Here is a 144,179-nt window from a genome sequence, read left to right as displayed (position 1 = left end):
TTCGTTCAATTCTACACATGTTGCGGAGAGTTGTGTTTTCACCTACCACTGCATGAATATCCTCATTGAATCACTAGAATCATCACTACTTCAATCAACAATCGAATCTATTATACCTTCGCTGACTTCTTCTTTTGAAGAGTCCACAAAAGTTATAATAGCAACATACAGAGGAGTATGTAAACAATTGTCCTTGTATGGAAGATATTGATTCACATAGATGGTATTTAAAATTTCTTTCAACTTCTTTCGTTCAATTCTAAACATGTTGCGGAGATTTTTGGGTTCACCTACCACTGCAGGAATATCCTCATTGAATCACTAGAATCACCACTACTTCAATCAACAGTCGAATCTATTATACCTTCATTCACTTCATCTATTGAAGAGTCCATAAAAGTTATAATAGCAAAATATGGAGGAGTATGTGAACAATGAGCCTTGTATGGAAGATATTGGTTCACAGGATCTGGTATTTAAAAATTCCTTACAACTTCTTTCGTTCAATTCTACACATTTTTAGTAGAGTGGTGGGTTCACCTAACACAACATGAATATCCTCACGGAATCACTAAAATCATCAGTACTTCAATCAACAATGAAATCTATTATACCTTCGCTCACTTCATCTTTTGAAGAGTCTACAAAAGTTATTATAGCAACATATGGAGGAGTAAGTGAACAATGGGCCTTGTATGGAAGATATTGGTTCACAGGATCTGGTATTTAAAAATTCCTTACATTTTCTTTCGTTCAATTCTACACATGTTGCTTAGAGTTTTGGGCTCACCTATTACTGCATGAATATGCTCATTGAATAACTAGAATCATCATTACTTCAATCAACAATCGAATCTATTATACCTTCACTCACTTCATCTATTGAAGAGTCCATAAAAGTTATAATAGCAACATACGGAGGAGTATGTGAACAATGGTCCTTGTATGGAAGATATTGATTCACAGGATCTGGTATTTAAAATTCCCTTACAACTTCTTTCGTTCAATTCGACACATTTTTTGTAGAGTGGTGGGTTCACCTACCACAACATGAATATCCTCATTGAATCACTAGAATCATCGCGACTTCAATCAACAATCGAAACCGTTATAGGTTCGCTCACTTATTTTATTGAAGAGTCCACAAAAGTTATAATAGCAACATACGGAGGAGTATGTGAACAATGGGCCTTGTATGGAAAATATTGATTCACAGGATCTGGTATTTAAAAATTCCTTACAACTTCTTTCGTTCAATTCTACACATTTTTCGTAGAGTGGTGGGTTCACATACCACAACATGAATATCCTCATTGAATCACTAGAATCATCGCGACTTCAATCAACAATCGAAACCGTTATAGGTTCGCTCACTTATTTTATTGAAGAGTCCACAAAAGTTATAATAGCAACATACGGAGGAGTATGTGAACAATGGGCCTTGTATGGAAGATATTGATTCACAAGATCTGATATTTAAAAATTCCTTACAACTTCTTTCGTTCAATTCTACACATGCTGCGGAGATTTTTGGGTTCACCTACCACTGCATGAATATCCTCATTGAAACACAAGAATAATCACTACTTCAATCAACAATCGAATTTATTATACCTTCACTCACTTCTTCTATGGAAGTGTCCACAAAAGTTATAATAGCAACATACGGAGGAGTATGTGAACAATGGTCCTTGTATGGAAGATATTGATTCGCAGGATCTGGTATTCAAAAATTCCTTACAACTTCTTTCGTTCAATTCTACACATTTTGTGAAGAGTGGTGGGTTCACCTACCACAACATGAATATCCTCATTGAATCACTGGAATCATCACTACTTCAATCAACAAACTAATGTATTATACTTTCGCTCACTTCATCTATTGAAGAGTCCGCAAATGTTATAATAGCAACATATAGAGGAGTATGTGAACAATGGGCCTTGTATGGAAGATATTGATTCACAAGATCTGGTATTTAAAGATTCCTTACAACTTCTTTCGTTCAATTCTACACATGTTGCGGAGAGTTGTGGGTTCACCTACCACTGCATGAATATCCCCATTGAATCACTAGAATCATCACTACTTCAATCAACAATCGAATCTATTATACCTTCGCTCACTTCTTCTTTTGAAGAGTCCACAAAAGTTATAATAGCAACATACGGAGGAGTATGTGAACAATGGTCCTTGTATGGAAGATATTGATTCACAGGATCTGGTATTTAATAATTCCCTACAACTTCTCTCGTTCAATTCTACACATGTTGCGGAGAGTTTTGGGTTCACCTACCACTGCATGAATATCCTCATTGAATCACTAGAATCACCACTACTTCAATCAACAATCGAATCTATTATACCTTCACTCACTTCTTCTATTGAAGAGTCCACAAAAGTTATAATAGCAAAATACGGAGGAGTATGTGAGCAATTGTCCTTGTATGGAAGATATTGATTCACAAGATCTGATATTTAAAAATTTCTTTCAACTTCTTTCGTTCAATTCTACACATGTTGCGGAGAGTTTTGGGTTCACCTACCACTGCATGAATATCCTCATTGAATCACTAGAATCATCACTACTTCAATCAACAATCGAATCTATTATACCTTCACTCACTTCTTCTATTGAAGAGTCCACTAAAGCTATAATAGCAACTTACGGAGTAGTATTTGAACAATGGTCCTTCTATGGATGATATTGGTTCACAGGATCTGGTATTTAAAAATTCCTTACAACTTCTTTCGTTCAATTCTTCAAATGCTGTGGAGAGTAGTGGGTTCTCCTACAACTACATCATATCCACCTTGAATCACTAGAATCATCACTACTTCAATCAACAATCGAATCTATTATACCTTCGCTCACTTCTTCTATTGGAGTGTCCACAAAAGTTATAATAGCAACATACGGAGGAGTATGTGAAAATTGGTCATTGTATTCAAGATATTGATTCACAAGATCTGGTATTTAAAAATTCCTTACAACTTCTTTCGTTCAATTCTACACATGTTGCGGAGAGTTGTGTTTTCACCTACCACTGCATGAATATCCTCATTGAATCACTAGAATCATCACTACTTCAATCAACAATCGAATCTATTATACCTTCGCTGACTTCTTCTTTTGAAGAGTCCACAAAAGTTATAATAGCAACATACGGAGGAGTATGTGAGCAATTGTCCTTGTATGGAAGATATTGATTCACAAGATCTGATATTTAAAAATTTCTTTCAACTTTATTCGTTCAATTCTTCACATGTTGCGGAGAGTTTTGGGTTCACCTACCACTGCATGAATATCCTCATTGAATCACTAGAATCATCACTACTTCAATCAACAATCGAATCTATTATACCTTCACTCACTTCTTCTATTGAAGAGTCCACTAAAGCTATAATAGCAACTTACGGAGTAGTATTTGAACAATGGTCCTTCTATGGAAGATATTGGTTCACAGGATCTGGTATTTAAAAATTCCTAACAACTTCTTTCGTTCAATTCTTCTAATGCTGTGGAGAGTAGTGGGTTCTCCTACAACTACATCATATCCACCTTGAATCACTAGAATCATCACTACTTCAATCAACAATCGAATCTATTATACCTTCGCTCACTTCTTCTATTGGAGTGTCCACAAAAGTTATAATAGCAACATACGGAGGAGTATGTGAAAATTGGTCATTGTATACAAGATATTGATTCACAAGATCTGGTATTTAAAAATTCCTTTCAACTTCTTTCGTTCAATTCTACACATGTTGCGGAGAGTTGTGGGTTCACCTACCACTGCATGAATATCCCCATTGAATCACTAGAATCATCACTACTTCAATCAAGAATCAAATCTATTATACCTTCGCTCACTTCATCTATTGAAGAGTCTACAAAAGTTATAATAGCAACAGATGGAGGAGTAAGTGAACAATGGGCCTTGTATGGAAGAAATTGGTTCACAGGATCTGGTATTTAAAAATTCCTTACAACTCTTTCGTTCAATTCTACACATGTTGCTTAGAGTTTTGGGTTCACCTATTACTGCATGAATATCCTCATTGAATAACTAGAATCATCATTACTTCAATCAACAATCGAATCTATTATACCTTCACTCACTTCTTCTATTGAAGAGTCCACAAAAGTTTTAATAGCAACATACGGAGGAGTATGTGAAGAATGGTCCTTCTATGGAAGATATTGGTTCACAGGATCCGGTATTTAAAAATTCCTTACAACTTCTTTCGTTCAATTCTACACATTTTTCGTAGAGTGGTGGGTTCACCTACCACAACATGAATATCCTCATTGAATCACTAGAATCACCACTACTTCAATCAACAATCGAATGTATTATACCTTCACTCACTTAATCTATTGAAGAGTCCATAAAAGTTATAATAGAAACATATGGAGGAGTAAGTCAACAATGGGCCTTGTATGGAAGATATTGATTCACAGGATCTGGTATTTAAAAATTCCTTACAACTTATTTCGTTCAATTCAACACATGTTGCGGAGAGTTGGGGTTCAACTACCACTGCATGAATATCCTCATTGAAACACAATAATAATCACTACTTCAATCAACAATCGAATCTATTATACCTTCGCTCACTTCTTCTTTTGAAAAGTCCACAAAAGTTATAATAGCATCATACGGAGGAGTATGTGAACAATGGTCCTTGTATGGAAGATATTGATTCACAGGATCTGGTATTTAATAATTCCTTACAACTTCTCTCGTTCAATTCTACACATGTTGCGGAGAGTTTTGGGTTCACCTACCACTGCATGAATATCCTCATTGAATCACTAGAATCACCACTACTTCAATCAACAATCGAATCTATTATACCTTCACTCACTTCTTCTATTGAAGAGTCCACAAAAGTTATAATAGCAACATACGGAGGAGTATGTGAGCAATTGTCCTTGTATGGAAGATATTGATTCACAAGATCTGATATTTAAAAATTTCTTTCAACTTCTCTCGTTCAATTCTACACATGTTGCGGAGAGTTTTGGGTTCACTTACCACTGCATGAATATCCTCATTGAATCACTAGAATCACCACTACTTCAATCAACAATCGAATCTATTATACCTTCGCTCACTTCTTCTTTTGAAGAGTCCACAAAAGTTATAATAGCAACATACGGAGGAGTATGTGAACAATGGTCCTTGTATGGAAGATATTGATTCACAAGATCTTTTATTTAAAAATTCCTTTCAACTTCTTTCGTTCAATTCTACACATGTTGCGGAGAGTTGTGGGTTCACCTACCACTGCATGAATATCCCCATTGAATCACTAGAATCATCACTACTTCAATCAACAATCGAATCTATTATACCTTCGTTCACTTCTTCTATTGGAGTGTCCACAAAAGTTATAATAGCAACATACGGAGGAGTATGTGAAAATTGGTCATTGTATACAAGATATTGATTCACAAGATCTGGTATTTAAAAATTCCTTACAACTTCTTTCGTTCAATTCTACACATGTTGCGGAGAGTTGTGTTTTCACCTACCACTGCATGAATATCCTCATTGAATCACTAGAATCATCACTACTTCAATCAACAATCGAATCTATTATACCTTCATTCACTTCATCTTTTGAAGAGTCCACAAAAGTTATAATAGCAACATACGGAGGAGTATGTAAACAATTGTCCTTGTATGGAAGATATTGATTCACATATATGGTATTTAAAATTTCTTTCAACTTCTTTCGTTCAATTCTAAACATGTTGCGGAGATTTTTGTGTTCACCTACCACTGCAGGAATATCCTCATTGAATCACTAGAATCACCACTACTTCAATCAACAGTCGAATCTATTATACCTTCATTCACTTCATCTATTGAAGAGTCCATAAAAGTTATAATAGCAAAATATGGAGGAGTATGTGAACAATGAGCCTTGTATGGAAGATATTGGTTCACAGGATCTGGTATTTAAAAATTCCTTACAACTTCTTTCGTTCAATTCTACACATTTTTAGTAGAGTGGTGGGTTCACCTAACACAACATGAATATCCTCACGGAATCACTAAAATCATCAGTACTTCAATCAACAATCAAATCTATTATACCTTCGCTCACTTCATCTTTTGAAGAGTCTACAAAAGTTATAATAGCAACATATGGAGGAGTAAGTGAACAATGGGCCTTGTATGGAAGATATTGGTTCACAGGATCTGGTATTTAAAAATTCCTTACATTTTCTTTCGTTCAATTCTACACATGTTGCTTAGAGTTTTGGGTTCACCTATTACTGCATGAATATCCTCACTGAATAACTAGAATCATCATTACTTCAATCAACAATCGAATCTATTATACCTTCACTCACTTCTTCTATTGAAGAGTCCACAAAAGTTATAAGAGCAACATACGGAGGAGTATGTGAACAATGGTCCTTCTATAGAAGATATTGGTTCACAGGCTCTGGTATTTAAAAATTCCTTACAACTTCCTTCGTTCAATTCTTCAAATGCTGTGGAGAGTGGTGGGTTCTCCTACAACTACATCATATCCACCTTGAATCACTAGAATCATCACTACTTCAATCAACAATCGAATCTATTATACCTTCGCTCACTTCTTCTATTGGAGTGTCCACAAAAGTTATAATAGCAACATACGGAGGAGTTTGTGAAAACTGGTCATTGTATACAAAATATTGATTCACAAGATCTGGTATTTAAAAATTCCTTACAACTTCTTTCGTTCAATTCTACACATGTTGCGGAGAGTTGTGGGTTCACCTACCACTGCAGGATTATCCTCATTGAATCACTAGAATCACCACTACTTCAATCACCAGTCGAATCTATTATACCATCATTCACTTCATCTATTGAAGAGTCCATAAAAGTTATAATAGCAAAATATGGAGGAGTATGTGAACAATGAGCCTCGTATGGAAGATATTGGTTCACAGGATCTGGTATTTAAAAATTCCTTACAACTTCTCTCGTTCAATTCTACACATTTTTCGTAGAGTGGTGGGTTCACCTAACACAACATGAATATCCTCACGGAATCACTAAAATCTACACTACTTCAATCAAGAATCAAATCTATTATACCTTCGTTCACTTCATCTATTGAAGAGTCTACAAAAGTTATAATAGCAACAGATGGAGGAGTAAGTGAACAATGGGCCTTGTATGGAAGAAATTGGTTCACAGGATCTGGTATTTAAAAATTTCTTACAACTCTTTCGTTCAATTCTACACATGTTGCTTAGAGTTTTGGGTTCACCTATTACTGCATGAATATCCTCATTGAATAACTAGAATCATCACTACTTCAATCAACAATCGAATCTATTGTACCTTCACTCACCTCTTCTTTGGGAGAGTCCACAAAAGTTATAATAGCAACATACGGAGGAGTATGTGAACAATGGTCCTTCAATGGAAGATATTGATTCACAGGATCTGGTATTTAAAAATTCCTTCCAACTTCTTTCGATCAATTCAACACATGTTGCGGAGAGTTGTGGGTTCACCTACCACAACAAGAAAATCCTCATTGAAACAGTAGAATCATCACTACTTCAATCAACAATCGAATCTATTATACCTTCACTCACTTCTTCTATGGAAGAGTCCACAAAAGTTATAATAGCAACATACGGAGGAGTATGTGAACAATCGTCCTTGTATGGAAGATATTGATTCACAAGATCTGGTATTTAATAATTCCTTACAACTTCTCTTGTTCAATTCTATACATGTTGCGGAGAGTTTTGGGTTGACCTACCACTGCATGAATATCCTCATTGAATCACTAGAATCACCACTACTTTAATCAACAATCGAATCTATTATACCTTCGCTCACTTCTTCTTTTGAAGAGTCCACAAAAGTTATAATAGCAACATACGGAGGAGTATGTGAAAATTGGTCATTGTATACAAGATATTGATTCACAAGATCTGGTATTTAAAAATTCCTTACAACTTCTTTCGTTCAATTCTACACATGTTGCGGAGAGTTGTGTTTTCACCTACCACTGCATGAATATCCTCATTGAATCACTAGAATCATCACTACTTCAATCAACAATCGAATCTATTATACCTTCGCTGACTTCTTCTTTTGAAGAGTCCACAAAAGTTATAATAGCAACATACGGAGGAGTATGTAAACAATTGTCCTTGTATGGAAGATATTGATTCACATATATGGTATTTAAAATTTCTTTCAACTTCTTTCGTTCAATTCTAAACATGTTGCGGAGATTTTTGGGTTCACCTACCACTGCAGGAATATCCTCATTGAATCACTAGAATCACCACTACTTCAATCAACAGTCGAATCTATTATACCTTCATTCACTTCATCTATTGAAGAGTCCATAAAAGTTATAATAGCAAAATATGGAGGAGTATGTGAACAATGAGCCTTGTATGGAAGATATTGGTTCACAGGATCTGGTATTTAAAAATTCCTTACAACTTCTTTCGTTCAATTCTACACATTTTTAGTAGAGTGGTGGGTTCACCTAACACAACATGAATATCCTCACGGAATCACTAAAATCATCAGTACTTCAATCAACAATCAAATCTATTATACCTTCGCTCACTTCATCTTTTGAAGAGTCTACAAAAGTTATAATAGCAACATATGGAGGAGTAAGTGAACAATGGGCCTTGTATGGAAGATATTGGTTCACAGGATCTGGTATTTAAAAATTCCTTACATTTTCTTTCGTTCAATTCTACACATGTTGCTTAGAGTTTTGGGTTCACCTATTACTGCATGAATATCCTCATTGAATAACTAGAATCATCATTAGTTCAATCAACAATCGAATCTATTATACCTTCACTCACTTCTTCTATTGAAGAGTCCACAAAAGTTATAAGAGCAACATACGGAGGAGTATGTGAACAATGGTCCTTCTATAGAAGATATTGGTTCACAGGCTCTGGTATTTAAAAATTCCTTACAACTTCCTTCGTTCAATTCTTCAAATGCTGTGGAGAGTGGTGGGTTCTCCTACTACTACATCATATCCACCTTGAATCACTAGAATCATCATTACTTCAATCAACAATCGAATCTATTATACCTTCGCTCACTTCTTCTATTGGAGTGTCCACAAAAGTTATAATAGCAACATACGGAGGAGTATGTGAAAACTGGTCATTGTATACAAAATATTGATTCACAAGATCTGGTATTTAAAAATTCCTTACAACTTCTTTCGTTCAATTCTACACATGTTGCGGAGATTTTTGGGTTCACCTACCACTGCAGGAATATCCTCATTGAATCACTAGAATCACCACTACTTCAATCACCAGTCGAATCTATTATACCTTCATTCACTTCATCTATTGAAGAGTCCATAAAAGTTATAATAGCAAAATATGGAGGAGTATGTGAACAATGAGCCTCGTATGGAAGATATTGGTTCACAGGATCTGATATTTAAAAATTCCTTACAACTTCTTTCGTTCAATTCTACACATTTTTCGTAGAGTTGTGGGTTCACCTACCACAACATGAATATCCTCACGGAATCACTAAAATCTACACTACTTCAATCAAGAATCAAATCTTTTATACCTTCGCTCACTTCATCTATTGAAGAGTCTACAAAAGTTATAATAGCAACAGATGGAGGAGTAAGTGAACAATGGGCCTTGTATGGAAGAAATTGGTTCACAGGATCTGGTATTTAAAAATTTCTTACAACTCTTTCGTTCAATTCTACACATGTTGCTTAGAGTTTTGGGTTCACCTATTACTGCATGAATATCCTCATTGAATAACTAGAATCATCACTACTTCAATCAACAATCGAATCTATTGTACCTTCACTCACTTCTTCTATTGAAGAGTCCACAAAAGTTATAATAGCAACATACGGAGGAGTATGTGAACAATGGTCCTTCAATGGAAGATATTGATTCACAGGATCTGGTATTTAAAAATTCCTTCCAACTTCTTTCGATCATTTCAACACATGTTGCGGAGAGTTGTGGGTTCACCTACCACAACAAGAAAATCCTCATTGAAACAGTAGAATCATCACTACTTCAATCAACAATCGAATCTATTATACCTTCGCTCACTTCATCTTTTGAAGAGTCTACAAAAGTTATAATAGCAACATATGGAGGAGTAAGTGAACAATGGGCCTTGTATGGAAGAAATTGGTTCACAGGATCTGGTATTTAAAAATTTCTTACAACTCTTTCGTTCAATTCTACACATGTTGCTTAGAGTTTTGGGTTCACCTATTACTGCATGAATATCCTCATTGAATAACTAGAATCACCACTACTTCAATCAACAGTCGAATCTATTATACCTTCATTCACTTCATCTATTGAAGAGTCCATAAAAGTTATAATAGCAACATACGGAGGAGTATGTGAACAATGAGCCTTGTATGGAAGATATTGGTTCACAGGATCTGGTATTTAAAAATTCCTTACAACTTCTTTCGTTCAATTCTACACATTTTTAGTAGAGTGGTGGGTTCACCTAACACAACATGAATATCCTCACGGAATCACTAAAATCATCAGTACTTCAATCAACAATCAAATCTATTATACCTTCGCTCACTTCATCTTTTGAAGAGTCTACAAAAGTTATAATAGCAACATATGGAGGAGTAAGTGAACAATGGGCCTTGTATGGAAGATATTGGTTCACAGGATCTGGTATTTAAAAATTCCTTACATTTTCTTTCGTTCAATTCTACACATGTTGCTTAGAGTTTTGGGTTCACCTATTACTGCATGAATATCCTCACTGAATAACTAGAATCATCATTACTTCAATCAACAATCGAATCTATTATACCTTCACTCACTTCTTCTATTGAAGAGTCCACAAAAGTTATAAGAGCAACATACGGAGGAGTATGTGAACAATGGTCCTTCTATAGAAGATATTGGTTCACAGGCTCTGGTATTTAAAAATTCCTTACAACTTCCTTCGTTCAATTCTTCAAATGCTGTGGAGAGTGGTGGGTTCTCCTACAACTACATCATATCCACCTTGAATCACTAGAATCATCACTACTTCAATCAACAATCGAATCTATTATACCTTCGCTCACTTCTTCTATTGGAGTGTCCACAAAAGTTATAATAGCAACATACGGAGGAGTTTGTGAAAACTGGTCATTGTATACAAAATATTGATTCACAAGATCTGGTATTTAAAAATTCCTTACAACTTCTTTCGTTCAATTCTACACATGTTGCGGAGAGTTGTGGGTTCACCTACCACTGCAGGATTATCCTCATTGAATCACTAGAATCACCACTACTTCAATCACCAGTCGAATCTATTATACCATCATTCACTTCATCTATTGAAGAGTCCATAAAAGTTATAATAGCAAAATATGGAGGAGTATGTGAACAATGAGCCTCGTATGGAAGATATTGGTTCACAGGATCTGGTATTTAAAAATTCCTTACAACTTCTTTCGTTCAATTCTACACATTTTTCGTAGAGTGGTGGGTTCACCTAACACAACATGAATATCCTCACGGAATCACTAAAATCTACACTACTTCAATCAAGAATCAAATCTATTATACCTTCGCTCACTTCATCTATTGAAGAGTCTACAAAAGTTATAATAGCAACAGATGGAGGAGTAAGTGAACAATGGGCCTTGTATGGAAGAAATTGGTTCACAGGATCTGGTATTTAAAAATTTCTTACAACTCTTTCGTTCAATTCTACACATGTTGCTTAGAGTTTTGGGTTCACCTATTACTGCATGAATATCCTCATTGAATAACTAGAATCATCACTACTTCAATCAACAATCGAATCTATTGTACCTTCACTCACCTCTTCTTTGGGAGAGTCCACAAAAGTTATAATAGCAACATACGGAGGAGTATGTGAACAATGGTCCTTCAATGGAAGATATTGATTCACAGGATCTGGTATTTAAAAATTCCTTCCAACTTCTTTCGATCAATTCAACACATGTTGCGGAGAGTTGTGGGTTCACCTACCACAACAAGAAAATCCTCATTGAAACAGTAGAATCATCACTACTTCAATCAACAATCGAATCTATTATACCTTCACTCACTTCTTCTATGGAAGAGTCCACAAAAGTTATAATAGCAACATACGGAGGAGTATGTGAACAATCGTCCTTGTATGGAAGATATTGATTCACAAGATCTGGTATTTAATAATTCCTTACAACTTCTCTTGTTCAATTCTATACATGTTGCGGAGAGTTTTGGGTTGACCTACCACTGCATGAATATCCTCATTGAATCACTAGAATCACCAATACTTCAATCAACAATCGAATCTATTATACCTTCGCTCACTTCTTCTTTTGAAGAGTCCACAAAAGTTATAATAGCAACATACGGAGGAGTATGTGAAAATTGGTCATTGTATACAAGATATTGATTCACAAGATCTGGTATTTAAAAATTCCTTACAACTTCTTTCGTTCAATTCTACACATGTTGCGGAGAGTTGTGTTTTCACCTACCACTGCATGAATATCCTCATTGAATCACTAGAATCATCACTACTTCAATCAACAATCGAATCTATTATACCTTCGCTGACTTCTTCTTTTGAAGAGTCCACAAAAGTTATAATAGCAACATACGGAGGAGTATGTAAACAATTGTCCTTGTATGGAAGATATTGATTCACATATATGGTATTTAAAATTTCTTTCAACTTCTTTCGTTCAATTCTAAACATGTTGCGGAGATTTTTGGGTTCACCTACCACTGCAGGAATATCCTCATTGAATCACTAGAATCACCACTACTTCAATCAACAGTCGAATCTATTATACCTTCATTCACTTCATCCATTGAAGAGTCCATAAAAGTTATAATAGCAAAATATGGAGGAGTATGTGAACAATGAGCCTTGTATGGAAGATATTGGTTCACAGGATCTGGTATTTAAAAATTCCTTACAACTTCTTTCGTTCAATTCTACACATTTTTAGTAGAGTGGTGGGTTCACCTAACACAACATGAATATCCTCACGGAATCACTAAAATCATCAGTACTTCAATCAACAATCAAATCTATTATACCTTCGCTCACTTCATCTTTTGAAGAGTCTACAAAAGTTATAATAGCAACATATGGAGGAGTAAGTGAACAATGGGCCTTGTATGGAAGAAATTGGTTCACAGGATCTGGTATTTAAAAATTTCTTACAACTCTTTCGTTCAATTCTACACATGTTGCTTAGAGTTTTGGGTTCACCTATTACTGCATGAATATCCTCATTGAATAACTAGAATCATCACTACTTCAATCAACAATCGAATCTATTGTACCTTCACTCACTTCTTCTATTGAAGAGTCCACAAAAGTTATAATAGCAACATACGGAGGAGTATGTGAACAATGGTCCTTCAATGGAAGATATTGATTCACAGGATCTGGTATTTAAAAATTCCTTCCAACTTCTTTCGATCATTTCAACACATGTTGCGGAGAGTTGTGGGTTCACCTACCACAACAAGAAAATCCTCATTGAAACAGTAGAATCATCACTACTTCAATCAACAATCGAATCTATTATACCTTCGCTCACTTCATCTTTTGAAGAGTCTACAAAAGTTATAATAGCAACATATGGAGCAGTAAGTGAACAATGGGCCTTGTATGGAAGAAATTGGTTCACAGGATCTGGTATTTAAAAATTTCTTACAACTCTTTCGTTCAATTCTACACATGTTGCTTAGAGTTTTGGGTTCACCTATTACTGCATGAATATCCTCATTGAATAACTAGAATCACCACTACTTCAATCAACAGTCGAATCTATTATACCTTCATTCACTTCATCTATTGAAGAGTCCATAAAAGTTATAATAGCAACATACGGAGGAGTATGTGAACAATGAGCCTTGTATGGAAGATATTGGTTCACAGGATCTGGTATTTAAAAATTCCTTACAACTTCTTTCGTTCAATTCTACACATTTTTAGTAGAGTGGTGGGTTCACCTAACACAACATGAATATCCTCACGGAATCACTAAAATCATCAGTACTTCAATCAACAATCAAATCTATTATACCTTCGCTCACTTCATCTTTTGAAGAGTCTACAAAAGTTATAATAGCAACATATGGAGGAGTAAGTGAACAATGGGCCTTGTATGGAAGATATTGGTTCACAGGATCTGGTATTTAAAAATTCCTTACATTTTCTTTCGTTCAATTCTACACATGTTGCTTAGAGTTTTGGGTTCACCTATTACTGCATGAATATCCTCACTGAATAACTAGAATCATCATTACTTCAATCAACAATCGAATCTATTATACCTTCACTCACTTCTTCTATTGAAGAGTCCACAAAAGTTATAAGAGCAACATACGGAGGAGTATGTGAACAATGGTCCTTCTATAGAAGATATTGGTTCACAGGCTCTGGTATTTAAAAATTCCTTACAACTTCCTTCGTTCAATTCTTCAAATGCTGTGGAGAGTGGTGGGTTCTCCTACAACTACATCATATCCACCTTGAATCACTAGAATCATCACTACTTCAATCAACAATCGAATCTATTATACCTTCGCTCACTTCTTCTATTGGAGTGTCCACAAAAGTTATAATAGCAACATACGGAGGAGTTTGTGAAAACTGGTCATTGTATACAAAATATTGATTCACAAGATCTGGTATTTAAAAATTCCTTACAACTTCTTTCGTTCAATTCTACACATGTTGCGGAGAGTTGTGGGTTCACCTACCACTGCAGGATTATCCTCATTGAATCACTAGAATCACCACTACTTCAATCACCAGTCGAATCTATTATACCATCATTCACTTCATCTATTGAAGAGTCCATAAAAGTTATAATAGCAAAATATGGAGGAGTATGTGAACAATGAGCCTCGTATGGAAGATATTGGTTCACAGGATCTGGTATTTAAAAATTCCTTACAACTTCTTTCGTTCAATTCTACACATTTTTCGTAGAGTGGTGGGTTCACCTAACACAACATGAATATCCTCACGGAATCACTAAAATCTACACTACTTCAATCAAGAATCAAATCTATTATACCTTCGCTCACTTCATCTATTGAAGAGTCTACAAAAGTTATAATAGCAACAGATGGAGGAGTAAGTGAACAATGGGCCTTGTATGGAAGAAATTGGTTCACAGGATCTGGTATTTAAAAATTTCTTACAACTCTTTCGTTCAATTCTACACATGTTGCTTAGAGTTTTGGGTTCACCTATTACTGCATGAATATCCTCATTGAATAACTAGAATCATCACTACTTCAATCAACAATCGAATCTATTGTACCTTCACTCACCTCTTCTTTGGGAGAGTCCACAAAAGTTATAATAGCAACATACGGAGGAGTATGTGAACAATGGTCCTTCAATGGAAGATATTGATTCACAGGATCTGGTATTTAAAAATTCCTTCCAACTTCTTTCGATCAATTCAACACATGTTGCGGAGAGTTGTGGGTTCACCTACCACAACAAGAAAATCCTCATTGAAACAGTAGAATCATCACTACTTCAATCAACAATCGAATCTATTATACCTTCACTCACTTCTTCTATGGAAGAGTCCACAAAAGTTATAATAGCAACATACGGAGGAGTATGTGAACAATCGTCCTTGTATGGAAGATATTGATTCACAAGATCTGGTATTTAATAATTCCTTACAACTTCTCTTGTTCAATTCTATACATGTTGCGGAGAGTTTTGGGTTGACCTACCACTGCATGAATATCCTCATTGAATCACTAGAATCACCACTACTTCAATCAACAATCGAATCTATTATACCTTCGCTCACTTCTTCTTTTGAAGAGTCCACAAAAGTTATAATAGCAACATACGGAGGAGTATGTGAAAATTGGTCATTGTATACAAGATATTGATTCACAAGATCTGGTATTTAAAAATTCCTTACAACTTCTTTCGTTCAATTCTACACATGTTGCGGAGAGTTGTGTTTTCACCTACCACTGCATGAATATCCTCATTGAATCACTAGAATCATCACTACTTCAATCAACAATCGAATCTATTATACCTTCGCTGACTTCTTCTTTTGAAGAGTCCACAAAAGTTATAATAGCAACATACGGAGGAGTATGTAAACAATTGTCCTTGTATGGAAGATATTGATTCACATATATGGTATTTAAAATTTCTTTCAACTTCTTTCGTTCAATTCTAAACATGTTGCGGAGATTTTTGGGTTCACCTACCACTGCAGGAATATCCTCATTGAATCACTAGAATCACCACTACTTCAATCAACAGTCGAATCTATTATACCTTCATTCACTTCATCCATTGAAGAGTCCATAAAAGTTATAATAGCAAAATATGGAGGAGTATGTGAACAATGAGCCTTGTATGGAAGATATTGGTTCACAGGATCTGGTATTTAAAAATTCCTTACAACTTCTTTCGTTCAATTCTACACATTTTTAGTAGAGTGGTGGGTTCACCTAACACAACATGAATATCCTCACGGAATCACTAAAATCATCAGTACTTCAATCAACAATCAAATCTATTATACCTTCGCTCACTTCATCTTTTGAAGAGTCTACAAAAGTTATAATAGCAACATATGGAGGAGTAAGTGAACAATGGGCCTTGTATGGAAGATATTGGTTCACAGGATCTGGTATTTAAAAATTCCTTACATTTTCTTTCGTTCAATTCTACACATGTTGCTTAGAGTTTTGGGTTCACCTATTACTGCATGAATATCCTCATTGAATAACTAGAATCATCATTAGTTCAATCAACAATCGAATCTATTATACCTTCACTCACTTCTTCTATTGAAGAGTCCACAAAAGTTATAAGAGCAACATACGGAGGAGTATGTGAACAATGGTCCTTCAATGGAAGATATTGATTCACAGGATCTGGTATTTAAAAATTCCTTCCAACTTCTTTCGATCATTTCAACACATGTTGCGGAGAGTTGTGGGTTCACCTACCACAACAAGAAAATCCTCATTGAAACAGTAGAATCATCACTACTTCAATCAACAATCGAATCTATTATACCTTCACTCACTTCTTCTATGGAAGAGTCCACAAAAGTTATAATAGCAACATACGGAGGAGTATGTGAACAATCGTCCTTGTATGGAAGATATTGATTCACAAGATCTGGTATTTAATAATTCCTTACAACTTCTCTCGTTCAATTCTATACATGTTGCGGAGAGTTTTGGGTTGACCTACCACTCCATGAATATCCTCATTGAATCACTAGAATCATCACTACTTCAATCAACAATCGAATATATTATACCTTCACTCACTTTTTCTATTAAAGAGTCTACTAAAGTTATAATAGCAACTTACGGAGTAGTATGTGAACAATGGTCCTTCTATGGAAGATATTGGTTCACAGGATCTGGTATTTAAAAATTCCTTACAACTTCTTTCGTTCAATTCTTCAAATGCTGTGGAGAGTAGTGGGTTCTCCTACAACTACATCATTTCCACCTTGAGTCACTAGAATCATCACTACTTCAATCAACAATCGAATCTATTATACCTTCGCTCACTTCTTCTATTGGAGTGTCCACAAAAGTTATAATAGCAACATACGGAGGAGTATGTGAAAATTGGTCATTGTATACAAGATATTGATTCACAAGATCTGGTATTTAAAAATTCCTTTCAACTTCTTTCGATCAATTCTACACATGTTGCGGAGAGTTGTGGGTTCACCTACCACTGCATGAATATCCCCATTGAATCACTAGAATCATCACTACTTCAATCAACAATCGAATCTATTATACCTTCGCTCACTTCTTCTTTTGAAGAGTCCACAAAAGTTATAATAGCAACATATGGAGGAGTATGTGAACAATGGTCCTTGTATGGAAGATATTGATTCACAGGATCTGGTATTTAATAATTCCTTACAACTTCTCTCGTTCAATTCTACACATGTTGCGGAGAGTTTTGGGTTCACCTACCACTGCATGAATATCCTCATTGAATCACTAGAATCACCACTACTTCAATCAACAATCGAATCTATTATACCTTCACTCACTTCTTCTATTGAAGAGTCCACAAAAGTTATAATAGCAACATACGGAGGAGTATGTGAGCAATTGTCCTTGTATGGAAGATATTGATTCACAAGATCTGATATTTAAAAATTTCTTTCAACTTCTTTCGTTCAATTCTACACATGTTGCGGAGAGTTTTGGGTTCACCTACCACTGCATGAATATCCTCATTGAATCACTAGAATCACCACTACTTCAATCAACAATCGAATCTATTATACCTTCGCTCACTTCTTCTTTTGAAGAGTCCACAAAAGTTATAATAGCAACATAAGGAGGAGTATGTGAACAATGGTCCTTGTATGGAAGATATTGATTCACAAGATCTGGTATTTAAAAATTCCTTTCAACTTCTTTCGTTCAATTCTACACATGTTGCGAAGAGTTGTGGGTTCACCTACCACTGCATGAATATCCCCATTGAATCACTAGAATCATCACTACTTCAATCAACAATCGAATCTATTATACCTTCGCTCACTTCTTCTATTGGAGTGTCCACAAAAGTTATAATAGCAACATACGAAGGAGTATGTGAAAATTGGTCATTGTATACAAGATATTGATTCACAAGATCTGGTATTTAAAAATTCCTTACAACTTCTTTCGTTCAATTCTACACATGTTGCGGAGAGTTGTGTTTTCACCTACCACTGCATGAATATCCTCATTGAATCACTAGAATCATCACTACTTCAATCAACAATCGAATCTATTATACCTTCGCTGACTTCTTCTTTTGAAGAGTCCACAAAAGTTATAATAGCAACATACGGAGGAGTATGTAAACAATTGTCCTTGTATGGAAGATATTGATTCACATATATGGTATTTAAAATTTCTTTCAACTTCTTTCGTTCAATTCTAAACATGTTGCGGAGATTTTTGGGTTCACCTACCACTGCAGGAATATCCTCATTGAATCACTAGAATCACCACTACTTCAATCAACAGTCGAATCTATTATACCTTCATTCACTTCATCCATTGAAGAGTCCATAAAAGTTATAATAGCAAAATATGGAGGAGTATGTGAACAATGAGCCTTGTATGGAAGATATTGGTTCACAGGATCTGGTATTTAAAAATTCCTTACAACTTCTTTCGTTCAATTCTACACATTTTTAGTAGAGTGGTGGGTTCACCTAACACAACATGAATATCCTCACGGAATCACTAAAATCATCAGTACTTCAATCAACAATCAAATCTATTATACCTTCGCTCACTTCATCTTTTGAAGAGTCTACAAAAGTTATAATAGCAACATATGGAGGAGTAAGTGAACAATGGGCCTTGTATGGAAGATATTGGTTCACAGGATCTGGTATTTAAAAATTCCTTACATTTTCTTTCGTTCAATTCTACACATGTTGCTTAGAGTTTTGGGTTCACCTATTACTGCATGAATATCCTCATTGAATAACTAGAATCATCATTAGTTCAATCAACAATCGAATCTATTATACCTTCACTCACTTCTTCTATTGAAGAGTCCACAAAAGTTATAAGAGCAACATACGGAGGAGTATGTGAACAATGGTCCTTCAATGGAAGATATTGATTCACAGGATCTGGTATTTAAAAATTCCTTCCAACTTCTTTCGATCATTTCAACACATGTTGCGGAGAGTTGTGGGTTCACCTACCACAACAAGAAAATCCTCATTGAAACAGTAGAATCATCACTACTTCAATCAACAATCGAATCTATTATACCTTCACTCACTTCTTCTATGGAAGAGTCCACAAAAGTTATAATAGCAACATACGGAGGAGTATGTGAACAATCGTCCTTGTATGGAAGATATTGATTCACAAGATCTGGTATTTAATAATTCCTTACAACTTCTCTCGTTCAATTCTATACATGTTGCGGAGAGTTTTGGGTTGACCTACCACTCCATGAATATCCTCATTGAATCACTAGAATCATCACTACTTCAATCAACAATCGAATATATTATACCTTCACTCACTTTTTCTATTAAAGAGTCTACTAAAGTTATAATAGCAACTTACGGAGTAGTATGTGAACAATGGTCCTTCTATGGAAGATATTGGTTCACAGGATCTGGTATTTAAAAATTCCTTACAACTTCTTTCGTTCAATTCTTCAAATGCTGTGGAGAGTAGTGGGTTCTCCTACAACTACATCATTTCCACCTTGAGTCACTAGAATCATCACTACTTCAATCAACAATCGAATCTATTATACCTTCGCTCACTTCTTCTATTGGAGTGTCCACAAAAGTTATAATAGCAACATACGGAGGAGTATGTGAAAATTGGTCATTGTATACAAGATATTGATTCACAAGATCTGGTATTTAAAAATTCCTTTCAACTTCTTTCGATCAATTCTACACATGTTGCGGAGAGTTGTGGGTTCACCTACCACTGCATGAATATCCCCATTGAATCACTAGAATCATCACTACTTCAATCAACAATCGAATCTATTATACCTTCGCTCACTTCTTCTTTTGAAGAGTCCACAAAAGTTATAATAGCAACATATGGAGGAGTATGTGAACAATGGTCCTTGTATGGAAGATATTGATTCACAGGATCTGGTATTTAATAATTCCTTACAACTTCTCTCGTTCAATTCTACACATGTTGCGGAGAGTTTTGGGTTCACCTACCACTGCATGAATATCCTCATTGAATCACTAGAATCACCACTACTTCAATCAACAATCGAATCTATTATACCTTCACTCACTTCTTCTATTGAAGAGTCCACAAAAGTTATAATAGCAACATACGGAGGAGTATGTGAGCAATTGTCCTTGTATGGAAGATATTGATTCACAAGATCTGATATTTAAAAATTTCTTTCAACTTCTTTCGTTCAATTCTACACATGTTGCGGAGAGTTTTGGGTTCACCTACCACTGCATGAATATCCTCATTGAATCACTAGAATCACCACTACTTCAATCAACAATCGAATCTATTATACCTTCGCTCACTTCTTCTTTTGAAGAGTCCACAAAAGTTATAATAGCAACATAAGGAGGAGTATGTGAACAATGGTCCTTGTATGGAAGATATTGATTCACAAGATCTGGTATTTAAAAATTCCTTTCAACTTCTTTCGTTCAATTCTACACATGTTGCGAAGAGTTGTGGGTTCACCTACCACTGCATGAATATCCCCATTGAATCACTAGAATCATCACTACTTCAATCAACAATCGAATCTATTATACCTTCGCTCACTTCTTCTATTGGAGTGTCCACAAAAGTTATAATAGCAACATACGAAGGAGTATGTGAAAATTGGTCATTGTATACAAGATATTGATTCACAAGATCTGGTATTTAAAAATTCCTTACAACTTCTTTCGTTCAATTCTACACATGTTGCGGAGAGTTGTGTTTTCACCTACCACTGCATGAATATCCTCATTGAATCACTAGAATCATCACTACTTCAATCAACAATCGAATCTATTATACCTTCGCTGACTTCTTCTTTTGAAGAGTCCACAAAAGTTATAATAGCAACATACGGAGGAGTATGTAAACAATTGTCCTTGTATGGAAGATATTGATTCACATATATGGTATTTAAAATTTCTTTCAACTTCTTTCGTTCAATTCTAAACATGTTGCGGAGATTTTTGGGTTCACCTACCACTGCAGGAATATCCTCATTGAATCACTAGAATCACCACTACTTCAATCAACAGTCGAATCTATTATACCTTCATTCACTTCATCCATTGAAGAGTCCATAAAAGTTATAATAGCAAAATATGGAGGAGTATGTGAACAATGAGCCTTGTATGGAAGATATTGGTTCACAGGATCTGGTATTTAAAAATTCCTTACAACTTCTTTCGTTCAATTCTACACATTTTTAGTAGAGTGGTGGGTTCACCTAACACAACATGAATATCCTCACGGAATCACTAAAATCATCAGTACTTCAATCAACAATCAAATCTATTATACCTTCGCTCACTTCATCTTTTGAAGAGTCTACAAAAGTTATAATAGCAACATATGGAGGAGTAAGTGAACAATGGGCCTTGTATGGAAGATATTGGTTCACAGGATCTGGTATTTAAAAATTCCTTACATTTTCTTTCGTTCAATTCTACACATGTTGCTTAGAGTTTTGGGTTCACCTATTACTGCATGAATATCCTCATTGAATAACTAGAATCATCATTAGTTCAATCAACAATCGAATCTATTATACCTTCACTCACTTCTTCTATTGAAGAGTCCACAAAAGTTATAAGAGCAACATACGGAGGAGTATGTGAACAATGGTCCTTCAATGGAAGATATTGATTCACAGGATCTGGTATTTAAAAATTCCTTCCAACTTCTTTCGATCATTTCAACACATGTTGCGGAGAGTTGTGGGTTCACCTACCACAACAAGAAAATCCTCATTGAAACAGTAGAATCATCACTACTTCAATCAACAATCGAATCTATTATACCTTCACTCACTTCTTCTATGGAAGAGTCCACAAAAGTTATAATAGCAACATACGGAGGAGTATGTGAACAATCGTCCTTGTATGGAAGATATTGATTCACAAGATCTGGTATTTAATAATTCCTTACAACTTCTCTCGTTCAATTCTATACATGTTGCGGAGAGTTTTGGGTTGACCTACCACTCCATGAATATCCTCATTGAATCACTAGAATCATCACTACTTCAATCAACAATCGAATCTATTATACCTTCACTCACTTTTTCTATTAAAGAGTCTACTAAAGTTATAATAGCAACTTACGGAGTAGTATGTGAACAATGGTCCTTCTATGGAAGATATTGGTTCACAGGATCTGGTATTTAAAAATTCCTTACAACTTCTTTCGTTCAATTCTTCAAATGCTGTGGAGAGTAGTGGGTTCTCCTACAACTACATCATTTCCACCTTGAGTCACTAGAATCATCACTACTTCAATCAACAATCGAATCTATTATACCTTCGCTCACTTCTTCTATTGGAGTGTCCACAAAAGTTATAATAGCAACATACGGAGGAGTATGTGAAAATTGGTCATTGTATACAAGATATTGATTCACAAGATCTGGTATTTAAAAATTCCTTTCAACTTCTTTCGATCAATTCTACACATGTTGCGGAGAGTTGTGGGTTCACCTACCACTGCATGAATATCCCCATTGAATCACTAGAATCATCACTACTTCAATCAACAATCGAATCTATTATACCTTCGCTCACTTCTTCTTTTGAAGAGTCCACAAAAGTTATAATAGCAACATATGGAGGAGTATGTGAACAATGGTCCTTGTATGGAAGATATTGATTCACAGGATCTGGTATTTAATAATTCCTTACAACTTCTCTCGTTCAATTCTACACATGTTGCGGAGAGTTTTGGGTTCACCTACCACTGCATGAATATCCTCATTGAATCACTAGAATCACCACTACTTCAATCAACAATCGAATCTATTATACCTTCACTCACTTCTTCTATTGAAGAGTCCACAAAAGTTATAATAGCAACATACGGAGGAGTATGTGAGCAATTGTCCTTGTATGGAAGATATTGATTCACAAGATCTGATATTTAAAAATTTCTTTCAACTTCTTTCGTTCAATTCTACACATGTTGCGGAGAGTTTTGGGTTCACCTACCACTGCATGAATATCCTCATTGAATCACTAGAATCACCACTACTTCAATCAACAATCGAATCTATTATACCTTCGCTCACTTCTTCTTTTGAAGAGTCCACAAAAGTTATAATAGCAACATAAGGAGGAGTATGTGAACAATGGTCCTTGTATGGAAGATATTGATTCACAAGATCTGGTATTTAAAAATTCCTTTCAACTTCTTTCGTTCAATTCTACACATGTTGCGAAGAGTTGTGGGTTCACCTACCACTGCATGAATATCCCCATTGAATCACTAGAATCATCACTACTTCAATCAACAATCGAATCTATTATACCTTCGCTCACTTCTTCTATTGGAGTGTCCACAAAAGTTATAATAGCAACATACGAAGGAGTATGTGAAAATTGGTCATTGTATACAAGATATTGATTCACAAGATCTGGTATTTAAAAATTCCTTACAACTTCTTTCGTTCAATTCTACACATGTTGCGGAGAGTTGTGTTTTCACCTACCACTGCATGAATATCCTCATTGAATCACTAGAATCATCACTACTTCAATCAACAATCGAATCTATTATACCTTCGCTCACTTCTTCTATTGGAGTGTCCACAAAAGTTATAATAGCAACATACGGAGGAGTATGTGAAAACTGGTCATTGTATACAAAATATTGATTCACAAGATCTGGTATTTAAAAATTCCTTACAACTTCTTTCGTTCAATTCTACACATGTTGCGGAGATTTTTGGGTTCACCTACCACTGCAGGAATATCCTCATTGAATCACTAGAATCACCACTACTTCAATCACCAGTCGAATCTATTATACCTTCATTCACTTCATCTATTGAAGAGTCCATAAAAGTTATAATAGCAAAATATGGAGGAGTATGTGAACAATGAGCCTCGTATGGAAGATATTGGTTCACAGGATCTGATATTTAAAAATTCCTTACAACTTCTTTCGTTCAATTCTACACATTTTTCGTAGAGTTGTGGGTTCACCTACCACAACATGAATATCCTCACGGAATCACTAAAATCTACACTACTTCAATCAAGAATCAAATCTTTTATACCTTCGCTCACTTCATCTATTGAAGAGTCTACAAAAGTTATAATAGCAACAGATGGAGGAGTAAGTGAACAATGGGCCTTGTATGGAAGAAATTGGTTCACAGGATCTGGTATTTAAAAATTTCTTACAACTCTTTCGTTCAATTCTACACATGTTGCTTAGAGTTTTGGGTTCACCTATTACTGCATGAATATCCTCATTGAATAACTAGAATCAGCACTACTTCAATCAACAATCGAATCTATTGTACCTTCACTCACTTCTTCTATTGAAGAGTCCACAAAAGTTATAATAGCAACATACGGAGGAGTATGTGAACAATGGTCCTTCAATGGAAGATATTGATTCACAGGATCTGGTATTTAAAAATTCCTTCCAACTTCTTTCGATCATTTCAACACATGTTGCGGAGAGTTGTGGGTTCACCTACGACAACAAGAAAATCCTCATTGAAACAGTAGAATCATCACTACTTCAATCAACAATCGAATCTATTATACCTTCGCTCACTTCATCTTTTGAAGAGTCTACAAAAGTTATAATAGCAACATATGGAGGAGTAAGTGAACAATGGGCCTTGTATGGAAGAAATTGGTTCACAGGATCTGGTATTTAAAAATTTCTTACAACTCTTTCGTTCAATTCTACACATGCTGCGGAGATTTTTGGGTTCACCTACCACTGCATGAATATCCTCATTGAAACACAAGAATAATCACTACTTCAATCAACAATCGAATTTATTATACCTTCACTCACTTCTTCTATGGAAGTGTCCACAAAAGTTATAATAGCAACATACGGAGGAGTATGTGAACAATGGTCCTTGTATGGAAGATATTGATTCGCAGGATCTGGTATTTAAAAATTCCTTACAACTTCTTTCGTTCAATTCTACACATTTTGTGAAGAGTGGTGGGTTCACCTACCACAACATGAATATCCTCATTGAATCACTGCAATCATCACTACTTCAATCAACAAACTAATGTATTATACTTTCGCTTACTTCATCTATTGAAGAGTCCGCAAATGTTATAATAGCAACATATAGAGGAGTATGTGAACAATGGGCCTTGTATGGAAAATATTGATTCACAAGATCTGGTATTTAAAGATTCCTTACAACTTCTTTCGTTCAATTCTACACATGTTGCCGAGAGTTTTGGGTTCACCTACCACAACATGAATATCCTCATTGAATCACTGGAATCATCACTACTTCAATCAACAAACTAATGTATTATACTTTCGCTCACTTCATCTATTGAAAAGTCCACAAATGTTATAATAGCAAAATATAGAGGAGTATGTGAACAATGGTCCTTCTATGGAAGATATTGGTTCACAGGATCTGGTATTTAAAATTTCCTTACAGCTTCTTTCGTTCAATTCTTCAAATGCTGTGCAGAGTAGTGGGTTCACCTACAACTACATCATATCCACCTTGAATCACTAGAATCATCACTACTTCATTCAACAATCGAATCTATTATACCTTCGCTCACTTCTTCTATTGGAGTGTCCACAAAAGTTATAATAGCAACATACGGAGGAGTACGTGAAAATTGGTCATTGTATACAAGATATTGATTCACAAGATCTGGTATTTAAAAATTCCTTTCAAATTCTTTCGTTCAATTCTACACATGTTGCGGAGAGTTGTGGGTTCACCTACCACTGCATCAATATCCCCATTGAATCACTAGAATCATCACTACTTCAATCAACAATCGAATCTATTATACCTTCGCTCACTTCTTCTTTTGAAGAGTCCACAAAAGTTATAATAGCAACATACGGAGGAGTATGTGAGCAATTGTCCTTGTATGGAAGATATTGATTCACAAGATCTGATATTTAAAAATTTCTTTCAACTTCTTTCGTTCAATTCTACACATGTTGCGGAGAGTTTTGGGTTCACCTACCACTGCATGAATATCCTCATTGAATCACTAGAATCATCACTACTTCAATCAACAATCGAATCTATTATACCTTCACTCACTTCTTCTATTGAAGAGTCCACTAAAGCTATAATAGCAACTTACGGAGTAGTATTTGAACAATGGTCCTTCTATGGAAGATATTGGTTCACAGGATCTGGTATTTAAAAATTCCTTACAACTTCTTTCGTTCAATTCTACACATGTTACGGAGAGTTGTGTTTTCACGTACCACTGCATGAATATCCTCACGGAATCACTAAAATCTACACTACTTCAATCAAGAATCAAATCTATTATACCTTCGCTCACTTCATCTATTGAAGAGTCTACAAAAGTTATAATAGCAACAGATGGAGGAGTAAGTGAACAATGGGCCTTGTATGGAAGAAATGGGTTCACAGGATCTGGTATTTAAAAATTCCTTACAACTCTTTCGTTCAATTCTACACATGTTGCTTAGAGTTTTGGGTTCACCTATTACTGCATGAATATCCTCATTGAAAAACTAGAATCATCATTACTTCAATCAACAATCGAATCTATTATACCTTCACTCACTTCTTCTATTGAAGAGTCCACAAAAGTTATAATAGCAACATACGGAGGAGTATGTGAACAATGGTCCTTCTATAGAAGATATTGGTTCACAGGATCTGGTATTTAAAAATTCCTTACAACTTCTTTCGTTCAATTCTTCAAATGCTGTGGAGAGTGGTGGGTTCTCCTACAACTACATCATATCCACCTTGAATCACTAGAATCATCACTACTTCAATCAACAATCGAATCTATTATACCTTCGCTCACTTCTTCTATTGGAGTGTCCACAAAAGTTATAATAGCAACATACGGAGGAGTATGTGAAAACTGGTCATTGTATACAAAATATTGATTCACAAGATCTGGTATTTCAAAATTCCTTACAACTTCTTTCGTTCAATTCTACACATGTTGCGGAGAGTTGTGGGTTCACCTACCACTGCAAGAATATCCTCATTGAATCACTAGAATCACCACTACTTCAATCACCAGTCGAATCTATTATACCTTCATTCACTTCATCTATTGAAGAGTCCATAAAAGTTATAATAGCAAAATATGGAGGAGTATGTGAACAATGAGCCTCGTATGGAAGATATTGGTTCACAGGATCTGGCATTTAAAAATTCCTTACAACTTCTTTCGTTCAATTCTACTCATTTTTCGTAGAGTGGTGGGTTCACCTACCACAACATGAATATCCTCACGGAATCACTAAAATCTACACTACTTCAATCAAGAATCAAATCTATTATACCTTCGCTCACTTCATCTATTGAAGAGTCTACAAAAGTTATAATAGCAACAGATGGAGGAGTAAGTGAACAATGGGCCTTGTATGGAAGAAATTGGTTCACAGGATCTGGTATTTAAAAATTCCTTACAACTTCTTTCGTTCAATTCTACACATGTTGCTTAGAGTTTTGGGTTCACCTATTACTGCATGAATATCCTCATTGAATAACTAGAATCATCATTACTTCAATCAACAATCGAATCTATTATACATTCACTCACTTCTTCTATTAAAGAGTCCACAAAAGTTTTAATAGCAACATACGGAGGAGTATGTGAAGAATGGTCCTTCTATGGAAGATATTGGATCACAGGATCCGGTATTTAAAAATTCCTTACAACTTCTTTCGTTCAATTCTACACATTTTTCGTAGAGTGGTGGGTTCACCTACCACAACATGAATATCCTCATTGAATCACTAGAATCACCACTACTTCAATCAACAATCGAATCTATTATACCTTCACTCACTTCATCTATTGAAGAGTCCATAAAAGTTATAATAGAAACATATGGAGGAGTATGTCAACAATGGGCCTTGTATGGAAGATATTGATTCACAAGATCTGATATTTAAAAATTTCTTTCAACTTCTTTCGTTCAATTCTACACATGTTGCGGAGAGTTTTGGGTTCACCTACCACTGCATGAATATCCTCATTGAATCACTAGAATCATCACTACTTCAATCAACAATCGAATCTATTATACCTTCACTCACTTCTTCTATTGAAGAGTCCACTAAAGCTATAGTAGCAACTTACGGAGTAGTATTTGAACAATGGTCCTTCTATGGAAGATATTGGTTCACAGGATCTGGTATTTAAAAATTCCTTACAACTTCTTTCGTTCAATTCTTCAAATGCTGTGGAGAGTAGTGGGTTCTCCTACAACTACATCATATCCACCTTGAATCACTAGAATCATCACTACTTCAATCAACAATCGAATCTATTATACCTTCGCTCACTTCTTCTATTGGAGTGTCCACAAAAGTTATAATAGCAACATACGGAGGAGTATGTGAAAATTGGTCATTGTATACAAGATATTGATTCACAAGATCTGGTATTTAAAAATTCCTTACAACTTCTTTCGTTCAATTCTACACATGTTGCGGAGAGTTGTGTTTTCACGTACCACTGCATGAATATCCTCATTGAATCACTAGAATCATCACTACTTCAATCAACAATCGAATCTATTATACCTTCGGTGACTTCTTCTTTTGAAGAGTCCACAAAAGTTATAATAGCAACATACGGAGGAGTATGTAAACAATTGTCCTTGTATGGAAGATATTGATTCACATATATGGTATTTAAAATTTCTTTCAACTTCTTTCGTTCAATTCTAAACATGTTGCGGAGATTTTTGGGTTCACCTACCACTGCAGGAATATCCTCATTGAATCACTAGAATCACCACTACTTCAATCAACAGTCGAATCTATTATACCTTCATTCACTTCATCTATTGAAGAGTCCATAAAAGTTATAATAGCAAAATATGGAGGAGTATGTGAACAATGTTCCTTGTATGGAAGATATTGGTTCACAGGATCTGGTATTTAAAAATTCCTTACAACTTCTTTCGTTCAATTCTACACATTTTTCGTAGAGTGGTGGGTTCACCTAACACAACATGAATATCCTCACGGAATCACTAAAATCATCAGTACTTCAATCAACAATCAAATCTATTATACCTTCGCTCACTTCATCTTTTGAAGAGTCTACAAAAGTTATAATAGCAACATATGGAGGAGTAAGTGAACAATGGGCCTTGTATGGAAGATATTGGTTCACAGGATCTGGTATTTAAAAATTCCTTACATTTTCTTTCGTTCAATTCTACACATGTTGCTTAGAGTTTTGGGTTCACCTATTACTGCATGAATATCCTCATTGAATAACTAGAATCATCATTACTTCAATCAACAATCGAATCTATTATACCTTCACTCACTTCTTCTATTGAAGAGTCCACAAAAGTTATAATAGCAACATACGGAGGAGTATGTGAACAATGGTCCTTCTATAGAAGATATTGGTTCACAGGATCTGGTATTTAAAAATTCCTTACAACTTCTTTCGTTCAATTCTTAAATTGCTGTGGAGAGTGGTGGGTTCTCCTACAACTACATCATATCCACCTTGAATCACTAGAATCATCACTACTTCAATCAACAATCGAATCTATTATACCTTCGCTCACTTCTTCTATTGGAGTGTCCACAAAAGTTATAATAGCAACATACGGAGGAGTATGTGAAAACTGGTCATTGTATACAAAATATTGATTCACAAGATCTGGTATTTCAAAATTCCTTACAACTTCTTTCGTTCAATTCTACACATGTTGCGGAGAGTTGTGGGTTCACCTACCACTGCAGGAATATCCTCATTGAATCACTAGAATCACCACTACTTCAATCACCAGTCGAATCTATTATACCTTCATTCACTTCATCTATTGAAGAGTGCATAAAAGTTATAATAGCAAAATATGGAGGAGTATGTGAACAATGAGCCTCGTATGAAATATATTGGTTCACAGTATCTGGCATTTAAAAATTCCTTACAACTTCTTTCGTTCAATTCTACACATTTTTCGTAGAGTGGTGGGTTCACCTACCACAACATGAATATCCTCACGGAATCACTAAAATCTACACTACTTCAATCAAGAATCAAATCTATTATACCTTCGCTCACTTCATCTATTGAAGAGTCTACAAAAGTTATAATAGCAACAGATGGAGGAGTAAGTGAACAATGGGCCTTGTATGGAAGAAATTGGTTCACAGGATCTGGTATTTAAAAATTCCTTACAACTTTTTCGTTCAATTCTACACATGTTGCTTAGAGTTTTGGGTTCACCTATTACTGCATGAATATCCTCATTGAATAACTAGAATCATCATTACTTCAATCAACAATCGAATCTATTATACATTCACTCACTTCTTCTATTGAAGAGTCCACATAAGTTTTAATAGCAACATACGGAGGAGTATGTGAAGAATGGTCCTTCTATGGAAGATATTGGTTCACAGGATCCGGTATTTAAAAATTCCTTACAACTTCTTTCGTTCAATTCTACACATTTTTGGTAGAGTGGTGGGTTCACCTACCACAACATGAATATCCTCATTGAATCACTAGAATCACCACTACTTCAATCAACAATCGAATCTATTATACCTTCACTCACTTCATCTATTGAAGAGTCCATAAAAGTTATAATAGAAACATATGGAGGAGTATGTCAACAATGGGCCTTGTATGGAAGATATTGATTCACAGGATCTGGTATTTAAAAATTCCTTACAACTTCTTTCGTTCAATTCAACACATGTTGCGGAGAGTTGGGGTTCAACTACCACTGCATGAATATCCTCATTGAATAACTAGAATCATCATTACTTCAATCAACAATCGAATCTATTATACATTCACTCACTTCTTCTATTGAAGAGACCACAAAAGTTTTAATAGCAACATACGGAGGAGTATGTGAAGAATGGTCCTTCTATGGAAGATATTGGTTCACAGGATCTGGTATTTAAAAATTCCTTACAACTTCTTTCGTTCAATTCTACACATTTTTCGTAGAGTGGTGGGATCACCTACCACAACATGAATATCCTCATTGAATCACTAGAATCACCAGTACTTCAATCAACAATCGAATCTATTATATCTTCACTCATTTCATCTATTCAAGAGTCCATAAAAGTTATAATAGCAACATATCGAAGAGTATGTCAACAATGGGCCTTGTATGGAAGATATTGATTCACAAGATCTGGTATTTAAAAATTCCTTAAAACTTCTTTCGTTCAATTCTACACATGTTGCCGAGAGTTTTGGGTTCACCTACCACTGCATGAATATCCTCATTGAATCACTAGAATCATCACTACTTCAATCAACAATCGAATCTATTGTACCTTCACTCACTTCTTCTTTGGAAGAGTCCACAAAAGTTATAATAGCAACATACGGCGGAGTATGTGAACAATGGTCCTTCAATGGAAGATATTGATTCACAGGATCTGGTATTTAAAAATTCCTTCCAACTTCTTTCGATCAATTCAACACATGTAGCGGAGAGTTGTGGGTTCACCTACCACAACAAGAAAATCCTCATTGAAACAGTAGAATCATCACTACTTCAATCAACAATCGAATCTATTATACCTTCACTCACTTCTTCTATGGAACAGTCCACAAAAGTTATAATAGCAACATACGGAGGAGTATGTGAACAATGGTCCTTGTATGGAAGATATTGATTCACAAGATCTGGTATTTAATAATTCCTTACAACTTCTCTCGTTCAATTCTATACATGTTGCGGAGAGTTTTGGGTTGACCTACCACTCCATGAATATCCTCATTGAATCACTAGAATCATCACTACTTCAATCAACAATCGAATCTATTATACCTTCACTCACTTTTTCTATTGAAGAGTCTACTAAAGTTATAATAGCAACTTACGGAGTAGTATGTGAACAATGGTCCTTCTTTGGAAGATATTGGTTCACAGGATCTGGTATTTAAAAATTCCTTACAACTTCTTTCGTTCAATTCTTCAAATGCTGTGGAGAGTAGTGGGTTCTCCTACAACTACATCATATCCACCTTGAATCACTAGAATCATCACTACTTCAATCAACAATCGAATCTATTATACCTTCGCTCACTTCTTCTATTGGAGTGTCCACAAAAGTTATAATACCAACATACGGAGGAGTATGTGAAAATTGGTCATTGTATACAAGATATTGATTCACAAGATCTGGTATTTAAAAATTCCTTACAACTTCTTTCGTTCAATTCTACACATGTTGCGGTGAGTTGTGGGTTCACCTACCACTGCATGAATATCCTCATTGAATCACTAGAATCATCCCTACTTAAATCAACAATCGAATCTATTATACCTTCGCTCACTTCTTCTTTTGAAGAGTCCCCAAAAGTTATAATAGCAAAATACGGAGGAGTATGTCAACAATTGTCCTTGTATGGAAGATATTGATTCACAGGATCTGGTATTTAAAATTTCTCTCAATTTCTTTCGTTCAATTCTAAACATGTTGCGGAGAGTTTTGGGTTGACCTACCACTGCATGAATATCCTCATTGAATCACTAGAATCACCACTACTTCAATCAACAATCGAATCTATTATACCTTCACTCACTTCATCTATTGAAGAGTCCATAAAAGTTATAATAGCAAAATATGGAGGAGTATGTGAACAATGAACCTTGTATGGAAGATATTGGTTCACAGGATCTGGTATTTAAAAATTCCTTACAACTTCTTTCGTTCAATTCTACACATTTTTCGTAGAGTGGTGGGTTCACCTACCACAACATGAATATCCTCACGGAATCACTAAAATCATCACTACTTCAATCAAGAATCAAATCTATTATACCTTCGCTCACTTCATCTATTGAAGAGTCTACAAAAGTTATAATAGCAACAGATGGAGGAGTAAGTGAACAATGGGCCTTGTATGGAAGATATTGGTTCACAGGATCTGGTATTTAAAAATTCCTTACAACTTCTTTCGTTCAATTCTACACATGTTGCTTAGAGTTTTGGGTTCACCTATTACTGCATGAATATCCTCATTGAATAACTAGAATCATCATTACTTCAATCAACAATGGAATCTATTATACCTTCACTCACTTCATCTATTGAAGAGTCCACAAAAGTTATAATAGCAACATACGGAGGAGTATGTGAAGAATGGTCCTTCTATGGAAGATATTGGTTCACAGGATCCGGTATTTAAAAATTCCTTACAACTTCTTTCGTTCAATTCTACACATTTTTCGTAGAGTGGTGGGTACACCTACCACAACATGAATATCCTCATTGAATCACTAGGATCACCACTACTTCAATCAACAATCGAATCTATTATACCTTCACTCACTTCATCTATTGAAGAGTCCATAAAAGTTATAATAGGAACATATGGAGGAGTATGTCAACAATGGGCCTTGTATGGAAGATATTGATTCACAAGATCTGGTATTTAAAAATTCCTTACAACTTCTTTCGTTCAATTCTACACATGCTGCAGAGATTTTTGGGTTCACCTGCCACTGCATGAATATCCTCATTGAATCACTAGAATCATCACTACTTCAATCAACAATCGAATCTATTATACCTTCACTCACTTCTTCTATGGAAGAGTCCACAAAAGTTTTAATAGCAACATACGAAGGAGTATGTGAACAATGTTCCTTGTATGGAAGATATTGGTTCACAGGATCTGGTTTTTAATAATTCCTTACAATTTCTTTCGTTCAATTCTACACATGTTGCGTAGAGTTGTGGGTTCACCTACCACTACATCATATCCACCTTGAATCACTATAATCATCACTACTTCAATCAACAATCGAATCTATTATACCTTCATTCACTTCTTCTATGGAAGAGTCCACAAAAGTTATAATAGCAACATACGGAGGAGTATGTGAACAATGGTCCTTGTATGGAAGATATTGATTCACAGGATCTGGAATTTAAAATTTCCTTACAACTTCTTTCGTTCAATTCTACACATTTTTCGTAGAGTGGTGGGTTCACCTACCATAACATGAATATCCTCATTGAATCACTAGAATCACCACTACTTCAATCAACAATCGAATCTATTATACCTTCACTCACTTCATCTATTGAAGAGTCTACAAAAGTTATAATAGCAACAGATGGAGGAGTAAGTGAACAATGGGCCTTGTATGGAAGAAATTGGTTCACAGGATCTGGTATTTAAAAATTCCTTACAACTTTTTCGTTCAATTCTACACATGTTGCTTAGAGTTTTTGGTTCACCTATTACTGCATGAATATCCTCATTGAATAACTAGAATCATCATTACTTCAATCAACAATCGAATCTATTATACATTCACTCACTTCTTCTATTGAAGAGTCCACATAAGTTTTAATAGCAACATACGGAGGAGTATGTGAACAATGGTCCTTGTATGGAAGATATTGATTCACAAGATCTGGTATTTAATAATTCCTTACAACTTCTCTCGTTCAATTCTATACATGTTGCGGAGAGTTTTGGGTTGACCTACCACTCCATGAATATCCTCATTGAATCACTAGAATCATCACTACTTCAATCAACAATCGAATCTATTATACCTTCACTCACTTTTTCTATTGAAGAGTCTACTAAAGTTATAATAGCAACTTACGGAGTAGTATGTGAACAATGGTCCTTCTTTGGAAGATATTGGTTCACAGGATCTGGTATTTAAAAATTCCTTACAACTTCTTTCGTTCAATTCTTCAAATGCTGTGGAGAGTAGTGGGTTCTCCTACAACTACATCATATCCACCTTGAATCACTAGAATCATCACTACTTCAATCAACAATCGAATCTATTATACCTTCGCTCACTTCTTCTATTGGAGTGTCCACAAAAGTTATAATACCAACATACGGAGGAGTATGTGAAAATTGGTCATTGTATACAAGATATTGATTCACAAGATCTGGTATTTAAAAATTCCTTACAACTTCTTTCGTTCAATTCTACACATGTTGCGGTGAGTTGTGGGTTCACCTACCACTGCATGAATATCCTCATTGAATCACTAGAATCATCCCTACTTAAATCAACAATCGAATCTATTATACCTTCGCTCACTTCTTCTTTTGAAGAGTCCCCAAAAGTTATAATAGCAAAATACGGAGGAGTATGTCAACAATTGTCCTTGTATGGAAGATATTGATTCACAGGATCTGGTATTTAAAATTTCTCTCAATTTCTTTCGTTCAATTCTAAACATGTTGCGGAGAGTTTTGGGTTGACCTACCACTGCATGAATATCCTCATTGAATCACTAGAATCACCACTACTTCAATCAACAATCGAATCTATTATACCTTCACTCACTTCATCTATTGAAGAGTCCATAAAAGTTATAATAGCAAAATATGGAGGAGTATGTGAACAATGAACCTTGTATGGAAGATATTGGTTCACAGGATCTGGTATTTAAAAATTCCTTACAACTTCTTTCGTTCAATTCTACACATTTTTCGTAGAGTGGTGGGTTCACCTACCACAACATGAATATCCTCACGGAATCACTAAAATCATCACTACTTCAATCAAGAATCAAATCTATTATACCTTCGCTCACTTCATCTATTGAAGAGTCTACAAAAGTTATAATAGCAACAGATGGAGGAGTAAGTGAACAATGGGCCTTGTATGGAAGATATTGGTTCACAGGATCTGGTATTTAAAAATTCCTTACAACTTCTTTCGTTCAATTCTACACATGTTGCTTAGAGTTTTGGGTTCACCTATTACTGCATGAATATCCTCATTGAATAACTAGAATCATCATTACTTCAATCAACAATGGAATCTATTATACCTTCACTCACTTCATCTATTGAAGAGTCCACAAAAGTTATAATAGCAACATACGGAGGAGTATGTGAAGAATGGTCCTTCTATGGAAGATATTGGTTCACAGGATCCGGTATTTAAAAATTCCTTACAACTTCTTTCGTTCAATTCTACACATTTTTCGTAGAGTGGTGGGTACACCTACCACAACATGAATATCCTCATTGAATCACTAGGATCACCACTACTTCAATCAACAATCGAATCTATTATACCTTCACTCACTTCATCTATTGAAGAGTCCATAAAAGTTATAATAGGAACATATGGAGGAGTATGTCAACAATGGGCCTTGTATGGAAGATATTGATTCACAAGATCTGGTATTTAAAAATTCCTTACAACTTCTTTCGTTCAATTCTACACATGCTGCAGAGATTTTTGGGTTCACCTGCCACTGCATGAATATCCTCATTGAATCACTAGAATCATCACTACTTCAATCAACAATCGAATCTATTATACCTTCACTCACTTCTTCTATGGAAGAGTCCACAAAAGTTTTAATAGCAACATACGAAGGAGTATGTGAACAATGTTCCTTGTATGGAAGATATTGGTTCACAGGATCTGGTTTTTAATAATTCCTTACAATTTCTTTCGTTCAATTCTACACATGTTGCGTAGAGTTGTGGGTTCACCTACCACTACATCATATCCACCTTGAATCACTATAATCATCACTACTTCAATCAACAATCGAATCTATTATACCTTCATTCACTTCTTCTATGGAAGAGTCCACAAAAGTTATAATAGCAACATACGGAGGAGTATGTGAACAATGGTCCTTGTATGGAAGATATTGATTCACAGGATCTGGAATTTAAAATTTCCTTACAACTTCTTTCGTTCAATTCTACACATTTTTCGTAGAGTTGTGGGTTCACCTACCATAACATGAATATCCTCATTGAATCACTAGAATCACCACTACTTCAATCAACAATCGAATCTATTATACCTTCACTCACTTCATCTATTGAAGAGTCTACAAAAGTTATAATAGCAACAGATGGAGGAGTAAGTGAACAATGGGCCTTGTATGGAAGAAATTGGTTCACAGGATCTGGTATTTAAAAATTCCTTACAACTTTTTCGTTCAATTCTACACATGTTGCTTAGAGTTTTTGGTTCACCTATTACTGCATGAATATCCTCATTGAATAACTAGAATCATCATTACTTCAATCAACAATCGAATCTATTATACATTCACTCACTTCTTCTATTGAAGAGTCCACATAAGTTTTAATAGCAACATACGGAGGAGTATGTGAAGAATGGTCCTTCTATGGAAGATATTGGTTCACAGGATCCGGTATTTAAAAATTCCTTACAACTTCTTTCGTTCAATTCTACACATTTTTCGTAGAGTGGTGGGTTCACCTACCACAACATGAATATCCTCATTGAATCACTAGAATCACCACTACTTCAATCAACAATCGAATCTATTATACTTTCACTCACTTCATCTATTGAAGAGTCCATAAAAGTTATAATAGAAACATATGGAGGAGTATGTCAACAATGGGCCTTGTATGGAAGATATTGATTCACAGGATCTGGTATTTAAAAATTCCTTACAACTTCTTTCGTTCAATTCAACACATGTTGCGGAGAGTTGGGGTTCAACTACCACTGCATGAATATCCTCATTGAATAACTAGAATCATCATTACTTCAATCAACAATCGAATCTATTATACATTCACTCACTTCTTCTATTGAAGAGTCCACAAAAGTTTTAATAGCAACATACGGAGGAGTATGTGAAGAATGGTCCTTCTATGGAAGATATTGGTTCACAGGATCTGGTATTTAAAAATTCCTTACAACTTCTTTCGTTCAATTCTACACATTTTTCGTAGAGTGGTGGGATCACCTACCACAACATGAATATCCTCATTGAATCACTAGAATCACCACTACTTCAATCAACAATCGAATCTATTATATCTTCACTCATTTCATCTATTCAAGAGTCCATAAAAGTTATAATAGCAACATATCGAAGAGTATGTCAACAATGGGCCTTGTATGGAAGATATTGATTCACAAGATCTGGTATTTAAAAATTCCTTAAAACTTCTTTCGTTCAATTCTACACATGTTGCCGAGAGTTTTGGGTTCACCTACCACTGCATGAATATCCTCATTGAATCACTAGAATCATCACTACTTCAATCAACAATCGAATCTATTGTACCTTCACTCACTTTCTTTGGAAGAGTCCACAAAAGTTATAATAGCAACATACGGAGGAGTATGTGAACAATGGTCCTTCAATGGAAGATATTGATTCACAGGATCTGGTATTTAAAAATTCCTTCCAACTTCTTTCGATCAATTCAACACATGTAGCGGAGAGTTGTGGGTTCACCTACCACAACAAGAAAATCCTCATTGAAACAGTAGAATCATCACTACTTCAATCAACAATCGAATCTATTATACCTTCACTCACTTCTTCTATGGAAGAGTCCACAAAAGTTATAATAGCAACATACGGAGGAGTATGTGAACAATGGTCCTTGTATGGAAGATATTGATTCACAAGATCTGGTATTTAATAATTCCTTACAACTTCTCTCGTTCAATTCTATACATGTTGCGGAGAGTTTTGGGTTGACCTACCACTCCATGAATATCCTCATTGAATCACTAGAATCATCACTACTTCAATCAACAATCGAATCTATTATACCTTCACTCACTTTTTCTATTGAAGAGTCTACTAAAGTTATAATAGCAACTTACGGAGTAGTATGTGAACAATGGTCCTTCTTTGGAAGATATTGGTTCACAGGATCTGGTATTTAAAAATTCCTTACAACTTCTTTCGTTCAATTCTTCAAATGCTGTGGAGAGTAGTGGGTTCTCCTACAACTACATCATATCCACCTTGAATCACTAGAATCATCACTACTTCAATCAACAATCGAATCTATTATACCTTCGCTCACTTCTTCTATTGGAGTGTCCACAAAAGTTATAATACCAACATACGGAGGAGTATGTGAAAATTGGTCATTGTATACAAGATATTGATTCACAAGATCTGGTATTTAAAAATTCCTTACAACTTCTTTCGTTCAATTCTACACATGTTGCGGTGAGTTGTGGGTTCACCTACCACTGCATGAATATCCTCATTGAATCACTAGAATCATCCCTACTTAAATCAACAATCGAATCTATTATACCTTCGCTCACTTCTTCTTTTGAAGAGTCCCCAAAAGTTATAATAGCAACATACGGAGGAGTATGTCAACAATTGTCCTTGTATGGAAGATATTGATTCACAGGATCTGGTATTTAAAATTTCTCTCAATTTCTTTCGTTCAATTCTAAACATGTTGCGGAGAGTTTTGGGTTGACCTACCACTGCATGAATATCCTCATTGAATCACTAGAATCACCACTACTTCAATCAACAATCGAATCTATTATACCTTCACTCACTTCATCTATTGAAGAGTCCATAAAAGTTATAATAGCAAAATATGGAGGAGTATGTGAACAATGAACCTTGTATGGAAGATATTGGTTCACAGGATCTGGTATTTAAAAATTCGTTACAACTTCTTTCGTTCAATTCTACACATTTTTCGTAGAGTGGTGGGTTCACCTACCACAACATGAATATCCTCACGGAATCACTAAAATCATCACTACTTCAATCAAGAATCAAATCTATTATACCTTCGCTCACTTCATCTATTGAAGAGTCTACAAAAGTTATAATAGCAACAGATGGAGGAGTAAGTGAACAATGGGCCTTGTATGGAAGATATTGGTTCACAGGATCTGGTATTTAAAAATTCCTTACAACTTCTTTCGTTCAATTCTACACATGTTGCTTAGAGTTTTGGGTTCACCTATTACTGCATGAATATCCTCATTGAATAACTAGAATCATCATTACTTCAATCAACAATGGAATCTATTATACCTTCACTCACTTCATCTATTGAAGAGTCCACAAAAGTTATAATAGCAACATACGGAGGAGTATGTGAAGAATGGTCCTTCTATGGAAGATATTGGTTCACAGGATCCGGTATTTAAAAATTCCTTACAACTTCTTTCGTTCAATTCTACACATTTTTCGTAGAGTGGTGGGTACACCTACCACAACATGAATATCCTCATTGAATCACTAGGATCACCACTACTTCAATCAACAATCGAATCTATTATACCTTCACTCACTTCATCTATTGAAGAGTCCATAAAAGTTATAATAGGAACATATGGAGGAGTATGTCAACAATAGGCCTTGTATGGAAGATATTGATTCACAAGATCTGGTATTTAAAAATTCCTTACAACTTCTTTCGTTCAATTCTACACATGCTGCAGAGATTTTTGGGTTCACCTGCCACTGCATGAATATCCTCATTGAATCACTAGAATCATCACTACTTCAATCAACAATCGAATCTATTATACCTTCACTCACTTCTTCTATGGAAGAGTCCACAAAAGTTTTAATAGCAACATACGAAGGAGTATGTGAACAATGTTCCTTGTATGGAAGATATTGGTTCACAGGATCTGGTTTTTAATAATTCCTTACAATTTCTTTCGTTCAATTCTACACATGTTGCGTAGAGTTGTGGGTTCACCTACCACTACATCATATCCACCTTGAATCACTATAATCATCACTACTTCAATCAACAATCGAATCTATTATACCTTCATTCACTTCTTCTATGGAAGAGTCCACAAAAGTTATAATAGCAACATACGGAGGAGTATGTGAACAATGGTCCTTGTATGGAAGATATTGATTCACAGGATCTGGAATTTAAAATTTCCTTACAACTTCTTTCGTTCAATTCTACACATTTTTCGTAGAGTGGTGGGTTCACCTACCATAACATGAATATCCTCATTGAATCACTAGAATCACCACTACTTCAATCAACAATCGAATCTATTATACCTTCACTCACTTCATCTATTGAAGAGTCCATAAAAGTTATAATAGCAACATATGGAGGAGTATGTGAACAATGGGCCTTGAATGGAAAATATTGGTTCACAGGATCTGGTATTTAAAAAATCCTTACAAGTTCTTTCGTTCAATTATACACATTTTTCGTAGAGTGGTGGGTTCACCTACCACAACATGAATATCCTCATTGAATCACTAGAATCACCACTACTTCAATCAACAATCGAATCTATTATACCTTCACTCACTTCATCTATTGAAGAGTCCATAAAAGTTATAATAGCAACATATGGAGGAGTATGTCAACAATGGGCCTTGTATGGAAAATATTGATTCACAAAATCTGGTATTTAAAAATTCCTTACAACTTCTTTCGTTCAATTCTTCAAATGCTGTGGAGAGTAGTGGGTTCTCCTACAACTACATCATATCCACCTTGAATCGCTAGAATCATCACTACTTCAATCAACAATCGAATCTATTATAACTTCACTCACTGCTTCTATTGAAGAGTCCACAAATGTTATAATAGCAACATATGGAGGAGTATGTCAACAATTGTCTTTGTATGGAAGATATTGATTCACAAGATCTTGTATTAAAAAATTCCTTACAACTTCTTTCGTTCAATTCTACACATGTTGCCGAGAGTTTTGGGTTCACCTACCACTGCATGAATATCCTCATTGAATCACTAGAATCATCACTACTTCAATCAACAATTGAATCTCTTATACCTTCACTCACTTCTTCTTTGGAACAGTCCACAAAAGTTGTAATAGCAACATACGGAGGAGTATGTCAACAATTGTCCTTGTATGGAAGATATTGATTCACAGGATCTGGTATTTAAAATGTCTTTCAACTTCTTTGGTTCAGTTCTAAACATGTTGCGGAGAGTTTTGGGTTCACCTAAAACTGCAGGAATATCCTTATTGAATCACTAGAATCATCACGACTTCAATCAATAATCGAAACCATTATACATTCGCTCACTTATTTTATTGAAGAGTCCACAAAAGTAATAATAGCAACATACGGAGGAGTATGTGAACAATGGGCCTTGTATGGAAAATATTGGTTCACAGGATCTGATATTTAAAAAATCCTTACAAATTCTTTCGTTCAATTCTACACATATTTCGTAGAGTGGTGGGTTCACCTACCACAACATGAATATCCTCACGGAATCACTAAAATCATCACTTCTTCAATCAACAATCAAATCTATTATACCTTCGCTCACTTCATCTATTGAAGAGTCTACAAAAGTTATAATAGCAACATATGGAGGAGTAAGTGAACAATGGGCCTTGTATGGAAGAGATTGGTTCACAGGATCTGGTATTTAAAAATTCCTTACAAATTCTTTCGTTCAATTCTACACAATTTTCGTAGAGTGGTAGGTTCATTTACCACAACATGAATATCCTCATTGAATCACTAGAATCATCATTACTTCAATCAACAATCGAATCTATTATACCTTCACTCACTTCTTCTATTGAAGAGTCCCCAAAAGTTATAATAGCAACATACGGAGGAGTATGTGAACAATGGTCCTTCTATGGAAGATATTGGTTCACAGGATCTGGTCTTTAAAAATTCCTTACAACTTCTTTCGTTCAATTCTACACATTTTTCGTAGAGTGGTGGGTTCAGCTACCACAACATGAATATCCTCACGGAATCACTAGAATCATCACTACTTCAATCAACAATCAAATCTATTATACCTTCGCTCACTTCATCTATTGAAGAGTCTACAAAAGTTATAATAGCAACAGATGGAGGAGTAAGTGAACAATGGGCTTTGTATGGAAGATATTGGTTCACAGGATCTGGTATTTAAAAATTCCTTACAACTTCTTTCGTTCAATTCTACACATGTTGCTTAGAGTTTTGGGTTCACCTATTACTGCATGAATATTCTCATTGAATCACTAGAGTCATCACTATTTCAATCAACAATCGAATCTACTATACCTTCACTCACTTCATCTATTGGAGTGTCCACAAAAGTTATAATAGCAACATACGGAGGAGTATGTGAAAATTGGTCATTGTATACAAGATATTGATTCACAAGATCTGGTATTTAGAAACTCCTTACAACTTCTTTCGTCAATTCTACACATGTTGCGGAGAGTTGTGGGTTCGCCTACCACTGCATGAATATTCTCATTGAATCACTAGAGTCATCACTATTTCAATCAACAATCGAATCTACTATACCTTCGCTCACTTCTTCTGTTGAAGAGTCCACAAAAGTTATAATAGCAACATACGGAGGAGTGTGTCAACAATTGTCCTTGTATGGAAGATATTGATTCACAGGATCTGGTATTTAAAATTTCTCTCAATTTCTTTCGTTCAATTCTAAACATGTTGCGGAGAGTTTTGGGTTGACCTACCACTGCATGAATATCATCATTGAATCACTAGAATCACCACTACTTCAATCAACAATCGAATCTATTATACCTTCACTCACTTCATCTATTCAAGAGTCCATAAAAGTTATAATAGCAAAATATGGAGGAGTATGTGAACAATGAACCTTGTATGGAAGATATTGGTTCACAGGATCTGGTATTTAAAAATTTCTTACAACTTCTTTCGTTCAATTCTACACATTTTTCGTAGAGTGGTGGGTTCACCTACCACAACATGAATATCCTCACGGAATCACTAAAATCATCACTACTTCAATCAAGAATCAAATCTATTATACCTTCGCTCACTTCATCTATTGAAGAGTCTACAAAAGTTATAATAGCAACAGATGGAGGAGTATGTGAACAATGGGCCTTGTATGGAAGATATTGGTTCACAGGATCTGGTATTTAAAAATTCCTTACAACTTCTTTCGTTCAATTCTACACATTTTTCGTAGAGTGGTGGGTGCACCTACCACAACATGAATATCCTCATTGAATCACTAGGATCGCCACTACTTCAATCAACAATCGAATCTATTATACCTTCACTCACTTCATCTATTGAAGAGTCCATAAAAGTTATAATAGGAACATATGGAGGAGTATGTCAACAATGGGCCTTGTATGGAAGATATTGATTCACAAGATCTGGTATTTAAAAATTCCTTACAACTTCTTTCGTTCAATTCTACACATGCTGCAGAGATTTTTGTGTTCACCTACCACTGCATGAATATCCTCATTGAATCACTAGAATCATCAATACTTCAATCAACAATCGAATCTATTATACCTTCGCTCACTTCATCTATTGAAGAGTGTACAAAAGTTATAATAGCAACATATGGAGGAGTAAGTGAATGGGCCTTGTATGGAAGATATTGGTTCACAGGATCTGGTATTTAATAATTCCTTACAATTTCTTTCGTTCAATTCTACACATGTTGCGTAGAGTTGTGGGTTCACCTACCACTACATCATATCCACCTTGAATCACTATAATCATCACTACTTCAATCAACAATCGAATCTATTATACCTTCATTCACTTCTTCTATGGAAGAGTCCACAAAAGTTATAATAGCAACATACGGAGGAGAATGTGAACAATGGTCCTTGTATGGAAGATATTGATTCACAGGATCTGGAATTTAAAATTTCCTTACAACTTCTTTCGTTCAATTCTACACATTTTTCGTAGAGTGGTGGGTTCACCTACCACAACATGAATATTCTCATTGAATCACTAGAATCACCACTACTTCAATCAACAATCGAATCTATTATACCTTCACTCACTTCATCTATTGAAGAGTCCATAAAAGTTATAATAGCAACATATGGAGGCGTATGTGAACAATGGGCCTTGTATGGAAAATATTGGTTCACAGAATCTGGTATTTAAAAATTCCTTACAACTTCTTTCGTTCAATTATACACATTTTTCGTAGAGTGGTGGGTTCACCTACCACAACATGAATATCCTCATTGAATCACTAGAATCACCACTACTTCAATCAACAATCGAATCTATTATACCTTCACTCACTTTATCTTTGAAGAGTCCATAAAAGTTATAATAGCAACATATGGAGGAGTATGTCAACAATGGGCCTTGTATGGAAAATATTGATTCACAAAATCTGGTATTTAAAAATTCCTTACAACTTCTTTCGTTCAATTCTTCAAATGCTGTGGAGAGTAGTGGGTTCTCCTACAACTACATCATATCCACCTTGAATCACTAGAATCATCACTACTTCAATCAACAATCGAATCTATTATAACTTCACTCACTTCTTCTATTGAAGAGTCCACAAATGTTATAATAGCAACATATGGAGGAGTATGTCAACAATTGTCTTTGTATGGAAGATATTGATTCACAAGATCTTGTATTAAAAAATTCCTTACAACTTCTTTCGTTCAATTCTACACATGTTGCCGAGAGTTTTGGGTTCACCTACCACTGCATGAATATCCTCATTGAATCACTAGAATCATCACTACTTCAATCAACAATCGAATCTATTATACCTTCACTCACTTCTTCTTTGGAACAGTCCACAAAAGTTGTAATAGCAACATACGGAGGAGTATGTCAACAATTGTCCTTGTATGGAAGATATTGATTCACAGGATCTGGTATTTAAAATGTCTTTCAACTTCTTTCGTTCAATTCTAAACATGTTGCGGAGAGTTTTGGGTTCACCTAAAACTGCAGGAATATCCTTATTGAATCACTAGAATCATCACGACTTCAATCAACAATCGAAACCATTATACATTCGCTCACTTATTTTATTGAAGAGTCCACAAAAGTAATAATAGCAACATACGGATGAGTATGTGAACAATGGGCCTTGTATGGAAAATATTGGTTCACAGGATCTGGTATTAAAAAAATCCTTACAAATTCCTTCGTTCAATTCTACACAATTTTTCGTAGAGTGGTGGGTTCACCTACCACAACATGAATATCCTCACGGAATCACTAAAATCATCACTTCTTCAATCAACAGTCAAATCTATTATACCTTCGCTCACTTCATCTATTGAAGAGTCTACAAAAGTAATAATAGCAACATATGGAGGAGTAAGTGAACAATGGGCCTTGTATGGAAGATATTGGTTCACAGGATCTGGTATTTAAAAATTCCTTACAAATTCTTTCGTTCAATTCTACACATTTTTCGTAGAGTGGTAGGTTCATTTACCACAACATGAATATCCTCATTGAATCACTAGAATCATCATTACTTCAATCAACAATCGAATCTATTATACCTTCACTCACTTCTTCTATTGAAGAGTCCACAAAAGTTATAATAGCAACATACGGAGGAGTATGTGAACAATGGTCCTTCTATGGAAGATATTGGTTCACAGGATCTGGTCTTTAAATATTCCTTACAACTTCTTTCGTTCAATTCTACACATTTTTCGTAGAGTGGTGGGTTCACCTACCACAACATGAATATCCTCACGGAATCACTAGAATCATCACTACTTCAATCAACAATCAAATCTATTATACCTTCGCTCACTTCATCTATTGAAGAGTCTACAAAAGTTATAATAGCAACAGATGGAGGAGTAAGTGAACAATGGGCTTTGTATGGAAGATATTGGTTGACAGGATCTGGTATTTAAAAATTCTTTACAACTTCTTTCGTTCAATTCTACACATGTTGCTTAGAGTTTTGGGTTCACCTATTACTGCATGAATATCCTCATTGAATAACTAGAATCATCATTACTTCAATCAACAATCGAATCTATTATACCTTCACTCACTTCTTCTATTGAAGAGTCCACAAAAGCTATAATAGCAACATACGGAGGAGTATGTGAACAATGGTCCTTCTATGGAAGATATTGGTTCACAGGATCTGGTATTTAAAAATTCCTTACAACTTCTTTCCTTCAATTCTTCAAATGCTGTGGAGAGTAGTGGGTTCTCCTACAACTACATCATATCCACCTTGAATCACTAGAATCATCCCTACTTCAATCAACAATCGAATCTATTATACCTTCGCACACTTCTTCTATTGGAGTGTCCACAAAAGTTATAATAGCAACATACGGAGGAGTATGTGAAAATTGGTCATTGTATACAAGATATTGATTCACAAGATCTGGTATTTAAAAATTCCTTTCAACTTCTTTCGTTCAATTCTACACATGTTGCTGAGAGTTGTGGGTTCACCTACCACTGCATGAATATCCCCATTGAATCACTAGAATCATCACTACTTCAATCAACAATCGAATCTATTATACCTTCGCTCACTTCTTCTTTTGAAGAGTCCACAAAAGTTATAATAGCATCATACGGAGGAGTATGTGAACAATGGTCCTTGTATGGAAGATATTGATTCACAGGATCTGGTATTTAATAATTCCTTACAACTTCTCTCGTTCAATTCTACACATGTTGCGGAGAGTTTTGGGTTCACCTACCACTGCATGAATATCCTCATTGAATCACTAGAATCACCACTACTTCAAACAACAATCGAATCTATTATACCTTCACTCACTTCTTCTATTGAAGAGTCCACAAAAGTTATAATAGCAACATACGGAGGAGTATGTGAGCAATTGTCCTTGTATGGAAGATATTGATTCACATGATCTGATATTTAAAAATTTCTTTCAACTTCTTTCGTTTAATTCTACACATGTTGCGGAGAGTTTTGGGTTCACCTACCACTGCATGAATATCCTCATTGAATCACTAGAATCACCACTACTTCAATCAACAATCGAATCTATTATACCTTCGCTCACTTCTTCTTTTGAAGAGTCCACAAAAGTTATAATAGCAACATACGGAGGAGTATGTGAACAATGGTCCTTGTATGGAAGATATTGATTCACAAGATCTGGTATTTAAAAATTCCTTTCAACTTCTTTCGTTCAATTCTACACATGTTGCGGAGAGTTGTGGGTTCACCTACCACTGCATGAATATCCCCATTGAATCACTAGAATCATCACTACTTCAATCAACAATCGAATCTATTTTACCTTCGCTCACTTCTTCTATTGGAGTGTCCACAAAAGTTATAATAGCAACATACGGAGGAGTATGTGAAAATTGGTCATTGTATACAAGATATTGATTCACAAGATCTGGTATTTAAAAATTCCTTACAACTTCTTTCGTTCAATTCTACACATGTTGCGGAGAGTTGTGTTTTCACCTACCACTGCATGAATATCCTCATTGAATCACTAGAATCATCACTACTTCAATCAACAATCGAATCTATTATACCTTCGCTGACTTCTTCTTTTCAAGAGTCCACAAAAGTTATAATAGCAACATACGGAGGAGTATGTAAACAATTGTCCTTGTATGGAAGATATTGATTCACATATATGGTATTTAAAATTTCTTTCAACTTCTTTCGTTCAATTCTAAACATGTTGCGGAGATTTTTGGGTTCACCTACCACTGCAGGAATATCCTCATTGAATCACTAGAATCACCACTACTTCAATCAACAGTCGAATCTATTATACCTTCATTCACTTCATCTATTGAAGAGTCCATAAAAGTTATAATAGCAAAATATGGAGGAGTATGTGAACAATGAGCCTTGTATGGAAGATATTGGTTCACAGGATCTGGTATTTAAAAATTCCTTACAACTTCTTTCGTTCAATTCTACACATTTTTAGTAGAGTGGTGGGTTCACCTAACACAACATGAATATCCTCACGGAATCACTAAAATCATCAGTACTTCAATCAACAATCAAATCTATTATACCTTCGCTCACTTCATCTTTTGAAGAGTCTACAAAACTTATTATAGCAACATATGGAGGAGTAAGTGAACAATGGGCCTTGTATGGAAGATATTGGTTCACAGGATCTGGTATTTAAAAATTCCTTACATTTTCTTTCGTTCAATTCTACACATGTTGCTTAGAGTTTTGGGTTCACCTATTACTGCATGAATATCCTCATTGAATAACTAGAATCATCATTACTTCAATCAACAATCGAATCTATTATACCTTCACTCACTTCTTCTATTGAAGAGTCCACAAAAGTTATAATAGCAACATACGGAGGAGTATGTGAACAATGGTCCTTCTATAGAAGATATTGGTTCACAGGATCTGGTATTTAAAAATTCCTTACAACTTCTTTCGTTCAATTCTTCAAATGCTGTGGAGAGTGGTGGTTTCTCCTACAACTACATCATATCCACCTTGAATCACTAGAATCATCACTACTTCAATCAACAATCGAATCTATTATACCTTCGCTCACTTCTTCTATTGGAGTGTCCACAAAAGTTATAATAGCAACATACGGAGGAGTATGTGAAAACTGGTCATTGTATACAAAATATTGATTCACAAGATCTGGTATTTAAAAATTCCTTACAACTTCTTTCGTTCAATTCTACACATGTTGCGGAGAGTTGTGGGTTCACCTACCACTGCAGGAATATCCTCATTGAATCACTAGAATCACCACTACTTCAATCACCAGTCGAATCTATTATACCTTCATTCACTTCATCTATTGAAGAGTCCATAAAAGTTATAATAGCAAAATATGGAGGAGTATGTGAACAATGAGCCTTGTATGGAAGATATTGGTTCACAGGATCTGGTATTTAAAAATTCCTTACAACTTCTTTCGTTCAATACTACACATGTTGCTTAGAGTTTTGGGTTCACCTATTACTGCATGAATATCCTCATTGAATAACTAGAATCATCATTACTTCAATCAACAATGGAATCTATTATACCTTCACTCACTTCTTCTATAGAAGAGTCCACAAAAGTTATAATAGCAACATACGGAGGAGTATGTGAACAATGGTCCTTCTATGGAAGATATTGGTTCACAGGATCCGGTATTTAAAAATTCCTTACAACTTCTTTCGTTCAATTCTACACATTTTTCGTAGAGTGGTGGGTACAATTACCACAACATGAATATCCTCATTGAATCACTAGGATCACCACTACTTCAATCAACAATCGAATCTATTATACCTTCACTCACTTCATCTATTGAAGAGTCCATAAAAGTTATAATAGGAACATATGGAGGAGTATGTCAACAATGGGCCTTGTATGGAAGATATTGATTCACAAGATCTGGTATTTAAAAATTCCTTACAACTTCTTTCGTTCAATTCTACACATGCTGCAGAGATTTTTGGGTTCACCTACCACTGCATGAATATCCTCATTGAATCACTAGAATCATCACTACTTCAATCAACAATCGAATCTATTATACCTTCACTCACTTCTTCTATGGAAGAGTCCACAAAAGTTTTAATAGCAACATACGAAGGAGTATGTGAACAATGTTCCTTGTATGGAAGATATTGGTTCACAGGATCTGGTATTTAATAATTCCTTACAAATTCTTTCGTTTAATTCTACACATGTTGCGTAGAGTTGTGGGTTCAGCTACCACTATATCATATCCACCTTTTATCACTATAATCATCACTACTTCAATCAACAATCGAATCTATTATACCTTCATTCACTTCTTCTATGGAAGAGTCCACAAAAGTTATAATAGCAACATACGGAGGAGTATGTGAACAATGGTCCTTGTATGGAAGATATTGATTCACAGGATCTGGAATTTAAAATTTCCTTACAACTTCTTTCGTTCAATTCTACACATTTTTCGTAGAGTGGTGGGTTCACCTACCACAACATGAATATCCTCATTGAATCACTAGAATCACCACTACTTCAATCAACAATCGAATCTATTATACCTTCACTCACTTCATCTATTGAAGAGTCCATAAAAGTTATAATAGCAACATATGGAGGAGTATGTGAACAATGGGCCTTGTATGGAAAATATTGGTTCACAGGATCTGGTATTTAAAAATTCCTTACAACTTCTTTCGTTCAATTATACACATTTTTCGTAGAGTGATGGGTTCACCTACCACAACATGAATATCCTCATTGAATCACTAGAATCACCACTACTTCAATCAACAATCGAATCTATTATACCTTCACTCACTTCATCTATTGAAGAGTCCATAAAAGTTATAATAGCAACATATGGAGGAGTATGTCAACAATGGGCCTTGTATGGAAAATATTGATTCACAAAATCTGGTATTTAAAAATTCCTTACAACTTCTTTCGTTCAATTCTTCAAATGCTGTGGAGAGTAGTGGGTTCTCCTACAACTACATCATATCCACCTTGAATCACTAGAATCATCACTACTTCAATCAACAATCGAATCTATTATAACTTCACTCACTGCTTCTATTGAAGAGTCCACAAATGTTATAATAGCAACATATGGAGGAGTATGTCAACAATTGTCTTTGTATGGAAGATATTGATTCACAAGATCTTGTATTAAAAAATTCCTTACAACTTCTTTCGTTCAATTCTACACATGTTCCCGAGAGTTTTGGGTTCACCTACCACTGCATGAATATTGTCATTGCATCACTAGAATCATCACTACTTCAATCAACAATCGAATCTATTATACCTTCACTCACTTCTTCTTTGGAACAGTCCACAAAAGTTGTAATACCAACATACGGAGGAGTATGTCAACAATTGACCTTGTATGGAAGATATTGATTCACAGGATCTGGTATTTAAAATGTCTTTCAACTTCTTTCGTTCAATTCTAAACATGTTGCGGAGAGTTTTGGGTTCACCTAAAACTGCAGGAATATACTTATTGAATCACTAGAATCATCACGACTTCAATCAACAATCGAAACCATTATACATTCGCTCACTTTTTTTTATTGAAGAGTCCACAAAAGTAATAATAGCAACATACGGAGGAGTATGTGAACAATGGGCCTTGTATGGAAAATATTGATTCACAGGATCTGGTATTTAAAAATTCCTTACAACTTCTTTCGTTCAATTCTACACATTTTTCGTAGAGTGGTGGGTTCACCTACAACAGCATGAATATCCTCATTGAATCACTAGAATCACCACTACTTCAATCAACAATCGAATCTATTATACCTTCACTCACTTCATCTATTGAAGAGTCCATAAAAGTTATAATAGTAACATATGGAGGAGTATGTGAACAATGGGCCTTGTATGGAAAATATTGGTTCACAGGATCTGGTATTTAAAAATTCCTTACAACTTCTTTCGTTCAATTATACACATTTTTCGTAGAGTGGTGGGTTCACCTACCACAACATGAATATCCTCATTGAATCACTAGAATCACCACTACTTCAATCAACAATCGAATCTATTATACCTTCACTCACTTCATCTATTGAAGAGTCCATAAAAGTTATAATAGCAACATATGCAGGAGTATGTCAACAATGGGCCTTGTATGGAAAATATTGATTCACAAAATCTGGTATTTAAAAATTCCTTACAACTTCTTTCGTTCAATTCTTCAAATGCTGTGGAGAGTAGTGGGTTCTCCTACAACTACATCATATCCACCTTGAATCACTAGAATCATCACTACTTCAATCAACAATCGAATCTATTATAACTTCACTCACTTCTTCTATTGAAGAGTCCACAAATGTTATAATAGCAACATATGGAGGAGTATGTCAACAATTGTCTTTGTATGGAAGATATTGATTCACAAGATCTTGTATTAAAAAATTCCTTACAACTTCTTTCGTTCAATTCTACACATGTTGCCGAGAGTTTTGGGTTCACCTACCACTGCATGAATATCCTCATTGAATCACTAGAATTATCACTACTTCAATCAACAATCGAATCTATTATACCTTCACTCACTTATTCTTTGGAACAGTCCACAAAAGTTGTAATAGCAACATACGGAGGAGTATGTCAACAATTGTCCTTGTATGGAAGATATTGATTCACAGGATCTGGTATTTAAAATGTCTTTCAACTTCTTTCGTTCAATTCTAAACATGTTGCGCAGAGTTTTGGGTTCACCTAAAACTGCAGGAATATACTTATTGAATCACTAGAATCATCACGACTTCAATCAACAATCGAAACCATTATACATTCGCTCACTTTTTTTATTGAAGTGTCCACAAAAGTAATAATAGCAACATACGGAGGAGTATGTGAACAATGGGCCTTGTATGGAAAATATTGATTCACAGGATCTGGTATTTAAAAATTCCTTACAACTTGTTTCGTTCAATTCTACACATTTTTCGTAGAGTGGTGGGTTCACCTACAACAGCATGAATATCCTCATTGAATCACTAGAATCACCACTACTTCAATCAACAATCGAATTTATTATACCTTCACTCACTTCATCTATTGAAGAGTCCATAAAAGTTATAATAGTAACATATGGAGGAGTATGTGAACAATGGGCCTTGTATGGAAAATATTGGTTCACAGGATCTGGTATTTAAAAATTCCTTACAACTTCTTTCGTTCAATTATACACATTTTTCGTAGAGTGGTGGGTTCACCTACCACAACATGAATATCCTCATTGAATCACTAGAATCACCACTACTTCAATCAACAATCGAATCTATTATACCTTCACTCACTTCATCTATTGAAGAGTCCATAAAAGTTATAATAGCAACATATGCAGGAGTATGTCAACAATGGGCCTTGTATGGAAAATATTGATTCACAAAATCTGGTATTTAAAAATTCCTTACAACTTCTTTCGTTCAATTCTTCAAATGCTGTGGAGACTAGTGGGTTCTCCTACAACTACATCATATCCACCTTGAATCACTAGAATCATCACTACTTCAATCAACAATCGAATCTATTATAACTTCACTCACTTCTTCTATTGAAGAGTCCACAAATGTTATAATAGCAACATATGGAGGAGTATGTCAACAATTGTCTTTGTATGGAAGATATTGATTCACAAGATCTTGTATTAAAAAATTCCTTACAACTTCTTTCGTTCAATTCTACACATGTTGCCGAGAGTTTTGGGTTCACCTACCACTGCATGAATATCCTCATTGAATCACTAGAATCATCACTACTTCAATCAACAATCGAATCTATTATACCTTCACTCACTTCTTCTTTGGAACAGTCCACAAAAGTTGTAATAGCAACATACGGAGGAGTATGTCAACAATTGTCCTTGTATGGAAGATATTGATTCACAGGATTTGGTATTTAAAATGTCTTTCAACTTCTTTGGTTCAATTCTAAACATGTTGCGGAGAGTTTTGGGTTCACCTAAAACTGCAGGAATATCCTTATTGAATCACTAGAATCATCACGACTTCAATCAACAATAGAAACCATTATACATTCGCTCACTTATTTTATTGAAGAGTCCACAAAAGTAATAATAGCAACATACGGAGGAGTATGTGAACAATGGGCCTTGTATGGAAGATATTGGTTCACAGGATCTGGTATTTAAAAAATCCTTACAAATTCTTTCGTTCAATTCTACACATTTTTCGTAGAGTGATGGGTTCACCTACCACAACATGAATATCCTCATTGAATCACTAGAATCACCACTACTTCAATCAACAATCGAATCTATTATACCTTCACTCACTTCATCTATTGAAGAGTCCATAAAAGTTATAATAGCAACATATGGAGGAGTATGTCAACAATGGGCCTTGTATGGAAAATATTGATTCACAAAATCTGGTATTTAAAAATTCCTTACAACTTCTTTCGTTCAATTCTTCAAATGCTGTGGAGAGTAGTGGGTTCTCCTACAACTACATCATATCCACCTTGAATCACTAGAATCATCACTACTTCAATCAACAATCGAATCTATTATAACTTCACTCACTGCTTCTATTGAAGAGTCCACAAATGTTATAATAGCAACATATGGAGGAGTATGTCAACAATTGTCTTTGTATGGAAGATATTGATTCACAAGATCTTGTATTAAAAAATTCCTTACAACTTCTTTCGTTCAATTCTACACATGTTGCCGAGAGTTTTGGGTTCACCTACCACTGCATGAATATTGTCATGGCATCACTAGAATCATCACTACTTCAATCAACAATCGAATCTATTATACCTTTACTCACTTCTTCTTTGGAACAGTCCACAAAAGTTGTAATACCAACATACGGAGGAGTATGTCAACAATTGTCCTTGTATGGAAGATATTGATTCACAGGATCTGGTATTTAAAATGTCTTTCAACTTCTTTCGTTCAATTCTAAACATGTTGCGCAGAGTTTTGGGTTCACCTAAAACTGCAGGAATATACTTATTGAATCACTAGAATCATCACGACTTCAATCAACAATCGAAACCATTATACATTCGCTCACTTTTTTTATTGAAGAGTCCACAAAAGTAATAATAGCAACATACGGAGGAGTATGTGAGCAATGGGCCTTGTATGGAAAATATTGATTCACAGGATCTGGTATTTAAAAATTCCTTACAACTTCTTTCGTTCAATTCTACACATTTTTCGTAGAGTGGTGGGTTCACCTACAAGAGCATGAATATCCTCATTGAATCACTAGAATCACCACTATTTCAATCAACAATCGAATCTACTATACCTTCACTCACTTCATCTATTGAAGAGTCCATAAAAGTTATAATAGTAACATATGGAGGAGTATGTGAACAATGGGCCTTGTATGGAAAATATTGGTTCACAGGATCTGGTATTTAAAAATTCCTTACAACTTCTTTCGTTCAATTATACACATTTTTCGTAGAGTGGTGGGTTCACCTACCACAACATGAATATCCTCATTGAATCACTAGAATCACCACTACTTCAATCAACAATCGAATCTATTATACCTTCAGTCACTTCATCTATTGAAGAGTCCATAAAAGTTATAATAGCAACATATGCAGGAGTATGTCAACAATGGGCCTTGTATGGAAAATATTGATTCACAAAATCTGGTATTTAAAAATTCCTTACAACTTCTTTCGTTCAATTCTTCAAATGCTGTGGAGAGTAGTGGGTTCTCCTACAACTACATCATATCCACCTTGAATCACTAGAATCATCACTACTTCAATCAACAATCGAATCTATTATAACTTCACTCACTTCTTCTATTGAAGAGTCCACAAATGTTTTAATAGCAACATATGGAGGAGTATGTCAACAATTGTCTTTGTATGGAAGATATTGATTCACAAGATCTTGTATTAAAAAATTCCTTACAACTTCTTTCGTTCAATTCTACACATGTTGCCGAGAGTTTTGGGTTCACCTACCACTGCATGAATATCCTCATTGAATCACTAGAATCATCACTACTTCAATCAACAATCGAATCTATTATACCTTCACTCACTTCTTCTTTGGAACAGTCCACAAAAGTTGTAATAGCAACATACGGAGGAGTATGTCAACAATTGTCCTTGTATGGAAGATATTGATTTACAGGATCTGGTATCTAAAATGTCTTTCAACTTCTTTGGTTCAATTCTAAACATGTTGCGGAGAGTTTTGGGTTCACCTACCACTGCATGAATATCCCCATTGAATCACTAGAATCATCACTACTTCAATCAACAATCGAATCTATTTTACCTTCGCTCACTTCTTCTATTGGGGTGTCCACAAAAGTTATAATAGCAACATATGGAGGAGTAAGTGAACAATGGGCCTTGTATGGAAGATATTGGTTCACAGGATCTGGTATTTAAAAATTCCTTACAAATTCTTTCGTTCAATTCTACACATTTTTCGTAGAGTGGTAGGTTCATTTACCACAACATGAATATCCTCATTGAATCACTAGAATCATCATTACTTCAATCAACAATCGAATCTATTATACCTTCACTCACTTCTTCTATTGAAGAGTCCACAAAAGTTATAATAGCAACATACGGAGGAGTATGTGAACAATGGTCCTTCTATGGAAGATATTGGTTCACAGGATCTGGTCTTTAAAAATTCCTTACAACTTCTTTCGTTCAATTCTACACATTTTTCGTAGAGTGGTGGGTTCACCTACCACAACATGAATATCCTCACGGAATCACTAGAATCATCACTACTTCAATCAACAATCAAATCTATTATACCTTCGCTCACTTCATCTATTGATGAGTCTACAAAAGTTATAATAGCAACATATGGAGGAGTAAGTGAACAATGTGCTTTGTATGGAAGATATTGGTTCACAGGATCTGGTATTTAGAAATTCCTTACAACTTCTTTCGTTCAATTCTACACATGTTGCGGAGAGTTGTGGGTTCGCCTACCACTGCATGAATATTCTCATTGAATCACTAGAGTCATCACTATTTCAATCAACAACCGAATCTACTATACCTTCGCTCACTTCTTCTGTTGAAGAGTCCACAAAAGTGATAATAGCAACATACGGAGGAGTATGTCAACAATTGTCCTTGTATGGAAGATGTTGATTCACAGGATCTGGTATTTAAAAATTTCTTTCAACTTCTTTCGTTCAATTCTAAACATGTTGCGGAGAGTTTTGGGTTCACCCAACCACTGCAGGTATATCCTCATTGATTCACTAGAATCATCACGACTTCATTCAACAATCGAAACAATTATACCTTCGCTCACTTATTTTATTGAAGAGTCCACAAAAGTTATAATAGCAACATACGGAGGAGTATGTGAACAATGGGCCTTGTATGGAAAATATTGATTCACAGGATCTGGTATTTAAAAATTCCTTACAACTTCTTTCGTGCAATTCTACACATTTTTCGTAGAGTGGTGGATTCACCTACCACAACATGAATATCCTCACGGAATCACTAAAATCATCACTTCTTATATCAACAATCAAATCTATTATACCTTCGCTCACTTCATCTATTGAAGAATCTACAAAAGTTATAATAGCAACATATGGAGGAGTAAGTGAACAATGGGCCTTGTATGGAAGATATTGGTTCACAGGATCTGGTATTTAATAATTCCTTACAATTTCTTTCGTTCAATTCTACACATGTTGCGTAGAGTTGTGGGTTCACCTACCACTACATCATATCCACCTTGAATCACTATAATCATCACTACTTCAATCAACAATCGAATCTATTATACCTTCATTCACTTCTTCTATGGAAGAGTCCACAAAAGTTATAATAGCAACATACGGAGGAGTATGTGAACAATGGTCCTTGTATGGAAGATATTGATTCACAGGATCTGGAATTTAAAATTTCCTTACAACTTCTTTCGTTCAATTCTACACATTTTTCGTAGAGTGGTGGGTTCACCTACCACAACATGAATATCCTCATTGAATCACTAGAATCACCACTACTTCAATCAACAATCGAATCTATTATACCTTCACTCACTTCATCTATTGAAGAGTCCATAAAAGTTATAATAGCAACATATGGAGGAGTATGTGAACAATGGGCCTTGTATGGAAAATATTGGTTCACAGGATCTGGTATTTAAAAATTCCTTACAACTTCTTTCGTTCAATTATACACATTTTTCGTAGAGTGGTGGGTTCACCTACCACAACATGAATATCCTCATTGAATCACTAGAATCACCACTACTTCAATCAACAATCGAATCTATTATACCTTCACTCACTTCATCTATTGAAGAGTCCATAAAAGTTATAATAGCAACATATGGAGGAGTATGTCTACAATTTTCTTTGTATGGAAGATATTGATTCACAAGATCTTGTATTAAAAAATTCCTTACAACTTCTTTCGTTCAATTCTACACATGTTGCCGAGAGTTTTGGGTTCACCTACCACTGCATGAATATCCTCATTGAATCACTAGAATCATCACTACTTCAATCAACAATCGAATCTATTATACATTCACTCACTTCTTCTTTGGAGCAGTCCACAAAAGTTGTAATAGCAACATACGGAGGAGTATGTCAACAATTGTCCTTGTATGGAAGATATTGATTCACAGGATCTGGTATTTAAAATGTCTTTCAACTTCTTTGGTTCAATTCTAAACATGTTGCGGAGAGTTTTGGGTTCACCTAAAATTGCAGGAATATCCTTATTGAATCACTAGAATCATCACGACTTCAATCAACAATCGAAACCATTATACATTCGCTCACTTATTTTATTGAAGAGTCCACAAAAGTAATAATAGCAACATACGGAGGAGTATGTGAACAATGGGCCTTGTATGGAAAATATTGGTTCACAGGATCTGGTATTTAAAAAATCCTTACAAATTCTTTCGTTCAATTCTACACATTTTTCGTAGAGTGGTGGGTTCACCTACCACAACATGAATATCCTCACGGAATCACTAAAATCATCACTTCTTCAATCAACAATCAAATCTATTATACCTTCGCTCACTTCATCTATTGAAGAGTCTACAAAAGTTATAATAGCTACATATGGAGGAGTAAGTGAACAATGGGCCTTGTATGGAAGATATTGGTTCACAGGATCTGGTATTTAAAAATTCCTTACAAATTCTTTCGTTCAATTCTACACATTTTTCGTAGAGTGGTAGGTTCATTTACCACAACATGAATATCCTCATTGAATCACTAGAATCATCATTACTTCAATCAACAATCGAATCTATTATACCTTCACTCACTTCTTCTATTGAAGAGTCCACAAAAGTTATAATAGCAACATGCGGAGGAGTATGTGAACAATGGTCCTTCTATGGAAGATATTGGTTCACAGGATCTGGTCTTTAAAAATTCCTTACAACTTCTTTCGTTCAATTCTACACATTTTTCGTAGAGTGGTGGGTTCACCTACCACAACATGAATATCCTCACGGAATCACTAGAATCATCACTACTTCAATCAACAATCAAATCTATTATACCTTCGCTCACTTCATCTATTGAAGATTCTACAAAAGTTATAATAGCAAGAGATGGAGGAGTAAGTGAACAATGGGCTTTGTATGGAAGATATTGGTTCACAGGATCTGGTATTTAAAAATTCCTTACAATTCCTTTCGTTCAATTCTACACATGTTGCGGAGAGTTGTGGGTTCACCTACCACTACATCATATCCACCTTGAATCACTATAATCATCACTACTTCAATCAACAATCGAATCTATTATACCTTTACTCACTTCTTCTATGGAGGAGTCCACAAAAGTTATAATAGCAACATACGGAGAAGTATGTGAACAATCGTCCTTGTATGGAAGATATTGATTCACAGGATCTGGTATTTAAATTTTTTTTACAACTTCTTTCGTTCAATTCTACACATTTTTCGTAGAGTGGTGGGTTCACCTACCACAACATGAATATCCTCACGGAATCACTAGAATCATCACTACTTCAATCAACAATCAAATCTATTATACCTTCGCTCACTTCATCTGTTGAAGAGTCCACAAAAGTTATAATAGCAACATATGGAGGAGTATGTGAACAATGGACCTTGTATGGAAGATATTGGTTCACAGGATCTGGTATTTAAAAATTCCTTACAACTCCTTTCGTTCAATTCTACACATGTTGCGGAGAGTTGTGGGTTCACCTACCACTACATCATATCCACCTTGAATCACTATAATCATCACTACTTAAATCAACAATCGAATCTATTATACCTTCACTCACTTCTTCTATGGAAGAGTCCACAAAAGTTATAATAGCAACATACGGAGGAGTATGTCAACAATTGTCCTTGTATGGAAGATATTGATTCACAGGATCTGGTATTTAAAAATTTCTTTCAACTTCTTTCGTTCAATTCTAAACATGTTGCGGAGAGTTTTGGGTTCACCTACCACTGTAGGAATATCCTCATTGAATCACTAGAATCATCACGACTTCAATAAACAATCGAAACCATTCCACCTTCGCTCACTTATTTTATTGAAGAGTCCACAAAAGTAATAATAGCAACATACGGAGGAGTATGTGAATAATGGGCCTTGTATGGAAAATATTGGTTCACAGGATCTGGTATTTAAAAATTCCTTACAACTTCTTTCGTTCAATTCTAAACATTTTTCGTAGAGTGGTTTGTTCACCTACCACAACATGAATATCCTCACGGAATCACTAGAATCGTCACTACTTCGATCAACAATCAAATCTATTATACCTTCGCTCCCTTCAAATATTGAAGAGTCTACAAAAGTTATAATAGCAACATATGGAGGAGTAAGTGAACAATGGGCCTTGTATGGAAGATATTGATTCGCAGGATCTGGTATTTAAGAATTCCTTACAACTTCTTTCGTTCAATTCTACATATGTTGCTTAGAGTTTTGGGTTCACCTATTACTGCATGAATATCCTCATTGAATAACTAGAATCATGATTACTTCAATCAACAATCGAATCTATTATACCTTCACTCACTTCTTCTATTGAAGAGTCCACAAAGGTTATAATAGCAACATACGGAGGAGTATGTGAACAATGGTCCTTCTATGGAAGATATTGTTTCACAGGATCTGGTATTTAAAAATTCCTTACAACTTCTTTCGTTCAATTCTTCAAATGCTGTGGAGAGTAGTTGGTTCTCCTACAACTACATCATATCCACCTTGAATGACTAGAATCATCACTACTTCAATCAACAATCGAATCTATTATACCTTCGCTCACTTCCTCTATTGAAGAGTCCACAAAAGTTTTAATAGCAACATACGGATTAGTATGTGGACAATGGTCCTTGTATGGAAGATATTGATTCACAGGATCTGGTATTTAAAAATTCCTTACAACTTCTTTCGTTCAATTCTACACATTTTGTGAAGAGTTGTGGGTTCACCTACCACAACATGAATATCCTCACTGAATCACTGGAATCATCACTACTTCAATCAACAAACGAATCTATTATACTTTCGCTCACTTCATCTATTGAAGAGTCCACAAATGTTATAATAGCAACATATGGAGGAGTATGTGAACAATGGGCCTTGTACGGAAGATATTGATTCACAAGATCTGGTATTTAGAAATTCCTTACAACTTCTTTCGTTCAATTCTACACATGTTGCGGAGAGTTTTGGGTTCACCTACCACTGCATGAATATCCTCATTGAATCACTAGAATCATCACGACTTCAATCAACAATCGAAACCATTATACCTTCGCTCACTTATTTTATTGAAGAGTCCACAAAAGTTATAATAGCAACATACGGAGGAGTATGTGAACAATGGGTCTTGTATGAAAAATATTGATTCACAGGATCTGGTATTTAAAAATTCCTTACAACTTCTTTCGTTCAATTCTACACATATTTCGTAGAGTGGTGGGTTCACCTACCACAACATGAAAATCCTCATTGAATCACTAGAATCACCACTACTTCAATCAACAATCGAATCTATTATACCTTCACTCACTTCATCTATTGAAGAGTCCATAAAAGTTATAATAGCAACATATGGAGGAGTATGTGAACAATGGGCCTTGTATGGAAGATATTGGTTCACAGGATCTGGTATTTAAAAATTCCTTACAACTTCTTTCGTTCAATTCTACACATTTTTCGTAGAGTGGTGGGTTCACCTACTACAACATGAATATCCTCACGGAATCACTAGAATCATCACTACTTCAATCAACAATCAAATCTATTATACCTTCGCTCACTTCATCTATTGAAGAGTCTACAAAAGTTATAATAGTGACATATGGAGGAGTAAGTGAACAATGGGCCTTGGATGGAAGATATTGGTTCACAGGATCTGGTATTTAAAAATTCCTTACAACTTCTTTCGTTCAATTCAACACATGTTGCGGAGAGTTGTGGGTTCACCTACCACTGCATGAATATCCTCATTGAAACACAAGAATAATCACTACTTCAATCAACAATCGAATCTATTATACCTTCACTCACTTCTTCTATTGAAGAGTCCACAAAAGTTATAATAGCAACATACGGAGGAGTATGTGAACAATGGTCCTTCTATGGAAGATATTGGTTCACAGGATCTGGTATTTAAAAATTCCTTACAACTTCTTTCGTTCAATTCTACACATTTTTGTAGAGTGGTGGGTTCACCTACTACAACATGAATATCCTCACGGAATCACTAGAATCATCACTATTTCAATCAACAATCAAATCTATTATACCTTCGCTCACTTCATCTATTGAAGAGTCTAAAAAAGTTATAATAGTGACATATGGAGGAGTAAGTGAACAATGGGCCTTGGATGGAAGATATTGGTTCACAGGATCTGGTATTTAAAAATTCCTTACAACTTCTTTCGTTCAATTCTTCAAATGCTGTGGAGAGTAGTGGGTTCTCCTACAACTACATCATATCCACCTTGAATCCCTAGAATCATCACTGCTTCAATCAACAATCGAATCTATTATACCTTCACTCACTTCTTCTATGGAAGTGTCCACAAAAGTTATAATAGCAACATACGGAGGAGTATGTGAACAATGGTCCTTGTATGGAAGATATAGATTCGCAGGATCTGGTATTTAAAAATTCCTTACAACTTCTTTCGTTCAATTCTATACATTTTGCGGAGAGTGGTGGGTTCACCTACCACAACATGTATATCCTCATTGAATCACTAGAATCACTACTACTTCAATTAACAATCGAAACTATTATACCTTCGCTCACTTCTTCTATTGAAGAGTCCACAAAAGTTCTAATAGCAACATATGGAGGAGTATGTGAACAATGGTCTTTGTATGGAAGATATTGATTCACAGGATCTGGTATTTAAAAATTCCTTACAACTTCTTTCGTTCAATTCTACACATTTTGCGGAGAGTTGTGGGTTCACCTACCACTGCATGAATAACCTCATTGAATCACTAGAATCATCATTACTTCAATCAACAATCGAATTTATTATAGCTTCTCTCACTTCTTGTTTTGAAGAGTCCACAAAAGTTATAATAGCAACATACGGAGGAGTATGTGAACAATGGTCCTTGTATGAAAGATATTGATTCACAGGATCTGGTATTTAAAAATTCCTTACAACTTCTTTCGTTCAATTCTTCAAATGCTGTGGAGAGTAGTGGGTTCTCCTACAACTACATCATATCCACCTTGAATCCCTAGAATCATCACTGCTTCAATCAACAATCGAATCTATTATACCTTCACTCACTTCTTCTATGGAAGTGTCCACAAAAGTTATAATAGCAACATACGGAGGAGTATGTGAACAATGGTCCTTGTATGGAAGATATAGATTCGCAGGATCTGGTATTTAAAAATTCCTTACAACTTCTTTCGTTCAATTCTATACATTTTGCGGAGAGTGGTGGGTTCACCTACCACAACATGAATATCCTCATTGAATCACTAGAATCACTACTACTTCAATTAACAATCGAAACTATTATACCTTCGCTCACTTCTTCTATTGAAGAGTCCACAAAAGTTCTAATAGCAACATATGGAGGAGTATGTGAACAATGGTCTTTGTATGGAAGATATTGATTCACAGGATCTGGTATTTAAAAATTCCTTACAACTTCTTTCGTTCAATTCTACACATTTTGCGGAGAGTTGTGGGTTCACCTACCACTGCATGAATAACCTCATTGAATCACTAGAATCATCATTACTTCAATCAACAATCGAATTTATTATAGCTTCTCTCACTTCTTGTTTTGAAGAGTCCACAAAAGTTATAATAGCAACATACGGAGGAGTATGTGAACAATGGTCTTTGTATGGAAGATATTGATTCACAGGATCTGGTATTTAAAAATTCCTTACAACTTCTTTCGTTCAATTCTACACATTTTGCGGAGAGTTGTGGGTTCACCTACCACTGCATGAATAACCTCATTGAATCACTAGAATCATCATTACTTCAATCAACAATCGAATTTATTATAGCTTCTCTCACTTCTTGTTTTGAAGAGTCCACAAAAGTTATAATAGCAACATACGGAGGAGTATGTGAACAATGGTCCTTGTATGAAAGATATTGATTCACAGGATCTGGTATTTAAAAATTCCTTACAACTTCTTTCGTTCAATTCTACATATGTTACGGAGAGTTGTGGGTTCACCTACCACTGCATGAATATCCTCATTGAATCACTAGAATCATCACTACTTCAATCAACAATCGAAACTATTATACCTTCACTCACTTATTTTATTGAAAAGTCCACAAAAGTTATAATAGCAACATACGGAGGAGTGTGTGAACAATTGTCGTTGTATGGAAGATATTGATTCACAGCAACTGGTATTTAAAAATTCCTTACTTCTTTCGTTCAATTCCACACATGTTGCGGAGAGTTTTGGGTTCACCTAGCACTGCATGAATATCCTCATTGAATCACTAGAATCACCACTACTTCAATCAACAATCGAATCTATTATACCTTCACTCACTTCTTCTATTGAAGAGTCCACAAAAGTTATAATAGCAACATACGGAGGAGTATATGAACAATATTTATTGTATAGAAGATATTGATCCACAGGATCAGGCATTTTAAACTTCCTTACAACTTCTTTCGTTCAATTCTGCAGATGCTGAGGAGAGTAGTGGGTTCACCTACCACTGCATGAATATCCACATTTAAACAGTGGAATCATCACTGCTTCAATCAACAATCGAATCTATTAAACCCTCACTCGCTTCGTCTATCGGAGAATCCACAAAAGTTCTAGTATCAACACATGTAATATTATATGAACAATATTTCTTGTATAGTAGATTTCGACTCACAGGTTCAGACATTTTGAAATTCCTTACAACGTCTTTCAGACGTACTTCTTTGTTACATTTATTTTTTTGATACATCGTCGTGTTTCTTTTCTGAAAATGTTCTTCAAGTATGTGGTTTAACATAGCATTGCATGAATATCAATCCATGTGCACTTCCACGTGAAAAAAAATGTATCTAGTTTTTTTTATATCTTGTTTCTTTAAAAAGGGAGACTCTGTCAAATATCCCATAGGAAGACAACCATGCAATAAGTGGTCTCTAAAGTCGTAGGTGCCGGGAGACCTGTACAACGAACCTATTTTGTCAAATTCTGTATCAAGAAAAACTTGCAAACATTCATTTCACTTCTTTCTTGAATAAATTGCTTCTGTAATAAGTTCCTTAATTACTGATTTTCGTCAAAGGCGGGATTCTTTCGCATAATCTCTGGGTTCATTTTCTCCATTAGAATCTTTACAACACTTGATCCCCTTTACCTATTTTGTTATATATGGGTATTTCGTTCCCACATATGAAACAAGGATTAGTTCCGTTTTCTATTAGAGTTATAACGCATGAAATGAGTCCCTTATACGAAACATTAAGGTACAAACTCAGCATTGTCAACACCACTTATGCTGTTATATTTCACCCGTCTATAGCTTTCCCTAATCTCCTCAAAACAAGATCGACCAAAACATATGCAGTTTTTGAAATATATTTCAACAGTTTGGTAAGTGCATCTAGGATGTCATTGCGTTGATTGTATGAATGAAAACATCAGGCCTTGCTATATTATTATTTTTTCAATCGATAATCAACATCTGCACCCTATTCAATCAATTTCTCAGCTAATGACTTCATATCTGCCTTAAGATGCTTGGCATCAGCAAGAGGTAGCGAAGTATGTTCATCTTTCGAATTCACACTTATATCTGTATCGATTAACGAAAGGAGCCCAATCAATAAAACAATCCTTTTGAAACAACGGTCAAGAAATAATCTCAAAAAGGAGAGACTCTGTCAAATACCCCACAGGAAGACAACCACAAAACAAGTGGTCAATATTGTCGTCGATGTAGGGAGACCTATACAACTAAGTTGTTTTGTCAAATTCTGCCTCAAGAACAAGTTGAAAACATTCCTTCCACTTTCTTCAAATACAAGCTGCATCTCTAACAAGTTCCTTTAAGTAATGATTTTCTTCAGAAGAGTAATTTCTACTCGGAATCTCTGGTTTTATTATCCCCAATAGAATCTTTACAGCTCTGTCTGTTCTTTATCAATCGTTTCATATTTCGGCATTTCGTTCCCATATATGCAATCTTTTTGACTATCCTCATTGAATCCCTGGAATCATCACTACTTCAATCAAAAATCGAATCTATTGAACCCTCACCCACTTCGTCTATCAGAGTATCTACAAAAGTTCTAATGTCAACATATGGAAGAGTATATGAACAATATTTCTTGTATAGATGATGTTGATTCACAGGCGCAGGCATTATGAAATTCGTTACAAGTTCTTTCAGAAGTGCTTTTTTTGAAAATTTCTTCTTGATACATCGTCCAGTTACTCTTCTGAAAATGTTCTGTCAGCTGGTAAGTTAACCTAACATTGCATGAATATCAATCCTTGTGCACTTCCACAAGAAAAAAATGTAGCTAGTTGTCTGATATCATTGTTAACGCTAGCTATTTCAAACTATAGAAAAAATTTCAAACAAGTCCCCAATTGCTCAATCCGATAACACGTATGTTTTATCCACCACGTCTTATGTAGTACAATTACAAAATTGGCAATCACTGCAGCACCACTTGATGATGTCAATATGAGAGTAGTACATGTGTTAAAGAGGTAATTCTAAAACTGATGGTTCACGAAAATTGTAGAGTGAAAATATCAAACCGTGGTAAATTATTATTTTTAGATCGATAATCAACATCTGCACCCTGTTCGATCAATTTCTCAGCTAGTGACATCATATCTACATTAGAGAAATTCACACCACTAAGGGGTGGCGAAGTATCTTCACCCTCCAGATTTACACTCATACTCATGTATCGATTAACGAAGGAACCCAATCAATAAAACCATCCTTTTGAGACTGGGGTCGAGAAATAAGCTCGAAAAGAGAGTCTCTTTTAAATACTCCCCAGGAAGACAACCATAAAACAAGTAGTCACTAATGTCGTCGCTGCAGAGAGACCTATACAACTAAGTTGTTTTGTCAAATTTTGCATCATGAACTAGTTGAAAACATTCATTCCAGATTTTTCTAGTACAAAATTGCCTCTCTAACAAGTTCCTTAACTAATGATTTTCGTCAGAGGCGTAATTTCTATTTGGAATCTCTGGATTCATTTTCTCCAATAGAATCTATAACTCTGTATGTCCTTTATCTATTGCTTTATATATATATCTACATTTCGCTCCTACCTATGAAACAAGGGTTGGTTACATTTTCTATTAAGGTTGTAACGCTGGAAATGATTCCTTTATACGAAAGATTAGATTACAAACTCTACATTGTGAACTGGTTTGTTATACTTCACTCATATATAGCTCTTCCTAATACCACCCATACAGCTCTTCAAAAAAAGCTCGTCCAATTCATATACAGTCGTCGGACTATACTCGATAAGTGCATCCAAGTTATCATTATGTATTGCAGCGGAATATACTTCTTCGGTGCATTTTGCTCCTCGTTTTAGTAGTAGCACCTAATCAAATCTACCTTCCTCAGCAGCTTCGTTTTCTTGTTTTCAGAGACACCCAATATTGCTATTCATCCGGTTTCCACTGGTTCGCTAGAACCAGTTGTTAAAATTTTCCGAGTTTTGCAGAACCGTTTCTTATACCCAGACATAGTAGTAAATTTTACCCAGTTATACACAGGAACCAGTAAATATTTGTTTCACTTTCTTTGTTTTTAAAAATTTCTTACAGCTACAGGGTTAAACATATGATCTCGCAGAACAATGTCTAATGTTCAGATATCAGGAAGGATCACATAAATGTAGTGATTAAGGTTATTTATATTTGAAACCCATATATGCCATTATCAGCAAATGTCGATCCATTGCTGCATTAATTCCTATCCAATATTTTTTGACAACCATCCATCCTGGATGATTCGTTTTTAAAATATTCGGAGTGTGTCTTCACTTCGTCACACCATCTTGTATTAGGATAATGTAGGTCCCTACTTGTCATTTGTGGTATCTAGTGAATTATTTACTTTTGTCTACCTTGATTTGTTTCTTTCGAGATACCTCAGCTAACCCTGAACTCAGTTAGTTGAGGCTTGGTTGACTGTCGCTCTTCTGTAATTTCAATTCTTCTTCTTGAATTTTCTGGTGTCTCTTTTAATTCATACATTATGTTATTCTTGTCTACAAAGAATACTTGAAAATTGTGTCACTGTCTTCTGTTATTTTATCATTGGAATACTGATTACATAAACAACGGTTGAATATATTCCTAGTTTTGGGAAGTTCTGAGTAACATTCTACAGATAGTTGAATTTTTGGTGTTCAGATGAACTTATTGACGGAAATAGCATTTCTTTTTATTCAATTTGTATATGTTAACCAGCATCATCTGTTTTGATGATGACTGTCATTTTGCATATGAACTCCTTGTAGTGGTTTGCTTACAAATAATGTGACAAGATCAATTTCTATATCCACATAACAATATATCATCCTCATCCTTTTGTCTTTGTGTTCACTATTTGTCAAGCCTTAATATGTCGTGGTTTATTATCTTGTGGTAGGATTGAGTTAATCCCTTCCTTTCATTCACTAACAAAATTATCTCATTAATTGGTATTACTCTCCGTAACAAGTTCAAAAGTTTAGGGGAAATCAAGCATCACTTAGCAGTAAGAGATTCAAGGGGAAGCGAACCCAGGAGTTTTCTCTCATATTGAATGCTTGAATGTCCGGTCATCGAAGGGGAGAATAAGGTATATCGTAACACGCATGTCAACTTAACTGCGCTAAGAAGTTAAAATCAGCTAGAGACAATAACCTCATAAGTTCACAACAAACCCTATCAGGTAAATTGATTTACATAGAGTCTTAGCAAACAGATTGCCACCACCTCCACTTGTGTTACATATATGTATGCATGTAAACATATATATATATATATATATATATATATATATATATATATGTGTAAATTTACAAAATGATTTTCGGGATAAACAAAAATCTATGTTGCTGATAATTATACGGTCTATCGAAGCTGATAAAATATAATTTGTATACTTGTAGCCGAATGAAGTAAAACACTATGCAAGTGTAATATTAATATTTCCAATGATGGAAAAGAATTGAAACCACATCTATCCACAAATAAACACACTTACTTCCATCTATTACGATAGACAGGGCCGCGGTGGCTCAGTGGTTAGAGCTTTCACCTCTGGTGCATGGGGTCCCTAGTTCGATGTCAGCTCACGCCAAGTGAACTTTGTGGTGGACATACACCGTGTGCATGGTTTTCTTGGGGTGCTCCCGTTTCCTTCCACCACGCCTTCATTTTTCATGATCATCGTCTCCTTTAGCCTAACCGGTATAAGATTGGGACGTAACACTCAATTTCATTTCATTTTTCACTTTCTATTGCGATAGAGCACACACTCAGATTTTATATTTGGTTTGCGATTTATACCACTGCAAAATTTCGTCACCCTACCCCACGCAAACTTTATTAATACAAACATTAAAATTTACATACATATCTAATTTCATTCACAAAATTTAAAAGAATACATAGAGCAATTCCATTAGACACAAGTAACAAACGCAATACTGTGTATAGGTAAGAGTGCATGGCTTTTTAGAGAGAGCTAGAGAGGGTTTTCTGTTGTTTTTTCAATAGTTTATACTTTGTTCTAGAGACCTTGATGGACCAAAGGATGCACTTTTAACTAAGTGATGCATGGTCGATTTCCAATGCCATTATTTCTTGCTTTACAGACTGAAATTCTGTATCGCTTCTATACTTCTAATATTCTCCTGAGTTCATTTTCTTTTCTTCTTTCTTTAACTGTGAACTCATGCAATGAAAATACAATATCAACAAATTATTTAAAATAAGCCAATGGTTTTGTTAAATTAAACAACAAAATACTGTTTCTTCGAATCAGTAAGGAAGCCAGTTTAATTGTTTATTGAAGACAAGTTTCGTTCTTGTAAGGGTTGATGTTATGGATTTTTACAGTTTAATTAATATTGCTATCGGAGATCAGTAACTCAGTACGCGTTGACTATAGGTCTTCAAAATGTTTTTAACAAAAGCATGGACAATTCAATGCAAACACAGTAGGGACAGTATGCAGAAAAATTAACCAAAAAAAAAAAAAAAAAAAAGAAAAAGAAACTTCATCTGTTTAATTTGTAAATTATATTTTTAGTAAGTTGATGCAGATTTACTTTAGCAAGTTATTCCGCAGAAATTATAAATATATCCGGAAATAAATCTCTGTGAAAATAGACCTGTGTTATACCATTTAACCCGTAGACTTCATGGTTGGTATTCAGATGACAGTCAATTTTTGTGTCTCATCTCTTGTACAAATTACCTTCATCAAAATTCATATTTGAATTTTTCGTCCATATAAAAGGACACTATTCATGAACATTCCTCTCAATAAACTAACTTGTTCTGTGTAGTACTCAAACATCACTGAACTTGTGTTTGGACACATGAAGATGTCGTGAATCGCCTGAAAGTGTCTATTTACTTTTCTCTGTTGTCAATCATGCAAAGAATTGCATACTGTGATTGGCTCAGTTTTAACGTTCCCAACCGCATCTCCAGACCTGATACCAATTGATTTCCTTCCTCTTGGTCTTGCTTGATTGCTTAAAAAATCCTCAGAAAGAAGCATGTGATTGGCGCAGTGAGAGAACGGACACTCCGATAACAAAATTACCTGATAAAGTTCTAAGCAGTAGATAAACTCTCCAGGTATTAGAAGATTTCTTTCCCTTAAACAAACGCTACATTTATTGTCATTATAGCGTGACTCTAATATCCGTATCTGTACGAGACCTTGTATTTATAGACACCATGTATAGTCCTTCCAAACTGCAACATATGAATGAATGTTAGATATTAAGTGGCATTTTGAAGGTAGTCTATTGGTAGCCCACTACTAGCATTTTTAGCGGAGGCATTAGTTACTGCCCCTTGCTAATGTGATTTAAAAAAAAAATGTATGTTTTCACAAACATACAAACAACTTGAGCTACTACGTTAATAGTAAAGGTTCAAATAACTGAATAACAACTTACATTTCTGTAGCTTTCTTCATCTCGGAGGAATCTGTTTCAGAAACACAATCTCGATGTCGTCAGAACACTTTTTTATCCTTTACCCATCTGTATTATTTATGTACCTTATACATGCATTATGCCATGGATGTTTTTAGATTCTACCGTGTATTGCTATGATGCGACATTTTGTTGAAAAAGGAATAGTTGGTGTAAAAGAACATTATAAATGTTATATTTTATAAATTATAATCAATCAATGGTACAAAATTGTAGTTTTGTCGATAAAAATACAAAACTTCCTTGCACATTTACTGCAAATTTGTTAGAAAACATGTCGTTTTGCAAATTAATATATATAGATGTGTTACTACGATGATCATTATGTTTTCCTACTAATCATTGATCGTCTATTATCGGTCATTGCACATAACAACGCCTTTTATACCACTGTCTATTGTATTCTCTTGTCCAAACTATTGTGTCAAATGTCTTTAGAAGTTACATAAATAGAAATAAGTATCTTTCTTAAAAGAAAAAAAATCATATGTCTGTTTAGAAATGTGCATAATAAGAAAACACATATTTCTGGAAAGATATTTCAAGAAAATAATAATAAAATAAGCAAGTTATAATTAAGAAAAGAAATCTCCGAAAGTTGCATCGTCACATTCTAAGTTTTTTCTCGTAAACGTAACAAACACTCATCAAAATTCACAATAAGAGATAGAGAATTGTATACTTTATTACAAATGTAATATAAATCTCTCATAATGTGTTATTATTATATACGCCACATTCTTAATATGATATGTGTTAAGACACGTAGAAACTGTAAGTAGAAATAAGCCACAAAATATGTGATGCGATCAGGCATTTTGTGTTAGTAATTGCTATATACAGGGTGTTAAATAAATGTTTCACAATATTTTGGGAACAGATTCCTGACATCAAATTAAGAAAAAAACTTCGTATGAACATGCGCTCAAAAGTGGATAGTTTCGGAGTTATAAGGTGGTGCCGGAAACGTAAGTGAACTTTAAAAGTTCATAGCTCCACTACTATGGAATCTATCGTAGTAGGATCAAGACATCACTGACGAACTGGTATATGAATTATCCAAATATCCATGTTTAAGAATGCTCCAGACTTGCACACCAATTTCTAGAGAGGCAGATGGAGAGTGAGCAAGTACTCCCAAACAGCCTCTCTAAAAATGATTGTGCAAGTACCGTAGATTCTGAAAAATCGATATTTGAATAGTTCACATGCCAATTCCTCAGTGATGTCTTGACCTGGCTACGATAGATCCCATAGTATTGAAGCTATGAACTTTTAAAGTTCACTTATTTCACTTTTTCGGCACCCTATAACTACGAAATTATGTACTTCCGACCAAACGTTCATATGATTTTTTTTTTCTCATTTTGATGCTAGGAATCTGTTCCGAAAATATTGTGACATATATATGTAATATCCTGTATACATTTGCCAAGAACGAAAACTTCAACTCACCTTCCGTAAAGAAGATAGTTAGCGTGCAACTACTCGTTACTCCACATTTTCGACGATCCTCAGCTCAAGTATTATTGTTTGCAGTAAAGTTTCTTCCTGCAATTTTTCAATCTTGCTTATGTAAGTTAGTTAACCAACCATCTTTTGTTCTAAAAATGTTTCCTAATTATTTGCTACATTCTACTTAGGTTTCATTCGAATATTTTCAAACAATTCAAAATCATTTCTTTAAAAGTGTTAAAAATTACCAAGAATACTATCAAAAGAGAAAACTTCATTTCTAGCCATTGCTATAACGGAAAAAAGGAAATTTACATATTTGAAACTTTAATTAATTCATGCCGAATAGTCTTTGTAAGTAATATATAAAAATGAACAGAAATAATAAACTTAAACTATTAATAGTCGATTAAAAGTATGGTAGGAATAGTTCTCAACCAAAGTAGAAATTTAACCTTTGCTTCATGAAAATGATAAACATTTTACGAAAATGATTGAAGAAAATATTTTGATAACATTTAGCAAGCAATTGCATTCTGGTGGGTACCGTTGGTGCTTCGTAATTGGTAGTCCTCAGGTTCGAATTCCGAAAGCAAACAATGTAATTGGTGATTTTGCAGTTCCATCAGGTGAAGGCCGGGATGCGTCTAGTGGATAAGTCCTGGCAAATTTCGTTTAAAAATTTGTTCCTTTGTTCTTAATGTATCAATGTAAAATGAACTTTTCTCTGTATTTGAAAACTTGTTAACAAACAAATAAATAACATACATGGCTGATTAAGTGGAAAACTGAAGTTAAAAAATATTACTAGGAGCTGTTATAAATTTAAATGAAGAGAGTAACTGGAAGTTATTTGCTCTATGTAAACTGTTGCAAATATATGTAAATACAATATCATATCCTCAGATAAACTATAACTTCCAAACCATTCCCGTTTGTCTAGTAAGTTGCGCGTGCACCTTTGGTGTATGTGGTTCCGAGTTTGATTTCTAATCTGAAAGCACAAGAATTTAATTTATTTTTCATTCACTTTCAATAATTGTTTTTCTCCTTCAGCCTTAAGAGCATAACTATAGAACGTTAAACTAAAATTTCTTTTCATTTTATTATATTTCATTGATTGCATCGTCTCAATAATCAAGTTGTTGCTACCGTCTTTATACGATCATGTCCTATCATGTATACATAGGTAGTTTGTCGCACTTGGAGAATTTAAATGTGACGTTTCTCTGGCTTATTCGAAGAGTCGACGTTGTTGATTATTTGTAGTAATTCTACGTCTACCAGTACTTCGACAAGCCGTTTCGTGTTTAAGGCGTTATCTGCGTGAAACCCTCTAGCCAGTTCTTGGTTGTATCTTATGCCTATGTGTTCAGCACCTTGATTAACTCCTTAATCTCAATCAATGGAACAATAACACATATTTCTCCGTACTACATGATGTCTGTCACACGAACAAAAAATAGTTGCATATTTTTATGCAAATCACATTCATCACGTGTCATTTACTACTTCTTACTATCCTATTTTGATTTAAATCGGAAGCAAGTGCTTTTAACGGAGAAATGATGTATTTAGTGCAAAAGGGAACTAAATCCCCTTTTAATATTTTGGACATGTTTCACCTTTAAGATCTCTACTTTAATAACCTTTTAGACCTTAAAACATTCATGCACAGATATTATAAATAAGTCTTATAAGCTGAAACAAAGATCAATGTAAACTTTTTCTTGTAAATGAGGGTTTCTTGTAAATTGTGACAATTTTTCTCACTACTTAGGTAATGCAACTACATTCTTTCTTTATGCTCAAAGTGGTCCGATTGTCTTGGTGAATAAGGTATCACAAAAAAATCTCAAAGACATGATTTTTTGTATTTTAAGCTGGAATATGCATAAACTATTTTTTTCTGCAGCAGTTTTAATAACTAGATACTACTCGTGGAGTAGTAGTAGCACCTTTTCTTTACCTCAGTTCTATACATTATCATCTAGCATACTTGTAAATTAGTTATGAGAAGTTTAACGTCTTCTTGCAACACCGAGACTTTATAAGATCTGGACTTACAGTTTAACGTGGAACCCGCTACAAATGCACTTCTACCGAGAATCGAGTCCGAAGTTTCCGCATTTCTATCACAGGGATATCTCTAACCCTAGAAAACGCAGCATATTTTAACAAACGTTTTGTGCCACTTATACATGAACCATGTAGGAATTGATTTTATAACAATAACAAAGGACAAAAGTACCGATACTATTTCAGACTGGTAAAGTAAATGCAACTATGATGAATAGTTTTATTTTACATATAAAGGATACACTTCGTACTTGTATTTTAACCTGAGTCTGACTGCTTGAGAGAAAGGTGGAACGTTCCTACATTTACTTTTATTTATTTATTTTTCTAGCAGCAGAAATGTACTTTCTTCCACCGGGAAGAGTTTGCTTATTTGAAAAATATTTCAGAGATTTATTTGAATCTCCTGCCTTCCTTTAGAATGCATATTTGAAGCAATTTGAACTGGTGAAAAGTAAGTTGGATCCAAGTGCTATGTTCAAAAGCAATTTTAATCGATTCAGCTATTTTTCTGTAGTGAGACAGGCATCGTCCATGTGAGTTTCATATATTGGTGTAATGTTTGAAAACGTAACATGTTTCCACTTATTTTTAAGTAGGAGTTAAATGCCAAGCTTCATCGTCCTAGCATTAGATACATTCATTTTGTTGAGAAAACTTTTAACCCCACTATTCCCATTCGGTGCACATTTTAATGAACCTAACAAGATTAAGGCCAAGTCGAGCTAGATGCTGCTAACTACGTTAAATAAATCATTTCAAACAATTCAGAAATTTTTCCGTGATGATAGACTGTACTTAACTTCTCTATTCATATTTATATTAGGCAAAGAGCGAACATTTTTAAAGTTAATGAGGGAAAACACATATTGATTATCCTATGTAGATGAGCTGACTCCATAAGAAGAATTACTACTCCTTGCAGGTGACAGGAAGTTTCCACTATAATACAGAGGATAATTTATGCTATTTTGAAAATACAAATATATTTCTTGTAACACATACACGTTTCACGCATACACAAATAGAAAATATCTTTTCCATGAAATGAACTCAACAATCCACTCACTTTCTTGCTCTGTTCTGAAATCTTTGGTTGTCAGTGTTTGGGCAAAGATAAGCCAATCTTTTTCACTTTTAAGGACCAAAATCCAATTCTCTTAGTATTATAAAAACATACTAAATGAAATTTTCATCGTCAAGTTTCGAGTTGAAAAATACATGGTATAACCGCCGTCGCATATTGATTAATTATAGATAGATAAATAATAATATAGTATAAATACTTCAGATAAAAGTTTGACAAATACAATTACAGTAATATTCATTGTTTAGCATCTGCTTTACACGAAGAGTTTCGTTCTTATCTCGCAATGATCAAAGAGTTCTAATAAATCATCCAAGATGTTTTCCTCATCTCCCTTTCCTTCAATATTGTTTTCGGCATACGAACAATGGTTGATAGAAAACAGTGTCTTCGGAAACACACTATAATATAACTATTTTTTAAATATTAAAAGTTTCAAAATTGAAAATCCATTTGACAAATATAGAGGGTGCTAATGAACTTAGAGTCATAAATTTAAGTGGTAATTCCTTATATCATATGAAACAAAAAAAAAAAATGTAATATACATGTATCAAATTCTGAGTTGTAAAGAGCCGAAAATGCGGCACATCACTTTTGAAATGTCCTGACTAGAAAATTATCGGACTTGAATGAAGTTCAAACATTACATAAGAACAGTACAAGCTCTATCTAAATATCCATTTTTCAATTAGTTCCTTAAAGTAAGTTGGTATACGAAAATACACTTGAGTACCCGTTGTGTGGGTTCCAGAAGATTGTCAAACATTGTTATTTAGATAGAGTGCATACTAGTTGTTTTGTAACTCCTTTAACCGTACATGTCTTAGAATTTTCAAGTAAAGTCGTCTGAAATCATCCAGTTCTGCATTTTCTCTGGCCCATCCTCGTTCACTTTTTTCTTTTGTTTGATGTAAGTATTCACCTCCTAAATTTATGACACTGAGTTCACTAATACCCAATATATTAAAAAATAACATGAACAGACAGTGACGTGGAAAATACTGTCTCACTCCTGAGCCAATGGAGGCTAACGGAAAATAATAACTTAATGATGATAATGTCAACTTTCCTTTGATTATGAACTGATTGTATTAAATTAGAAAAATACAAAACAAAATGTTTTCTCTGGTTTAGAGGCTGAAAGGCAAAATAAGTACTATGAGAATACCTGTATATTTAATATTTCAATTTCTAAATTTTGAACATGTAGGTTTTCTTTCCTCTTTGTTTGGTTTTCTTAAATACACATTAAAAGCAACACAAATAAGGAAAAAATATTAATTTCGACTTTACTTAATTTAAATTAAAGGTACTTTGAGTGAATATAACTTTTTCAAAAGTAAGTTGTACTATCTATTTGGGATGTATGTAAATTGTACAATCTTGTTCATAGTGAAGGTGATTTATGAGATTTTTGAATAGTGTAACTACCTACTGCATTCTATGTCTTACAGTACGTAATTTCGTTAGACAATCAGAACTCAGATCGGTAACATTATCAGACAAAATATGTATTCTAAATATAAGGGCACTGGGCTAATGGAGATCGAGAACTATATGTTTTGCTTGGTCGTAGTAGCATTATCACTTCAACTACCTCTGACGCCACCACCGACTTGGAATTTGATGGATAATACAATCACGGTGGACTATTCAATTGAAAAAATATTAAATAACTTCTATATATAATTCTTACTTTTCTATAACTTTCAAATGCAGTTAAGTATTGGTATGCACTCGGATTTTCCATTTTCTACAAGTTGCATTTGAAAACTATATAAAAGTAAGAATTATATTATCAAACATACCAACATTCATCTCAAAATCTCAAAATATTAAGAAAATCACCATTGCGCCCAAATACATATCCTAAAATAAGTATGTACTGTAATTCTCATAGTTAAACATATGGAAAAGAGTGCATTTTGTCACAAATATATTTATTCACCAACGTTGTTGTAAATGTAAATTATTATTGTGCACAATTTATACATAAAAGTTTGCAATTCCCGAGATGCAATCGGTAACTGAAACACGAAGTGAACGTATAACTTTCTGTTCCCGATTACTTCTACTACATATTTGTTTAAGTTACAGAAATCTCTGTAAGTTCAAGTCATTTGTTCGGAAATTACTTGGAACAGCAAATGATCAATATTGTACAATAAGTAATAAATATTGAAACGAAGCTATATACATTAAACTATTTGTGTAATGTATTTCATAATTATACAACAATTGCATCAACGAATTTTTACAAGACAGTGACAAGTATACTAGTCCAATGGTAAAAAAAAAAAAGAAAAGAAAATTAGGTAAATAAAATAGTGGTCCAGTTTTGTCAGAAAAATTGTGGTCACCATCTGTATTTTAAAGATCATATTTTCGCAACTACAGGTGGAAGATTTTAATGTCTTGGTCTGAATAAAGACCTTAGTTGGCTGAGGAAGATTACATTTTTTTAATGCTATATATGAAATGAATACTGTTCTTTTCAAAGAGAGATGGGTAACTAAGATTTTTGAACAAGATTGTGCATACAATGAATCAAGAATTATACGGAAATATGGTAGCATAATATCAAGTCAGATTAAAATCATTTTCTATAAAGTGTATAGTTCATTAAAAACGCTAATTTGTTAATTACTGAAACGTTATATTTAATCCTTATGAAGGTTATGAATTTGCTATTATATCCTTTATAAGACACAACACAAATTAATAGAATCTATTATAGAAAATTATTTACTCTACATGATTTCTTAAAATATAACAATTTATGGAACTTACTATGACCAAAATATGCGCACCCTTGTCTTCTTAATGTTCTATAAAATTTATTTACACAGTAAATCGCACCTTGTCTTAAATTATTGAAAGAGCTTCGGACATTCTATTAACTCTTTTGAACATATTGGAAGTTTGTGGTTGATTAATGTGTATATGCATTTTGCAAACTATACAGTTATTGAGAAATGAAAATAACACACAGAATTTTATATTGAAAATAAATACAAAATGTATTACCTTCTTTTACCACAGACTGTGCATATGCTAGTGAATCTTTTTCCATTATATTTTAAGCGGTCTAGTTCAAAAGGTTAAACATTTTTAAATACAAGTAACCGGTTGATTTGAATAAGGGCTTACGTACATACTTCTCTTCAAATTGCGTTGTATTGCATAAGTTACTATGTTTGGCAATGAAGTCCTGTCCGCACAAAGCTTACCAACGTATACGCACAATGAGGATAAATCTGTTTCCATAAGAACTTAAAGAAATTAAAGAGATAAAAGTCTCGTGTCAACTTGCATGTTTGTTAAAAAGCCCTTATCCCAATCAACCTTTGAAACGTAAGAACATTTTATCAATGAATCAGCAAGGGAAAAAACAACATTTCTTAACATTACTGTTCGAAGTTTTGTTTCTTAATATTAATAACTATGATGACAATATATAACAAATACATAAGCAAGGCTACTCTTTGAAGCTTTATTATTCTGTAAGTAAAAATACTTTGCGAGAATTTAGCTAATTGTACATCTCAAAGAAGTATTTTTTGAGTGAATTGAATCTATTTGTAATATTCACCTATACTTTTTGACAATCAAGTACCATTTAAGTTTATACAGTGTGTTTATAAATAATGGTGCAGTTTTAAAAGTCAATAACAAATCTATTTATTAACTTATAGGAGTAAATTATACAACGTAAGCAGTCGCAACTGTCGAAATTTCTCATGCGCTACCTGATGTTTACCTGTCATGCTGGTTAGTTTGTCATGTTTACTGTGGGACTACAGCGTCAGTTTCCGAGATAGCATCGAAACAGGAAAGGACTTTCTGTGTGCTTCGATTTGAGATGTCCAAATCTGTGGTTACAGTGCAGCCTGAGTTTCGTGCATGATATAGAAACGACCCACCACACAAGAACAACATAAATAATTGGTAACGACAGTTCGTGGAAACTGGATGCTTGTGTAAGGCAAAAGTACTGGTCGATCTCATGTTTGCAAACGCTGAAAGAGTGCGAGAGGCGTTTCAGCGAAGTCCTCGCAAGTCACTTAGTAAAGAAATCATGGAATTGAATATGACAAAGAATGCGTTGTGGAAGATGTTCCGTAAGCAGCTATTTTTTAAGCCGTAAAAAGTGCGATTAGTGCTGGCCATTGTACCAGCAGACAAAGTTAAAAGGCGTACTTTTGTGAAGAGGTGCAGTTGAAAATGGAGGAAGATGGATTTGTAGGAAGACTCATCTTCTGAAATGAAACCACTTTCCATGTAAGTGATAAGGTGAACAATGTCCTATTTGAGGAAGCAAGAAACTACATACATAGACAGAGCATCATCATAAATCTCCAAAAGTGAACGTTTTCTGCGTGGTGTTCCGCGAGAAAGTGCACGCCCCGTTTTCCTTCGAAGTAGAAATTGAGACCGGCAACTCATTTCTAGACATGTTGGATTTTTTTTTACCCCAGCTGAACACCAATTATGATGATTACATTTTGCAACTGGACAGTGCTCCACCCCATTTTCTCAGGAATGTACAAGAACTTCTTAATCGTGAGGTTTACTACCGCTGGATTGGACGTGCTGCAACAGATGACAACCTTCTCCTTTGGCCGCAGTGTTAGCCGAACTTAACACCATGCGATTCACTTCTTCTGAGGTTTGTTAAAGACATAATTTATGTATTACAATGCCCGTATCCCTTGAGAAAGTTTGTGATCGGATAACGCAGGCACTGCAGACCATCACGGCGGACAATCTACACCGAGTATGGAAAGAATTTTATTACCATGTAGATGTGTGTCGTGTTACCAAGAGTGCACATATTGAAGGACTGTGATTAATGCACCAAAAACTTGGATAGTTTCCGCTACTTATGCTGTAAGGTTTGCTCATATAAGGTAATAAATAAATTTATTATTAATTTTTAACCCTCACCATTCATTTATAAACACACTGTATGGTGATGGACAGCTTGATATCATAAACTTTGTGATATTTCCAGTAGTAACATACTAGAAAAATCGTTTGTTAGTGTTATTCATAAAATACATTTGTTTAAAAAGTTTTGAATTTATAACGTGAAGCAAGTCCAAAAGGAACCATTAAAAGTCCGTTTGAAAATTTCCCATTTAAAATTGTCATAAATTATGTTATTTAAAAAAAAAAGTGATTTTGAAAGAACCAAGAGTGTTTTCAAGTGAAGCAAGATGATTTTTTGAGACAATGGCTCAAAATAGAGATTTTAAAAAATATATATTGTGAACCAACAAATCAATGTGTATATTAGTACTTCATTACATATGAAGAATTTTGCTTGGATCCGTAGTGCTTCGTAGACATTGAAAGTGACGAAATTACTAATACGTGTTTACCCTGTCAACATAAATTGAGACAACGAGAGATATAAAAACGTCCTTGATTGATGGAAGAAGAGTTTTTTTTCAATATCAGCACTTTCCTCACTATATTGTGCCATATAATTCCGCTGCTGAAAGGAGACGTTAAACTTACTGTAGTTTATTCACATAAACATTTGAGCTATATACCTTGGATAGAGAGTTCTCAGTGACTGGATGCTTATTTGTGTACAGTTATTGATCTTGTTGCTAAGAGAAGAACAACTTACCATATACAACAACAAAAATGTGACTGACAACAATAATTGAACTTAATTTTATTCAGCTAGTGTTTCCATTCGTAAATACAGATTACGCAAAACCCGTAGGAGTCAATTGAAAAAAAAAACATTCAATATGCATTATTATAAAATGGACATTAATAGAAACAAGAAACCAACTTTCTATTTGCTCATCTCTAGTGGTAGAACAGTTTTTCTTCGTAATAATGTTTTCTGCTGTTCTCGTAGGTGCATCAGACAGTTTAATTTTTATCTTAATAATAGACAAAAACTTGGGTGAGCTTTATACTAGATAGAATATTATCAGCAACAATTTTATAAGATGTTAAACTTTATATAAAGGACACTAAATATGGAATTAGTGCCTAAAATATTTCTACATGAAGAACTACTAGATATATGCCGTACATAACAGTGTCAAAAGAGCACAGTTATTTGTTAACAAGTCTAGACTCCTGAAACTGTGTTTCTTCCAATTCGACTTCAGAAATATCTTTATTAGAAGATTGATGCCTCATTGATCGATTGTTTTGCGACCAATAATTCTTATGCTGTCTCTGTAATATAATAAATTATGAATAGCTTTATTGATGTGATTGTATTAGTAACATTACGTAAAAATAGAATTTCATTGGGGTAATAGAAGGTGAGGATCTGAAGTAGATGATATTGCTCCTAGTAAAGTAAAAGCAGTGTCAATATCGTGTAACTTTCTTTAGAATGCTCCTAGTAATTATAGATGGTATACCCAAATTCTTTAAAATGTTTTTGTCACAGCTTGTTGCAAATGTATTAATGTGTTCAGAGTATATGTATTAATGTGTTAATATAAGTTAAATACTTACTGCTCTATTTTTCACTTTGGTAGAACTTCAAGGAAAATCCATACAGTCTTCCTCCTCTATACATTTGCTTGAAAGTCTGTGATCAAACCACTCTCCTTACGTAGGGAAATGAAATTTCAAAGAAAATGAGTTCTCAAGTTTTGAGACTTGTTTGAAGTTGAAAGGAACGAAAAATGGAAACAATTAGGTAGTTTGCATTCGGTAAATGATTTGTTTTATTCTTTTCATTATTTCTTTCTGTTACGTTTGTGTATTTCCCAGTTTACTTGCAAGTTCACATTAAATTCACATTCATGCAAGTGTGTCTATTGAACGTATATGTTCACTGTTTTGGTTCCCAATATTAATGTGAGAAGCTTGTAATTGACTGAAATGTTCTTAACAGAATTTTGTAAAAGAGTAGCCTAGAGTAGTGGCGACTTACTTTGAGAATAAGAAAACAAATATTCTTAATTCAAAAGTTAAAAAAAAGGTATATATATAATTCTGGGTAAGAAAAAAAAGAAAATTTTAATTGAACTAGTTACATTGTCTAATAATAATCGCTTCGATATTGTAAAAGTATTTCGTACATTTTCTAAAACTCAATTGTCAGTGACGATATGAAAACTACAAATTAATGGAACGAAATCTGAATTATTATTATTGCAACAATTTAAGAGAAAGATGCACAATTCAAATCAAACCCTTTATAGTTGCCCAATTTACTGTTGCTTCCTTTTACTTAGTATAACATAAACTACAATTTTGTTGTGAATTTGTTGATACAAGGAGAAAAGTTAATATTGTCATACTGCTAACTACTCAACAATTCACTTCCAAATATTTTAAAATTTGAATGAAACTATTTAATGAGAGGTCATAAATGTTAGAAACGAAAAAGAAAATAAATAAAAATATTTGATAATACTAACTTTGAAAAAAATAAGACTATACATGTAAAAAGGTACAATAAAATAAAAAGATATATATATATATATATATATATGGTATAAAGGAAATATTGTATTCTAAGCAATAACATTAGAAAATAAGTTAAAATTGACATTCGCTTAGTTCTTCCAGGAACTAAAGTATGTCATAAAAAATATTTACCATACTAGCATCAATACAAGTGAATTGTATAATTAATTTAGATGCTTCTGACCATAAGAATTAAATGACTAATAGTATATCTTTGTATTTAAAATAAAATGTTGTAAGATTTTAGAGTATTAATTTGGTATGTAAAAGAAGCATACGTTGATTTTGTATCTTTTTAAAAGTATTATTTTATTAATATGTCTCCTGTAAATTGTTTCTTGTTACACGATAACAGGCATGCTATCATGTTGTTATCATCTACAATATCATGTTACTATTATTGATAACGAGTAAATCCTTCTCTCGAGTATTCATAAGCATTAAATCGTAGATTATTTGGTTATATTAACTCTGAACTGGTCAGCAGAAACTACAAGTTTCTACCTGCTTCAGGCATTCTGATAGAAGAGTTGAATCTGTTGAATGTAAAATTGTGAGACGTTGCGTGTAATAGGGGCTAACTCAACATTGTGTCAATATTTTTATTTAACCAGGGTTATAATTATAATATTAACAGATATTTTAATAATAATAATAATAACTAATTGAGAGAAGTGTGTCTTGTTGAGTTGCCTCTTATGGAAATTTAAAACGCATATTTATCCAAAACAAGCAATACGCCTCATTATAAATGTATGTGCATAACTTTACTGTACATATTCAATTTACTTTGTTACATTTCTCGAATTTATCGTTAGCTTTACTAACTTACTATGTAGACAACTTGTCTCTGATTGTTTTAATGGAACAGCAAAAGTTAGTGGGAACCTTTAGTTTCTAGTATGTAAAGTCGAATATCTAGCAATGAAAACAAAATCTTCCAATTCTTTCCTAAAACGGAGTTAACATAATTTAAAAAAAAATCGAAACCTTTGTATAATAAACTAGCAGCGTTCACCCCGCTTCGCTGCGGTCACCCCGGAACGCAATAAACTTTGTTACTTAGATAATTTTTACTTTTTCGCTTTCAAGTGATATGATAAAAACCATAGAAGATTGCAGTAAATGTTAACATTATATCGCCTGTCATTTATGTTAACCCGCCCCGCTTCGCTGCGGTCACCCCGGAAGTTTTCGCTTTCAAGTGATATGATAAAAACCATAGTAGATTGCAGTAAATGTTAACATTATATCGCCTGTCATTTATGTTAACCCGCCGAGTGACACGGTCATGCGGGTTGCATATAAATACGTTTATTTTTACCTATGATGAACTAACAAAGGAGGATTTGTACGTTATGGACACTTGAATGGTCAATTATCTCAAGACACTGGTAATTAAAAATTAAAGTGATATGATAAAAACCATCTAGGGTCCAAATCCTAATAACCCCCCCAAAATAAAAGAAATTGGTTCAGCCGTATTAGCGTGATGAGGTAACAAAGGATTTGTGCGTTCTCTTTTATATATATAGATACAAAAATAAATCATTAAATATAATCAGCAAATATATGAATCACTAAGGGTTTCTATTAGTTGAAATTCCGATGTGACACTTTGCGATAGTTTAGGATTAAGAATAGGAATTAAATTTTGGGGCTTTCGGTATCTATGGCCATGTTAGCCCTTCACTACGAGGGATGATTTCCGTCGGCGATCACAGTATCCGGGAAAGGGAAGGAAGGAAGCAGCCTGGACCTGTATGATAGGTACGATCCCAACATTTGCATGATGAGAATGAGGAAAACCCACTGAAACATGACGCAGGGTGGCTGACCTGAGAGAGCTTTTATACTTTTTCGATCGAGTGTCCGCACCGGGAATCGTTGCTTTGAGACGCACAATCGTTTGCAGAAAACCATTTGTCTCTGTGTAATAACCATTTTGTACTATGACTGTAAGCATTGAAACCGGAAATGATTAATTTAAACCGTTTCCGATTTGAATAGAAGCTAACAGAGGAGATGAACCCTATCATTGGGATACTGAACCTATTGCTAAAAGCGTACCTCGATATCTTATATTGTAGTAATGATTCATTAAAGTTTAGTCATGCCTTGGGTACAAAACCTCGCGGCCAGAACCTCGCGGCGACAACCTCGCGGACCAAAACCTCGCCTGGCCAAAACCTCGCCTCCCAAAACCTCGCGGCCCAAAATCTCGCCGGACCGAAACCTCGCCTGGCCAAAACCTCGCCGCCCAAAACCTCGCGGGACAAAATCTCGCCGGGCCAAAACCCCGCCTGGCCAAAACCTCGCCGCCCAAAACGTCGCGGGCCAAAACCTCGCGGGGCCAAAACCTCGCCTGGCCAAAACCTCGCCACCCAAAACCTCGCGGGCCAAAACCTCGCCTTGCCAAAATCACGTCTTCCAAAACCTCGCGCCCCAAAATATCGCCATACCCAAAATCTCGCCTGACCAAAATGTAAATGTTCCAACAGATGATAAGGATGACGGTATAAAAGACGCTGTTTCAGAAGAAGTATCACGGTTATTTGACCAAGTCCAGCGATAACATATGAAAATTCTATTTCTGTATTAGAGGATTTCAATGTGAAGGTAGGGCGACAGGATGTTTTTAAACTGGTTATAGGGAAAGAAAGTCTGCATAAGGAAAGCAATAACAACTAGCGGTGTTAGTTTCGTGAACTTTAGAACATCCAAAAACTTAAAATGTTAGCAAAAATCTAATAATATTTATGAAAGTATGAAATAATATGAGTTTTTACGACGTCCCTTGATTATGTCCTGTAGGTTAAAGAAGACGTAGATGACCAGGATGAAGGAAATGATCGAATAAAGAAAGTGGGAGGAAACGGGAATAACCCGAGAAAGCCCACGCACACGATGTTTTATCTCTTCTTCTTCTTCTTCTTCTTCTTATTATTATTATTATTATTATTATTATTATTATTATTATTATTATTATTATTATTATTTGTAATGTGGAATTGCATATTAAGAAACTCATTGGGTAAATTTTAAAGAAAAGTTTCATTCGCGGCGAGGTTTTGGCCACGCGATGTTTTGGGCGGCGAGGTTTTGGCGTCGCGAGGTTTTGGCCCGGCGAGATTTTGTCCCGCGAGGTTTTGGGCGGCGAGGTTTTGGCCACGCGAGGTTTTGGGCGGCGAGGTTTTGGACACGCGAGGTTTTGGCCCGGCGAGATTTTGTCCCGCGAGGTTTTGGGCGGCGAGGTTTCGGCCACGCGAGGTTTTGGCCCGGCGAGATTTTGTCCCGCGAGGTTTTGGCCGGCGAGATTTTGGGCGGCGATGTTTCGGCCGCGAGATTTTGTCCGTATCCCTTTAGTCATATGTTAATTAACATTTCAAATATCGTTGTAAGTTTCCCATTCCAGATATGACAACGAGTAGAAATGAACTTTCCTCTTTTTATAAAATTCTTGACAATTTTAACATTTCTTAAAGACCTAATTCTAAAGAATTTGGAAATATTTAAATAAACTAGAATGAAGAGGATAATATTAAGGAATTATAACAAAACGTTCTTTAAAGAATAGGTAGCATCAAGCTTTTCTAAAAATTAGTCACTGTAGGCAGTAAGTGTAAAAATACTCACTGTAGGTAGTACATTTCTGAAGTACTGGTTTCTTTGCATATTTCTTTGGTTTCTCTATTGCTGCTTTTGCACATTTTTTCCCCCAAAGTTAACACCACTACTGTCTTTCTTTCGTTCTAGCCATTTTTCTAAAACGTGTTCGAGTCTTTCTCTGAGTTAATATCATGTTTAGATTTTTCTCCGTTGTTTAATGGTTTCTTCCTTTGCAGATTTTCATCATCGAAATTAACACAATTGTCTTTTTCCGCTATAACCACTTTCGTAAATCGTCTCGCGACACTTCGCAATTGGAAAGTAAGTTCTTATTTCGACACCTATACACATTCAATTCAAGCAAGTCTTCTGGACTGCTCTAATTAATCAAACATAAGTAATTGCTGTGAGATAGTCACACGCTATACGTCTTTACTATCGTTTTCCACCCACTCCTGTTAACATTTTTCCCTCAAATATTCTTCATTTGGATGAAACCAAAGAAAATCTTTATTTTTACCTCTCCTTTCTTTTTTTCTTTATTTGCCTTGTAGGTTAAGGAAACTAGCTCCTGAGCATTTATTGAAATGCATTGATTGTCGCTTTCTTCGATACCAATTGCTGCTAGAAATCAGTGGTGTTAAACCGTGGTTTCCTGTTGTAGTTAATCATATTGCGAACGATGGTGAATGATTCAAAATACGCGATGACAGGTCACGTGTTTTGTTATTTTTGTCAAGGTCAATGATTTATTGTGCTCAAATATGTTCATTTCCTCTTAACCTTTCAACTAAGGTAAAGTATCTTTTTCGGAACCTTCTTTAATGATCAGAAAGGAACTCATTTTTTTCAGTATTGCCTTTCTCAGCCTGCAAAGTCTTTGGGTCAATGAAGATACGTGAAAATGTGGTCACTGCTGTGTCAAACAGTAGAACAATAACTTCAAGTTCACCATATGCATATAAGCCCTCATTCTTTTTCCTTTGAACAGCAAGGATTGCTAGAAAACTCGATTTCCTACACCCTAAAATGCAAACATTTTAAATGAATAAAGACGACGTTGGCGAACATAGCTTGTCTAGGGACTGTTTAGTGACATATTTCGTTTTGAAATACAGTAGATGGGAAGCAATTGCTGTTTCTTTCGAGAAAAATATACAAACATCTAAATACCGAAGTACATTGTCGGAACCCTTTGCTGAGGAGGGGGTAATGGGATCTGAACTGCTGATCGTGGAAAAAAATAAAATATCTAGCGATCACTCGCTAACCAAGTACTCTACGAAGCTAAGTTAAGATTCTCTAACTTGGTAGACGTAAATAAGGAAAAATCACTAACACAAAACGTCTGATCGCTTCGGATATTTTATGGCTTATTTGTACTTCGTCGTTTGTTTACCTGCAAAATGTTTAGTACCTATGATTATAAGAGCTGTGCAAAATGCGTAGTAACTAACATTTTGAGGTATTTACGTTGTATTTCTAAGAAAGCATAAAATTCCCTTTCCTTTTATAAATTTCGGTGTGTGCTTGTCGCGTTTACGAAAATGGACCTTAGAATTTGGCGAGGAAAGTTTCGGAGATTTATATTTTTAATTATAATTTCCTTATGTCTTAATTTTTATTGAAATGTTTTTCTTGAAATATGTGTTTTCTTTTTCTGCATATTTCCAAGAAGACATGTAACGTGTTCTATCATAAGAGAGTTATTTCTATTTATATGATTCCTAAAACCTGCGACAAAAATTTTGGACAGAAATGTACATTAAGATTGGTTGAAGTAGCAAAACTCTTCCTACAATGTTGGGACATGAGTCGTTTATATTCACTGTGCACACCGATATGGGTTGTTAAGTATTTTTGACCTAAGAATCAATTTTCTACAAATGCCACAGTGAAACAAATTGCCATATGATGTACTCCGTGACTGTTCTTTTAATAGATATTTAGTATGAAAGTACTTCTAGCAATGAGGACAGATTAAAGAATCAAGATGATCTACACCTTCTAATTCCTCTTACTTTTCTACAACGATGTCATCTTCTTTCCTTATTTAATTCATTAATTGCTTGTTAATATAATTTGAATGATTCGTACTATTTAGTGATTATCCAGTAAAAATTACAATGTAGTGTTCTCATTCTTTAATAGATTTTAATTTAATTTCAGCTTCTCTAATTATGTCTTTGCTTACCTCTACGTTCTTCTGAAATTACACTCTCTGCCGCATACGTCTACGTCGGCTATTTCTTCGGAAACAAGGACACTATTTGTAATTCTTCGCATTCAGCATTTCTCGGCGAAACATTAACGACTTCCGGTACAAACTTATCTAACATTAAAACGTAATGTTGGAACAAAACTAAACCAACAATTTTTCACCACTTTTTCACAATATCCTTACTTTAATGTATTGTTTACTATCCTTCACAGCCTCTTATGCCAACTGATTAATGTCCATAAATCTTCTAGCTTTTCCTTAGAGAAAATAAGATATTTTACTTAAAAAGGAAATATTTCATCAATTAATATTGTCCTTTGATGCATCCTACCGCCTCTATTGATTACGCACTAGTGGTTAGCTTAGTTGATAACGTTTCCGGCAGCATCTATTTCTCTTTCTTCAATTAGTAGATAGCATACGTTGATAGCGTTTATTTTGTTCATGGTCTCTCAATAATAAGGACAGGCAATTTCCCATCCAGAAGAATTTTCTACAAGTTTACACTCTCTCACGATCTTTTTCTCTCTCCTCAACCATACGTTGGTGGGCAACACGGGAATTTTAAAACTTTTTTCTCCCTTGGGAGAGCTGTTTTATACTTTCATAAAGTCCTTTATGATAGCTAATCGAATTAGTCTAAAAGCTCATACGGAAGTACAACGGTGAAACACATACAAGAGCACTACATGAAATAAAGTGAAATTTACTTTTGCATATTTATATATGTAGAAAACAACTTTACGAAATACCCTTCCAAGCTTCTTATTCCTCCTGCGATGAGAGATTCAATTTAATCAATTTTGCAATGGCGATAAGATCAATATTGATATGCATACTACTTTAAATTTTGGAAGAAATATAAAAAACCTTCCTATCAAGTGCTTGGGTAACCTGTGCTAGGATGAACACTGACTGGATGAGATTTCTTTCGTTCCCATCTCCCAGAACAAATCCAGCATCTTCAAAATATTACTGCTAGTACATGTCACCTCCATTCATGGATGTTTTAATTGTCGTTCCATATACAGAAACTTTCAAGTAATTTTCATACACATAAATGCTTTATAGCTGTACATTTTGTCTAAGAACAAATGGTATTTAAAGGATAGTTTTTTCGTTCTTCGTTCTAAGTGTTTCAAATGCAAGTACGTAACTTTGTCGGCAATTGAATAATCTTTTCGGGGCGATAACCAATTAAGAGAGGTCTTCTTTATTTATTATCTGTTTAGCATTGATATTATCAATTTTCAGTATTGAAAACGATTCCAACAACCATTCGTAAAATGTATCAGTTGTTGGCGAAGATCTGCGTGGCCTCAACTTATGCTTACTATAATCTAACTTAATATTTTTCTGTTTATTTCTTAACGTAAACAAAATGTATGCTTGATTATTGTTCCACAAGTTGGCACTGACAAATTGGACTTTACAGAATGTGTAATGGCATTATTAGGGACATATCTTTATATATTATATTCAACAGAAAATTGTCAATATATCAAGTGCATTAACGGATGGTGCTCAGAAAATTTTCCACATCTGCTTTTTTAGAAATAACGAATCTAATTTTTGCTGTTTTTTTTTACATAAACTATACTTCGATCCACTCCGGTACCTCTATCATTGCATTTTAGTGATCAGAAGGAAGTATATCCCTTCTGTACATGCCTCTTATGCATTCCATAATTAGCATACCGTAATCAAGGAAAGAGTTCACTTCTTCATGCTCGCGAAATGATTCAGATTATCGATTGTTGCTTCCATTCCAGTTCTTGTTACATTGATATTTACTGTTTACAAATATGGCTAATCGAGTTAATGTGTATATTCGTAAAATAGCAAGGAATATTAATTGGATCTTCACGCAATTTTTACATTACTCATTCAAGTGCTATATCATGTTGTTCTTGGTTACAAGGATTTGAAAATTTTATCACATACGTCATAATAAACTTATTGCACACCGACTTGATAGTATCACGTTTTCTTCAGTAGACGGAGAATTTTCGTTTTTTTTTTTTAACTCGTACAAAACAATTCATCCGACATCGATATTATTTTAGAGGCATTTATGAAAGCAAAAAACTAATCTTGACATATTTAAAAAATTGGCTACTAGCTACATAGCAATCCACCAAGAAAACTGCTTACACGTGCCCTATGGTGTCTTCATTAACATTCACAATTGTTTCTTGATCAATCACGGACTGGAGTTGCCCTGGAATGAGAGTCGTTTTTAGAGAAGACTGGAAAGACTTCAGCTGATTACACATTCAACACATGTTGTTACGAGTTTTACCCTTTCTATTGTGGATGTGCAAACGCTCACCGTTCATTTTTGTTACAGAGCAAAGACACATCTTGACATACTTAGAAAGTTGACAACTAGTGATGTTGCTATCCACCAAGAGAGCTTCTTCCTCTTGCCCTATGGTAAATTCATTAAAGTTCACAATGGTGCCTTCTTCATGAATGCCGGACTAAGATTGTAATGGAATGACTGTTGTATGTACAGAAGACTGGAAACATTTCAGCTGATAATTCTTTCAACTCATATTGTTACGAGTTTTTACACTGTTTTATTATTCGCAAATGCTCAGCGATCATTTTTCTTAGAGACCTCACCCTTGACATATTTAAAAGGTTTGCTACTAGCTATGTGGCGACAAACCAAGTGAGCTGCTTACACATGACCTATGGTATCTTCATTAGCGTTCACAATGGTGCCTACTTCATCTATGTCGGACAAATGTTGTCCAGGAATGAATCGTTTCCACAAAAGTCTGGAAGCATTTGAGCGAGTTATACTTTCAATTGATGTTGATACAAGCTTTTACCTTTGCTATTATGGATGTGGGAATGGTTACCGATTATTATTCTTACACACCTCACACTTACCTTTATATATTTAAAAAGTTGGCTACTAGTTATGTGCCGATCCACCAAGAGAAGTGTTTTCACTTGTGTATGGCGTCTACATTAACGTTCACTATGGTTTCTCCTTCACTAATGTCGTACTAAGTATGCCCTGAAATGAGAGGCGCTCCTAGGGAAGTCTGGAAAGACTTAACCCGATTATATTTTCAACTTTTGTTCTTACTAGCTTTTAGGCTTACTATTGTGAATGTGCAAATGCTCATCGATCCGCTCTTTTACACTTCAAGGACATGACATATTTCAACATTTGGCTTTAGTTTTGTGACCATACAAAAGAAAGCTGTTTTCACTTGCCCTATGGTATCACTGAAATGAGAATTGTTTCTAGAAAATTTTGGAAAGACCTGAGTCGATTATACATTCAACACGTGCTGTTACGAGATTTACACTTTTTACTAGGAATGTAAAAATGGTAACCGATATTTTTTACACACGCCACACTTGTTTTGACATATTTAAAATATTTTCTCTTAGTTATGTTGCTGTCCACGAAAAGAGCTGCTTCCACTTGCCGTATGGTGTATTCATTAAAGCTCAGAATGGTGCCTTCTTCATAAATGCCGGACTAAGGTTGTCCTGAAATGAAAGGCCCTTCTAAAGCACTCTGGAAACTCCTGAGCCCATTATACATTATTATCCTGTTCTTAAAAGCTTTTCACTCTTCTGCTTTGAATTGTCTAATTCTCGCCGATCATTTTTCTTGCACACCAAAGACTCACTTTGATATATTTAGGAAGTCGGCTACTACTTATGTTGCTACCCAACAAGACAGCTGCCTCCACTTGCCCTATGGTATATTCATGAACATAGGCGCCGACTTTAAGAAAATATTGGGGGGGGCAAACAATGAACATCATCATATTCGCCAGTGTTCTGTCAACTGTTTGATGATGCCCCTCTTCTTCCCCCTCCCCCCACTTCACGGTCCGCTACTCCGCTTCATCCGCTCCTATGCGAAATTCACAACCTAAGTCAAATTTCCCTAAACCCAATAAAACCAATTCAAGTTCAAAATTTGGGAACTTTATTGCAACTTTACGCCCCATATTGATCTTCACTTGTCATATCAGTGATGCCGGGGTGTTGGTTGAAGCTTCAGTGCTCTATTAAACACAGTTTTGAAACGGCTTTTCCTATTCAATAAGAAGGCTGTTCCTAATATTTAATTAAAGGCACGATGATGATTATGACAGAGATTCTTGCTCCTCTTTGTTACTTCTTCCTCGACTGGATTATATTGCAGGGGCGAGGACCCCCCCTTTAAATATTGGGGGGCAAAAAGTATCCTGAACCCCCAAAGTCGGCGCCAATGTTCATGAACGTTCACAATGGTGGCTTCTTCATCAATGCTGGAGTAAGGTTGTCCTTAAATGAAAGGCCTTTCTACAGCACCCTGGAAACTCTTGAGCCGATTATAGACTCATCTCCTGTTGTTAGGAGCTTCTCAAACTTTCTATTTTAAATGTGCTAATTCTCGCCGATGATTTTTCTTACAGACTAAAGACACATATTGATATACTTAGAAAGTTGGCTACTAGTTATGTTGGTATCGAAAAAGAAATTGCTTCCACTTGCTTTATGGTGAATTCATTAACGTTCAGAATGGTGCCTTCTGCATCAATGCTGGACGAAGGTTGTCCTGGAGTGAAAGGCCTTCCTCCAAACACCCTGCAAACTCTTGAGCCGGTTAATCACTCACCTCCTATTGTTAAGACCTTCTCCCACTTTCTATTATGAATGTGCTAATTCTCGCCGATCATTTTTCTTACAGACAAAGACTCATCTTTATATAGTTATAAAGTTGGCTATTAGTTATGTTGCTATTCACGAAGAAAGCTGCATCCACTTCACCTATGGTGAATTCATTAGCGTTCACAATGACACATTTTTTATTAATGCTGGACTAATATCGTCCTGATATGAAGGGCCTTTCTACAGCACTCTGGAAACTCTTGAGCCGATTGTACAGCGGGGGACACTTCTAAATGGTACACCTTAGCCGTAAATCTCCATATGGCTGTACCATTTAGAAGTGTCCCCCGCTGTACATTCACCTCCTGTTCTAAGGAGCTTTACACACTTTCTATTTTGAATGTGCTAATTCTCGCCGATAATTTTTCTTACACACCAAAGACTCACCCTGATATATTTAGAGAGGCGGCTATTAGTTATGGTGCTACCCAACAAGACAGGTGCCTACACTTGCCTTATGGTATATTCATGAACGTTCAGAATGATGGCTTCTTCATCAATGCTGGACCAAGGTTGTCCTGTAATGAAAGTCCTTTCTAGAGCAATCTGGAAATCTTTGAGCCGATTATACATTCACGTAGTGTTGTTAGAACCTTCTCACACTTTCTATTATAAATGTGCTAATTCTTGCCGATAATTTATCTTACAGTCCAAAGACTCATCTTGAAGTACTTAGAAAGTTGGCTACTAGTTATGTTGTTATCCACCAAGAAAGGTACTTCCATTTCCACTGTGGTGTATTCATGATCATTCACAATTTACCTTCTTTATCAATGCTGGACAAAGAATGTCTTGGAATGAATGTCGTATCTACAGAAGACTGGAAACACTAGAGCTGATTATTTTTTCAGCTCATAATGTTACGAGTTTTTGCACCTTTTTTTCACATGCACAGGTATCATTTTTCTTATAGACCTCTCACACTTAACATATTTAGAAGATTTGCTACTAGCTATGTGGCAATCAACCAAGACAGCTGATTACGCTTGCCCTATGGTGTCATCATTAGCGTTAACAATAGTTTCTTCTTGATCAATGTCGGACCGATGTTGCCCTGGAATGTGTCCTTTCCACAAACGTCTGGAAGCATTTGAACGAGTTATACTTTCAATTGATGTTGATACAAGCTTTTGTCTTTGCTATTATGGATGTGGGAATGGTTACCGATTATTATTCTTACACACCTCACACTTACCTGTATATACTTAAAAGGTTGGATACTAGTTATGTGCCGATCCACCAAGAGAAGTGTTTTCACTTGTGTATGGCGTCTTCATTAACGTTCACAATGGTTTCTTCTTCATTAATGTCGTACAAAGTTTGCCCTGAAATGAGAGGCGCTCCTAGAGAAGTCTGGAAAGACTTAACTCGATTATATATTCAACTGTTGTTCTTACTAGCTTTTAGGCTTACTATTGTGGATGTGCAAATGCTCATCGATAAGTTCTCTTACACTACAAGCACTTGACATATTTCAATATTTGGCTTTAGTTTTGGGACCATACAAAAGGAAGTTGTTTTCACTTATATATTCACCGATTATATATTATATATTCGCCGATTATATATTCACCTCATGTTCTTAAAAGCTTTTCACACTATCTATTTTAAATGTGCTAATTCTCTCCGATAATTTTTCTTACACACCAAAGACTCATCTTGATATATTTGGAAAGGCGGCTACTAGTTGTGGTGCTTTCCAACAAGACAGCAACCTACACATGCCCTACGTTATATTCATGAACGTTCACAATGATGGCTTCTTCGTAAATGCTGGACCAAGGTTGTCCTGTAATGAAATCCCTTTCTAAAGCATTCTGGAAACCTTTGAGCTGATTATACATTCACGTAGTGTTGTTAGAACCTTCTCACACTTTCTGTTATGAATTGGCTAATTCTCGCCGATAATTTATCTTACAGTCCAAAGACTCATCTTTATATAGTTAGAAAGTATGTTCTAGTTATGTCGTTATCCACCAAGAAAGATGCTTCCACTTGCCCTATGGTATATTCATTAACGTTCAGAATGGTGCCTTCAGCATCAATGCAGGACTAAGTATGTCCTGGAAAGAAAGACCTTTCTACAGCACCCTGCAAACTCTTGAGCCGGTTAATCACTCACCTCCTGTTATTAAGACCTTCTCCCACTTTCTATTATGAATGTGCTAATTCTCGCCGATCATTTTTCTTACAGGCAAAGACTCATCTTTATATAGTTAAAAGGTTGGTTACTAGTTATGTTGCTATTCACCAAGAAAGCTGCATCCACTTCTCCTATGGTGAATTCATTAGCGTTCACAATGACACATTTTTCACTAATGCTGGACTAATGTCGTCCTGATATGAAAGTCATTTCTACAGCACTCTGCAAACTCTTGAGCCGGTTATACACTCATCTCCTTTTGTTAGAACCTTCTCATACTTTCTATTTTAAATGTGCTAATATTTAAATTTATCTTACACAACAAAGACTCACCTTGATATACTTAGAAAGGCGGCTACTAGTTATGGTGCTACCCAACAGGACAGCTGCCTACACTTGCCATATGGCATATTCATGAACGTTCACAATGATGGCTTCTTCATCAATGCTGGAGCAAGGTTGTCCTGTAATGAAAGCTCTTTCTAGAACAATCTCGATACCTTTGAGTCGATTATACATTCACGTAGTGTTGTTAGAACCTTTTCACACTTTCTGTTATGAATTTGCTAATTCTCGCCGATAATTTTCCTCACAGATCAACGAATCATCTTGATATATTTAGAAAACCGGCTACTTGTTATGGTGCTACCCAACAAGACAGCTGCCTACACTTGCCGTGTGGCATATTCATGAACGTTCACAGTGATGGCTTCTGCATCAATGCTGGACTAAGGTTGTCCTGGAATGAAAGACCTTCCTACAGCACACTGCAAACTCTTCAGCCGGTTATTCACTCACCTCCTGTTGTTAAGACCTTCTCGCACTTTCTATTATGAATGTGCTAATTCTCGCCGATCATTTCTCTTACAGACAAAGACTCATCTTTATATAATTAGAAAGTATGTTCTAATTATGTTGCCATTCACCAAGAAAGCTGAATGCACTTCCCCTATGGTGAATTCATTAGCGTTCACAATGACACATTTTTCATTAATGCTGGACTAATGTCGTCCTGACATGAAAGGCCCTTCTACAGCACTCTGGAAACTCTTGAGCTGATTGTTCATTCACCACTTGTTCTTAAAAGCTTTTCACACTTTCTATTTTGAATGTGCTAATTCTCGTCGATAATTTTTCTTACACACCAAAGACTCACCTTGATATATTTAGAAAGGCGGCTACTAGTTACAGTGCTACCCAACAAGACAGCTGCCTACAATTGCCATATGGCATATTCATGGACGTTCACAATGATGGCTTCTTCATCAATGCTGGACCAAGGTTGTCCTGTAATGAAAGTCCTTTCTAGAGCAATCTGGAAACCTTTGAGCCGATTATACATTCACGTAGTGTTGTTAGATCCATCTCACACTTTATGTTATGAATTTGCTAATTCTCGCCGATAATTTTCCTCACAGACCAACGACTCATCTTGAAATGCTTTGAATGTTCGCTGCTAGTTATATTACTATCCACCAAGAAAGCTGCCTCAGCTTGCCTATTTGGTGAATTCATTAACGTTCAGACTGGTTCCTTCTGCAGCAATGCTGGACTAAAGTTGTCCTGGAATGAAAGGCCTTTCTACAGCACTCTGCAAACTCATGAGCCGGTTATACACTCATCTCCTTTTGTTAGGACCTTCTCACACTTTCTATTTTAATTGTGCTGATTCTCGCCGATAATTTTTCTTACATACCAAAGACTGACCTTGATATATTTAGAAAGTCGGCTACTAGTTATGTTGTTATCCACCAAGAAAGCTGCTTCCACTTGCCCTATGGTATATTCATTAACGTTCACAATGATGCCTTCTTCATCAATGCTGGACTAAGTTTGTTGTGGAATGAAAGGCCTTTCTAGAGCACTCTGGAAATTCTTTAGCCGATTATACGTTCAACTCCTGTTGCTAGGGCTTATAACATTTTCTATTATGAATGTGCTAATTTCTCCTGATAATTTTCCTTACAGACCAAAGAGTCATTTGGCATACTTAGAATGTTCTCTACTAGATATGTTGGGACCCAGCAAGAAAGCTACTTCCATTTCCACTATGGTGTATTCATGATCATTCACAATTGACCTTCTTTATCAATGCCGGACAAAGAATGTCTTGGAATGAATGTCGTATCTACAGAAGATTGGAAACACTTGAGCTGATTATTTTTTCAACTCATAATGTTACGAGTTTTTGCACCTTTTTTCACATGCACAGCTATCATTTTTCTTATAGACCTCACACGTGACATATTTAAAAGATTTGCTACTGGCTATGTGTCAATCAACGAAGACAGCGGATTACGCTTTCTCTATGGTGTCTTCATTTGCGTTAACAATGGTTTCTTCTTGATCAATGTCGGACCGATGTTGCCCTGGAATGTGTCGTTTCCACAAACGTCTGGAAGCATTTGAGCGAGTTATACTTTCAATTGATGTTGATACAAGCTTTTGTCTTTGCTATTATGGATGTGGGAATGGTTACCGATTATTATTCTTACACACCTCACACTTACCTGTATATACTTAAAAGGTTGGATACTAGTTATGTGCCGATCCACCAAGAGAAGTGTTTTCACTTGTGTATGGCGTCTTCATTAACGTTCACAATGGTTTCTTCTTCATTAATGTCGTACAAAGTTTGCCCTGAAATGAGAGGCGCTCCTAGAGAAGTCTGGAAAGACTTAACTCGATTATATATTCAACTGTTGTTCTTACTAGCTTTTAGGCTTGCTATTGTGGATGTGCAAATGCTCATCGATAAGTTCTCTTACACTACAAGCACTTGACATATTTCAATATTTGGCTTTAGTTTTGTAAGCATACAAATGAAAGCTGTTCTCACTTACCCTATGGCAACGAAGTTTAGAGTGTACAGTTTCTGGAACTTATCCTTAATTTTTCAATTGTTAAAATTAGTAGCTGGAGCAATCGCACGCTCAGCAGTGTCATCAACAATTGCTTTGCCCTTGAGAGCATGCTTTAATTCCTGGTATGTAGCATCATTCTGCTATGTTGGCGGGTCTTACGTGAGAAAGGTAAGATACTTTTCTTGGCCTTTTTTATGTATCAAATCGTTCTCGGAAGATCTTTCTCATTTTCTCTGTGGTCCAGTCATGGAGGTCTGTCAGAGATAAGTTCTTTCTCTCCAACCATTTGAATCATTTCCCTTCTTGAGTGTCCAATTTACCAACCATCTTCCTTTTGTCTTGGTAAAAGACTCGTTCGTTAAGAAAGGCAAGTCCCACTATCTCCTCCGAGAGATACAACCGATGTCTATGAAGAGCAATTATAGCCACCTTGCCACTAGCCCAATCTGGAGACCAGTTTAAAAGTCCTTCGTGAAGTTAAAATCATTTTTTTGTTCTTCAGCAACGATTGGTGCCTCATCCCAATATAAACAGTACAAGAGAGTGGCGAAGAGACTGACGTTTGTAAGTTAACTGGCTTAAGTCCCTTTGCAGTTAGTTTCAGCTGCTCCCGGAGAGGAATATCCTTCATCATATCAATATCCTTTGCCATCCACCTGGCGTGGTGGAAAGCGCCAGGAGTTTTAATGTGAGCCTCTCCTTCAGGTTGTTCACTCAAGAATGCATATGAAAGAACCAGAAATTGATTATGATCCTCACGCTGATGTGCAGAAAATTCAATTGCATATCTTTAAAACCTCAGTGTTTTTTTGATTACAGGTCTGCTAGGTAACCTGATTCCGATAATATTTGCCTAGATCAGGATCATCGAATGCAGAGCTCCAATAACCGTGGTGAACAGAATGCCATTGTTCCTTGAACGGAGCAAACAGGGAGATGTTCGGCTCTGCCGAAGAACCATATTTGTATTTGAAGACGTCGGACAGAATGACTCTAAAGTATGATGCCGGAAGGAGCTCCATATCCAACATCTACTGAATCTTGAAGCAAACTCCCTGCAAAAGGTCGGTGTTCGATGCAGTTGTGCCGAAGACAAGTCCCTTAATATGATCCTGCAAGCCACAATCTAGGAATGCCGAACAACAGGCTTCGACTTGATCTAAATCTATATTGTCAAGGATCTGCGGCACAAAAGTCAGAACTATTAGGCCGTTTCCAGTTATTACCAATGCAACACTATGAACATTGCTACAATGGTGAGGATCAATGTGTGGCAGCATCTTTGTATCCCAGTGAAGTAGAAGTGGAACAGCTGGAGGTTGGCAGCACCAGGCATTACAGGCAAGGCATTCTTTCTAACTTCTTCGCTGTTTTTCCTTCGGTGGCGTCAAAGGGAACTTGTTGAGACAATCTTTCCTTCAATGTTTAGACATGTTGATTTAGCCACAGTTCCAATACTTGCCATTCTCTTGCTCGGATATATAAAAGCGGTCTAGTACTGAAGTTATTTCTGGGGTCAAAAAGGTATGAGGAGAATTTCCATATGTATTTCTGCGTTTTGCCTGACTCAAAACCACATATTGAGGATAATCAGTGCCTTCTATATTCGACGATGAAGAAATGTCGACCTTTGTAGAATCCAGAACGATACATATCTTCTCGCTTTCTCTCTGATTATATATTTCATGAAATATACTTAATAAATTCAAAGAAAACCTCAAGTAAACATTTTGGGGGAGCTACAATTTATGCTTAATCCAGTTCATGTTTCGCACACAGGTTCTCAATATCAAATGGAAGTAAGGCACAGTGTGTCTCGTTATGTAGCTGAAATGCTTAAAAAAACATTGCTCATGAAATACCCTATTACACAGCCTAAACTTATCTTAAAATATTTATAAAGTTGGTTACAAGTTATCTGCTTATACTTGTCCTATGGTGTCTAAATTAACGTTCACAATCGCTTCTTCATCAATGTCGGACTAAGGTTGCCCTGGAATGAGAGTCGTTTCCAAAGAAGTCTGGAAACACTTGAACCGATTATACATTGAAGTCTTGTTGTTACGAGCATTTACATTTGCTATTATGAATGTGCAAGTGCTCACCGATCAATTTTTTTACTGATCCTACACTTGTCTCAACATATTTAAGTAGTTTGCTACTAGTTATGTGGGGATCCACGAAGAAAGGTTCTTCCACTTGCTCTATGACGTCTTCATTAACGTTCATAATGGTTTCTTTTTATCAATGTCGGACTAAGGTTGCTTTGGAATGAGAGTCGTTCCTAAATAAGTTTGGAAACATTTGAGCCGATTATACATTCAACTCATCTTATTACGAGCCTTTACCTTTCCTATTATAGATGTGCATATGCTCATCGATCTCTTTTCCTTACAGACCCCACACTTATCTTGACATATTTAAAAAGTTATCTACTAGTTATGTGGCGATGCACGAAGAGAGCTGCGTCCACTTGCCCTATGGTGTTTTTATTAGCGTTCACAATGGTTTCTTCTTCATAAATGTCGGACTAAGCTTGTCCTGGATTGAGTGTCGTTTTTACAGAAGTCTGGAAACACTTGAGCCGATTTTGCATTCAGCTGATGTATTACGTGCTTTAACACTTGCTATTATGGATGAGCAAAGGCTCACCGATCATTTTTCCTACAGACCCTACACCTGTCTTGGACATATTTAAAAAGTGTGCGTGATCATTCTTCATGTGATCATTGTTCCTCTTCATAATTCGCTTTCATTTCATCAAATATTTCTTTTGGTGTGGGATTTCTCAAGTAATAAACTTTATTACCGCTCGAGATTCAATTTTAACCATCTTCGTACTTTCTTTCACTTAGGCATCTGTTACGAGTTAATGGGTGAAATTTAGCTATGGATGTGTTAGCTATAGACAACGTAAGCTATAGGGATTTGTATTATTGCGGAATTAAAATTGCAATATTGCGGTTCAACTAGGTGATGGGAAATCTTGAATGAACTTTCCACGTATGTCAATAAATAATCCGAGAAATTATTCCTTTAATCTACTAATATCACATGAAACTAACATTACAAAGGGCTTTCTCATCATGTATTAAGTGATGTCGATTTCTCCGTATGTATTTGCACACAATGCATTTGTTTAATTTCTTGTTTTAACACTTCATTCTCTAGCCGATGTTGATTAGCAAACAACATTCTTTTAAGTTCTGTTGATACAACTTTGATTTAGAATATTTCGCCACATCCACAGACATTTCAAAGACATTTTGAAGACACTAATTGTCTTTGTTGTTGGAAATTTCTTCTCCGTGACATTTGTTAATCGGTTTCTGAATAGCCTCAACTGTGAACATAATGAAAATAATCGACTGTTCATGCAATGGTAACCTATTTGGCAAAGCATAATTGCTATTGCGTCCTCAGCGCTACTTTTTCAATAAGAGAAACCAGTTTTATTTTTGTGTTTGGTTTGTTCCAAGTGAGTACTCAAAATTGATACTTTACTGAGTTCCGAACTCCCTTGTACAAATAAACCGTTTTAATTAAAGAGATGTGTTATCTATAAATGCTTGTTTACTTTAATGTTACCTACTTTTCGAGTGCCAGCCTAAGAACCGTCACAATTTCAGAAGAAAAATATCAAAGTGTTACATGTCTGAAAATTCTCCTCACATAGATGTACCGTTCAAGCTTCCATACTAATAGTTTATATTGTGAAGCCGAACATCTTAAATCTTAAATCAGGTTTCATCTTAAATCCAAAAACAAATTTCTTCCCCATACTTAGAAATTTTTTAGATATATTCATATAACAAACAACTTCAAAGTTAGGTTTGATCACCCTATTTTCACTAATGGTAAAATTTTCCTTTTAAAACTGAAATTCTGGTAACATTCATTAACAAAACGTTCAGAGGAGGGTTAGTCAAGATGACGAAATTAATCTTGTTTCATGAATTTTAAAAAGAAAACACCAGTAACCTATAATTCTGATACGATACACAAAATTCAGTGTGGTTCTATATATGTGACTATCGATAATTCTGTCCTGCCATTTTCCGCCTAGATTGTGAGTACCTCTTTTCAACTGAATCTTGTACATCACTTTCTAGACCTACGATTATGTGTTGCCCTTTGTAACCAAAGTGTATGGAAAATCTGAGTCGTTTTACTTCCTGATTATTTGTTTCTACAAATTCAGAGACTATGAGAAATGGGTATAATATTACAATAATTGTAATCCTCGGCATTTTTTCCCCAACCACTTTCCTTCCCTTCTTGCTCAAATATGAAAATACGAAATACTTACCTATTTATTTTAAATGAGAATCCCGTATACTAAATTTCATGTCTCTAAGCTTCAGAAATTCGAGATATTGACATTTTAATATAATAATTGCTACTTCTATTGCTTCCCTTTTTCCTCGTCTAATTTTCCAAAAATTCTTCCTTATTGATATCAAATACTATGCACTATCCTAATTTCAAGTTCTCTTTGTAAGCAGTTAATCTTGGGCGTTGATCAGTAAGTCAGCAGTCTGGACTCCATATTTTATATACGAAGTATAGAGATATTTGTATGTATGTTTAACAGTTTAATTTCATAGAAATATGTATGTTCAAATTCACACATGTATCTAGGGATATTCAAATATTGTGATGTTACGATGTTGCGCCGAATCATGGCTAGTCATTGACAAATATGAAACGGGAACATATCTTAGACTTATGATGTAAAATTAAGAATATCTGGAAAACACAAGTTCCGTAGATCAATTAGGTCTGGTCCCAGCTCAGTTATGATGTTCTCTTCTTACCGAGAATTGCGTTGTAACTCTGCCGACTATTAAAAGCGAAGTTTTCTCTGGACTAGTGTTGAGGTCATGCACTTACTGTACTCGTGTTGAAATAGTAAATACGTGTACCTACGAATATACTTCTCTCATCATATTTGTCAATGAATGAACTAACACGAAGACTTGTGTAAGGCAGATGACTTCAGTACTTGGAATCGAATTGAAAGAGAATTTCATAGCAGTTTTCACAGATAAAGAATTCATAAGTTAATCACAATTGAGTTTTGAAACATTCAAAGTTTTATTTCATTCCTTTTAAAGTCATTTTGAAGAGTAATGAACTAAAAGTACAATCTCGGACAAAATTTTAATACATGAGTTGAACACAATATATATAATGGTCTGGTGGAAAGGGACATCTACATAATCAACATAGCCTGATTCAAGTATTAATTCCTTCTGTTAATATACTTACTCGTAAGTCCCAAATTACGTTAATATTGAAATGTTTTTTATAAAAAGATTCAAATAATGTTTCGGGTGCGTTTTTCCCTTCACTTATTTTATTATAAAATTCCTAGAAACAATGGGTCTTATGCAGAATCGTTTTGACGTATGACTAGCGTCATACTAAAGGCCAGACTACTGCAGGAAACATACGTTAGTTGAACTCTTTAGTATTGCACTAAACGCGCGTCAGAACGACTCTACATATGGCCCAATGTCTTCAATTACCAAGAGTAATTAATATTGACTTTCTCCTAATTGACCAGATGAAGGAGATTGTCGTTTTGCAGGGTGCTCCTTCCGATCATGGCAGCATCCAGAACACTTCCAAGGTTATAGGTAAGATTTGTGGAAAAAACCGTCAGCTCACGGCATCCTCGCGAGATTTTAGTTGTAGTTTGGATCCCTAGTCCAGTGCAACATAGGGCTTAAGAAAGGTGTACCCCTAGTCCAGTGCGAGCAGGTAATTGTTAGTCGATCAGTGGTTAGACTGATGTCAGGTTCTTCCGTGGTCCCTCTTTCGTTTGTCCTCTTCGGGTTGCTCGTCCTCCTTCGGATCCTTTCGTGTGGTCCATCTCCTTTCGTTTCCCTTCGTGTCTTACTCCTTAGTGTATCGTCCGCTTTTGTAAATAATGGCACTTGTCGTTATGCATGTGCTTGTGTTGTGATGTGGGGATCCTTGCAATATATAACGTAGGAATATGCAACTTCCACATCTCGTTCATTATTTGTGAGACGTTGGAAGTGTAAAAATTTATATCGATCCTTGTTTATTATCTTTCATTACGCTGAAGATTCTCCTTATCAGTGTTTACCCCTAGTAAGATGGAGAAAAACAATCAATGTTGACGTTCACAATTAGCTGAGTTTTTAAACGAACCTTTGTGATATCTTACAATTAGAGACTCACGAAGCTTTTACCGGAATAGAAGGTTTCTTGTTTCGTTTTTATCTTATCATATCATTGGTGTACAATTATCATTTAACATCAAAAAGAAATGTTAGAATGCAAAGACAAACCGACAATATTTCAAGTGTTGTTCATGGCATCATAACACACATACTGTATATCTCTCCCTATTCTGGAAAGGAAAAATATATAATATTTCCTCTTCGTTGTGAACATACATCCTAATAAAAATCCTCTATTTCTGTCTCAGAGGAAATTAGAAACCTAATTTTTTAAACGATTTATTTACCTAAAACTGTGTTCCGATAACATCTATTTCTCCTATAACATCCTTCTGGAAACATTATTTCTCTTTCATTACTTGGTATACATGCAGCATATAACGAACAGGAAACATTTATAGGGATTAGTTTGTTCATGATCTCTATACATTTCTGATAATCAACTATTGCTTGAGTTAGCAATTCCTTTAATTTCATTCTAATTTCATCGTCACCCTCTAATTGGGGCTCTTGATTTTCCAAGTAACTTTATTTCATGTTCTGACCTACTTGTTTGTAAGAATAAATATTTTTGCTAGCTAATAGTACTACTAGACATCAAGGAATTGGAAAAATTGTTAATTGTATAATTTCATTCAATTATTAAGTAATTTGTACAAAGTAACGCCACCGCTACGGGGTTGAAATGCAATACTGGGTTCCCTAAACTGTACACCAAGGGTTTTATTGTTGGTGTATAATTTAGCCAATTTTACGTTGGTTCTCCGGCGCAAGATTGTTCGGTGCAAGCAATCTTGCGTCCCTCTCCAGAAAAAAAGAGGACCTCACAGATGGTAGCGACCTTGACGGGGTTGTGAGGCTTTTAACTAACAGCTGCCTGCACCAATTATATTTCACTGTAAGTATTGTTGCTGCGAAGAAGTGCTTTATTGGTAATGAATGCTAAAGTTAACATACAGTAGTGAAATTTTTATGATGCTTGGTACAAAATTGGGAGATGGTCGAGGGTCTTCTGAATTTCGTGAGTAGCACACAATTTCTTCTCACTCTCGTCCGTTTCATCTAATACTTAAAATACTTAGAAACGATTAGATGGCTTTACTAGTCTCTGTATCTGTTTTTTAAGATGGTATTCTTATAATAATACTATTATAAATAATGCTATCCTTAAAAACAAACAATATTTCTTTCTTACAAAGTGTTTCCAGTTAAGAAACCAATAGCGTTATTGAAAATACCCATGCCATAATGATTGGTAACGGTTGACACGAATTTTTTTTTATATATAACAAAACTCTGTGACACTTCTAAAGACTTTCCTTACGCGTTTCAACGATGTAACATGAATTACAAAATATCAAGCTATTGTTGTATAAACTTTGAAAATGCGCTGCCTTCCGTTGTCTAGAATGATTCTTTTCAGTTACGCCTTCGCTACGTTTTCTTCAAGGGGTTGGGTGCAAACTACCACTTACGTAACATAGTCTTATACACAAGCACACGTTCGTGATTCGCAATTGGATGAATGAAAAACAATACTTTTTTTCGTTGATAATTTCCAAATTTAAGAGGTGGGCCAATATGCCACTCTCAAATTTTAAGAAAGATTCACCAATGTACCAATGTCTTATGAGAGAAAATGGACACCTATACTCACCCACATAATCACATAATGTAAAAAGCCCTCACCAAAGGGGATAACTTAGGTCGAAAATCTCCAAAATTAAAATTTTTGGCAATTTTCTTCCCATAAAAGGGAACGAGATAGACCACCCAAATTTAGAATGGCTTATATTATTGTCCTAGAGAATATTTATCAATTATTGTTTTTTGACCGTTCCCAAATATAAGGTATGGTCCAAGGTACTCCTCCCAAAGGGTGCATCAATGTACCCATATCTCACGGAAGGGAATAAACCCCTGTACACTCCCTTATAACTATATAAGGTAACAATATCTCATGAAAGAGGATGAAGTAGGTCAGAAACCTCCGAAATTTCAATTTTTGACAAATTTTACTTATGAAAGGGAATAAGATGGATCACCGAAACTTGTAGTGGTATATGCTAAAATAGTGAAAACCATTCACTAAGTACTGTTTACTGAAGATTCCCAAATTTAAGAGGCGAGCCGAAGTGCCCTCTCAAAATTTAATGGGGAGCATCAATGTACTCATGCCTTATAGAAGGTAATGGACCCTGTACACAAAAATTTGAATTTTTGGCAGTTTTTGCATATGAAAGGGAACGAGATGGACTCTAAAACTTACAAAGGTACATACCCTGGGCCTATGGTACCATACCAATTTTTTTAATTTGGTAAATTACAAAATTTATTGATGGTGGTCCTAGATACTCCTTCCAAAATTTAGGGGTGGGCCAATGTGCCCCTGCCAAAATATAGAGAGGTGGTACTAAGTACCCCAACGTTTTTTACCTTTGGCTCGCCAAAAAAATTTGCTGCCTTGACTGTCTATAAACCAGTTCCTACTACTAGCGCAGACTCAAAGTATTTGAGAGCAAGATCTATAGACGAATATTGGGATTCAAGAGGAACGGGAATGGGGAATGGCGGAAACTTTATATCGTGGAATTACATAGTTTATGCCATTTACCAAAGACAGTGGTGCCCACCCCCCTCATGTCCATGACGCACCCCCCTCCTCAATTGTCTATCCGTAGGTATTCTTCCATGAAAAAATCTTTTCGATTAATTTTTACGCCCCCTCAAACATATTTATATAGATTTTTAACCCCCCCCAAATATTTCAATGACGCAGTTTGCGTCATAGCCCCCCTTTGTGGGCACCCCTGCCAAAGATAGCTAGGATCATCAAGACTAGGAGGCTCAGGTGGGCAGGTCATTAGCCAGAATGGAAGAAGGTAGGAACACATTCGAAGTTTTAACTGGAAGTCCAATCGGAAAACGACCTTTAGGAGGACATAGGCGTGGATAGGAGGACAACATTAAGATGGATCCCGCTGAAATAGAAATGCAAAATAGAAACTGGATCAAGCTCACTAAGGATAGAAGTCAATGGAGATCTTCGGTGAACACAGCATTGAACCACTGGGTTCAATAGGTCATAGAGTTAGTTAGTTTAAGTTCTACATATTTTTTATGTATGATGGTACTTCTAGCCACAGCTGTTGTTCTTCACAGCGTATGTACACAATATTCACATTTTTACGCGTATGACTCTATGCAACCTACTTCTCTTTGTAATCATGTTACAACACTCACAATAACATTTAGTTAGAACCATAATTGCATCAATTTATTAGTCATTATAACTTATTGTCATTCTTATATTGCATTTTAATTTGTTCCATAATTTCTAACGGATAAGTTTGAAGCAGAAGCTCTCTTATATGGAACATATGGAATATATGGAACATAGGTCTACAGCATAACGTGGGATCCTGATCACATGATCTCCCACCGGAAATCGAATCCGGGTTCCCCACACCAAACGCGCGTGCACTAAGCAGTTAGCCATGAGAAATCTCTTTTAAAAAAAATAAAAAAGAGCAAATGCTTTCGAGGTATGTTCACTTGTAATAAGTTCATCGTAAAAGAATATCACGCTATATTTCACTTGAAGATGTACTTCTAGACAAACGAAAGCGTTTTAATATTAGTAACTGCTTTACTATACTTTTCGTTTGATTGATTGATGGATGGATGGATTGGGGGAAGAAGGGGGTATTTGTTTCCGTCACAAAATAGATTGCTAACTATCTATTCTTGTACAAGATTCATACTCAGATAAATTGTATGATCATAATTTCAATATATAAGATTATTATTATTGTGATATTTTTCACGAAGTCATAAAGTACCTTGATAACCGGTGAATGCTCTTAAATTGATTTAATTATACTTAAACAAATTGAAAAACACAACACTTATCGATTTTAGATGAAAAGCCCTTACTCTTTGTTTCAAATAGACGATACGAAAAAATAAAAATCAAAGAGTAAAAGAGAACTGAATTTTTTCTTTTGTAATCACATTGTTAATATTAGCAATGTAATGAACTCTGACTGATAATTTTACATTTTTGTTATGCAAAGCAGGGCCTGGTAGTATCTAGACAGTCACAGTTCACTTCTATATATTTATGTTTCATTGGAACAAGAGTGATGTCACATTGTGAATTCAACTTCCACTGCAAAATTTCAAATTAAACTAAAAAATATCATGAAGTTCACTATGTTGTATCTTGTTTGTCAGCATTGTTTTACTTTTTCAAGGATCACCAAAGGTAAGGACTTTCGTAACATATGGGGCATATCTGCTGCCCCCTATAAATTATTCTTCTGAGAGTTGACTGTCACCACTGGTGTCCATGATATTAATTATACTGTCTACTTTTAGGTTCATGACTTCAGGACTATTGGCTGTAACACCCTAAAAGATAGAGAAGCAAAATATTAGTCAAATAGAAGCATACATACCTCTCGAACACACACATATGCGAATATATATGTTTAGATATAGTTATAAAGTGTATAAGAATGGTGTGAAGTGTCTCTAGATCAAATCCAGCAGGTATGATTCTGGCGGAACAGCATCATATCTATGAGTTTTCTCGGACCTCTTGTTTTTATGTTTTGTAGTAAACATTGTGTTTCTATGCTTCTGGGGAATCTCTAATGGTCTGTATTCCGAAAATGATGTTATTATACAACCATAATTTGCTTTTACCATCTTTAATCACCAGAAAATCTAGTCCTGTACATTAGAACATTTGATTTGTGCGCACAGGCAGAACATGTTTTCTTAAATCAAACAAAATGTCATTTCAGTACAGAAAAAAACACTAAGTTTTGTTTTCAACAAATTATTTAATATTATACAACATTTTGAATGAACAAATTGAGCAGTTTTTCAGTTTGTCCACTCACAACATAAACTCTAGTAATTAACAAACAATTATACACGTACTATTATATTTACCTACATTGTTCACAGCTGGCTTTAGAAGAAAGAAAGATGAACATATATATCAACATATTTAAACTAATTGAAGCTTTTAAAATAAAAAAAAACATACCCATTTGTTCAATTTAAATTTGTAACAAATCAAGGAGTCAGCGTGAGTGGTACAAGATTGTTATCGGCTGCCACTCACAAAGAATAACTTATCGTTAACTTAATCAGAAACAGCGGTATAAATAACTTAAACCATTAATTAATGGCCAAATATCATAAATGTCAAACATCCCAATTTTCATGATTATTCAGGAAGAGTACAATTTCACAATTTGGAAGCAATCTGTTGCAATGTTCTTCTTTCTCTTCCACTGTTCTTTATCCAGACATGAATAACAACATATCCAAAATTTGGGTTGCTCTTATCTGCACAAGCGATCTTTGCATGTAATAAGAACTGCAGTGTATTTTCGTTGGAATGTGGCAAGTGGAAATGAAACGCTGGTGCATCTTCAATTCTTGGAATTTTTAATGATAAGGATGAATGAAGATACTTTAAAGAATTAGCCAGATATGTACAGTTATTGTGAGTTGTACATATCGAAAAGTATAAAGGTGGTAAGTTCTTGTAGGAAAGTTCTTGTTGTTCGAGTAGAAAAGTTCTTCTCCACGAGGTTTCATGTCGCGAGTGGTCTGAAACAAGGAGATTGTTTGTCACTATCATTATTCAACTTTATTCGTGAGTATGCTGCTAGGAAAAACAAAGGCAGCAACCAAGGTCCAGAGCTGAATGGTATTCACCAGGCTATGGCGTAGCCTGATAATGTAAATATAATAGGGGATGATAGGAGATCAATAGGAAGAAATGCACAGATATTTTTAAACGATTGTAGGAACATTGGTTTAAAAGTAGATGCATAGAAAATTAAATGCATGGAAGTACGTCGGGATCGAAATATTACAAATTATGGATGCGTCAAAATATTAAATAATACTTTCGACAAAGTGCGTTCTTTCAAATATCTAGGATCAATATTAATAGGCCAAAACTATATTGACGAAGAAATTAAATGTCGACTAAGAGCAGGAAAGTCGTGTTAATATTCAGTTCATAATCTTTTGTTGTCGCGAATTCTTCGAGGAATTTGAAACTTGAAACATATAAAACTATAATCATGCCAGTTGTTCTGTATTGTTGCTAAACATGGTCACTTACTCTGACGGAAGAACGTAGACTGAATGTATTTCAGAAGATCCTTAGACGAATATTGGGATTCAAATGGAATGGGAATTGGGAATGGCGGAAACTTCATAACGAGGAACTGCATAATTTATAAGGTTTATCAAACATTGTTAGGATCATGAAGTCTACGAGGCTCAGGTGGAGATGTCATGTAGCCAGAGTGGAAGAAAATAGGAACGCCTTCAAAGTTTTAACTGAAAGACTAACTGGAAAACGACCATTTGAAAGATCTAGTTGCAGCAGAAATAGGAATACAAAATAGAAACTGGATCAAGTTCGCTAATTCTAGAAGTCAATGGAGATCTTTTGTGAACGTAGCATTAAACCTCTGGGTTCAATAGGTCATAGAGTTAGTTAGTTTAAGTTATAGATATTTTTATGTATGATGGTACTTCTAGCTACAGCTGTTGAACTGCACAGTGTATGTACACAATATTCACATTTTTACACGTATGACTCTGTGCAGCCTACTTCTCTTTGCATCCATGTTACAACACTCACAATAACATTTAGTTAGAACCATAATTGCATCGACTTATTAGTCACTATAACTTATTGTCATTTTTATATTGCATTTTAATTTGTTCCATAATTTCTAACGGGTAAGTTTGAAGCAGAAGCTCTCTTAATATTGATTTTATTATTTGGTTAGCGTCCCTTTCAACAGCAAGCCTATATGAAACATAGGTCTACAGGACTACGTGGGATCCTGATCACATGATCTCCCACCGAAAATCGAATCCGGGTTCCCCACACCAAACGTGCGTGCACTAAGCAGTTAGCCATGAGATAGCTCTTAAAAAAAAAAAAGAAAGAAAGAAAGAAAGAAAGAAAAGCGCAAATGCTTTCGAGGTGTGTTAATTTCAAATATGTTCATCGTAAAAGAATATCACGCTATATTTCACTTGAAGGTGTACTTCTAGACAAACGAAAGCGTTTTAATATTAGTAACTGCTTCACTATACTTTTCGTTTGATTGGTGGGTGAATGGGTGGATTGGGGTGAGGATTGGTTTATTTATTCTAATAACGAAATGATTGATAATCATCTATTCTTGTATACGATTCTTACTCAGATAAATTCTAAAATTTCAGCGTTAGACACAGAATCCGATTTTGTAAATTCTGACCAAGTAGTAAGACATGGACCTATATATACAGAAAAATCATTACACCAAAACATGTTGTGCAGACTTTCTTGTCCCAGTGTGCAAAGAGCACGCGCCAGTTATTCTCTGATTGAGGTGCCGAGGGCGTGAACAAGGTGGAGACAGCAGTGAGAGATAACTCGAACATTCGAAAGGATTTTGTATTTTGTTTAGTTTGAATAAACAACTAGTTACCATTTTGTTTATTTATTTGTTTCTTGTGATTTTGTGGTCTTCCTGTATTATTCAATATTGAAAATTATTGGATTATTTTTGTTGTGTAGTGATATCAATAAACAAGGTAAAATATCCTGCATATGCGACTAAAATATTCTAAACTTGTAAAATTACAATAAAACTCACAAATTGAATCTCAAACTGTATTAATAAGAGGGATTTTCCATCATTTCATAGGTGAGAAAAAATCACACCACGCACCGACTTCCGTCCCTAGTAACCAAACGCCCAGTGCCGTGTTAAATGGATTGATACAACACAACATTTAACGATTTTAGATAAAAAGTCGGCGCTCTCTGTGTTTAAAACGAAAGAAACAAATGATAATAATAATAATAATAATAACAATAATAATAAAATAAAGTAAAATAAAAATCAACAATAAAAGCAACTGAAATTATTTATGTAATCAAATTGTTAGCATGGGCCTCTGACTTATAATTTTACTTTGTAGTTATTGAAAAGCAAAGAGTCTGGTAGCATCTATGCAGTAACAGTTCACATCTATGTAATTATGTTTCACTAGAAGAAGAATGACGTCAGATTTTCAATTCAACTTTCACTGTGAAATTTCAAATTAAACCAAAAAATATCATGAAGTGCACTATGTTGTAGCTTGTTCGTCATCAGTGTTTTACTTACTGAATTTGAAGTTTTGTAGTGCATATAAATGCATATTTCAAAGGTTACTGCATATTGTAGTGTATTCTACTTTAATATCTCTTAAAAAATAAGTTTTCTCATTCTGGTGTTCTATTGGTTAATTGTTCTGGTACTATTGTATAGAACATGACGTCATGTCTAGCTCCGTGATTTGAATTCCTTCTGCCGTTTGTCAGATTCACTTCAAATCGGGTGCGTATTGGTTGGATTTTTTTAAAGTGTAAAAGCGTGCCTCGCAATTCAATGGACAACGAGGGAATGGATCGAAGACGGAAGTGTTCAGTTATTTAGTTCTGTAGTTTGTGATTTTTTTTATTATAGTTTTTTTTTCCTCCAGTGTTTTCTTTTTTTTTTATTATATGATATTTTGTGTTTGTGAAACTTCCTGCCATCGTTCGCTCCCGAGTTGACCATTGGAAGTTGCCCGTTTCATATACAGGTAAAAGTAGTGTTAATTTAATGTATAATTAAATTCAATTATTTTTGCTAATTTCATATGAACCTACTGTTACTACCGTGTTATATATATATATATATATATATATATATATATATATATATATATATATATATATATATATATATATATATATAGAGAGAGAGAGAGAGAGAGAGAGAGAGAGAGAGAGAGAGAGAGAGAGTTTAATTGAAATTGAAATTTGAGGATATATACTATATAGTTATTTATATCTTGTTCTATATGAGCTTCACTTATATATCTATTTGTTGTTTACTTGTTCTATATGATCTCGTTAATAAATTGTTCATTGGTATACCTTTTAATTGAAGATAATGTTTTGATTTTGAAAAGCCTCTGGTTTCTACTATATCTGCCTAAGGGGGGTATCCCATCTAATAACGTGCTTTTATGTATGTGTTGTATAGGCTGCTGCTATGATGCGAGGAAGTATTGCTTATTTTTAAATTATATAACTAGTGGTACAGTTCCTTCCTCGACTTCCGGTGAGGCATGTATGATACACTACATATAAAAGGTTTGAAGTCAATCTCACCAATTCGAGGCTTTTTACATATTGAATTAGTTTGTTAATGCCCTTGCTGTTCGTATTATATATTAAACATGGCCGAAGGTGTAGACAAAGATAAGGTAGCCTCAGATACTACATCCGGATTTGATGATGATGGTGTAAAAACGCCGCCTCTAAATATAGATAAAATTGATAGGTTATTTTTTGGAATTGAAAGATTAGGTGAAATGTTAGAAGACATAGCTGGAAAAGTGGGTCCGATGTTTTCTAGGGTACCTGTTCATAAGGATAATACGGGATCTGATAGGTCAACTGGTGCTATTCCTAAACGTACTAGTAAAGTATTTGGTAATAGATGCCATAGTGATTATACAAAGGACATAGGTGATGACGCTTATCTCCGTACTAATTCTTCTCGTTTGGAGGATAATACTGCTTTGACGGTGTTAAATAGATTTGTGGAAAATCTTCCAATTTGTGATGGTAATGACCCTGACAAGTTGTTCAATTTTATATGTAAAATTGACGATTTTTTAAGTGGTAATGAATTTCCAATTCGTTGTGTGGTATACGCTTTACAAACAAAAACTAGAAATCCATTACTACAGTGTCTTAAGGATAGTGTTAAAACAACGAGGAACTGGGGAGATTTATGTAAATATATGATGACTGAGTTGCTTTCTGACGTGGCTATACAGCAACTTACCACAAGATATTTTTATAAACCTCAGGGCGAAAGTGAAGGGGTCTTGCAATATTCACGTAGACTTGATCAAGTGTCACGTATATTGGATATTCAAATCTGTGATGAAACGTACATCTTAACGGTGGCTAGTGGTTGTAGACCGGATGTTAGATCGCATGTATTTTATAGTGAGCATCCTCAAACGCGTGATGAACTTATGAACTCTTTGAAGGCTTACTCACAGTTAGAACTCTTTACGAAGCAGCATCAAACAACTGTTGGTGGATCATCATTTGATATAAATCGTAAAAGCAGTGACATTAGATCGCGTAGTGTAGTTCATCCTCATGTACGAAACAGATCGGGTAATTTCCACAAAGGACAGGTGTCTAATTTTCAAAAGGTTTCTGATACTCAGCAGATTCGAACCTCGGACTGTGGTGTACGAACCTTACCTCCATTAGTTGGGAAAGGTGGTATATTTATTGAAGTCGATTTGTATGATAAAAAATACTTTGCATGTTTGGACAGTGCTTCAAGTGTTAATTTTATAAGTAACGAAGTGTTACAGTATTTACTACAACGGGATTCGAACCTAAAAAATACATGTTAAGAACTTTGTGGGACGTACTGCTACAAACTATCGTTTGGTGTTACACAAATATTGTTTGCTCCCGTTGAGAATTAATAAGCAAGAGTTAACTGTTTGTGCGTATATAAACGAACATTGTCCCAGTGGCAAATATATTACTTTAGGAATGAATTTTATTGAGCAGACTGTCTTTAAATTGGATGTTAAGGAGCGAAGTATATTCTTTCCTGATCACAATTTCAACATTACGTATGTTTCCAAACCTCCTTTTTGTGGACAATATTCTGGCCCTTTTCCTTTTGGTTGCAGGAAGACGGGTCCTTATTCTACATCATATTTGATGGATTATCTTACAAGGAACCGCACATCCTGCGACAAACCAAATGTTCAAAACCAGCTGGGCAATGAAGATAAGGTCATAACACCTGTTACATTCCTGATACAACGAGCGAGTTCTCACTAGATAAGGTGCCACGTAATGCAGCCCTGCCACCCGGTCAACAACCTGTTGGAGATAAGGAAGCAGTACTACAGGAAGGTGTAAGGGAGCTGTTTGTTTTTTTATAATAAAAAAATCCGTTTGTTCCATTTTGTAAAGACTGGCCAGTCTACACTTCTATTTGAGATATATATATCATTTTGCGCTTTATGGATATGAATCTCATCGTCTATGGATATTTAAGGTTTATTCAAGCCTATGTTATGTTTACATTCTATAACATGGTATAACTCTATTCTGTTTTTTGTATTTAGTACTCTACTCTGGTTTTTGTGTTTTACCAAAATTGCAATATATTTAATGACATGCTTGATATATTTTGTCAATTTGGCTTTATATTATTTGGTGGTCCCTTTCATTATTTATTTATGGTTTGTTGTTTTGTCTTTTCATACTTCATATTCATCTATCACCCTTACTAACAAAATCGTTTTCATTTCCACAAGTGTTTCATATTTCTGGTAATTCAAAAAATGTTACTTACGTTTTTGGATTCCGGGGGGACCCACCATGTAGTGTATTCTACTTTAATATCTCTTAAAAACTAAGTTTTCTCATTCTGGTGTTCTATTGGTTAATTGTTCTGGTACTATTGTATAGAACATGACGTCATGTCTGGCTCCGTGATTTGAATTCCTTCTGCCGTTTGTCAGATTGACTTCAAATATGGTACGTATTGGTTGGATTTTTTTAAAGTGTAAAATTGTGCCTCGCAATTCAATGGACAACGAGGGAATGGATCGAAGACGGAAGTGTTCAGTTATTTAGTTCTGTAGTTTGTGATTTTTTTTATTATAGTTTTTTTTCCTCCAGTGTTTTCTTTTTTTTTATTATATGATATTTTGTGTTTGTGAAACTTCCTGCCATCGTTCGCTCCCGAGTTGACCATTGGAAGTTGCCCGTTTCATATACAGGTAAAAGTAGTGTTAATTTAATGTATAATTAAATTCAATTATTTTTGCTAATTTGATATGAACCTACTGTTACTACCGTGTTATATATATATATATATATATATATATATATATATATATATATATATAGAGAGAGAGAGAGAGAGAGAGAGGTTAATTGAAATTGAAATTTGAGGATATATACTATATATTTATATCTTGTTCTATATGAGCTTCACTTATATATCTATTTGTTGTTTACTTGTTCTATATGATCTCGTTAATAAATTGTTCATTGGTATACCTTTTAATTGAAGATAATGTTTTGATTTTGAAAAGCCTCTGGTTTCTACTATATCTGCCTAAGGGGGGTATCCAATCTAATAACGTGCTTTTATGTATGTGTTGTATAGGCTGCTGCTATGATGCGAGGAAGTATTGCTTATTTTTAAATTATCTAACTAGTGGTACAGTTCCTTCCTTGACTTCCGGTGGGGCATGTATGATACACTACAATATGTTAGTGCTTAAGAGCATATTCAGCATATTCTATTAGATTTTATTATAGTCGTATTATTACAGCATGCAAAATAAGAATTTTACTTTGGATTTTCAATGCATTTAAATGTCTATACAACAAGATGGTTTTCTGCATGGGATAATGGAAGAATGCATAGTTTATGGAAGTTCAATATTGTTAGCGCCGAATAGCAGAGTATAGCCGCTTACAATTGTCGAGACGTTAAGGAAATCTGATAGTGATAAAGATTCATTCTAATACCGTGTCGAAATCAATTCAGAAATGCGAGGAATGTTGCTCAGTAAATGTTCAGTTCTAGTTGATGAGGTTCAGAACAAATTACAGTCAGTTCCAGGTAAATTCAGGAGTTCTGTGGAAAAGAAATTGACGAATGTTCTTGCCAGAAACTCCGGCTACAAAACAATTGAAGCAATTGGAAAATACCTTCAAGGGTTTGATTTCAACTTGTCAGAAAATATAGATATTAAACTTGCTCCTCTCTATAAATATTGTCCAGTAACCTTTGTTGATGTTTAGAGGCCACTTTCTGTCTATAAACGTCACAAATTGACACTTAAAAATATAGAGAAGCAACTCATGATATACTGTGAGAGTAATTACACGAAGGAGTAAATCCTTAAAAACGATTTTTGTACCTAAACATATAGAGAAGTGAGACTTGTATTATTTCGTGCAAAGTAAATGCACTCCAAAATACAATTGCGAAGATAAACTAGAATTCATGCTGTCATATCACTGTCCGCTTTAATCTCGTAATATGTATGTGCTTTAAAAAGTTAAGAGTATCTAAACAGTAAATACCATAAAAATAAGCTTTGAAGGGAAGTTTCTAAAATGTAAAGTACACTTTCGATGCTATATTTCACTTACTAAATTTCGTCACAACTTTGCTTCATGTTTGAAAATGCTCTCCTTTATTACGGCTCATGCCAACAAAGTTTTAGTAATTATTTTTATCTACCATACGGGGGCCTCAAACGAAGTGATGCCCGAGGCAGGGAAACTACTCGCATCGCCCTTACGCCGCCACTGAATAAGACCAAATGTTTTCGAGGTGTGTTAATTTCTAAGTTCATCGTAAAAGAGTATCACGCTATATTTCACCTGAAGATGTATTTGAAGACAAACGAAAGCGTTTTAACGATAGTAACTGCTTCACTATACTTTTCGTTTGATTGGTTGATGGATGGGTGGATTGGGGGGAGGAATGGGGTATTTGTTCCCGTCTGGTACTATTTATACAGTAACAGTTCACATCTTTTTAATTACGTTTCACCGGAACAAGAATGACGTCACATTGTCAATTCAACTTTAACTGTGAAATTTCAAATTAAACTAAAAAATTCCATGAAGTGCATTATGTTGTAGCTTGTTCATCACCAGTGTTTTATTTTCTAAAGAGGACCAAAGATAAGGACTTTAATAATATATGGATAATTTCTGCTGCCCTCTAGATCAGTATGCCGCGTCTCATATAGTCTCGCTGCTGAAAGAGAAGTTAAACTCAAAATCAACTTAACTCAACTAATTGTGGTTAAACGTAATGATAGATTTATATGAGATATAACTATTTGATTGAGGAGGATGATATAAAAAAAACGCAGTAAAAGTGAAAATGATATATATATAAGATATATAAGAAATTACTTTCGAATGGTAAACCGCTAAAAGTGTTGTGAATTAGTATAGGTTCTATAGGAGAGATTCCTTAATCTGTTTCAGTCGTATATAGGAAATTTAATCTCAAATTTTCTTTGCAAAAGTAGGTGGTAAATTAGGTCATAAAATCATCCTTAGAGATTCTAAATATGCATCTTGATTAGCCGAGATAATTTATAGTTAAAGCATTAGTGTTATGGAAAGATTATACAGTTTAAGCTTTGTGCTTTTATTGGTATGGTTGTTTAGGAAGAATATACTTTATGTATTAATGGTTAACTGTTATGCGTAAATGGAAGTAAAGACAAGGAAAAAGTATAAATATAATTTAATTTAGTTAATCACGTTTAATGGATATTTAGTTATGGTTGTTACAAATTTTAAACTTTATTTCCATCGATGCTTCAATAATAATTGTATCTTATATTAACATATTACGTTGGTTCTTGCATGTTTGAGGTTCTACGCATGGTTTTTATTGTGTGTTAATTAGAGCTATTGATAGGTTGAGTACATCTTAAAATAAATAACTATAAAACAGTGCTTAGCGTTAAAATAATGTAACGGTTTACTTTACATAAAGGTACAACTGAAACCATATATGGAATTAGTTCAAGCGTTGTAGATGTAATTCAACCTTGTTATACACGATTAGTGTTAATCTAAATGATTGCTTTTTAGAATTCGGAATAATGGAGTATGTTATAGGGGTTTGGGCATTATTAAGAACGATTGAATCTTACATATAATGGGAAGACCTCTTGGTTTTTAAGATGGAGGAGTAACATTTGTTATATAAACTCTTAATTGAAAAAAAAAACGTATTTCAGCGTTGTCCAAAAATTCTGCGCGCTTGGAATGGAAAACTGGGCAATCCATGCTATTAAATTAAATACTATAATTGACTCTTTCGTTCACGCCCAGACCATAGTAACACATCTAGAAACTTGAGATTAGAACTGGAGACCATCTTATTACGACTGGAAAGAATAAGAAAGGTTCTATTTTAATATTTGTTAATGAAAGTAAAGGAGATTCAAATGTTTAGTCTAGGAGTTTTGAAAACCTGAAAACGTGTTCTCTTACTTTTATTCAAGAATTTATATATATTATTTTACGTCTCTAACTTAACCTCTTCAGACCTGAAGGCGAATTTTGGTAGCTGGAGCTACCGTTGCCTATGAATTCATTGCTCAACACTGATGCTATGAAACATCCCCTGTTCCGAATGGCATCTGACCTAACCTTGAACGAATCGTAGGCAACTTGAAAAATTTCAACAAAATACTTATAGGTGGCAGCACGGTATGCAGAATGCAGAACACCAAGTCGAGATAAGTTGCCAATTATAGATGTATTTATTATTTACTTTTGAAAGACAAAGTGTTACTAACATTTATTAGATGGTTGCTAGAAGTAACTGACATCCAGGTGAGATGCCATTCGGACCTGGATAAGTTTCTTGCCATCAGTGTTGAGCAATGAATTCGGTCAACGGTAGCTTCAGCTACCAAAATTTGCCTTCAGGTCTGAGGAGGTTGAGCGAATTTCTGCACTCGGCACTTTGTGGATAAATAAATTATATATATAAGATGAGGGTTTTAGTCCGATGCCAAACGTTCAATCTGGAGGATCACCCCTTGACATAGTCTATCCGCGACTGCTTATTCAACATATCGCAGGTAACTCTCCACATCTAGAGTTTTTCTTCTCGATCCGCCTTCAAAGTACACAATATGCCGTGGCCACAGGAACCCTTTAATCATAAATAATTTTCTGGTATCAGTATTCTGATTGTTACTTTACGTAATATTATTAGAATTTGCACTTGATAGGAAAGACGGAGTGCAAAATCCATAGCTTATATAATACACATACATACATACATACATACACACACACACACACACACACACACATATATATATATATATATATATATATATATATATATATATATATATATACATCACACAAAATTTACAACAGCTATTGTAATGACATGAAGGATTGGAAGAAATAAGAATAATTTTGAAGCTCACAAAAAGAACATTACACCTAACATTCTTTATGTAATCACATTAATTTTATGAACAGAAATTAAAGAAATTACTCTTACCCCATTTGTATCAAAAACATGAAAAATCAATCTGCCAAACTTGGTTGGATCTCCATGTAGAAAGGATTGTTGATACATTGTAATAAAGCCCTGAAAAATGTTATATTAAAAAAAAGCATTTCAAAAATAAATCCAATTTGCATCCATAAATATATGGTTAATATGCATTAATTCATCTACCCAGAATATAACTACCCTAAAATAAGGGTAATTTCCTGAAGGGCGATTTTTTAAAATCCTATTTTCTCGAAAACGGCTCTAGCGATTTTGTTCATTTTTCACAAATTAATATATCATAATCAACGCTATAATATTGTATAATCCGTTTTTCTAGGAACATCCAGAAGAGGTAGTTTATTCTTGGGGTGAGTTTTTCTTAGATGATTTTCTCACAAACATCTCAGGCAATTTTGTACACGTTTCATAAATTAACGTTTCATTAACCCATGTATATTATCGTGAAAAATATAGCATAGGGAATACTGTGGGGTCCCTAAGAGATCCCAATTAAAAATAAGTAATTATTGGTGAACCGTACAGAAATTGTATACATATACATTTTAAATCAATATTTTATTTCATTTCACTCCAACTTAGACTGTTATCATTGACATCATCATCATCCAAATTAGAGAAGAAATATTTGATGACCTCGTCACCGCGTAACAGGCGCTACTACAACCGAGAATAGTCATGTCATCTTCTTGGTACTGTTGCTTGAAGTAACGGGCTTTAGCCCTTTGAAACTAGAGACTTTGTTATTTGCAAGCTGTTCAAAAATGTAAGCAGGTTTCCAGTTATCTATTGCTTTAAATAGTAATCATAGGAAGAAAGAGGGAAGATCACAATGTAGTGTAATGTAAGGAAACTTTCTTCTTCCTACACGCCCAACTTACTTTATTATATCAAAGTGAAATAATTCTGGGGAAACAATATATTATCTAGTAGTTTCTGGCATCTATTTAGCATTAGGTAAAGTACTGATTTTGTTAGTTCAGTAAGAAGAAACAAAAAAGAGAAATAACTGATAACTTACTTGGGTATTAAGTTGGGATTCCCAGTGGTAAACAAGTTTTTTTTTTGTGCTTAAAAGAAAACCTACAGGAAATGGTGTTCAAAATATTAGACATACACAGAGGAGAAAATACAAGAACAGACTTATAGATATTCGGTTAATTAAGAGATGTACTGCATTAAATATTTTTGGGATCTCAAAAGAGACCCCACGGTAGTACACAAGGGTTAAGATGTTTCGAATTTAGTATAAATCATGATTCATTTGATAACTCAGAAGGGTTAAATCATTTTTGGATGTGAGTTTCTCTCAGACGATTTTCCTCAAATGATTACGGCTCTTTTGTTCATATCTCATAAATAAATGCTTTATTAAAAATTCTACAGTACATCATAAATAATTTTCCATATAAAAGAAATCACAAGGGATAATTTATTCCTAGAGGGGAGTTTATTTATTTATTTATTTGAAAACGATGCAGGCAATTTTGTTCCTATTTTATAAGTAATCGTTCCATTAAGAAACTTACAATATGATACAAATCATTTTTCATTATGAGAATTCACAAGGGGTAATTGGAGGTGAGTTTCTTTGGGATGATTTTCTGAAAAACGACTCAAGTAATTTTGTTCACATTTCATAAATGAATGTTCCGTTAGTAAACACATCATGTGATTTATACGTTTTTCATTTATTAAAAAATCACATAGAGTAGTTTCCTTCTGCAATGAGTTCTCTTCAGTACAAAGTACCCTGAATATGCCTACTATATTTTTGTTCACATTTTAATACTGAATGATTTCGTATTGACTATAACAAAGATATGTTTCAATTTAAGAAGTGAAAGCGACAAAGTTTAGTGCGGTGCCCCGTACATTTTACTGTTATTGATTTTGCGGTAACTAACTAACTCTATAGCCTATGGAACCCGGAGGTTCAATGCCGCGTTCACGAAAGCTCTCCACTGACTTCTATCCTTAATAACTGCATCCAGTTTCTACTTTGTATTCCAATCTCTGCGAGATCCATCTTAATATTGTCCTCCCATCTGTGCATAGGTCTTCCTAATGGTCGTTTTCCGATTCGTCTTCCAATCAAGACTTTGAAAGCGTTTCTACTTTCTTCCATTCTAGCTACATGACCCGCCCACCTAAGCCTCCTAGACTTGACGACCCTAACAATGTTGGGTAAGCCGTATAAATTATGTAGTTCCTCGTTATGAAGTTTCCGCCATTCCCCACTCCCGTTCCTCTTGGGTCCGAATATTCGTCTCAGGATCTTGTTCTCAAATACTTTCAGTCTATGTTCTTCCCTCAGTGTAAGTGACCATGTTTGGTAGCCATACAAAACAACAGGCATGATTATCGTTTTGTATATTTTAAGCTTCAGATTCCTCGATAGAATTCGCGACGACAAGAGATTTTGAACCGAATAGTAACACGAATTCCCTGCTTTTAGTCGACATTTAATTTCTTCGTGGATATGATTTTCCTCTGTTAATATTGATCCTAGATATTTGAAACTATCCACTTTATCAAAAGTATTATTTAATATTTTAACGCAGCTATAATTTGCTGTATTACGGTCCCGACGCACTTCCATGTATTTAGTTTTCTCTGCATTTACTTCTAAACCCATGTCCCTGCAAGCGTTTAATAAGATCTCTGCATTTCTTTCTATTGTTCTCCTATCATCGTCTATTAAATTTACATCGTCATCATATGCCATAACCTGGTGAATACCGTTCAACTCTAGGCCCTGGTTGCTATCTTTGATTTTCCTTATAGCGTATTCCAGAACAAAGTTAAATAATAATGGCGACAACGCATCTCCTTGTTTCAGGCCATTTTTGACGTGAAAGCTCATGGCCAAAAATTTTCCTACCCGGACTTTACTTTGGGATTCATATAAACATACCTTAGTTAATCAAATTAGCTTTCTCGATATCCAAGTTCTGTAAGAACGTTGTATAATGTTTCTCTCCTAACCGAGTCGTACACCTTTCTAAAATCAATAAATAGTTGATGCACCGGGGTATTGTATTCCCACTTTTTTTTCCGAGTATTTGGCGAATGGTAAATATCTGGTCGATAGTTGATCGATTTCGTCTAAATCCGCACTGATAATCTCCAATAATTTCATCTGCGTATGGGGTCAGTCTTGCTAATAGAATATTTGAAAGGATTTTATAGGATGTTGACAGAAGAGAAATGCCTCGATAATTATTACAGTCAGTTTTGTCGCCTTTCTTGTGAATTGGAACAATGATTGATTCTTTCCACTCTTGTGGCAATTCTTCCTTGTTCCAGATAAGGAGAATGAGTTTGTGTATCTTGTTCCACAATTTTTCGCTTCCAGCTAAAATTAACTCAGCCGAAATTTCATCTACACCCGGAGTTTTGTGTTTCTTTAATTTATTTATAGCGGTTTCTACTTCTGTTCGGTTGGGTTCTGGAATATACGGTTCTGCGGTGTGTATCTCCTTTTCTCCACGAACACTAGTTTTTGGTTGCGTGTTAAGCAAATCGTCAAAGAAATATTTCCATCTATTTAAGATGCTATCCGTGTCAGTGAGAACTGTACCGTCAGATTTCTTTAATATATAAGCACGAGGTTGATAGCCTTTCTTAAATTCGTTGATTCCCTTATACATGTCCCGGATGTTTTTATTTTTACTATTATCTTCAAGTTCCTTAATTTTAGCTTTCAGAAAATCGCGTTTCTTTGTTCTAAAAGTTTTGGAACTTTCCCGCCTGATATCTTCGAAATTTTGTGTAGTTATTTCGTTCGGATTTTGTAGACAGTTTAATTTTGCCTGTTTACTCTTCTCTGCTAGTTTATGCGGTATATATTATATTTTATATATAGATGTAATTCAATTAAAAATGAGTTCGCTACCCATGAAGACTGTATATTTTCTACCCCGTAAAAAAAATCACTGGTAGACTACTTGCCGAAAAAATTAAGTTTATATATAATATGGCTCTTACGTAATTTCTTCACCTTGACAGTCCTACAGGTGAATTCCTAATCAGTGTTCTTAAACGCATTTGCAGAAGTGTAGTTTTATAGTCTTCATATATTTCGATTGTTTAGCTAACAAAATTTTAACTCTGACAGAAGTATTAAGATGCCATTCGATTTGAATGCGAATTTCGAATTTTTGATTTTCATTCTTCTTCTGTATTCTTAATAAACTCAAAAGGTATATTATCTACATTTTTGTTCTTCATTTTGCTGTATGTTTTTGAACTTGTCCAATGAACCACCCTCGTTTACTTCGTTTTCCATTTTAATGTCTAAAATGTAGTTTATTCTTGCTGTCATCCGGCTCCTCAATGTATTCTTTCCATCTTCCACAAACTCAATTTGCTCATTAAACACTCATTTCTATCTTTAGTTTCTATATTGTCATAGTAGTTGTTCTTTGCTGCCCTTCTAGAGTATTCGCACGAAATTTACTCTCATATATAATATTCAAATTTCTCTATCTTTTTAAATTCCTCTTGTCTCCTTCCCTTCTATTGTATATTTCCCTGTCTTTGTAGATTTCCCTTTTTAATTCACAAATAAATTTTCTGTATATCCTTCCCTTCTTCAGTCTCCCTTCGTCATGGAAACCAATTGTTAAGCAATGAAAAAAAATGTGTGCCTACAGCCGAGACTACTTTGACTAACCAGGAATCACAACTTTCTTTTTAAAAAATCCTTCCTTGAAAGTGGCACACGTCAAGCGCATATTCTAATCACATTAACCTAATGTTTAAGAACAGATATAACTTTAATTTGTTCTGTCTATGTTTTTACTTCTTCAATATAAATCTAAATACTTTCAGCATTGATCCATTTATCTCGTACTCAAAATATCTGGGGGACGCGTCCCCCTGTCCCCCCGCCAGAGAAATCCGTGGATCAAAAGAACACACATCATAATATTAACCATGTATACTAAATACGTAAAATTATGTAACTGTACTAATTTTGGTCAAGATCAGATAGTTTTTGTTGATAGTATGCGTTATACAACATACATTCGTAACGCCAAAACCTAAATTTGATGGCCAGTAACTTGGGAATCAAAGTCCTGCACACCATAATCTCATGTATTATTACTAATCTCGTCAAGATCTACTGCCATGCGAAGTTTGGTAAAAAATTAGTTGAGTTCCATCTTTCGTGCTTTAATGAAATTTCTTTATTTCACTGAGTCTAAACCTAACTTTAATGGTTAATAACTCGGTAACTAAAGATCTTTACACCATAATATTTGGTTTTGTGCTTGCATGTATACAAAGCTCGTCAAAATCCATCATCACACCAACTTTGGTCAAGATTGTTTGAGTTTAATCACATGCGTCCTAGTGAAATTTCTTGATGTCGCTAAGTTAAAAAGCAAATTTGATGGGTAATAACCAGTGGCGGCTAATGTTAGTGTTGCAGCGTTGCGCAACGACCAAAGTATTTCAAGAAAAAAATATTATTATTAATAGTAGTAAAGAACAGAAAAAAATACTTTTTAATACTTGCATATATACACTTTAAATAACATATTTTTTACTTCTGTAACTGTCCGTTCCGTTAATCCATTTTAAAAAGCGAAAAATAATCCGTCACAGAGTCTCTAATTTACATTGTGTTGCAGCGAGCATGCAACGACCAGATTCCTTCAGCGCGGGAATTGGAGCAAATGTTAAGTCTCCTTTCCTCTATCTCAGAAGTTAAAGGGATTGGTCGTTGCAGTGCTTCTGCAACACAGCACGATTTCCAGTGAACGAGAAGGTTTTTCACGCTAAATAAGATTTCTGAATTTTCTTTCACTAGCAATTAACAAATGGAATTTGTTTTTATGCATTCATATTTTTAAATTACGGAACCATACTGAAGCAAATCAATATAATGACAATTAAAAAAAAGTGATTGCAAAATTACAAAATAAGAAAGAAAATATCTAGTAGAGAAGAAAACAAATGAAAGTAGACCCACATTTACAAGTTAATTCTTAGCTTATATTGATAATGAAGACTTCTTCTACAGTCATTTGTGAATCAAATATTAATAAGTCAGTATGTAGAATCGCTCCCTTCCCCCTCTGCGGATAGTATTCTAGTATAAACATGTTTCTTTTATAAAATAAGTATATTTTATACTCTTGGTAATTTCCACATAAAACTGTATGATGGGGAACGCCACATTGAATTTGGGACTAATTAGCAATGCTCAGGGGCGTAGCCACGAGGGGGTCCACTGGGTCCGGACCTCCCAAAAATTTCGAAACTTGACTAACATTTGTAGACTTTCTTAATAAACTATACTTTTCTAATACAGAAACGATTGATGTAGGCTAAATATTTTATTTTACGCCTCATCATGTACTCTTCTTTTCTTATAAAAATAATCGTTCTATCATTTTTTCTAAAAATATAGGTGACAGTAAGTAAGAAATACTTATCGTCTTTTCGGGTGCAGTATAAGACAGGTTCCATATTATGTAGACGTATTGGACCTCCCTCAAATACTTTGGACCCCTCCCAGTTAACATTTCTGAGTGTAGAACTGGCAGTACTGTTTGTTTTGATGTTCTTTGATTTTTTTGGCTTCTGTTACATGCTGATCCTTCATCTGGCGGGTTTCGAGGTTTCCTCTCCAGAACATATCACATTGGTAGGCATTGTTTCGCCTCATGTGGAAGTATATTGTGTTCATCGTGCATTGCGTAACAAGCAAGACGGATGATTTGGAATGTAGTTTTCTCTTTTACGCACATGTGTGTGTGTTGATGTATGAATATGTGACATTCAGAATTCATATACCAGTACCTATTTTGTATCAGCTGTTTTGGTTTTTAATTATTAGGTTTAATTTTATTGTATGTGCTTTAATTCTGTAAATAACGTACAAATTCTGAATGAATTGTATACCATGACTTCTGTAAATAACTTACAAAAAACATTGACCAGCTCTCAACTGAGTAAAAATTTGCAATTAAGGCTTAGACAAAACAAGCAAAGGGCAATTCAGAAGAGTATTCGGAAAAAATCCAGTTTAAATTTACAGGATATCTTTATGCAGTAGTGTTGTTTGCACCAGACATATTTCCTCAATTTATTTTAAATTTTCCTGGATGAACTGTGAATAAAGTGTGTTCAATGTACATATTTTTATAACACTAATCTCTGCTACGAACTCTCTTCAGTCAACGCTGAAGAGGAATTCGGATCACTGTCAAGGAATGAGTTTGCTAGAATGAATCGTTCGCAATAATCTAGAAAAAATATTTAGTAAATCTACAAAGCTTTGAAATTCATATTAACAGTACCTATAGCGTCAGCAAAAGACGAAATTTTTTTTTCCACATGAGAAAGAATTGACACTTTCAAGGAATTGAATGTCCCAAGAAAGGTTATCACCATTGGTTATGCTTTCCATCGAAAAAGATCTGACAATAAGAATACCAGAGTTCAACCAGCATGTATTAGACAGATTTGCTCCAATCGAAGAGAGGATAATGAACTTACTAATTAATTAAGGTGATTAATCGGATAAAATGTTCTGCATTTTTTTATTTTTTAAAACCAGAATTTTATTTAATTTCACATGTCACATAGCATTTGCATCTAAAGTTATGCTGATTAGTCAATGAGTCCGCTTTATATCTTCTGTCTCTTATCGCTCGTACTGCAACACCCGAAACCACAATCCACCAGCCGCCACTGGTAATAACACTGGAAACGAAATCTACAAACCATATTTAACGTACTTACTAAATACATCGCGGTCCATAACCGCAGTGGCGGCGGTTGGACTTTAAAAGTGGTGTGTGGGGGGGAGGGGCAAGACATGATCTTAACAAAATTGTATATCAATATTAGATTTCCTGGTTGTTTCTAACACTGTTTGATGAAAAGTTGTATAACTAATAGGATACTATATTTTTCACTTAAAATACCGTATATCGTATTTCTATTTTATTAAGTAAATTCATAAGAGCAATACAGGTAAGTGCTAGCCCTTTATACTCTTAAACAACAAAAGTGTAAGAAGAGATTTGAGTTCTTGCTCATGAACATTAATCATAGTAATGAATAATGACGCTTGTTTTGCAGAAGTTATATTGAAACTGGGAATTAATTACCAACTTATACTTTTAATTCCACACATGCCATTAAATGAATGTTTTTACTCGTAGAAAATGAAATACAGTAAGTACTGCCATGGGCGCCCACAGAGGGGAAGGGGGGGCAATTGCCCCTCCCTGGATTTTTGAAAAAGGTTAACATTTAAGGCTCTTCTGGCGACAATAGAATACTTTTAAAATCAACATTCACTAAAAGATTAGAGTAACAAAATTTAGTCAAATCCATCCTCAGGCTTTTAATCTACTTCTCTCCCTTATGTGATGTTTCATATTTTTTCAGTAATAATTATATTCAGCCTGATGCTGCATGCAATGCTAAGTATTTTGAATGATGGTATCCGTCAGTTGAATTGAAAAGATAATTTCACTCTTTGTTGTTTCTTTTGCTGACGTGGTGCTGATCGCAATGAAGTTTTGTTTTGTTGGGTTTTATTCTAGCAATTGTGTGTGTGTGTGTGTCTTGCTCCCCCTCCCCCTTGGAAAATATTCTGCGGGTGCCCATGAGTACTGCAAGCATATACTATGACATTTAAAGAAATATGCAATTGCAATATTAATTGCTTTGAATTGTAATTAAAACGCAATTCCTGTAGCTTTCATAACTCCACGGGAAGACAAATATCCAATACGTACTCACGCAACGGCAAATATCATATGGCACCATATTTTTCTATGAAACAGTAATACATACAAAACCTTTACCAGGGTGTCCACATACTGGAAAACAAGTGGAAGTCAGGGAGAGGTCAGGGAAGTAAAAATGTATCAATTGAAGTCAGGGAAATGGCAGATTGGTCAGGGAAAGTCAGGGAAAAATCGATTTAGGTCCATTGTTCAATTACTGAATTTATGAAATAGGGTGGATTTCTTTACTGTTACTGGATGCAAAATGTAGTGTTCTCAATGATGATATTGAGGGAGGCAGTGTTCTCTGATATAGTTGTTGAAACTAATTTTCTGCGAAAAACACATACCTAACTGCATCCTGGCATATTTGCTCAAAAGGGTAGATGCTGTTCTAGAAGAATTGCATGGTGCCAAGAGGATTGATATCTGGACAAGTGGCTGAGAACGCGAAGAAGTAGTATCTCCAGCTCACAGTGAAAGCTCAGACTGAAGAATTTAAGGAACACTCCAATGAAATTAAATCTGTCAGTTTTACGTCCTACGATTTATGCCGGTTAGGTTAAAGGAGACGGTGATGATGAGAAATGAATGAAACGGTGGAATGAAGAAAGTGGGAGGAAACGGGAGAACCCATAGAAAACCAACGAGCACGGAGGAACATTAGAATGAATTCAAAGCCAATGACAGACATGGTATTGGACTCTATGAGTTTTTTACTTAGTGTTAGGAAATGAGAAGAACTTCGTTGACTTTTGGTCAGTTATGAAATTGTGTTTTATCTTCTTTCACGGAAACGCATTTTTTGAAAGTGGTTTCACAATAAATAAAAGTATCATTGTTGACAACTTACAAGAAGAATCTCTGGTGGCTCAACGGATCATATATGATTCTGTGATGAGAATAGGTGGATCATCAGGATTAATAATTACAAGAGGTATGATAAATTCAATGAGAAATTGAATGAGACAATATCAGGTGTATTCGGAAAAGAAAAGAGAAATAAATGCTGGAGGCGAGAAGAGGAGAGAAACGGAAGATTCAGCAACAACTAAAGGAACTGGAGGAAGAAGAAAAGAAGATTAAACTGCGGAGGCAACAAGGAGGGTATTCAAATCAATGAGAAGAAAACTATGCGAGAAAGGATGAAAACAAATTTCTAAATGGATTGCATTTAACAACTGCACCAGCAAAAGTATGAGTTACATAATGTTTTTTTTTTTTTATTAATAATCAGTAAAAGAGTGTATGAACTGTTTAGTACTATAGGCAATATTATAATGCTGTCTAATTGGTATTGTAATCGGAAAGCATATAATTTGTATTTTTTTCATATCTTAAGTACTCTGTATACTGCACACTTTCGTTTGTAACTTTACATTTGGTGTAATATGTAGACCTAATCAATATCGGCCTAATGCATATGTTTGTAAATTTACATTCCTTTGAAAAGAAAATTGAAAAAAGAAAGAAAGAGAAGCAAAAGAGAACGAGGCCAACTATGGGGAGTGTGGAGGCTGGAGTTTTTCTTTCTTTTTTTCTATATTTTTAAGTTACTCAGGGGTCAGGGAAATCTGGAACTTTCGTCATGGAAAATCAGGGAAAAGTCGAAGATCTTTTCTCGAAATTGTGTGGACACCCTGTTTACATTTCCAAATGAAATTATATAAATTAGGGCATCACTTCAAAAAAGTGGGGGCAACTGCCCCCTCTTGCCCCCCCCCCCTAATCGCTGCCCATGCATAACCGTATTAATTTTGGTCATGATTGGATTAGTTTCGTCAAGAGTATGCGTTATACAATATTCTTTTCCTTATATCCAAACCCAAATTTGATGGCCAAGAACACGGGAACCAAAGGACTGCACACCTCAACATTACACATGTTACGAACCTTGTCAAAGTCAACTGTCATGCCAATTTTGGTTCGAGTTTCATTAATTACTTACTGTTTATAGTATCCTTGTTTGGTTTCAAAAAAGAAAAAAACAAAATAAAGGATAATGATTGATACCTTGAAAGAAAAAAAAAACAAATGGACACAAAAAAACGAAAACTTTTTGAAAACCAGAAAACGAAAAATTATCGAAAAATGAAAGCCACCTATAAATGAAAAGTCGTCGCAAAGCGGAAAAAAATCCGAAAAAAAAAAGATCACCGAAAAACGAAGAATGGGAAATTTGTCGAATATCGAAAAATCATCGAAAAACGAGAAACGAAATTTTTTTTTGAAAAACAAAAAACAAAAAAACGAAAAATTTCGAAAAAACGAAAATTTACTCGAAGACCGGAATTTTTTTCTAAAAACGAAAAGCGAAAAAGCGAAAAACGAGAAAGGAAATGGAAAACCGAAAAACAGGAATTTCGAAAAAGGACATCTGTTCTATTTAATGTTCTATTTATAAGGGAAGAATTTTTTCCTGCTTAGTTTTCTGCATTATATAATATTCTATTTTTGTTATACCTAAGTGAAATATTTTCTCCTCATTAGCTTTCAAGATTTCAGATTGATATTTGGCATACACATTACGTATGCCACTTATATAGCAGGGGTGCCCACAAAGGGGGGCTATGACGCAAACTGCGTCATTGACATATTTGGAGGGGTAAAAATCTGTATAAATATGTTTGAGGGGGTGTAAAATTTAATCGAAAAGAAGATTTTTTTTCATGGAAGAACACCTACGGATAGACAATTGGGGGGGTGCGTCATGGAAATAAGGGGGGGTGGGCACCACTGTATATAGTAACTTTCAAGTGATTTTGAAATCTTTACATTTACACGGAGCCGGTCCAGAGTGGTCTAAGCTTTCGACAGTCACTTTTTTTTTTTTTGAGAAAACTCCTTATTTTCCTGTGATTCCCTTTTCAGGTATATGATACAGACAATACATGCTACCGTTTGGAAGTATATGGAATGGAAATCAACATCGAAAAGTCAAAAGTCATGAGAATGTCTCATGGGAATGCGTCCTTAATGGTCAGAGTAGAACAAAGAGAACTTGAAGAGATAATTTAATGTATCTGGGAAGTATTTTGACGAAAGTTGTTCACTGCACCAAAGAAATCAGATCAATAATTGCCATAGCCAAAGAAGCATTCAACAAGAAAGATCACTCTTAACTACCAGACTTATTATTGGACTAAGGAAGAGGTTGGTCAAGTGCTATATATGGTGTATTGGAGTGTATGATTCCGAGACGTGGACATTACGGAAATCAAAGAAGAAATATTTAGAAAGCATCAAAATGTGGTGTTGGAGAAAGATGCTAGAATATAAAATGAACAGAGAGAAAGTAAAAAACAAAGTTGTTTCAAAAGAAATAGGACAGAAGAGGATGCTTTTAACCAACATTCTTCGTAGCAAGGTCAATTGGATTGGACAGATCTTGCGAAGAAATTGTCTTCTTCATACCGCCATAGAGGGAAAGATGAAAGGAAAGCGAGGAATAGGAAGAAGAGCACAACTGATCGATGATTTGAAAAGTCTATTAAAAAAACATTGGTAGTTTAAAGAGGAAACAGAAGATCGCGAAACGTGGAAGAAACATTTACAGGCCCAAACCTGAAATTAGAAACACCTCATTTGTACGAGGACCTGTCAAAAGAAAGAACACTTAATACTACTACTACTACTACTGCTACTACTACTACTACTACTACTACTACTGCTACTACTACTACTACTACTACTACTACTACTACTACTACTAATAATAATAATAATAATAATAATAATAATAATACAAACCTACCAAACCAAAAAGGTCAAATTCTGAGGATTTTGATAAAGAGAGGAAACAGTTCTTTGTTGTTTCCTCTTTCAAACTAAAGTTAAGATAAAAGAAATTATACATCTTCACTTTCAGGTCCCGCATTCCATCGCTATATCCTTTTCCATGCCACAAATTTTCAATATAAAAATTTTTATATCAGATTTTGAACCGTCTCACTCTTCTCCCTACATCTGTTCGTATCCTCGTCGCCAAAAGTGCCTTTACATCGCCGTGACGGGTATGTGACAGCGCAGTACATTAAAGAAGGGATGGTTGCATAAGAATTTGTGATTAATTTTGAAGAGTTTTTATTTTGACTAGGAAAATAAAGTAGGTATAGGGAGTAAAGACACAGATTTGAAGCATCAGTGCACTGTCATCTCTGAAAAGATTCGTATTATTGCCTTATATGTTAAGTTAAACACCACAACATCTGTCACTGATAGCGTAGATCATCTTACTTTTTAAAATTGCCTCTGTAGCCTATTTGTCCATACATTAATCTCCAGACATGATGTATAGAGAGGAGAAAGAAAGAGATACAACATCTGTAAGATTTATGTAATTCACTAAGGGACTATAGGAAACGACTAAGCTAATTACTGCTACTAGCGCTTTTTAATCTTCAGGGATTTACTACATGTTCGCAAAACATTATTCTAAGTCCTAAATCTGTGCGTGAATTATTTCGTTCGCCTCACTGTAATTATTTTAGAATGGAAACTGATTACGCTGAACGTGAAAATGTTTCTCGTAAAGCAAGGGCCGTAATAAATGTAAATAAGGTTCTCATTATTATATAAAACACATAAGTATTTATTCCGTGTATAGAACAATATAATACAGTAACTAAGCAACATCATAATCACTAACGCCCGCAGGATTTTTTTCAACGGGTGGAGGGGAAGTCCGATATAGAATGTTTCGTTTTATTCCCTATATATATTAACAGTCATAACATTTATCATTGATAGCGTATATCATCTTTCGCCACTGTAGCTTAATAGTCAGAACATTCATCTCCAGACATGATGTCGAGAGAATAGAAAGAAATAGATATGAACAGTGGTGTAACTAATTTTACTGCGCCCTGGATCGATCGATCATCGATTTACTCATACTCCCCCAGGCCCTCTGCCACAGGTATTTCAGCTGCTGCGTTATATATATGGTTCCATGTTAGAAGGGCCAAACAAAAGGGCAAAGACAGAAAGACCCAAGTCAAAAGGGCCCTGCGTCAAATGGGCCCGGGTCGAGATGGCCCCCTCGCTACAAAAGGGCCCGAGTCAAAAGATCTCCGCAACAAGAGGGCACGAGTCAAAAGACCCTGCGTCAAACGGGCTCGGATCAAAAGGGCCCGAATCAAAACGCCCCTCATAAAAAGGACCCGGGTCGAAAGGTCTCCGCAACAAAAGGGCCCGAGTCAAAAGGCCCCGAATCAAAACGACCCTCATAAAAAAGCCCGAGTCAAAAGGGACTCCGCTACAAAAGAGCCAGAGTCAAACGACCCTACGTCAAAAGGGACCGAGTCAAAAGTGGCCGAATAAAAACGCCCCTCATAAAAAGAGTCATAGTCAAAAGGAGCCCACGAGAAGAGGATCCGAGTCAAAGGCCCTGCGTCAAATGAGCCCGGGTCAAAAGGGGCTCTGCCACAAAAGGGTCAGTGTGAAAACGACCCCACATCAAAAGGTCCCGGGTCAACAGGTCTCCACAACATAAGTCCCGAGTCAAAAGGGCCCGAATCAAAACGCCCGTCATAAAAAGGAGCAGAGTCAAAAGGGGCCCCGCTACGAAAGGGCCCGAGTCAAACGGCCGTAAGTCCAAAGGTCGCGGATTAAAAAGTCCCTAGTCAAAAGGGGCCAAATCAAAATGCACCTCAAAAAGAGCCCGGGTCAAAAGGGTTCCACGACAAAGTTACCTGAGTCAAAAGACCCTGCGTCAAACGGACCCGGGTCAAATAAAGCCGGAGTCAAACGACCCCGCGTCTAAAGGGCCCGGGTCGAAAGGTCTCCTCAACAAAAGGGCCCGAGCCAGAAGGCCCGAATCAAAACGCCCCTCATCAAAAGGGCCATAGTCAAAAGAGTCTCCCGACAAAAGACCCGAGTCAAAAGGACCTGCATTAAACGCGCCTGCGTCGAAATGGGCCCCGCTACAAAAGGGCCCGAGTGAAATCGGCCCCACATCAAAAGGGACCTGTTCAAAAGGTCTCCACAACATAAGGGCCCGAATCATAATGCCCCTCATAAAAAGGAGCCGAGTCCAAAGGGGTCCCCCTACTAAAGTGGCCGAGTCAAACGGCCGTGCGTCAAAAGGGTGCTGGTTTAAAGGGCTGGAGTCAAAAGGGGCCGACTCAAAACGCCCCTCATAAAAAGAACCCAAGTCAAAAGTGTTCCACGACAAAGGGACCCGAGTCAAAAGGCCCTGCGTCAAATGGACCCGGGTCAAATAAAGCCGGAGTCAAACGGGCCCGCGTCGAAAGGGCCCGGTCGAAATATTTCCTCAACAAACGGGCCCGAGACAGATGGCCCGAATCAAAACGCCCCTCATCAAAAGGGCCCGGGTCGGAATGTCTCCGCAACAAAAGGGCCTGAGAATCGTTTGTTAACACAACGCAAAAATTTGAGATTTAGATAGCGATAATAAACATAACAATTATAATGATGTCTGCAGAATTTTTGTGTATACTGGTACGGAATGACAACCAACGTCAGTAACAGAGGCGACTCTTGAGGGAAGTGACATTGGTAAAAATTAACATTTTACGAACGCAATCCACAAGAAGTTAACTGCACAAATGTATGATGGAATTTCATTTACGGTGGAAAACATTAACGGTCTCAAAACAAAAGATCAAACAAAACTAGTGATGAGCGCAAGAGTCTTGGTCTTGCAGTTTTTGCAAGAGTCTTGCATGCAAGACCAAGACCAGGAATCCCGATGCAAGACCAAGACCAAGACCAAGGGGTGCAAGACCAAGACCAAGACCACACCTGCAAGACCAAGACCAAGACCAAGACCAAGACTCTTGCGCAAGAGTCTTGCACAAGTACCGTTTCGGTGGTAGAGCAGTCACATGTGGTTATACGGGTCCCTGGTTGGATTCTAGCATGCGCCATGGAAACTTTTTAGTGGGCAAACACCGTGTGCGTGGGTTTTCTCGGTAGAGACCTGCATGGGCCGGGCCTTGCCCGAGACCCGAAGCCCGGCCCTACCCGCGGGCCGGGCTTGGACGGGCCGATTCTATTATTTCTTTGAGTCGGGCCGGGCTTGGGTCGATTAATTGCAATTCTTTAACCCTCGAGAAGTCGCGCTGAAAAAGTAACGCGAGTAGTCGCGCGCGGTCAAATGGACCGAACGAACATAATGTGTTGCAAAAATCGTTTTAAACAGTTTTCTTGTATCAGAAACGTAATTTTGTATATTTTCTGATTAAGAGGGAATAACATTTTTATTATTATAATAAGTTTTACAGTAATGACTATTAGAGAAACCTACAACTAGACATGTTATTTTTTTTATTTCTCATTTGGAATAAAATGTTTTTGTCGTTACATATTTCTTTAGATAGATAGCTACGCACTGGTTTTATTGAAAATTCTAAACCTGATGATGATCTTTTGTTTTTGTCAACTTTGGTTCGTCTAAAATTAGAAATGCAATAGTAAATTAGTTAAAAATATACTATATAAACATAACAATAAAACAAAGCTTCACAGCGCATTTTACATTGAATTAGAGCTCAGTCGTAGCTTAGCGGTTAGCATACACGCCTTTGGCGTGGGACTGCCGGCTCGATTCCCGGTGGGACCTCATGTGGTTCGGATCCTTCGTTAAGCAGTAGGTCCACGTCTTACATAGCCTTGATGCTGAAAAGGGCGCTAAATTGAAATCAAATCAAATTTACATTGAATTATTTTAAGGTCCTGTTATTTTGAAACTTCACCTATACAGCACTACATTGAATTATTTTAAGTTATCTTCAAATTTACACTGTTCTACACTTCGTCGTCGCTTATTTCGTCCCCTCTTGCTCTGACTACATTCGGGGAATCGCTGGTCATTTCTGGGTTTAAGGTCTTCAGATTCGCTCGCAGACTCCTCACTTGACCTTTCGTGTTCACTCATATATAAATATTCGTTATGATCTTCCTCAGACAAAGCTTCCACGAGATCATGTCGGCTGATTTATCCAAATAGTCAATCCCTAACATTTCCCTCCGTTGTTTTAAGCTGTTCAGTTCTAATTTTCTCTTTTCTCATACTTGGTATCAGTTTGTTAACTCTGTCGACCTCTCTTCCGTCCATTAAAATAATATTTATGTTTATAAAGCTTAAACACCTCCAAAGCAAAGGTCACGTGCAGAGCGAAACACTGAGAAAAAACATTACACGGTTAGTCGCGCGCGGTGGAAAGCACCGCAGAATCACTAAACAATCACTAGTACTTAAACTAAACAACGGATAACGGAGTGATTGAGCAGGAATGTTTGGGAAGGTGAGGGGCAAGATTAGCTAGACAGAGAAGTCTGTCGGACAAACAGAATGGACACACGATCGAAAATAATTTCCCTGTGGTGCTTTTGACCGCGGCGCGACTACTCGAGGGTTAATAATTATTGACATTCGTTAAACGATAATTAGAATAAAGGCAAACGTTGAAGAAGTGTGCCCGTGAAAAATGGTATAAAATGAAACTTCGAAAATTTATCGGGCCCGGGCCGGGCTTGGGCCAAGAATTTTAAAAAACTTATAGGGCCGGGCCGGGCTCGGGCCGAAAATCTCCAAAACGTTTCGGGTCCGGGCTGGGCCGCGCCTACATACATTCGGGCTGGATTGGGCTCGGGCCAAAAACTTCGGCCCGTGCAGGTCTCTATTTCTCGGTGTTTTGATGTTCCCTCCTACTTTCTTCAATCCACTATTTCATTCATTTCTCATGAATACCGTCTCCCTTAGCCCCAATGCATAATCGTGGGACGTTAAACTAGATATTTCGTTTCGTTTTAAAACATATTAGTGGTGTTTTTCTTCCAAAACTAAAGTGAAATGTAGTATTGAACATTGGTGATACCGTACACCATAGGTGTCGACTATATGGGTATGGCCTTGGCTCCCAGACTCAAGCATCCGTTGGGAATTTTTAATGTGTGCTCATAAAATTAATATCGAAATAACATTTTCATGACATTGAAAAAACTTAATACATGTAACCGCAAGTTTGATTTCATGGGCGGATGCTTATACGTTGAATAATTGTTTATCAATATAACTTTTAGCATCCTTAGGTATACGACACATCGAGGGTTGAGCGATATAACATTATCCTACAACAATAAATCTATGTCATAAAATTGAAAGTGACTATTTTTGTGACTCCTAATCTCTTGAACCACCCAACCGATCTCGATCAAATTTTCAACACAGATGGAATTTGAGCCTGGGAGTGTTTTCATCATTTCACTTTGACGGTAAGCTTAGGAAAGGGGAGAAGGGGGAGTTATATAATAATAAATAAAACTTAACAACTTCAACCAAACGAGTAATCTCGATCAAATTTTTAACATAGAGGAGGTTCAAGCCTGGAATGTTATATGTCAGTTCACTTTGGTGGTAGAACCTAGAGGGAGAAGGGCGAAAGGGTATATATATACATATATATATATATATATATATATATATATATATATATATATATATATATATATATATATATATATATATATATATATAACTTAATAACTCTTGAACCACCTGACCGAACTCGATCTTATTTTAAGATAGATGAGGATCGGACCTGAGATGGTTTTTATCAAATCACTTTGATCTTGAAGTTTCGGGGAGAGGGAGAGGAAAGATATTTAAAAATAATGGAAAATGACCGACATTGAAATGGAATCTATAGTTTTGGGGACCGCTAAGGTAAACAATGATACTTCCGGTGCTGTTTAAATCAAAATTCAGCCTCGTAGCTTGGCGGAAGGGAGGGGAGATATATAAAAATGATCGAAAATGGCGAATATTAGTGTCGAATCCATAGTTTTCAAGGTCGCTGAGTTGAATACTGAGACTTCCTATACCATTTACGACCAAATTCAGTCTCGTAATTTGGGGAAGAGGGAGATGCATAATAATGATTAAAATGACCAAATATTAGTGCCGAATCCATAGTTTCGTGGTCTCTGACACGAACAGTGACACTTGTGATGCCGTTTAAATCCAAATTCAGCCCGGCAACTTGGGGAGGAGGAAGAGAGGGAAACATAAAAATAATCGAAGATGACCGATATTAGAGAGCGCTTTACTAATAGTAACAAAAGTGATTGACTAACGATATATATATATATATATATATATATATATATATATATATATATATATTATTATTATTATTATTATTATTATTATTATTTTAGTTTAACCCAACAAAGTAGATACTTGATGCTAGTAATCCATATTCACAAGTGAGATTTCAAATAACTTGGAGTTTGATGCCCTTATTTTGTATTTCTAATACAGGTCAACAGTATTTATATAAATTGAGTCTACACAAAAGACATAGACAGTTGAGTTGTTTTCAGTTTTCCCTCAAATTATTCTAAAATATTAAGAGCTTTGATTATAATAATTATTATTTTAATTTTCTTTCCATGTTTTTTTTTTTTTGTCAATATTGCTAAACATATCATCATCATAATAGCTATTCTGCTATTATTGGCAGGTTATTTGCTTCAACAGACAAGGTTTGACGTTCGGTGGTCCTCAGCTGGTCTCTTCGTCTTGACGTGGCAATTTTCTGTTTCAATACCTTCCTTCAACTAGTCTGCTTCGCTCCCTCCCTCTTTTTCCTTCCACAATACTCTCTAGCACGTCCCTTGTAATACAGTTCCTCGTCAGCCAATATATTAAACAGTTCCCTTTCCCCCTCTTAACAATATCTAAAATTCTTCTTTTTTTCTCCTACTGCTAATATTTCTAACACATTCGTTTTCGTTCAACACGGCTAATTCTCTCCTTTTTTCTCCATGCCCATGTTTCGAAAGTCTGCAATTTTTTCATCGCTTTTGCGTAATGTGAATGTCTCTGCCCCATGGAAATGAAATGAAATCTTTGAGTTTTACGTCCCACGGTTATGCCGGTTAGGCTAAAGGAGACGGTGATAATGAGTGATGAATGAAATGGTGGAATGAAGAAAGTGGGAGGAAACGGGAGAACCCCGAGAAAACCCACGCACACGGTGTTTGTCCACCACAAAGTTCACTTGGCGGGGGCTGGGATCGAATCCGGCACCTCAAGCACCAGAGGTGAACGCTCTACCACTGAGCCACCGCGGCCCCCTCTGCCCCATGGAGTACATATTGGAATCAGTAAAACAAAAATTCAATATTTAATTGGAAGTTTGTTTAATACAAGAATTAGCTAATCGTGGTTGGAAAGAAAAATCTGACGCCTTTAGAGTGTAAAAATAATTTTGCAATTCATGGTATTTCAATAATCTGTGCCGTCTGATTTTCTTTCATGCGAAACAGGGGTAACCTCCTCAGTTTGGGAACCAGTGGAATGTTGGATCTGTTAAAAAATATATATATAAACAGATTACGAAACCCTGTGATTTAGGCATATCTTATAAGTAGTGAAGCATGGGCACCCATTAAAAAAAATAAAGGTCATAACCTATGTTGTACGCTATCATACTTACACGACGTTAAATTACATTACATTTAGAAACATACATTGTATTCCCGTTACTACTGGTGCTTTGTAGAGTTTATTATCCCTTATATCCATAGTAAAATTTACCTATGAAAAGCTTGAGATTTCTTAAATGCAAAGAGCTCCTCCGTGGCTAAGCGGATAGCGTACGCGCCTTTGGCGTGGGAGGCCCGGGTTCGATTTCCGGCGGGAGCTCATGTGGTTCGGATTCCACGTTAATCAGTAGGTCCACGTCTCATATAGCCTCGCTGCTAAAAGGGACGCTAAACTAAAATCAACTCAACTCAACTCTTAAATGCAAGACTTGCAAGACTCTTGCATGCAAGACCAAGACCAAGACCAAGGGTTCCAGTGCAAGACCAAGACCAAGACTCGATGTGCAAGACCAAGACCAAGGCTCGATGTGCAAGACCAAGATCAAGACCTTGCGTTGAGTTGAGTTGATTTTAGTTTAGCGTCCCTTTCAGCAGCGAGGCTATATGAGACGTGGACCTACTGATTAACGTGGATTCCGAACCACATGAGCTCCCGCCGGGAATCGAACCCGGGTCTCCCACGCCAAAGGCGCGTACGCTAACCGCTTAGCCACGGAGGAGCTCAGACCAAGACCTTGCATTTGCTCATCACTAACAAAACACATCAATCACTTTTTGTTCATTGTTATGCATATTGTGATTATTATTATTATTATTATTATTATTATTATTATTATTATTATTATTATTATTATTATATTACTTTTATTATTATTACCATTTTTATTAATAATAATATGCAAGGTCAGTGGTAGCCCATGCCTTCAAACCAGTATACGCCACTGTTTGAAACTATGAAGTCTACATTAACATAGGTCGTCTTTCGATCATTTTATGTTCGAAGGTGTGCATGGGTGTCTTACCCCTTCCCCCAAAGCATGAAAAGCAAACACAGCCAGGGGCAGAGAGAGAGACACACACAGAACACACAGCTCGCTGTGTACCTGCAAGAGACCTATGGGTAACTATAGTTGCCCTCTTGTTACAAGGTGTTGAGTCAGGTAGTATCAAGGTCAGTTCCTGCAGTTGAACACGAAGTTGACTGTTAGAAAACAGAAGCATATAACTAGTCTCATCTGTTTACTTTTCACGAATATTTTTCACCTTCATGTGTACAGATCACGTCTGGCGTACATTTAAAAGGCATGCTGTGTCAAGTATATATTCCCAAAAAGATATGAGTACTCAAAAGGCAAAAGCCTGTAGCTACTTTTGTTTTCCTTTTTCTATTAGCGTGGAAGCGTTGTTTCAACATCCTTCTTGCGGGAGCTCATGTGGTTCGGATTCCACGTTAATCAGTAGGTTCACGTCTCATATAGCCTCGTTGCTGAACGGGACGTTAAACTCAAAATCAACTCAACTCAACATCCTTCTTGTAGCTTGCTTAGCACTTTCACTTCA

Source organism: Thermobia domestica, chromosome 17 (assembly GCF_964235325.1).
Source record: "Thermobia domestica chromosome 17, izTheDome1.hap1.1, whole genome shotgun sequence".
Taxonomy (NCBI): domain Eukaryota; kingdom Metazoa; phylum Arthropoda; class Insecta; order Zygentoma; family Lepismatidae; genus Thermobia; species Thermobia domestica.
The sequence above is the reverse complement of the archived record's forward strand: the minus strand, read 5'-3'. Positions refer to the sequence as shown.